Below are 144,179 nucleotides of genomic sequence, written 5' to 3'. Positions count from 1 at the left end.
CTTTAATGTGCCAGTGTGAGGAGCAGGGCCATCCCTGCAGTCAATCCCCTTGAACTGGTTTCTACCATGGCTGAATTACTGCATCTGAAGAACCTGTGCATCCTGAAATGTGTTAAAACGTGGCAGATTGTGAGAAAGGAAAACACTCTAGGAGCCTAACAGGTTATTGGAACTGCTTGTTAATGACTTGAATGTGGTTCTTTTGCTTGGACTTGTGGAATTCAGTTGTTCATTTATCTGGGGAGAATGGTAATCATATTCTCAATAGGTAATAGAACTGGCAGGAAGATCTGGTTTTATAATTCAGTTGACTTGTAAATATAAACAAGAATTTTATTGGAAAACCTAAACAGGAACATAAGTTTAATACTTTTCAACAATGAAGGGATCTTTCTAAAGCTAAGAAGTTTGTCCCCTGTTATTAGATACTAGTCAATATGCCTCCTCCCAAACTGGAGATGGAAAGTTCATGAATGATTCAGTTACCCTGGGAGTCCTAGAATTTACAAAAACCAAGACAAGGGTATAAATCTCTTTATTATTTCATTTCAGTTGAGATTTCTTGATATTTAGACATGGAGAAAATCAGAACACTCTTTTGTTGTAGTTGATAACGCTAACTCTCTCTTTACCCGGATGTATCCAGAGGGGAAGATCCAGATTCCAACTAAAGCGACAGCATCTCCTAGGCATTGCCACATGCACTGACTTCCTATTGTGGTCAAAGCAAGCTTTTTCCAGATGAGTTAGTTACTCAGCCATAGGCTACATTCCTTGGAAGCCCAATAATGCAATGAGTAGTGTTCTGTTCTTCTACCCCATGTATTACACATCATTTTGCCTCTCTCTCTCTCTCTCTCTCTCTCTCTCTCTGTCTCACACACACACACACACACACATTTCTGTGTTATATATATGTATATATATATACACACGCACATTATATATACACATGTGCATATATTTTTGTTATTTCTTTGACAACTTCATATACATACACTATATTTTGATCATAATTACCTCCCACTCCTCTCCCCACCTCTTCTCAGATCAGCCCTCATTTCTCCACCCCTCTCCTGTGTCCTCTTTTTAAAAGAATAATCCATAATCTTCTCTGTGCTGCCCATATACTCTTGGGGATATCCACTGGAGCATAGTTAATCTGCCAGAGGCTATACCCTTAGAGAAAACTGAGTCTACCGCTTCCCGAAGCCACTAACCTCAAATAGCTTCTCAGCTAGGGGTGGTGCTCATAAGCCCCTTCCTGCTCCATGGTGGAATATTGACGGGCTTGATCTTGTAGCAGGCAACCACAGCTGCTCTTGAGTTCAAGACGACAGCAGTCCTTGCTCTGATCTTCCCTGACTTCTGGCTCCTATAATCTTCTCTTTTGCAATGGTCTTTAAGTCTTAGGTGAAAGGAGGTATCACACACACACACACACACACACACACACACACACACACACCACATTTGTGGCTGAGAATTCCAATGACACTCATTTTCTACCCTTTGACAAGTTGTGAGTTTCTGAGTTAAACAGCGTCCACTGCACTGAGAAACTTGTCTGGGTATAATCTGAGAGCTGCACTACTCTATAGAGATAGAGATGTGAATTTAGAGGATAGTTGGATACTGTATCGATTTAGCAAAATAATAGCCTCTAGGACCTATAAGCTCCATTATTCTTATCATCATCATCATCATCATCATCATTATTATTGCACAAGATTTACAGTACTGGTGAGATACTTTCATCCTATGAGATAGCTCTTAAATACAGTCAGAAAGCTATAGTTACGCATATAACATTTATGCTACTAGTGCCATATGTTGCCCCACAGGTTGTTACTTGAGCTCATAGAGTTTCAGGCTGCGTAAGAATGGTTTATTGCAGCCTAAATAGCACCTTCTAGTACTGTGAAATCTAGCCATAGGGGAGGAAATTTTTGCTCAGGCCAGCTGATTTTTCATGCCCTATGACCAAAGGGTTGGTTGTGTTTAGCAATAGGGCCTGCTATCAAGTCAATGGGCAACCAAGCAATGTCAACAATTTGCGTTGTGTTGGAGGGTCTCGGGGATAATCATGACCAACCACGAGGGGAGGTATCTCACACCTGGCACTGGGCTTTCTAGTTGGCAGCCTGTGACTTCTAGGAGGAGCTTTATCTCATATATAGGAGGATTCTGGTTATACTTTTTAAAAGTTTTGACATATTTATTTTATATGTATGAGTGCTTTCCTTGCACATACATGCATGTCTGGTAACCATGGAGATCAGATGCTACCCTGGAATTGGAGTTACTGATGGTTGTGAGTGCTGGAAACTGGACCCAGCTCCACTGCAAGAACAAGTGCACGTATCCACTGATCCATCTTTCTAGCCCCATCCAATTAAACTCTTTTATAAGATTACTTTTAGGAATCCTATAAAATGATAGTTTCCTTCTGGTTTTAACAAACGTCCTCAGTGTTAATTATCTGTTTCCCAAGTCCTTCCTTGTCCTTCCCTACCGTCTCTCTCTCCACTTAAACCTCCTTCCCTATTATTCCCTTTATTCATTTCCATGTGAAGTCTAAGCAAGTCCATGTGTTTTGAAGTTACATGAAATTATATTAAATTCCATGCACAGTGCTTCTATAGGGAGGCTAAATTCTTATTCATTTCCCGAGACTTATCTCTGGAGTGGCATCAGAATTAAGATGTCTTTATTAATTGTATTACTTCTGTCCTCTTCGTCATGTCTTCACGATTCTTGAGGGACTCACCATTTTTTTTATGGATGGCTTGTGCTACCCACCTTCCATTACTTCTGCCTGATCAGTCTTGTAACCCACTTCCGAAAAGCTCAGAAAGTGTAGGCGGTACTGCTCACTCTTTCCTGGCTGCCCAGGAAATAATCACACAGAACTGTATTAATTAAAACATTGTTTGGCCAAGCACTTAGATGTATTGCTAGGTAGCTCTTATATCTTATATCTTAAATTAATCCATTTCTATTATTCCATATTTTTCCATAAGGCTTGTTTTTTACCAATAAGGTTCCTGGGTGTCTGTCTTCTTCAGCAGTTACATGGCATCTTTCTGACTCCACCTACTTACTCTTCTGTACATCTCTGTTTGGATTTTCCACCTGGCTTTACTCTGTTAAGCCATTGGCTGAAAACAGCTTCTTTATTAACCAATGACTATAAAACATATTAACAGCATACAGAGGGGAATCCCACATCCAAAAAGTGCATTTGGACAGTGTATCAAGAAAGAAACCACTTGGAAGCAAGCTGGGCACGTGTTGATGTAATGGTGACAGAAAGAAGAGGAATATGGAATTATGCTTTAAAAAAAAACAATAACAATTACTGTTAGTGTTCATTAAGAAATTCTGAACTTGCATGTGTTTCTATCTCTCCTTCCACTGTAGTCTAATAGGAAGCATTATCTGCTCTGAAGTTGGAAGGAGACACCTGCCTAACTCACTCCAATACTGAAAATGTCCAACAGCTTAGCCTTTAAGCACCACATGGCTCATGCAGTGACCTTTATAAAAAACTCTCATGGAGGACACAAACTGGATGAGACTGTTTATCCTGCTGTACTTCTGGCTTATAGCTTCTTAATTGTTTATAGAGTCACCAGAAATGGAACTGGTGATGAGATATGGCTTTCTTAGTGGGCTTTGATTTGCGGGATACTTTAGTGACCTGAAAGTCATTTTACTGACCACAAAAGTCTACCCTACTGTGGGAAGTCACCTGTCTAGTTCTCAGCAAATGTAAGCATTACTAAAATAATTTAACCTACACAAGAAATTTTATTCCAAATTATAATAAATGGTATCCCTTATTCACACATCACAAACCATCCTTTAGTGAACTTTGACCATTGTGAAGTATGAGAGACCTGGCAGGGATGCTTCAAACCTCCTGTGTTCAGGTCTGCGTGTACTCAAGGCGCAAAGGCATGTGTGCCTAGGTGCCCCTCCCTTCCAGCATCTGGACATTTCATCCCTGACTGCTTTTGGAGGGAGTTGAATCCTGACAGGAGGGTTATCTAGGGAACTACCCAGGAGGAAAATGAAGCCCAGTTGGATCAGGAGACCAGGCCTAGGCCCCTGCTGGTAATACAGTATGTTGCTGTCACAACTGACTGCATACACAAATAGATGCTTCCCCACCCCCATTCATTTTGTTTTCCTTTGCTCAGTTTTGTTTTATTTTTGCCTTTTGTGGCAGCGTTCATTTCGTAAGGCAAGGAAAAATACATCCTTTGGATGGATTCAAGTTTTCATATCTGCAGAAGACAGTTCCACAGCTTTTGTCAAACTTAGCCGTTGCATAAAGAGTCTTTGTTTCTGGTTGACTGTTGTGGCAAGCAAGTCCATAAACTCCTAGAAACGCAGAAGAGAATACTTTCTATTCAGAGAGAGAAGTAGGATATGGTGCATAGAGCCAATGTTGAGAAGGGTTTTGTTTGCTACAGCAGGGTGGGAATTCACATTCAGACTGATGCTCTGTGTTATTTAGCATGCTACAGTTAAACAAAGGGGGCATGCCAGCCTTCATAGCCGTGTTGATTAATGCATGCCTTGAATGTGTTGATTAATGTGTTTCTAGGATGCCTCCTTAAGCTGGCAGTGCAGCTGAGGTGTGTCCAATGTGCCTTCTCACCGGCTGCTGCCTCACTCACGTGGGCTCATTTGCACATGGGTCTTCTGTGCGTTTATATGAAGCCAGTGCCTTTATAAATTAAACCTCACACCTAGCATGCTTTTCTTTTGTTTTTGCAGGAACAGTTCCCCCTTAGGAGGGTGTTCTTCACTCTGATCTAGTAGGGAGTTTATAAACCTTGTTCCTCAAACACCTGGTAGTATTTACCTGGATATTCGTGCCCTAAGTTTCATTTTTGTTCTTTTCAAAATTTTATAGAGAGAAAAATATTAGAAGTAGTTATAGGAAGATATTTGTACTAGAGCGGTAAGAAAGATGTGTAAACAGGCCTGTGTCTCCACTGGAAACTAACTCTTCCCTGGGCAGAGATCCATGGGCCCAGCCAGGGCAATTCTATCGCTAATCTACTCCCTTAGGGTTTAGAATACGTTTTGCTATATTCTGAATCCTCATTAAGCCACCTATTTCCTCATGGTGTTTCCAAAATTATTGATTCTTCCCAGTTAATAGCATGTAAAAAGATAAATCAGAGTTTAGTTTGTTTGGTATGCTTCACTTATTCGTTAAGATGTAAGGATGCTATTGGTGCTCTAAATACTTTCTGACCTTTTAGCAAAAGTGATGAAAAGATCAAAGCACTAAGTTTGAAAACAGGTAAAAGAGGAACAGGGCGTGGAAGAAATGGCACTGCTCTCTCGGGGTAGTAGTCTCTCCAACTATAATGTTTTAAAAGAGGAAATTGCCCATGCTTCTCAGAAAGACTGCTTTAGCACTGCGGAAAGTAAAGAAATTCGCCCTGAATAAGGGTGAATATGTATCCCATACTGCCATGGGAAACCATTATAGAGAAGTTTCAGTCCTCTAGGTCTTGGGGAGAAATTGATGGTGAGGAATGGTATTTTGTAGTTTGAAGGCTAAGAGAAGACTTTATTCCGTCTAGAAACATCCATGCACGCCCATGTAAAAGTCTACTTTAGACGTTCACAGACCACACAACTTGTGGTTTTGATCGCATTCCTCTCAAGTTCACTATTTCAAAACACTGCGTTGTGCCCATTTTCTGTCTCACAAGAACACCCGTGGACATGGGAAGCAACATAAGGTGCTGACTTATTCCTGTGGTGTTTACTTGCTGTGCTGGCTAATTATGTCAACTTGACACAAGCTAGAATCAGCTGAGAGGAGGGAGCCACAATTGAGAAAATGCCTCCATAAGATGGGGCTGTGGTCAAGCCTGGAGGGCATTTTTCTTAATTTGTGATTGATGTGAGAGGGCTTGGCCCACTGTGAGTGGTGGCACCCCTGGTCTGGTGGTCCTGGGATTTAGAAGAAGTCAAGTTTGAACAAGCTGCTAAGCAGCACCCCATGTGGTCTCTGCATTAGCTCTTCGCTCTGGGTTCCTGCCGTGTTTGAATTCCTGCCCTGACTTCCTTCAGTGATGGACTAAGTTGTGGAAGTATACGCCGAATGTACCTTTCCCTCCCCTAATTGCTTCGGTCACGTTGTTTCTTGACAGCAAAAGAAACTCCGTAACCCTTGCATAAGTCTCTCCCTGGAACTCAAGCTGCAAGAAATGTGCCCCTACCACAGCCATACAGTTAAGATGGAGGACATCTAGGGGAAGTAACCGTGAGCTTTCAGAAAGCCTTTCCTAGGCGAAACGCTTAAAAGCGGATGCACCAGTGCGACTCTCCACGGGGAATTCATATGAGAATAGACGTACGTCTTCTTGGCTTACTTAAATTCCACGGGAACTGATGGGCTGCACAAAGGGAGGCAGTGAACATGATTAATCCACTTTTCTGTAAAGCTTTTGATACTGTGCTGAACAGAAGCCTGCCGACAGAGCTGCTGGCCTAGGGAAAGGAAGGCCACAGAAACACGGCGTGAAAGGGAAGAAGAAAAAGCAGGGACGGCGCAGTCTAAAGAAGCATGGGCGAAACGTTGTGAGAATTTTCTGTTATTTATTTAATAATTTAGTCAGAAAGTAGAGAACAAATGGACTTTACTAAATAGCTTTGTTCCCCAAGGTGGAGAGGGGGGGGGGGGGAAATTGACAAATGTAACCAGACAAACCTACCATACTTAAATGATTCCGATGACCTGGAAAATGAAACTAAGTTTCGGGTAGCCTGTCACACATTTCTTTATTATGGATTATTTCGTTTCCCCCTTTAAAGAGAGCACACTTACAACTGTGCATTAACACAAAACAGCCTTCAACTTGATTTGACATGTGAGATAGGAAATTATTCAACTGTTACACACGCTAGAAGATATGAGAATTTTGCCATACAGTGGGAAATATAAATACACCCTAGCCCTTTGCCCCACTCTGAGAACCTAGTTCATGCTTTACTGTTCTAGTAATAGCCATCAGACTTACACACGTAGTTGCTGTCTACCTCAAACAGAAGTCTCTTTCGTGAAAAACTTAACCCCAACTTTTCTTTCTGAGTTTTCTCATTTGCTCTTGATGGTTACAAAGCTTCATGGTAAATTTATAGACATTTTAATTTTCTTAAGAACAAACCTTTGGATGCTATCATTTTCCTTCCTTGGGTCAATACCCAGCTTCAGTGAGAGAGTCGATTTTAAATCAGTACATTTGAAATAATGTACTTGTTAATTCTGTTCAACTGTTTTAATGATTGCAGTGCCATTGCTTTGACCTAGGAAGTAATTCAATACTCAGGGCATAGGAAAAGCCTTACTAGAAAGAACAAATAACCAAACCCTGTTGTTTACCTCAGCTGAGAATCAAATGGTCTTCCTCACAAACAACTTGTTTAATAACCACTGGGTGAACAAAAAGACCATTACACATAGCTAAATCAATGCATCAATAATGTTTTGAGAGAAAAATCAAAATGTATTGTGAAGTTATGTGCATTTCACCAATAAAAATAAAATCCTCACAAATGGACCCTGTATCTAATGCCTATCACAAGGCCCATCTTTTTAAATAGACACTATTGATTGCTTTTTATATACTACAGAAGGAACAAGGAGAGGTTTTGGAAATGCAAGCAGCCAGATGTGGCACTTGCCCTTCAGCTACTTGCATTGCTTAGTTACATACACACAGCCCCCTATTCATCTATGGACATGTCTACTGAACATTTCCATGAAATGAAAGCATAGAGTAGCATTGAAGTAGGTGTTATAGAAGCTAAAATGTTCTGAAAGTTCAAAGGATGGTGATATCCAGGTTGCAGGAAACTATTCAGGCTTTATGACTTGAATGGGCTGAGGAAGGAAGAATAGTTTCCAATATGGTCCAGAAAACAAACAAACAAACAAACAAACAAACCCAAATGAGAAAGGGCAGATGATCACCAGCACCATTCATAAATAAATATATAAGTAAATCTAGAAGTAAATTTAGGAATAAGGGAATGCTAGTTGAGACCCCCTCTGCACTCTGAAATTCATGGACCCACATTGGCAGAACTGATCACTGACTCTGTTATCCTGAAAGCTGCTGTGTTTTAAAAGGAAAAAAATGGTTTTCTAGGGACCCCATGTGAAGAGACTGGAAGCCATCAATCATACCCAAGAGAAGAACTGGTTGTAGAAATGGGAAAAGGTCATTATTTTATTAACCAAAGAACCTAGAATGTGTGTAATTCAGGCCAAAATGATTTTTTTAAATGAAGAGTCATGTGATCTAGAAATTCTATTTACCAAGCGCAAAGATGATGGGAACTAGAGCACAGTATTGCCACTGTCACAGAGAGCATTTCTTGAAGCAAGAATGAAGCAATCTCATTAGAACTGAGCCAGAAAAATTAGAATAAAACACACGGAGAAGGAGCTGCACCCTCTTTCCTATTTTTTTTTTTTATGATTTTTGTTGTTGTTGTTTTGTGATCACTGTTTAAACAGGGTTATTAGTCAGACACATTCCAGATTGTTGAAGTGGTATTTCTGTGAAACATTTCCATCTTAATAATTCTTTCAGATTTATTAAGATGAAAGGCGGTTTGACCCTAAGGCATGCATGAAAATGAATCACAAGACTCAAGACTACTGCCCTAAAGCGACACCACGGAGTAGAGAGGGGATCCAAATGGACTCCCAGACAAATGCTGGCATAATAATTGCACCCAGCCATAAATTTAAGTGCCCAAATAATGTATTAGATTCATCAATTTTTCATTTTGAGCTCCTGAATATTTTTAATCACACTTATGCTATTGTTCATTCATTTTCTGTTTAACCACCCAAATGAGAAAGAGTCAAAATTTCTCTCCAAAGAAAACTCTTCATGCCTTCTACTTCTTATATATATATGGAAAAGGAAAACACAAAAATAAAGTGAAATAATCATGATTCAACCTGCCTTTTATTTATCTGTACACAGTCCATTCCATGGGGACACTGCCTGCTTTTCATCCAGATCATTCCAGTCACATGCTCTTGACGTTGATGACGGTGCATGCCACCAATGCCACGTTTTCTTTATTCTTTAGTTTATCCTGACCTAGAAGTCACTGTAGTGATCTGCCTAAGTATAGGACATATTTTCTAGTTAATCTCTTTAGTACTTTACTTAAGTGCTGTGGATACTTTCTGTTGGAGAGACAGCCCTTGTCATTTGTGTACTGCACGTTAATTGACAATTGTTCTGTATCTGGCTGACACAGGAAACACTGTGACATCTGTCATTAATTGCCCGTATAGCTTGCCACGAACCAACTTCTTGATAAAAAAGAGTGGGATGTATTTGTTAGCATATATAGGACTTTATTTTTCATTTTGATTTATTGTTATTCTCTATGTGTGATGTGTGTAGTTGGGTTCAAGTTTGTCATGGTTCAAGTGTTGAAGTCAGGGGACAACTTAGTGGAATCAGTTCTCTCTTTCTGCCTTTACACAGATTGTAGGAATCAAACTCAGGCTGCCTGGCTTTCGCTTTTACCTGCTGAGCCATCTCACCTCTACCAGTAATTTAGTTTTCAGTTCCTAAGGTTCCATAGAGAGCTCATTGCAGTTAACTTCATTTCTTTTGTTGTGTTTCAGATACTTCATCGTAGTTGACCGGTTCACCTCTCTTAATAGACTATAGAGAACCTTGTATACTTTCCTTTTAGTCTTTAAATAATGAGAAGCCAAAATTCAATAATATCTAACTCTGTATAGTACATTAAGAAAGAACTTTTGAGAAAAATATAAAATAAAACCAATCCTCTTTTTTTTGAAGACAGGCCTTTGTTACTGATTTGATCGTATTTTGATTGAAAATAAGATATTAAAATCATTTTTGCCAAGCGACCTCTCTTGACTCAGAAAACATTTAATGCACCTAAATCAACCCTCTAATTTTAATCCAGTCTGGAAAAAGTGGAGACATTTGAGATTGTAAATCTGGATGAGACATGAATTTTCCTGTTTCTTTTTTATTCTTAAATTCTTTCCTGAGCAGTGTGCTCCACAAGACTCAACATTTCCCATTCTTTTCATGTGTGCTCAATAAACTTAGGCGCTTCAGGGTCTCCCTTAGGCACCACATGAAGGAGAAGATTTCCTTTAAGGGTCTCAGTCCATCCAGGATGTATTTGCCTATAGTCTCTGTTTTGTTGACACATGTATGATGTAATCATCCTTCTAAGAAAATAGATGTTTATTATAAAAAATACCACCTGGGATCTTCTAACACTGTATTCTATAAAGACAAATTAGTTTAATTTCAAATAATGTATTTTAATTTCTTCCCAGTTGTGATGGCCCTTCTTCAATATTTAATAAGGGGAAATTAGCATAGTGTCACAGTAGCAGTTGGGAATAATAAAAATGTTCACCAAGCGATAGTTTTTAATATATCACTTCTTTCTTCTTATCTGTAGTCTATTCCCAAAAGTATGTTAGCAGAAGTTTGGGAAAGATTTGAATTTGTATAGGTGGTAATATGTTTATAGTGGAATTAGATATTCCCAGAGACGGCTTTTATAAATCAACATTGCTGTTGTAATAGTAGTCACTGTTTAAGGCTTATCACATACTACATGTTTAAGTACTCTGTATATTTTGTCTAATGTTATCCTCAAAGTGGCCTAATATTTATTAACTTCATTGTATAAATGAATTAGGTGCAAAATTGTGTACAGTGTCTGTACACAGAGTTAGACTGAAGCAGAGATTCCACCACCACAATCCAAGTTCCAGAGTGCATCTGCTTCATCATGGATAGGCTTCCACAAGAAATGAATTAGTTCATATGAGCGCACTTGGCCTCAAGAGTACTGGTCAATTTGCCATATGTACATGATGAATAATGTCTCATATAAAAGTCAAAGCTATTACACTCCTGCCCATTCCTAGTGAATAATAAATCCAAAGCCTGTCAAAGTGGTTCCACCATGCTCGTGGTTCTAAATATCTGTCTTATGTTCATGGGCATTGTGGGTAATAAGTGGTACTACAGAAAGAGGAAATAAATTCGAAGCCCAACAATGCCATGTGGTTAGGACTATTTGCCTGTTCATATGGTGGCTGGCAGTGGTATTGGACATTCTTATATCGTTTGCAGCTACTTTTGTCTAAAAAAATAAATGGTATTATTGGAGTTTTGTGTTGGTGTGGTTTGCTCATGGGTTATTTTTTATTTTCTATAGTAACAGAAATCTTGCTGGTCTTGTTTGGTGTTGAGACAGGATTAGTTAGCCTTCTGCCCCAGTCTCCTGAGTTAAAAGGAACTTCAGCTGTATGCCTCAGTTAACGAGGACTTCAGCTGTATGCCTCAGCATCCGACAAAGTCTCATGACCTTGCTCTTTCATCATGCCACCTCCTCTCTTTCCTGAAACCCAAGTCTGTCGCTCAGGATTGCATCTCGTTTTGAAGATTTATTGTCTGTTTATGTGTATGTGTGTGAGTGAGCCAGCACATGCGTGTACAATATCTGTTTTGTTTCATGGGTGGTGGGATCTGAACGCAAGTCCTCATGACTAAGTAGCAATTGTCCTTAACTGCTGGGCCATCTTTCTAGCCCCCAGATTCAGAGGCAGCTGGCTTTCCACTGTTTCTTGAGAAATTAACTGCCTGAGTGAAAAAAACCCTCTTGTTCTGTGCAACATTCAGTAACGTGAGAGCTGATCCTAGAAACCATAGACACAGAATAACCTAGGATGAGGAATTTCAGGAAAGTTGCAAAATACGTGATAAACACACGAAAATCTATCACATCTTTGTGTTAAAAATGAATATGCAAGAATACAAAATTAAACTAAATACTGAAAATAATTGACAAAGATTACAACTGTGTCCAAACTTTTGTTTGACTCCTCTGAGCCCACTTCCCCAGCAGGCTTCAACCCTGCCTGTCCTGTCCTGTCTCGAGCAACACATTTTACCAATTATGTTTAACATCAGCGACAACAACAACAGCAACAAAACAACAAAATCCTTAATATCTACTCTCTCATAGCTGATAATGCTCCTCATTTTCTCCTTTTAGTATCTAGTCCAGACTGCCTTTAGCAAGCATCACCCTGCCTTAGTGACTCTTAGTGATTCCACATCTGCTTACCCCCTCTTATCTTGTTGCAGTTGGGGTGGTACTTAATTCATTGGGTGACTCATCTTGCAACAATCCTAAATAAGGTTTCCCTAAATACTCATAAGTCAACTGCTTCTGCCCTCCAGCCATAGAATTTGTGCTTTAATGTAAGAATCTGGTCTTGAGATCTGATGGGGATGGGAAGGAAATAAAATCCTACTTCCCTATTCAATTAGTAGAACTTCATGAACATGCTTTTTTTTGGTGGAGGGGGCTCCTATTCCATCAGCACTTTACATCACCACACAATAAAGATATCCCCACCACACACACACACACACACACACACACACACACCTCAATGACTTAGACTGTAATTTTTTTCAGCCATGATTTGGTGGCAGTGATCATGAAAAATACGTACCTTTTCTCAATGATCTCCTACCTAGTATTTTATATTTGATATCATTTACTTTTTTGCTTGTCCTTTTACAAAGCCAAAGCCTGCGCCCTGACTTTTTATCTGTTGCTCTCTCCCTTACTTTCTTTCTGACTGCTCCAGGCTCACTGTTTGCCCTGCTGTCTTCCCTTACACATATGCAACACATTGGGATCCACTTCAGGGTTGTTGCTAGTTTCTTTCTCTGGAACATGCTTCCTGCATATGTCCATATATAGCCCACAGCTTTTGCTCAGATACCTCTTCCTGATGAGCTATTTCCTGATCCTGGGCAATCTGGTGTATACATGCAAATACACCATGATATACACTATCCCTTCTTGGTTTTAATCTTCTCTTCAAAACTGAATCTAACAAATTATATAATTTAAATGTTTATTTTGATGTCTGATTTTCCCCTGCTAGAATATAAAGCTTCTAAGGGTAAGAACTTTGGTCTCTTTATTCATTAATGTGTCCCAGAACCAAGAATATTGCTTGTTCTGTAGTACAAGATTAATTTGCTCAACGGAGAATGAATGAATGAATGAATGAATGAATGGTGACTTAGACTTGAAAGTTTTAGCTCTTTACCAGACAATATTGTTAGCTAATAAATTTATCTTAGTTTTATGTTAACACCCTGACTTCCCATGTCTGAAAACAACACAGTTTGGAATTCAGCTTACTCCCCAATTCTGCTGACAGGAGGAAGGTCTTATGCCTTTCCATTGTTGAAATGCAGAGGTGGAGTTGGAAAACCATCAAAAGAAATGTTCCTTTCATTTTTGAAGCAAATGAACAAATCTAGCATTTGTTTTTCAGAGGACAAATGGTCTTCTGAAAAAAAAAGAAACTGTTCTCAAATCTTTGAAGTATTATGTCACTGACTCTTTAACAAGTAACTGGGGAAGCCCATAGCCTGGTGACAAACACGGGCCTTGTCAGGCTGAAGGCTGATCATGAGTTTGCAAGGGTTGCTTGGACATTTCTCTTATGATACCATCAGGACTTTTCATGGGTACAGCCACATAGATTTTAGTTAAAAACCTTGTCCTCAAAGAAATCTGATATTTTGTCCAATGCTCTTTTGTATAAAAATAAGATGTTGCCTCATATGTAAATAATATTAAGGAGCTAGCCAAAGTCATGACAGATTCTATGATGGAAGAGGGAATTATTTATTTTATTTTATTTTATTTTGCAGAAGGAAATGATGTTTTTGTCTTAGAGTTTGTCCAATGATTTGTTTAACTTTATAGTCTTAATAGCAAAGGAGTCGAGAGTCACTGAACTGGCTCTTCAGGTAAAGGTGCTGTGTAAGCCTGGCAACCTGAGTTCAATTCCCAGAACCAGCTCCGCAAGGCTGTCCTCTGACCCCATGAAAGCACCATTGAATGTGTGCCTATACATACATATCATATGCACACAGGGTAATAAATTTAAAAACAATAAATTTTTAAAAGTACAAGAGTCAGCTGTGTTCATGATGGCACTTGCCGGTAATTCCAGCATCCAAAGAGCAGAGGCAGAAAAATAAGGCTGAAGGCCAGAGGCTAGACAACTCAGTGGTTACTGTTCTTCCAGAGAACACCAGCTGAATTCCCTGTATCCACATTGCAACTACCTGTAGTTCTAGCTCCAAGGGATCCCGCATCTTCTTCTGCACCACAAAAGCACCTGTACTCACTTGTACACATCCCACCCCAACACATGCAAATGCGCATGCTTAAAAATAAATCATCAAAAAATAAAATGAGTTGAAGGCGACCATGGCATACATGCTGAATTTCAGGCCAGCATGGGATACATACATACATACATACATACGTATGTATGTATGTATGTATATACAAATACACAAAATTGTCACATATGAACAACTACAACAACAACAAAAAGACTGAAAAAAAATCAGTCGATATAAATCAGAACAACGTTTCCAAGAGTTTCTGAGTTGCAGGTTGTATGTATTAACATTACTGAATGCCGTTTGCTTTCTTTGACCACAATGAAAGTCTCTCTTGATCCTCAAGTTCTGCCCTGCTGCCTTCATGTGATACTGTGCTCTTAATTAGTAGTTCTTTCCTCCAAATCAATCAGTCAATCAATCAATCAATCAATCAATCAATCAAGCGATCAAGCAAACACACAAGCAAACCTGACGTGCTGGATGATGCTTCCTTGCTTGCTTCGCCTTGATTTCCCAGATTTGATTCCATGTCTGCTTCAGTCACATACATCTCATACTGCACTGGATCCTTTAGCCACTCTTTTTATTTCCCCATATACATAGGATGGTGTCAAAATGAAACTTCAGAGGTCTAATCCCCATGCATTGCTACAGTGACTCTACATTTCAGTCATTTTCAGTCAAAGATGCAAGGATGCTTTATGAGTAAAGGGAGAAAGAAATGCCAGCACCTAAAAGAAAAGACTGAACTCCCAGAAAGAAGCAGAAATGGTCCCAGCTGCATAATGGTCCAGAAGCCCAGCTTTGCCTGTGAGCATAGAAGGATGCTGTCTGTGGCACCGGAGTAGCATCCACACCTTTATCCTAAAGTGTTATGAACATCCCTGGAAATAGAAGTGCTGATTTCCCCCAAAGGGAAGGGAGTGTAAGCTTAGTTTCCTCTAGACAACTTGGATACCTGGGTGTTCACTGTGAATCCTGTAAGATAAAACAGAGAAGCCGAACTGCTCCAGAACCCCATCTTTGACCTCCCCTCTTTACCGTGCTCCACCCTGGTGCTGCCTGCTAGAGGCTGACTTACAGAGACACTGCGGTAGGTGTCAGCCATGTTGCATTAGAGAGTTGGATGGGGGTGGGAACGGACAGACAGACCGACAGACAGAGACAGAGAGAAAAAGAGAGAGAGAGATGGGCAGTTTGGGCAGTTTGGTATGGTTTAAGTGTGCACATTCAAGGCAGACAGTCTGATGAGACGACAGAATCCTGGCTGTCTCAGCAAGTTAGGAGCAAGAACACTGTTGTCAGATGTTTATGTTTCCCTGATGACTGTGTTGGAACTTAATCACTAATGTGATAGAATAGGAGATGGCACCTTTGGAAACTGACCAGGTCATGAGGACAGGAGCTATGTAGAACTAGTGCCCTTATAAAAAGAGATGCCAGGCAGTTTGCATTGCCCTATCCAAAGTGGATAGACTTTGTGGACCAAAAACCTTAGCAGGCACGAAACTGCAGGTACTCTTGGAATTCAGTGCTCAGAACTGTGGGAAGTAAGCTTCTGTTGTGTACAAGTGATCTAGTTTATGGTGTTGGGATGCAGTATTTCAACAAATTAAGAGAGTGGAGAAAGTGCTTTGGACCTTCCTTCTCCTGTCTGTAATATACTAACATTCTGTTTTGAAGAGTTGTAAGAGAGTGATCACATGCAAAGTGTGGTTGACTGAGCACACGAAGCTTTCAAGGAACTGCAGTTGCTGTTTGAATAAATAGCCTGGCATAGTGGCATGATCCGGTAATCCTGTTTAGAAGGGTGTGGGGTGGGGAATCGTGATTTTGAGACTGGCTTGGGTTATGTAGTAAAATCATATCCCATAGAAAGGAAAAAAGACATTACTAACAAAAAAAAAAAAACAAATCCCAAATGATATAGAGTCCTTCAGTTTTAATGAAGACAAAGATAAAATCAGTAAATTTAATTACAGCTGAAAAAAAACATTGACAGTATAGCAAGCAATTATTTAATCACCTTTTCTCCCACTGTTAACCCCCATTGTAATTAGGAGCTTCTGTTCCAAATTATATATGTCGTAATTGTGCCCCTTTCGCTATAGACAAAGTGTTTTTATGCATGGATATGCAAATGTGGACATTAGGCAAATGGTATAATGAGCCAGAAGTTAATGAACAGGAAACTGCACAAGAATGAAGCAGACAAGTTGGCACCAGAAATGACTATGGGGACAGAAAGTATGAACCAAGCATGCCCAAGAAAAGGGAAGTGTTCAGAAGGCAAGCACTGCCTCTGGACTGAGAACAGATTTGATTACAAGCCTACTGAGAAAATCTCCAGGACAATTCTCTATCCTCAAACAAGGCCAGTAGGGTTTGGGATGAACTGCCCATCACAGGAGCATTCTGGATGCCATTTAATTCAGCCCTTTTTGGTTCAAATACATTGATTCTGCCATCCAAATGGACTACAAATTTCTTCATCTCATTTCCAGTAGATTGTTACCAACAGACATTATGTGTATAAGGCAAAATGCAGCAGAAAACTGGAAGGCACTTTATGCATTTCAAATAAGGGTATAAAGCCAGGTGGTAGTGGTACACACCTTTAATCCCAGTACTTGAGACAGAGGCAGGTGGATTTCGAGGCCAGTCTGGTCTATAAAAGCTAGTTCTAGGACAGGCTCCAAAGCTACAGAGAAACCCTATCTTGAAAAACCAAAATAAATAAATAAATAAATAAAAACAAGGGTATCTATTAGCAAGACTGGCAATACCAAAGAGAGCAAGGAGGTATTGGTGGAACAAAACAGAAGAGGCCACACCCAGATGGGGAGCAGCAAACAACACTGAGCTTGCAGCAGCTATGGCAAGTGGGCTAGAAAGACTCACATTTGATTCCAAATTCACCAAGAGAAAGAGCACTGGCCCTTCCTATACTTCTAAAGCCCAGAGTCACAACTTCCCTCAGTTCCAATAGCAAACGCCATCAATGGCTTCATTTTAAGTGCCACACCAAGAGTCTTGCATATTATCATGCTTTTCCATTACTGCTTCTGATTGGCTCTTAAATGTGCCCCATAGGCATATTAAGGGTTTGGTCTCCAGCCTGTGGAATTAGGAGGTGGTGGGACCATCAAGAAGTAAGTCCTAGTTGGGTGAAATGGTCATTTACGCTTGCTCTTGAAGGAGACACCAGCCCAAGTCTCTCCTTCTTTCTTTCTTTGTTTCCTGGCTGCCGTGGAATGAGAATCTCTCCCTGCCCTTGTCTCATCTCAGGCCCCCAAAATGTGAATCCTGGTGAACATGGACTAAAAGCACTGAAATGATAAACTGGAATCAAACTCTTCAGTTGGTGATCTTAGGTATTTTTTCACAGCTGAGAAAGATAACTAAAACAAACTCCTATGAACAGAATGAAATAAATAGTTGACTGACTGGAAAAGGAATGTGGTACGTTGTGGTTGCAGATTTCCTGCCCCGGCATTAGTCCAAAGTGCATAGTGGCAGGTGTGGGGCCAAAATACAACATGGAAGGTGAGTACACTAGTTACCATAGAAAGAACATTGCATTTAAAACCAGAAAACTCATGACCTGACTCGACACTCAGGGATCCTGGAATTTTATGTATACAATTTTCTCCCTTGTAATGAGAATAACCATAGTTCTGCTTCACAGTTTTATTGGAGTAAATGGGACAAAGCATATGTCAATCATTTTATAGAGATGAAGATTGTGTGAATTATTAGTTATTCTGCACTGGCCTATGGGAAATTAATTCACTGTTTATGTGACAATCATAAAGATTTTTACTTTTTGACAAACTAGCAAGGATGTCTGCCAATTATATCATTAACTTGTTTGCACTTAGATTCCTGTTACACAGGAAAACATGGCTAAATTAGACATGTGAGTTCAGCACTAGCTGTCAATTTAGCATATATATATGTATATATGCATATATATACATACACATATATATGTGTGTATATATATATATATAATTACAGTTTTCTTTTGATGTGTCACATCCAAAAATAAGCAGCTGAGCTCTCTTAGCAGCAGGAAGGAAGGGCAGCTAGCCTTAGGTTACACAAATGAACTTATTAAAGGAGTTATAAAGCCCTCTAGTTAATCAGAAAGGAGGGGAGCGAAAGAGCCTTTCTTAGCCAAGCCATGGCTGCCCGCCGGACAATTAGAAGCACAATTTTCATTATCCCATTGTGGTCCTCCGTTGGGGTCAAGCATCTGAGCAAGGATACAGCTGGTGGGTGGATGCTGCAAGGTTGTTAATTAATCACAAGGGGGTGTAAACCGAGGAGAGGCGTTGGGTCTCTCTCTTTGGTTTTCCACAGCCCCTGTTCCACTGCATTGACCTGAATTTCCTGGCTGACCTCTTGTTAGACATCTCGGAATTGTGGTGTTTTGAGTCCTCCTTTGTAAGTTATCAGTGTAGGGTTTTTTCTTTTTTTTCTTTTTCTTTTCTTTTTCTTTTTGGCAGACAATGGATTTGAGTGAAGATGGCATTTAATCTCTTTTATATTTTGAAGATAAAAGTGCTGGTTCATCTGGTGTGGAACATGTAAAGTGGGTTTAGTGTTTGGACTGTTTCGTAGTCGGTAGCAATGGCTGATTCTCTGTTGACATTTCTGCCTCAGACTCTGTTCTAAGCACTTTGTGTTAACTGAGTTAGCCTTCATAGGCACCCCATCAGTAGATGCTGTGCTCCCCAAATATTTTTTCACAAATAAACTTATTACATCAAAGGGCCAGGCATGGTGTCTGGTGCTGACAGAGAGTTGGACAAGTGCTTTATAGAAATGGTTCCAGAGATACCCATGGCTATTGGAGCATCAGTGTGAAGTCAAGACAGCATCTGGCCCAGATGTGCTTAGTCCATTCCCAGAGTACTGGAATCATGAAGCACTTTTAAATTAGCTTGTAACATGCTAAAAATAACTCGTTCCATGAAAATATTTGAATTCCTGGTTTTAGAGAAATAGTCTATCAGTACCAGGTAAGCATGCTCCTGACCACAGTCCACTGGAGATTGGCACCAGCCCTTTACTCCCATTATAGGCCTCCATTTTCCCACCTGGTACATTTAGTCTTTAGCATTGACTGCTTAGTCCTTGAAGGCATTTAAACATGAGTCCTCCAGTTCAGGGCAAATGCTTTGATTCCTATCTTATCTCCTCTTTGCAACCCTACGTGGTCCCTTCTGATTATCATCATTTGCAGATTTAAAAAGTATTTGGCCTGATTGTAGCTCCTTTTTTATGGGATAGTAGATTGTATTTTTCCTTCAACACCCCAACCATCAGAGAATTTATAGATACTAGTTTTAGGCAAGGCCAGAAGGAACCTCGATCATTTTCTTAATTTACATGAAGCAAGTATATCTGAAATCCACGTAAGGATTCTATCATTGGTCATTCCTCATGCTACATTATTAAGACATGTAGGAAAAAGTTACTCTTTGGAATTGAATTATTATTCTTTATGTTTTTATGCCAACCCTTATGTTTTTATGCTAATTACACTGTATTAGTTTCTGGATTTCTAATTGTGTATAATCAAGATTATGATTTCTGAACATTCTGCTTGCTATCAGGGTGTTTTTAATTTAAAAATAAATTACATAATGAAACTAATTCTATTTCCTATTGAGATAATACATTTTAATTATTCTAAAGAGAGTGAAATTAAGTAGGACTTACCTAAAGTAAATTTAGGTAATACTAAAATATTTTCATGGTACGTTCAAGACATTCTTTTTAGACAAGTTGATTGGGTATTGGACAGGGGAAGTTGGAAGAAGAGGTTGGCAGAAACAAAGAGTGTTTCTTTCGACTTTGTATTTTATCTGCTAACAGCAAAGCAACTGGCTTCTGGATTTGCCAAGTTTCCCTGTGGTATCATTGGAAATGTGACCAGTCCCAGGCAGTGTTCTCCATGCTCACATACAGCTGTGCTCTGAAAGTGTCCAGATGTTAGCCCTGTAACTCCAGCTTTGATGTGCTGTTTATTTGGCAACAGGAAACCCCATTTGCAGCAGCTACCCATCCTTTTACATTTGCTATGGTCCAGCAGCCCTGTAGAGCTTTGTGGGTTTTTTTTGCAGCAGTTGGTGACAATCAGCAGATTCTAAAGCCTTTTCAAACCCCCTAAAGAATAGATAATGAGGGGACACAATGCTGAAATGCAGAAAGAAATAATAGATATTCAGATGTTGATGCAATTTAGCTTCCAATAAAATGATTACACTTCATTTTCTTTGATTAGCTTTTTCAAGTTTTGACTTTAGTTCCTCGTTGTTTAAGTTCTGTGAGATGGCATGCGGAGAAACATTACCACAGAAATCTGTCACCAGCAGTCAGACAGTGGTACTCGCAATCAGTTGAAATATTTACTTTGTTCTCTGCTCTGCTCTGTTTGACCCTGCTCTGTCCTACATGGGGAAAATTTTAAATGACTCTTGATTAAGTATTTGATGAAACTGTTTGGAACTTTTGTGTATTTAGAGATAATGTGCAGCCGGCAAAAACATGATAAGGAAGGAATTCATTAAAGCAGAACTGTTGTTCAGGGCAAAGAAGTCTGGTGATCAGCAAGTGGAAGGAGCATGGCCCTAAGGTCTCACTTCAGGACACAGGTCCTTCTTACTTCCCTTTCCTTAGGCTGTGTCTGTAGCTGTTCTGCAGTTTAATGCATGGTCTTTCCCTTGTCTTCTGCAGTCAAACGGAGAGGGTAAAAAGATGGGGCTCTCCTCATACCAGCACTATTTTTTCCAGCAACAGAAATAGACTGCCTTCAGTTAACATGATGATATTGGTCCCACTCAGAGTAAATGCAACTTTGAAAATCTGATGAGATTAATAAATGACTTTCTGTCATTTGATCTCCCAAGGTTATGTTTAGCAATACCACAGGCTGGCCACAAATGTCAAAGAAAAAGCCTCTTCCTTCTTGTGGGCTTTCTTCTCGGAAGGGGTGGAACCCACAGTGAGATGTATATAGAAAGAGAAACATGTTGACAAGGATTGATTGAATTTTCTTCTTCTTAGATATCAAGAATATAACATATACTATTGTTTTAAATGTAAGTTGTAAGATCCAAAATTCTTGATTTCTCTCTGCTGGTCTGAGGTAAATCCTGAGCACTTATAGCTACATATATTATCGACTTATGCAATAAAACACATTCATTTATTTTCTTACTTAATTCAGCATTTGGCTCCAGACTGTGGTGTGTGTGCACACGCGTGTGTGCGCATGTGTCATGTGTGTGTGTGCATGTGTCATGTGTGTGTGCATGTGTCATGTATGTATCTGTACATGCACCTGTGGAGGCAGAAGTCAAAATCATGTCTTCATCTATCATTCCCACCTTATTTCTCAAGAGAGTCATTTTCACTGAACTTGGAGTTCACCAGGTTTACTAACTGGATAGTCATCAAACCCTAGGGACCCTCCCCCACCACGAGTGCCAAGGTTACAAATGCTTCCTCCTGATGACTGTTTCTTTATATGGGTGCTAGATATCAAGGTTACAGATGCTTTCTCCCACCTCCACTCCATGTCCACCTTTCAGTTCATATCCTCATCTTTTTCTAATTAATCCACCAAGTCCATTTATGGGGGTGCCATCCACTGGAGAATGGACAATTTACCAATGGTCGTACTCCCGAAGAAAGGTTCTCCTTTCCCCAGATGTTGTCAGCTGCCAATAGTTCCTTGGTTAGGATAGGGTCTCTTGAATTCCTCCTCCATCTATGTTGCAGTATCAGCTTAACCTTTTACAGGTCTTGTAGAGTACCACAGTTTCTGTAAGTTCATGAGGATTCCAGTCATGTCATGTCCAGAAAACAGCATTGCAGAGCACAACTCCCCATCCGCTGGCTTTCACATCCTTTCCACTGCCTTTTTCTCAATGTGGGCAATGATGGGGTGGGGTGGCTGGGAGATTGATACAGGTTTCCAATTATCCCATATCAGTATGTTATTATTACACCAATGGGTAGGTCATTACTGCAGAAATTTGGAGGACAGAAGAAGACATCAGGATCCCCTGAAACTGGAGTTGCAGATGGTTATGGGCATCTATGTAGGTGCTGGGAATTGAACTTGGGTCCTGTAGAAGAGTAACTAGTGTTCTTTACCTTTGAGCCATCTCTTTAGCCCTAAAATGGTAATTCTTATTTGAACAAGCATTCAAATATCATCCATTAGAGATTGCATTGAATAAAATAAAAAAGAGTGTTTATTTACTCAATAAATCAAGTACTTCTTTAAGAGGTGTGTGTGGTGGGAGGAAGTTGGTACTGAAACACACGAACTATGAATCCATGGACCCAGAGAGGCTTTTGCAAAGGCTTGATAGGTAAAGACAGACATAAGGCAGTCGTTAAATCAACCAGTGTCTTTAACTGTTTTAACAACTTCTAGCTCAAATCAGTCTAAGTGAATATAAGCAAGGAGACATTTTAAGCTCACCATTAAGGTGTTAGGTAAAGGGTGACACAGACAAGGGTGGACATACTGGATTTAGGTGCAGACTCCAGATATTATGGGTATAATCTCCTTTGGATGGGTGCCTAAGTGTGTGTATTTACCTTTGCATCTTTCTGAATTCTACCATGAGAGCATGGGAATCAAGAGACAGGCTCTTTTGTTTCCAACCTATTACGCTTTTTATAAATGATTGCCTCAGGTGCCCTTCAGGCCATTTGATGTAGATAAGCTGTCTTAGGGTTTCTATTGCTGTAAAAAGGCACATGGACCATGGCAATTCTTATAAAGGAAAATTTTTAATTGAGGTGGCTTACAGTTTTAGAGGTTCAGTCCATTATCACCATGGCATGGAGCATGCAGGCATGCTGTGGAGTAGCTTCTCAACTACATCTTGCAGGTAACAGGAAGTCAACTGAGACTGGGTGGTACCCTGAGCATAGGAAACCTCAAAGCCCACCCCCACAGTGTCATACTTCCTCCAACAAGGCCATACCCACTCCATTAAAGCCACACCTCCTAATAATGTCACTTGCCATGAGATTATGGGGACCAATTACATTCAAACCACCATAGCACCTAAAATTCATATTAACCAAGAACCCACATAGATGGCAACAAATAGAACAGAACCTCCAACTAGATTCCAGCTAAAAGAAAACGTATTGAGAAATTTGCTTTCAGAAATATGGAGATCTCCAACTCATTTTCTAAGTAAGCAAAACAGGAACTTTGCATAGGACATCTGGTATCAAGAAGTTGATCCTGCACCTAAGGGAGTGTGTGTGTGTGTGTGTGAGAGAGAGAGAGAGAGAGAGAGAGAGAGAGAGAGAGAGAGAGAGAGAGAGAGAGAGAGAGAGAGAGAGAGAGAGAGAGAGAAAGAGGAGAGAGAGATTACAGAGACTCACCTAGAAGAAAAGAATAAAAATAAAGTTCAAGCCCTTCCTCTCATATATGCCATTGTCCTTAAGAGACAGAACCAAGAGAAAAGCATGGATTGGGACTTACTTCCTAGAAAGATGACAGAGATATAATGGGCAGGAAGGAGATCAAGCAGAGTTTCCTGTATGAAGAAACCCAGGAGGCTGAAAAAAATGTGCTTACCTCAAAACTCATCTTTTTGAGTTGATGAGCATGGATGAATTTAAGTTTTGAAATGGTCATTCAGAACCAACACCCAATTAATGGACAATGCTGACAATAATTGCTCTAAGGTAGCGAGCCGACTTCAAGTCACTGCTATTTTTCAAGTCTGGTGCCCTCTTTATCTTAGTAAATATGCTCTAAGATGGTTTTCATATTTTAAAAGGTTGAAAAGGTAAAAAATATTTAATAATCTGAAAAGTACACGAAATTCAGATTTCAGTGGATAAGTAAAATTTTCCTGAAACATAGCCATGCATGTCTGCTTAGTGTTGCTTGCTATTGATCTCACAAAATGGAGACTGTTAAAGAGTTTTTAGAAAACCTATATATGACTGCCAAGGCCTAAAGTGTTTGCCATGCAGTGCTCTTTTGCAGACAGCATTCTCTGACCCTGTCTGCACTGAACAAGAGGCACATTCCAGTCTGATTCTAAATGGAGCTTTAAAAGAGAGTTTCAGTAGCTGGGTAGGAATCAGCACTAAGCTTCCCAAACTGAGTATGTGGAAGGGAGCTTTTGAAGAGACGTGATGGAGATCCTGATACGTCCATTCCACACAGAGATGAAACTCCATCTTCTCTTCCCATCATGCCAGACTCTCGGCAGTATTTAGTGAGTGCATCCAGAGGAGCTTTGTTAAGTAACTTCCCAATGCTGTAGATAGCTTTATCCATGAAATAATCAATCCACTGGTCTGGGAAGATGGATAGAGAGAGACCTTGGTGAAACCATCACTGTGAGAAGCTGGCATTGACATTACAGAAGGTATTTAACTCTCTTGCCCCCTTCCCCTGTTTGTTTCTTATCCTTCAAATCCATCATCTCCTTTGAGTAAACTGGGGATTTCATTGTCCCTTTTGAGTGGAAGAACTAACCAGATCGAATATCTGTTTTGGAACCCATTGTAAAGCTTTTAACTGAAACACTGAAACTCATCACATATTCCTTGATAGCACCTCTTGATGCCTACCAGCATGTGTGAGTAATGCATGTTCTCTTTCAATTAAAGAGACACAGTGATTCCTAATAGAATCAGGGCATAGTATTCTCATCTGAAATAATGGCACTGAACACATAAGAAAGGATAGAAGGTTGTGGCTTTGTTTTTGTTTTCCAGCAATCATGTGGAAGATAACAGTGCAGATACAGACTGGTATCCAGTAACTGATACTGAGAGAAAGCCAGAGGAATGAAGCCAATTAGGTGGACTTAATGCTCAGGTGGCCCAGCTAGACAAGCCAATGAATTTAACATTAAAGAATGCTGTCTGCCAGTTGTACTGGCACCCCTGACTCCTCATGCTGGTATCTAATTCCTTCCCTTTCTCTCAAAACCTCACCCAGCCCACTGTAGCCATTGCCACTTCCATTACTCAGTGAATAGATGAATGAACCTTTCTCCCACACAACTCTGATTAGTCGTTCATTCATTCTGTGGTGTGCTAATTGTGTGCCAGGCGCCGTGCTAAGTATGTGAGCCACAAAGCTTGCCCTGCCCTCCCCAGTGAGGTGCATACAGGCTCCCAGTGGAGACAGACTTGTAAACAAGGCCATTGAGGGATGGTGGGCTTCTGGAATATGTCTGTCTTTGTAAATGAAAAGCACGTCCCGGAGACTGACACATAAACTAATAGCTGCCATTTTGTGTAAGCCATCAGCCGAATCACAGAAAGATTTGATTGAGATCAATGGTGTCTTGAAAGACTTCCAGTGGAGTCTTTGAGGCTGGATGAGTGAAGAGAAGAGGAAAGCGAGCCAGACAGAAGTGATATTTAGGAAGGCATGAAGACCTAGAGAAAACAAGGCTCGAATTGTAGGCCGAGGTGGGAGGGAGTCAAATTAGAACTGAGCAATGGTCAGATTGCAAGGGTGCCAAATAGGTGTGAACACTGATCTGGGAATTCCAGGAGCCTGAGCAGGGAAGGCAGCGGGAGCGGGATTTTGGAAGGATGTTCTAGAAGGTGGGAAGTCTCATTTAGCACTCAGAGGCTATGCAAGCATTGCTGATAGCCCTGGCAGGAGGAGAAAGTTAAGAGAAGTAAAGGAAACATGCTTAGCTGGACTTGAGGTGGGGTTAAAGGGAAAGAGGCTTATTTATGGCAGGAGTCGCAGCTTGGAGTCCAAACCTGAGGGTCGCTCAAGACACAGATGCTCATGATTGAAAAAACGAAAACATAGGGTAGAACTCTGAAGCTAGACCTTTGAGAGATGTGCAAATGAGATTGAGAAACTGTTTTACAAACTCATTTGCAATTGAATATAATGTTTCATCTAATGATGACAATGTACTCTACCTCCATGGAAATGTGGGTGTTTCTATAAAGCAGAAGGTTTGTCCTAAACTGGAAATGTATTCTCTTTATCTCCCCCTATGCTTCAAATCCATGAGAGAAAGGTCTCAAAGGATGGCTGACAGAGCTCTCATCTCTGCCTGGAGGAATGTTCCAATTTCCTTCATAAATAAGTGTGTTGTGTTCACTAGCTTCCAGCAAAGGACAAGACTTTTAATGTATACAAATTTTCATGTCTAACTTGATAGGAAGTGAGTCTGACTTTACGTTGAAATTCTCAATCGCATTCGTATTGTTCAAAGACTCCATGTGAACTCTGTTCTTGGCGGGTTCCAGCTGAGTGACGCTTTCCTCTAGAGGCGGAGGACTGCTTCTGCCCAAGTGCTGTCAAGTGTGATGCATGTCTTCAAATGTGTTTAAAAGTTTCTTTCCTTGAGAAGAAATGAAAAGGTAGAAATAGCGTTGAGTTCAGCCCAGGTTTATAACAGCTCTCTGGCTAGCATCCAGGATAATCAATAGTGACGTATTCCTATTTATCTACTTGAATGAAAGTGTCGGGTAATTTTTGTTCCTTAGAAATCATGTGATGTGATATGTTAATAATCTATTGTTTGTTTTACTAGTAAGTATGTACATATATGTATTAAAAGCTGGGTATAGTTTAAGATCCTAAATAAACCAGCATCAGCATGGTACATGTTATTTAAAATATTTTCCTGGTTTTCTTAGTTCTTATGTCAGAGGAGCAGGACTCAAGAGCATGATGACGTAGCAATAGTCGTTTTCCCACTATCGCCTGGCCCACCCATTCTGTGGGGCCCATTCAGGTCTCCCCAAATCTCAGCTACCTGTCCCACTTGCTTCTGTTTAACTAAGGGTTTTTTAGACATTTGTACTCCTCTAGAACTCTCTGTACTCTCATATGCAGCTCAGTGTATCCATCAAGATCGCTGGCTCTGTTCAAACCAGGAACCGCTCCTCTCAGATTAAGCATAAATGGCCAGAGCAGCCAGGCTCACAGTCATTTATTTGCACTGACATCTCCCACATTCCCTAGAGACTCTGTACTTGAGCCATCGACCATCACAGAGGCTTCGTAACCTGGTGAGAAGATTATGACACATCCCTCAGTCCCTCGGCAGCCAGCTGGACACCTTTAGCATTCTTTCAAATCTTTGCCAAGGTCCAGCTCAGATACTCAAATCCTCATGAAGTCAGTTTGGTTGATAATCCCCAGTAATGCTTTGTTCTCGGAATTCTCATAGCCCAGCGTGTCATTCCCATGTCCCTTTATTCCTCATTGTACAGTCATTTACAGTACAGTCTCCTGCCTTATCCCCTCTAGTGTAGTCACAGGTCCTTTCAAGATCACAAAACTCAGAGTTGTCATTGCCTACAATGTCTTGGATGGACTGCGAAATACTAAAGTCAAAATGAAGGTCTTGGAGCTGGAGAGACTGCTCAGCAGTTGAGTGATTCCTGCTCTTCCAGGGACGGGGAAAATTTGGTCCCCACCCCATGTCAGGCAGCTTACAACCATCTGTAACTAGTTGTAGGTTCTCTGACGCCCTCTTCTGACCTCAGGAGACACTGCACATACAGCAATAAAAAATAAAATCTTTTAAAGAAGGTCCTTATGTGTTGTATATTTAGATTATTAGAATATAATTTATAAATATGAATCAATACAAAAATGAAGACATGGTTATTCAAGTCTTTATTTTATTCATTCCACCAGATTAAGGGAAAGCTAGGTCTGTGCTTTCATAATTTTGAATATAATGTAAAATGGAAATAAATACAGTAATCTAAAACAATCTATCTGAATGATCAAAGCTGTTTTGTGTAATATTTATCATATGTAATATGTTGTATCAAAGAATAGGCAACAAATTACTGATTTCCTTTATTCGGGTACCGATACCTAAGTACAGTTTGGCCCTTAGAGGACAGGTTTTCAGCATTTAAGTCTATTTAACACTCTCACTGTAAGAGGTTTTAGCACAGCGGGCCCTGTTTCTTCTGCCTGCCTTTTCAGCCCGCGTGCAGAAGATAATTCACCATATTCTTATCTTTTAAACCTAATATTCATGAATATACACACCCAGGCTAAAATCCAGCTCATTAAATATTTAAGAAATCAAATTAAGAAGGCAGTTGCATCTTTTTTAGAACAGCTGGTAGCTGTATTGGCGGATCCTTACCTCATTATGTAGAATACAATGACATCGCCCTCAATCCAGTTAAAATGGACAAAGGTTGAAGCTGTTTCCAACCGCACCACAGAAACTGACCGTAGGAGTTCCAGGTTAGCTGATAAACATAAGAAAGTGAAACACAACGAAGCTGGGTAAGAGTCAGGGCTGTGGGCCTTCCTTATTGTTCCTAGGAGACTTCAGTTTCAACTTGTAACATTCTGTGATTTCAGTAGTTCTTTTTGATTGCTTGTTGGTTCGGTGTTTGTTTAGAGATAGGGTCTCCTGTAGCCCAGGCTGGTCTCAGGCTGGCTATGTAGCTGAGGCTTTTGATTATTCTCCCTGCAAGAATGGATCACAGTTACAGCACTATACCATGCATTTTCTGTATGTGTGTGTGTGTGTCTGTGTATTTGTGTGCATTTGTGTGTGTGTGCATGTATGTGTATGTATACACGTATACACACATCTTAGTTACTTTTCTATTGTCATGACAAAATACCACAACCAAGGCAACGTAGTTTTCAAAAGCATTTCATTGGGACATGCTTTGAATATCAGAGGGTTAGTCCTTCATCATCACGGGGGGAGCATGGCAAAAGACAGGCAAGCAGTTGCTGAGAGCTTACATGTTGAGGCAAAAATGAGGCAGAGAGAGAGCTACATGGGAATAGTGTAGACTTCTGAGTCTTCAAAGCCCACCCAAGTGGCACACCTCCTCTAACAAGACCACACCTTCAAAAGTCTGTACCTCCTAATTCTCCCAGAACAGTTCTGCCAACTACAAACTAAGCGTTCAAATACATGATTATATGGGGGCCAGTTTCATTCAAACCATCAAAACACCTGTTTGTGCATGAGCATGTATGCACACACACGTATGTATGTGCCTATTGAGGGATGAGTACAAGCTCAGCATTGATCTTAGGTACCGTACACCTCCCTTTTTTTAGACATGATCTCTCGCTGACTTGGAACTCGCTGAGTAGGTCAGGGTAACTGCTCACATCCACTTGGTCTACCTTTCTAATGCTCAGCTTTTTACCACCGTGCCCATCTTTTCTTTGTATTTGGGTCTCCGTCATTTGGGTTGTATTCTGTTGTTGTTGACTAGTTGATTGGATTTTGCTTCTGGTTCTATGACGCAGAGTCTTGCTTTGTAGCCCTTGCTGGTCTCAAACTTACTATGGTTCTTTTGACTAAGCATCCTGAGTGCTGGGATTATAGACTGCACCACCATGCCTGGCCTCAGTGCTTCCTTTGAAAGGTAGCATAAGCAATAGGGTAGACTGATGGCTTGCTGGCTGTACTCAGGATGGTAGATCTTGGGCAGCCCACTAATTCTCCTTGGCAGAGAAAGATAGGAAGGGGGTGGAGATTGAGCCATATAAGAAATGCTGTGTTTCTTCCTCCCATCTGAAACTATAACCAATCCCTGTTGTTATGTGTTGCCTTTCCTTTTCTTAAATTTTAATTTCATTTATGTCTATGGGTGTTTAACTTGTATACAAGTCTGAGTGACACATGCATACATGGTGCTGGTTAAGGCCAGGAAAGGACGTGAGATCACCCAGAACTGGAGTTGCAGGTGGTTGTGAGCTCCCACAAGTAGGTACTAAGAATTGAAACTGGGTCCTCTGGGAGAGAAACCAGTGCTCTTAACCATTGGAGCATCTCTCCAGCGCCCTGATCACTTTTCATTTCAGTGAATAAAAGCCAAAGCTTTGGAGTCTTGAGGGTCATTAGCTAGATGGGGAAATGACTTTATTTTGTGTTACTTTGAGAGTACATCAGCTCTTATCCTAGAGAGTTACATTGTTCTTTCTTTTATTGCATTTAATATTGTGTCATTCAGTACAAAAATTACCTGAAGAGGCACAAGAGCATTGTCCTTGATAGTATATGTAGTCACTGTTGCAGCTATGGTAAATATGCAGCTGAAAATGCAAGTAGCTCCTCTTCCGCAGAGACCATGCTTTAATTGCTTCACTATGAAAACCCTCTCTGCCCACAGTTACCCCGCTGGTCTGTTGCAGACAGTGCTTTATGTCCTTTAGGAGATGCAGGCACACTGGTGGGGAAGCCACCCCAGGGGTAAATGTCTTCTTTTATAAATTTCAAACATAAAAACATGTTGTTTTCATATATCTTTGTTCATATATGTGCACATTTTACATTTTAAGTATGAAGATGTTCAAAGACCCATGAAACAATCTGCAGCAACTATAAAACATAACCTATAATTTTATTTGATTTATATGTAAAAGTTTCCATTTTTTTCATCAGGCCAAGAAATAGAAACAAAATGAAATTTGATGAAACTGAATAATTGTAAGGAAAATCCTGCCATTATCACTGTCATCAAAATAATCACTGTCTTTCTAATGGTTTTAGTCATTCCACACTGAAACCCAGAAAGTCAGTTCAGATTAGAACCTGGTATCTAGCTTCTTGTCCCACAGTGTAGCACTTCTGCAGATGTGTGTCTCTCTGTTGCCTGGGACAGTGGAAGAGTGCGGGTGTTCTGAGCAGACTGCCCTCACTCAGTGTCCAGGCCTCTCACAGGCTGTATGACTTGGACAAAACCCTTGCTTCTCTCAGCCCCTGTAGGTGGCAGTGAGAGGTCAGGTCTCCTTGGCCGGGATCTGGATGTGGTTTCTGATTCTGGGTTGCTCTTAGAATGTTGATTCTTTTTAAGGCTGCAGGGTACTTGTAGAAATGTTACACGACAGCCTCTGCAAGGTCTAGAAAAATGTCTTACCATCAAATTTAGCAATTTCCAATAAAATACACATTTATTTTTGTTTAGTGCAAGGGTTTACTAAATATTTTCCAGATCAGGATTGTGGGCAAAGTTGTATTTTTCAGGATGTTTGCATACATATTCATGAATCTCTCCTGAGCTCTACTTGGAGAGAATGTATTTGGCAAATCGTTATTCCACCAATGGGAGTTGTCACTTTCCCTTATATTAATGGTTGGAAAACAGTGTAGTTTACATCTACACAACTTGGATTGTGAGTCAAGAAATTATCCAGTAGGTGTCTCTGATTCTCATTATTACTTTAAAAAGCTGGCAGTAAAGTTCATTTTTCAAGAAAATATTCATAGGAGAACATAAATGCCTTCCTGTGTAATTTTAGATTAGAGATATTGTTCCCCTCAGGGATGACTGATAAGATCAGAATTATAGATTTAGAACTGGAAATGAGATTTCCATTACATACAGTTAAAATTAGTACCAAGATATTTTTAGGCTTTTCTCCTTTTCACCATAATTCTTCCCTGAAGGGATAAAAATCAATCACTTCACAAGTTCAACTAGTGTCAGAACGGTCCTCAGAGATTTATGTCTTGACTAAACTTCTCTGCCAGTCTGCCTTGCAGAGGCACTTTGCCCCAGTTCTCTCAGGAGACCAGGGTACCGGGGTGAGCAGCAGGTGGCACACAAGGAGTTTGACCAGTAATAAGTATCAGAGTGTGTAAGTTATTTAATTGGAAAATAAATGGGTCAAAAGTTGTTAGCCTCTATAGTGTCCCCCAGATTGGTGGGTTGTAGTCTACTTTCTTATGGGGAAGAGAAAGAGGTGGCACGGTGCAGCAGTGCACATCAGATAAATGTCTTCCCTGTGTCCTGGAAGGAAAATCTTTTCTTTCAAGGCCCTATTTTCCAGCATTATTTTCCATATTTGATTAAAGTATATGAATTTCAGTCTTTTCCTTTCAAGAGTATATCTTATTTTACGTTTAGAAAGAGATACTCTTAGAAGTTTAACTCTTTTTTTTTAAAGATTTATTTATTGGTTATATACAGCATGTTTTCCTGCACACCAGAAGAGGGCATCAGATCTCATTACAGATGGTTGTGAGCCACCATGTGGTTGCCGGGAATTGAACTCAGGACCTCTGGAAAAGCAGTCAGTGCTCTTAACATCTGAGCCATCTCTCCAGCCCCAGAAGTTTAACTCTTTAGGAATTACATGACTGTAAAATTAACTACATAACACAAATTGCCCATCTTTCTCATTTATAAGAACGCAGGTCAGAAACGTAAAGTTCATTTTCATTGTTGTCTTGGCATCGCTAGAACATTTACTGAAATTCCATGCCAATTAAACCCTTTGTTCTTTCTTCATTCCCATTGGCCCTGACAACCACCACTTGATGAGTACCTCACATAAATAGACTCACATGGTATTTGTTTTGCTGTGGCTTTTTTTTTTAAAACTGGGTATAACGTCTCCAATTCATCCATATACAACACGTTAGAATTCCCTTCCTTTGTCTTTATTTTTATTTTATTATTTTTTTTTTCGAGACAGGGTTTCTCTGCAGCTTTAGAGCCTGTCCTGGAGCTAGCTCTTGTAGAGCAGGCTGGCCTCGAACTTACAGAGATCCGCCTGCCTCTGCCTCCCGAGTGCTGGGATTAAAGGCGTGCGCCACCACCGCCCGGCTAGAATTCCCTTCCTTTGAAGGCCTACAGTTTTCCCTGTATGTACCCTCTCCTGGTAGAGACCATTGTGCTGATGCATTCACCATCAGTGGACATTGGTTCTTCCGACCTTTTGGCCAGGGTGAATGTGGGATCTATAACTTCTTGAGTTAGTGGTTTGTGTTTGTGATACCCAGAGACTCTTTCGCAGAAGTTCATCACAGATAGCAACTTAGAATTTAACCATGGAACCTTGACACTTAACCTATCACCTGTCTTTGAACTAGGTTGCTAATTTCTACTTGTAGGGAGCCTGGAGAGGAGGAGGGGGTGCTGGATCTCTTTTCTGGTTAAAGGGCTACCAGGGACACAACGAATGAGTTTCTTTTTTAATTGTTTTTATTACACTGTACATTTTTCTCTGCTCCCTTCCTCCCCCCTTTCTCCCCAAGATCCACCTGCCCTTGCCTCCCAAATGCTGAGATTAAAGGCATGCACCACCATGGCCGGCTCTCATGAGAGAGTTTTCTTATTTCAGGTCCTGAAGGTAAGTTCAAGCTCAGAATTCAAGACAGACATGAAAGAGAAATGAGTGGTTTTCCTATTGAGTTATTTTTAAATCTCAAACTTGCTTTTATCTGCCTTTTCCCGTTTGACCAACCCATAGCTTCTTAAAAGATAGTAAGAATAAAGATGTGGGAACCCAAGAATTTTGCCATTGCTCATGGCAAACCAATGACTCTGAAAACCAAAAAAGATCCTTCTGAAGGTGTTGTTACTACTTAAGGAAATATTTTCTATTTAAAACCTCTTTTGTAGCTCTTCCTCCTATTCCTGTGGCATGAAGGCTGCATCTCATAGCTATGGAGTGAACATTATCTAGGTCACAATTAATAATTATGATTTGCTTTAAAGCCATTTTTTTTTCAAGTTTGTACATTTAGGTCCTTGGCTATTTATCTAACTGATCGATAGACTATGTCATTTAAACACATAACTTACTATGATTCTGTTCATATTTGTATTCAGTGTCTTTAACATTTCCCTTCTTGTAAACAAATTGTCTTGTTGTATTTGACTGTTACTTACGCAGAATTTTGTCCCTTACTTTCTATGAAATGTGACCCTCCTCTCCATTACCTATTACTTTCTCCAAACTGTGTTTGTCTTTGTCTATCTTGGATTAAAGACAACTCAAAAGAGGCAGACCCTGTTTCTCCTGAAGATTACAGTATTTTTGACAGACAGAAAAAGAACAGCCACAAATTCACTGTATTGTTTCAACTGCAATGTAGAATCAGAGATATGGAGAAGAGAAACTTTGAAAAGGAGGTTGCATACAATGAGAGTTTAAGACATGTTTCCTAATCCTTGCCATTCTAGACCATATTGACTCTGAGAGGGGAAAGAAAAGTGTAATAATTGTCCTTTTATTTATACTTGATTATTGTGTTCAATATTTGCATTGAATGATTTATATGGATTTTTTGAGCACTGCATTAAGATATTGGATATCTTTCTCTGCCACTTTTAGGTGCCCTCCTTAACTGTTACACCTGGAGGAAATTTATCACTGGTGCTAGTCCTAGGCCTGTCCTAGAGGTCAACTTCCTGAGTTCAAGTCCTGTGTTGGCTTCTTACTGTGAGCCTTGAGTGAGAAGCTTATAAGACTAGGCTTCCATTTTCTTTCATGTGGGGTGGGGAAACTAACAGTTTTTTTAAAGTTATTTAAAGCCAACATTTGTAAAGCAGTAGGGCAAGTCCAAACCCCAAGTGTCCCATGTGTATTTAAGAAGAAGGGTGAAGGATTTCTGCAGACAATGCCAAATTCTGGATTCCATACATGTGAGTTCAACGAATTGCCATCAGTGTGCTTCCAACCATTCCATGTTCACTGTACTACACTTTAGAACAATTCTATAGCTGGTTTGGTTATACAGTTGTAATGATTGTTCTGTCTCTTTAAGAGACAAGCGACACCCACTCCCATCTTCCTTTCAGAGAGGCAGCTTCTGCCTCGCCTCTCTTCCCACTTCTTCCCTTCCCCTGCTTCTGCTCTCTCTTCTCTCTCCTCTCCTCTCCTTTCCCCTCTCTCTCTCTCTTTCTTAATAAATGTCTAACTTTACTCTGTATGGTGTGCCTATCTCTGTGTCTTCCACCTGCCAACTCCCACATTGGCTTGCTGGAGACCACCCACTGTCTTCCACCATAGGGATACCGCTTGCCGGGGGGACCAGCCACTTTCCTGCCAAGTGGTCTTGTGCACCATACCTGCTTGGGACTGGCTGCTTTCAGGGCCTGCTGCCTGCCGCCATGTGGCCCGCTTTCACCGCTTGGGGACCTACAGCATTTCTGCTGCCTACTGCCTCTTGGGATCCTGCAACGTTTTTAATTTTTCCCTTACAACAGTAATATAGAAAAGATTTTTTAATTGTTTGGCCTCATTGTCCTCATTTTCCCCTCCATCTACTTCTTGTGTGGCGGGACCACAGTCACCCACAGACAACTTCCCCTTTTGCACACGTTTCTCTTGTATGGCACCTATGGTGGCATCTGTGCACATTTATGTGACCAAGGCATGCACAACCTTTAGGTTTTTACCTTCACTTACTATTGAATTCCTAAAGCAGCTTCAGTGAATGATTAGGAGCCCCACCTGTAGTCAGGATCCCCAATTCTGAAAGCCATTGGTCGTGTATGATCTAAGGCGAAGGTGCCATTTCTTGATAGCAATTAGTTTTCATCTGATAGTAACCTCTCTTTATGATGATTCTACAAAATATACATCCATTTGTGTGTGTGTGTGTGTGTGTGTGTGTGTACATGTGCACATGCTGAGCAGAAAGCACAGGACCTTCAGCATACTATACATACACTCTACTACTAAACTACATTGAAAAATGCAGTGTAAATAAATTTACTTATTCAAAATATTAACCTGAAAATAGCTAAAAGCAAGTTGCATGTTTTAAATGCCCTGATGTACACTAATTTATTCTGTAAGACTGGGACAGCTGTCTGAGCTAGAAAGAATTTAATTATCTGTGTAGATTTCTGAATAATCAGCTAATATTTTCAATGAAATAAATTCTGAGTATGACTATAATAACTGCCCCAGGGAACGCAGTGTTATTCCATGGAAGAAACGAGCTTTATCTCATAATGAATAACTAATTTTTCCTATTTTACCCTCAAGCTTTGAATTAACAATTTCTAGAAAGAAGGCCGCTTGACTAGCATTAGCATTTCCCTTTGATGAGCTTTTCTTTGTAAAATATTCCATCTGAGATCATATGCAAATATAGTTATCTTTCTGTCTCCTGTACAAAGCTCAAATATACCAGATTCAACACAGCCTTTCAGTTCAAATAAATTATGAGAAATGAAAACAATTTCTTTTTGAAATGTGTTTTCCTGATCATCTTAGTCATCATTTGTTGTGAAGCTCTAGGTTGCTTTAGAAAGCAGGATTCTTGTGTGGGGACAAATGTTGTCAGTCATTATTTACATTCCTTTTGGAAACCATGGGATTCTCTGAACAAGTAGTCAAGAGCCACCAATCAGGGTGTGAGGTTACCGATTGAAGGAGTATTGTCAGTTTACATAGCCACAGTGTGCCTTCCCATGGCCACCAGCAGCAGCAAAATTAAGGAACTTTGGGAGGAAATTCTCCTGACTTTCTTGTACATCTTATAGGCAGAGTCGTTAATGACCCTTTGCTCCTGATATTTTTGTTTTTTGAGGATTTAGTGATCTCTTTGATGTCTGTCTAACAAACAGCCTTGGGAGGCGGAGGAAAGTGTTTGCCTCTGTAGAAAGTGCAGGGGCACTTACTACCCACCGTAAAAGATTCTGCTTCTTAATGCTAAAGACACCACACACACATTGGTCATAGGACATAGACCCTACCTTCTAAATTTATATCTCTGTACCCATAGCTTGGTGCAGCTCTTCAGCCACATCAGAGGCACTTTTTGTGTTAAGTGGATGCTTCAAACTAATAGTGGTTCAAAGTGCAGAGAATATATCTCAGGTGGGTTTCCAGTCAATGTGGGACATTATGCCATACTGCCTCCCCAAGGCTCAGAGATCATTGTAGAAGAGGGGTGCAGAAATTATGACAGAGGTCTGGGATAAAAAAAGCAGTGCCTTTGGGCTATTACAGGACAACTACAGTCATGAGCTCCAGCAGCTGTGGTTGCTCACATAAGATCAGGCAAGTCAACATTCTAGCATGGAGTGTCAAGAGTCTCATGAGCACCTGCTCCTAATTGAGGAACTGTTGACAGCTGATGGCTTCTGGGAACGGGAAAGTTTGCCTTAAGGGTGTGGCCCCAGTAGGTCGAACAGACCATTTAACAGTGGATGACACCACATCCAGAAGTACATGGGCAGTACAAATTGGAGTCAATTCATTATTTTTAAAAAATAAACAAAGGACATGAAGTTACGGGGATGTGGAGATGGGGGTGTAGTTGGGAGGAGTCAAGAGGAGAAGGGGTGAATAATATCAAAATACTTTGAAATTCCCAAAAAATAAAAATATTTTTATAAGATTCTGGTTCCCCAGGTATCAGATTTCTCTCCTGTAATGTATGTGCCAGAGTCACCAGTCTCTCTTTACATCAACATAATTGGCCTAAAGCTCCATAGCTGTAATAAATACTATGACCAAAAGAAGCTTGGCAAGGAAAGATTGTTTTTGCTTCCATGGTATAGTGCATCATAGAGGAAAGCCAGGGCAGGAACGGAAGCATAGACCACAGAGGAACACGGATTACTGTACTGCTCCTTTGCGCATGCTTAGCTCTAGCCTGATCAGCCTAGGGATAGCTCCACCTACAGTGGCCTTGGTGCTTCTGCATCAGGGATCATTAATCAAGAAAATGCTTTCAAAGACATGCCCACAGGCCAGTCTGATTCAGGCAGTTATTTAATTGAAGCTCCGTCTTCCTAGTTGTATTAACTTCACAACAAAACTAAATAGGACACGAACTGGAGCATTAGGAACCAGTGCAAGAAAAGATGATAGTCAAACACTGGTGCTGCTGTATGTAAGAAAGTCTTTGACCCAAGACGCCCATGTTCTCTGGCATCAGGCTGACTTATTAGCTTATAGAAGGGGTAAAATAATAGACTCTTAGAACCTATTGATAGTAATCGTCTTTAAAGGTTGAGAAAAGATGAGGGCTTTTCTTTCCTTGTTCTCTGTACTTGGTCCCAAGAAGACAGTGGTGGTCTTAGAGATTACATGGCTCAAGGTATAGTGTATGGAAAAGGTGCTGTTTCAGATAATAGATGGCCTAATTGTTAATTATTAGGTGGTGTAAGTAACAGAACAGTAAGTATTTCTCATGAAATGTAATAATTTATCCCTTCTTGAAGATTTTGTGCACTAGGTGAAGAGGATATTTTTATGGCTTTACAAAGTATGCATTTTTTTAATTTTTATTTTATTTATTAATTTATTTAAACTTTTTTCCAAATTCCCACTCTCTCCCCTCCTCCCACTCCTCTTCCTCTCCCTCCACAGACCCTCCCACCCCATCCCCTCCAATCCTAAGAGAGGGCCATGCATCCATAGGGAATAGGATTCTACTGCATGCCAGTACATGCATTAGAGACAAATCCCAGTGTTACTATCAGTAGCCCCTCCGTCTGCCCCAACTGTCAACTCTCTTCAAATGGGCTTGGTTGTTCTCATCCTTGTGCACTCCCAGTCCAGTTGAAGTTGGTGAGCTCCCATTAGCTCAAGCTAACTGTCTCAGTGGATGAACCCCTCAAGGTCTTGAATTCCTTGCTCATACTCTCACTCTTGGGAAAATGACCTGTGTCTTTATCTTTAGGACCAACCACTTATTCGTCTCTGGGGAAAACCAGCCTGCTTTGAACTTGTTCAGAAGTCTAAAATTAGCTTTCTGGGTAAAAGGCTCTATTTGTGACTGAGAATCCTATGTCAGCCTGAGGCATGTAAAATATCCTAGTATTATTTTTATTTATTAGAATTATACAGATTAATTAGAAATCATCTTCCTGATCATCCTCAACTACATGTTTGCCCCCAAAAAGAGAATGTTTTCATGAGATAAACACACAAGCAGTGGGAATACACCCTCAGCTATTCTTAGGAAAGAAATGAAGTGGCACATGAGAGAAATTATAGACAGGAGCAACGGGTTATTTACAGTCAGTAACCCCTATGGCTTTGCCAAGTAGGGCTTCCCAACAGGGAGATGTGGGTCTGGTGGGTGGACTTATTAAATACTAGTTGTCAACTAATCTATACCCCATGGCAGTACTCAGCAACTAGAGGGTACATGGTTATCACTTTTGTCCCTAAGAGCATCTGATAGAGCTTCAGACACAGATGTCTCAGTTCCTCTTGAGGGACTGCAAGGTCAGTGTTCAATAACCTGTCAAGTAGTAGCCTTCATTGTTCAACTTCTATTGAAGGAAAATGTGGTGGTGAGATTTTTATGGATTTAATAAATGTTGTCCTGAAACAGGTAAGTCTTTTACTTTCCTCAAACCCCACGGAATTAGAAACCTAAAAATCCAGTGAGGGGTTGACTCGATTAGTAAGGACGGAAGGCAGCTGGATGGCCTCTGGGTACATCACAACTCAAGGGATAGCCTAACATTGTCATTATTGAACAAAAAAGGACTTTGGTTTTAACTTTAACTACCAAGAAAACTGTAAGAAGCAATAAATTGCCACTAGCATAAATACTCAATGCCAGCTTTAGTTAAAAACCTTATCAGTCAATATGAAAATGACTACGTTCCTAAAATTTAATTTGCTAGTGTGGTTATGAAATATTATAAAAATATCTCTGACAGCCGGGCGGTGGTGGCGCACGCCTTTAATCCCAGCACTCGGGAGGCAGAGGCAGGCGGATCTCTGTGAGTTCGAGACGAGCCTGGTCTACAAGAGCTAGCTCCAGGACAGGCTCTAAAGCTGCAGAGAAACCCTGTCTCGAAAAACCAAAAAAAAATATCTCTGACATTTTAAGAGACTGGAACTTTTTCTGGATCTCAACAACCCAAGTTAATAAACACTTTGAGGTCACTTCAGATTGCTCTCCTACTTTTTACTCAGCCTGTTTGTTTAACCTGTCTTTAAGAGAACAACATAACAACCAAACTTACTTGCCTTGGATTTCCCATCTAATCAATTTTACAACCTATTCTAGCACATACCTTTAACTGTAAGTTACACACTCTTCCATACCACTGACCCAGAAAGCAATGCATGTGTGCTGTGATATCATGTTTGTATATGTTATGATAATGATTTCCTGAAAATAGCACACTGGTCAAAAGTGACTTATAGATAAACAGTCACCATAAATGTTAGAAGCTTTGTGGATATATGTTTGTAAGTTTGTTTGCAGTGGCGTTTACAGTGGTGTTTGCTATCAGTTGGGAGCAGTGGCCCAATCCCTTGTAAAACTCTTTTAGTGGTTTCTGGAAGATGTCCCCATCCTTTCCTCTATGTGGTGCTTTCTGTCTAATAAGGATGGAACAAAGCCCTTTGTTAAAGACATGGAGGCAGGCAAAGGCAAGATAAGATATCTAGACATGTCAGTAAGACATAGGGACACAGATTCAGACATACAACCAACAGGTAACAGACCAGAAACTGAACATTACACAGAGATGGGAGATACTTGGGGGGAAGTAGAGAATTCAAACTCAGGCTCCCTCTTGGCTAAAATGCTCCAAGGGAAATGCTTTGATTTCTTTCCTTAAGGTGATACCAACATATATTGGTGACTCTGGGATTTTCACTAATATGCTTAAGTCCATGTAGCTACAAGGTTGTGATTTTATTAGGACAATTATTTCAAGTAAATGTAGAATGACTCTGATTGTTGATTAGATCCAATGCCATTTTTAGGTCCTTGTGCATTTCCTGTGAGTCCTAACTGTACATTTTATTAAGCCAAGGAAAACTATAATTTAGCGTGTAAATAATCCAACCATAATTAGTAAGGGAATAATATAATGCTATATAAGAAACAAAAAAGAAGGCTGTAAATTGTGAATTTTCATAGGCACTGTGATTAGTAGTAGCAATATGATTGCATGACCTTAAAATTAGTAAACAGTACAAAGTGGAAAGGCTAAGTAAATGTGGGAAGATCTGGTTTATCCTAAGGTAAATAAAATTCAGGAGCTCTTCAGACTGCTTGGGTATCATGGGGCTTGGCCCAGGTCACCTTCAGCTGTTCGGCATGTGTCTTTTACTGCTGGCATCCACCCAGCATGGAAAATTGATGATTTTGTTGTTCAGTAGGTCTGTGAGCCAAGCTCTGTAGGGTGGGTCAGACAGATGACTTCTAGCTTCCTAAGTGGTTTTTATGTGACAGTTTGCTTTAGACAGGAGTAAGAGCTGGAGAGAAGCACCCCATGATTTGATGCAATTACACAGCCTAGTTCATGGCTGACTGGGAAAAGCCAGCACCTGCCAGATGGTGTTGGCAGGAAGTAGATGGGCCCCGTTTCCACACTGCCTGGTGAAGAAGCTCAGAGTGGGGCAGTCCACTACTACAGGCTCCTCTGTCACTTGACACCTGTTAGTGAAGAGGCCAATGTGTGTAGTCGGTGGCCAAGGATTCCTTTCATTCCAACTTTTGGAGTTAGTGTTATTTTTGTCCTCGTGCTGGGGAAGAAAGAATATTTAAGGCTGTAGTAATCAGGACTTGTTGACTCTTCACAGAGGATCAAGGGCTTTGAACCACAGTACTGGGCTCATATCTGGTTTAATTCTTGCTTTGTCATCTTGGTTGAGTAAACTTAGCCTGTCTTTGACCGCTCTGAAACTTACTTCTTCATGTATACACCTTTTATAGTCTTGTTTTAGAAAACGCAAGTAAGGTTAGGGATGTAAAACATGCTCAGAGGATCTCTACTTCTTTCCTGTTTCTTCTTTTGTCTGGGAAATAAGAGATGAATCACTGTAGTTGAGGAGGCTTTGAATATGGATGACAAGTTCAGTCATGGGTAGAACATAATATTGGTTATAATTTAATTACAGGATAAACTTTGCTAAGATAATCCAATGCACAACCCATTGATCTTATCATAGAGTCTCCTAAGGAGTGAGCCACAGACCAAGCTTCATTTACCCACAGTTTGGAAACAGGAGTTCAGGAAGAAAAATGGGGCGCAGAGAAGTGGAACAGAAGGCGAAAGAGAGCCAACAAAAAGGATGCGTTTGCTCTTTGAGCCCTAGGGACCAGTGAGAGGTTTGCAATGCTCTTAGAACTGTCTGCCTTGGGATGGAATAGGGATGTAGCTATCTATCAGCCTCAAAGCACTAACTCAGCTGCACTACTGGGTTACGCTGGTTTAAGTGCTGACTGCATTCTAAGGGCCTCTTGGTGGAAACGTTCAGGGTGTTGAAGCTACCCATTTTAGCTGTTGCAGCTTCATTGAGGTATAGTTTACACACCACAGATTTTTGTTTGTGTAAACTGTAGTTTGGTAGGTTTTCATACAGTTGTGCCGATATCAGAATCATTTGGGTACAGACCGCAGCTGTTGGCTAAGAAGTTTGCTCCTGACTGGTCATGGCCTGTCCTCCTCCCTATTTCTGCTCCAGGAAGCCATTAAATTGTTTCATTTTATGGATTCATTATTCTCAAAGCCTCGTGTAAGAGAGTCATGGGTCCTTTGTATTGGACTTCTTTTAGATATCTGCGTGGTCTTTGCCCATGGAGTGTGCCATGCATGTATTGGGAGCTCATTCTACCTATGCTGAGCGGCATTCCACTATGGGAATATACTTCATTTTGTTTAACAGTTGATGGATGGTTGAATACTTTTCTAATTTTTGATCACTACCAATAATTTGATGTATATATCCCTATACATTTTGTGTGGCTATATGTTTTCATGTTTTTTTTAAAAAAATGCTTATTTGTGTCTTATGTATGAGTGTTTTGCCTGCACGTAAGTATATGTATCACATACAGGCCAGGTGTCTGTGGAGGCCAGAAGAGGGAGTCAGATTCCCCGGGACTAAGTTACAAAGGGTTGTGAGGCACCATGTAGGCGCAGGGAACTGAATCCAGGTCCTCTGCAAATGCAACCAGGGCTCTTTAGGGTGAGCCGCCTCTCCGGATCCCATCTTCACAATTCTTAGGTACTATTCCTGGGACTTGAATGTCTAGGTTAGGTGGAACATAAATCTTAAACATTTTGGAAAATTTCAGGCTGTCTTTTTTCATTCCCGTAAGAATGTGTGAGGATTCCAGCTTCCTAAGATTTTCCCCGACCCTAAGCATTATCAGGTGTATTCTCATATGGCTGTTCATATGTACTGTTAGCATACTATGCTATTAATTTACTTCCTTAATGACAAATGATGCTGAATATGCCTTTCATGTGCTATCAGACATGTGTTCATCTTTTACAGAGAAATGTCAAATTACTCAAACATCCTTTGCCCCATATCTCCCAATTTTTAGTTGCAAATGTCTTTCCAGATGTCATAAATATGTTACTAGGAGATATGTGACTTGTAAATATTCTTCCTCTTGGACTATGAGATATCTTTACATTTCCTTCATGATGGCTTTTGAGGATTTGATTTTTTTATTTTCATGGCACTCCAATGATAATTTTGTTTTCCAAATGTATGATAGCTAAGAAATTTACCTAACCAGAGTGGCAGAGCTGTTCTTATATTTTATGTCAAGGATAAAATAATCGTGCATTATTCGTTAAAGTAATGCCTCAACAGGGGAATTGGCAGTCTCTGTTAGCTTATGGGTACATGGCTATGGTAAAGATTGACGGCTCAAAGCTGGGCATAAGCCTGTAATTTTAAATCTTTGTGACTGGGCCCCAGAAGCCTGATGTCAGCAATGCTGCTGAGCACCTAAAAATTATTCCCTCCTCTCCATTTGCCATCAGTCCCCTGTCAGCCACCCCTAGCCTAGGGCAGTCATTGATTTGTACAGAATTGATTCCCAGATGAGCAAGCTCAATTACATTGAGCCCTCAAAAATTTCTTGCCTAGCCCACCCTGCATGCTCCTTTCAAAAGCAAAGCTCTTACCTCACCATGCTAAGCTTTGTGCTTTGAAATTCATCTAATACCATAATTAAATCAAAACTCATTAATCCAGCAATTTCGTTCCCTCACAGCAAGGCACCATTCAACATCACTTGCCTGTTTCTCCACCTTCTTCTGTCATTTGTGTCTGAATACTTGTTGAAGGCAGACCGTAGGATTCTGTGGAAACCTTGGCTACTCATAGTGACCCACCTCCTTGCCAGGGCACTCTTGTTACTGTTTCAGGCTCTCCTAGTCCACCTTTCTTTTTTTTTTCTTTTTTCTTTTTTTGGTTTTTCGAGACAGGGTTTCTCTGCAGCTTTTTTAGAGCCTGTCCTGGAACTAGCTCTTGTAGACCAGGCTGGCCTCGAACTCACAGAGATCTGCCTGCCTCTGCCTCCCGAGTGCTGGGATTAAAGGCGTGCGCCACCACTGCCGGGCTCCTAGTCCACCTTTCTTAAGCAGAACTGGACACCAGCTTTGTGCTCCTGTAATATTGAGCTCCTTCTGCAAGGTGTCATTCAGTACACCAGTTTGCACTATGCCTCCTTCTCAAACAGCCGGATCCCTCCTGCCAAGCCCAGAACAGAATATTTTGGAGGTATGGATTATGGCAAATGAACCCGGGAATCCTGCCATCAGAAACTTGATGGGTATGGATTGCAGGTTGTTAATAAAACATTTCACAAAGAACTCCACTACACTTTAATGTTGTTCTGATGTTGCGGTGCTCTGTGCATAGCCATCTTAGAAATGTCCCAGCTGCCCTGTCACCTCTGCTCCTCTCCCTCTTCATGTAGTTGTGCTTTTCCCCCAGGTTTAGACACTTGCCCTCCAGTTAAAATTTTTTATCCCTAAAGGAGGCCTTACTTTCTCTGATGAGGTAGGGTAGGAGGTAGGATGGGAGGAGATAGGAATGTGAGAGAAGGGGAGGGAGGGGGAACTGGGGCTAGAGTGTAAAATTTAAAAAAAATTAAATAAAAAGGCATTCTATCAACCATTGTAGAGGTTGATACTATTTATGACGTCCCATTGAACACAAGTCACAAAAATGCGTAGAGAGTAACTTGTTCCCATTCAAAGCCAGGCTCTTAATACAAAACTTCATCTTTCAAGTATGATTATTTGTTTTGCTTCCTGTTTGTCTGCCTGATATATCTAATTTTAGGCTCTATACATAAGAATTAGGATCTCTTGAATTAGTTAAATATGTAGATAAACTGGGAACCTATGTAACCTGTTCATATAACCATCTTTGATACAAATCAGAAACTACCACTGAAATCCTGTACAGTATTAACAGATCTGCTGGGACTGTCCCTATAGTATATTATGCTTTCTAATAGGACAAAAAATTGCTTCTCTTGAGGCTTATGAGGAGAGTTAGAGACCATTAATTAATGCCTAAATTATCATTGGCTGAGAATGCTTTCTTAATGTTCTCAATGGAGACAGAAATCTAACTTTGAAAGCCTTCCTCAGCCAGACAAACTAATTAGATGAGCTAAGATTCCGCTTCATCCTAGAGAGGCGTGACATGGGGTACTTACTCTTCATCCTAGAGAGGCGTGACATGGGGTACTTACTCTTCATCCTGAGCCCACTGATGGGCTAGGACAGGATTGTAGTTCATTTCCCCTGACATTCCTGAGAAGTGACCAGACCAGATGTGCTGTGAAAACTGCACGCAGGTCTCTGCAGTTTTAGGGATGTTTCCAGCTTCTGTTGACTGTTTCTTGGTTTCAAACCTCATTCTTGGTCTTGCTGTGCCCTATCAGAATTTCTTTCTTTATCGAGCCTTCAAATTTTCAGATGCAATAGAATGCTCTTCTGGGAGTTGGGGTTGCTTTCACTTCCAAGTGTGGCCTTTCCTTCTGGCTCCACTGCACACAAATCCAATGAGCAGTGTACAGATGCAGAAACTAGTGCCTTTGTTGAGAGCCCCAGACTCACCTCCCTATTTCAGAACTTGGCCTGGACTGGTGTATCCTGGTATCTGCACTTCTCCCTTTGTGGGGAGCCTGTCATATGCCTGATACCCGTTTCTCCATCCCTTCTGTGCCCAGATGCAATAAGCAGCTGTCTCAAGGAATATGATATTCAACTTAGTTTTCTCAGTTTCTGGTCTTGTGGGGTTTTTGTTTGTTTTGTTTTGTCTTTTGATTTTGTGTTTGTTTTCTCCATCTCCTATGGCATCTCAAGGGCTGTTACTCTTAGAGCTGGTTCCTTTGGCTGTGCTGACGCTGTAACCGCTTAGACTCCCATTGTTAGGAACCTGAGAATAAGGGGAGACCTTAGCATTACCCCATCTTGAAGCCCCATCCTGAAGCCCTTCTCAAAGGCCTTCTAAGCAAATCTTTTCACTGAAACCATTGGATATTACTTGAGTATGCACAAAGAAAATATTTTAGCAGTTTTGAAGTTTCAATTCAGTTTTTTATGTATATTGCCACAACTTCTAAGTGAAAAGAGTAAAAATAATAAATAGTATAACTTGATGTGTTTTACATCTGAAACGTGAGCTTTGCTTTTATCTTTCTATCTGCTCTTTTCTTCTCATTCTCCCTTCTACCCCACCTCTGGAAGGATAAATATACTTAATTTTAGGATACCAGTGCTCATTATACCCACAAACCTTATTATTATATAAAAATTCAAACTGGAGACACCCAGGGAGACAGTAGGCTTAATGTTGTCCATCAACTTGGATGCAACCATAAAGCTCTTCTGTCTTGAGTCTTTCATTGGAGAGTGGGACCTGGGACATTTTCTTCCAGGTGCTAATTCCTGCCCTGCTCTCTGAATGCTGCTTCACACTTTTGCAGTGGAATACACTTCCCTCCGAGCCTGAGTAGATGGTCTCAGGAAGAGGGGTTCCTGTGACGTCAGCCTTACAGCACAGACAGCAAACTATTCCAAAGCTCAATCAAATGTTGGATTGATGAACTCTCCTGTTACAGAAGATGTAGCTTCCAACATGCATGCTTTTATAAGCTTATGTTCTGCAGAGAACATGGCCTCCTAATACTGACCTTCCTGGAAACTGAATTGTATCTAAATGTTCAGAGTACAGATTCTCTTTGGGAGGGATAAATTTGATAAATTTCCTTGCGAGCAAATGATTACTCATTGATTTGCTTTTTAAAATATATGTATATTCTGATTTTCACATGGCCTGTTTGATGAAAACGAAATGGACCAGGAGTTAAATATATCATGTATTGCTTTCCTGTCCTACTGATAAATCCTTTGTAGTACTCAAGACATATTACCTAGAAACAGAGATGTGTCCTTTATGTGGAATAGTCTCTGGTTGCAATGAGCAGCTCCCAGCTCTGGGGTTTATGTTAATACAATTTCCCGACACTGATAACAAGTGGGAAATGCAATTCTTCATGTCTTGTCAGTCTTCATTCCTCACTTTCATGGTTCTGTTGTGATTATGCACGGCTAGGATATGTTGGTGCGATTTATCTTGAAATGTAGCTGAGAGAATTACAAAAGCCTGTGGTGTGGTAAGAATATGTCTGTTGGATTTTGGTAAATCTGGGGCTTCTCCTCCATGTTTAAGGAAAGGAAAAATTATAGGAAAAAAGAAATCAGAAATGCAGCTTGGAAGGAGACAGAGGAGGTGTCTTGAGGCAGCCATCACCCACTCATCAGTCAGCCTGGGTCACTCAAGTTTTCTGCTCCCCGAATCTGAGACACTGAGACAGAGCAACAAGATGATAGCCCTGCAGAATAGTATGTCTAAGATTCTTTCTTAAGGCAGTTCTGTTTGACAGGAAATAGAGCCTGCTCTCTGTGACAGGAACAATAGTGCCTACTAAATTCCCCTCATGTCCCCTGATGTTTTCCTGACTCTCTAAGCTTGGAGTCACTGAAATATGACTATATCTGGTCAATCAAAGGCAGCCAAAATACCACACAGAGAGAGAGAGAGAGAGAGAGAGAGAGAGAGAGAGAGAGAGAGAGAGAGAGAGGGAGGGAGGGAGGGAGGGAGGGAGGGAGGGAGGGAGGGAGGGAGGGAGGGAGGGAGAAGAGGGGCATGTTGCTTCTGAGTAGAGGAAGGGTAAGACTTGGGCACTCTGGAGACCACTATTGAGATGGCTGCATCACAAAGTGGGCGCCTCAGTGAGGCCGGACCACATGCATTCACTGGACTGTATTACAAGATAGATATAACTTACATTGTGTTGTGCACCAAGATGCTAGATTAACTTTCATGGTTACTTTGCTCCCTGCCTATTCTCCTCCCTGCTCTGCACTGTTCAGAAAGACACACATTTTGAAATGCTGAACTGGGTACCACATCCTTGTCTTAAACCGCTCATTTTATTCCAGCAAGAGTCGCAAGACTTGTCTTAGAGATGTGACATGTTTTAAAAAATTATTTTTTTTCAAAGAGACCAACTTTGCAAATACTCAAAAATATTTTTGTATGATTGAACAGCTGTCATTTTGCCGCATGTTATTTGCTTGACTAAAAGATGAGGTATCACTCAATAATAATGCTAATGTCAGCATTTTTGTTAAGTTTTTGATTAGCTATATCTGACCCTTATACCTTTTCGGTGGTAGACACATAAATTGCAGTTGACAGGAAGGTAAGCAGGGCCACAGGGTGTTTCTGTCACCACAAATGTTTCTAAAGGCCCCAGTCTCAACACTTGTATAGTATTCAGAAGTAAATTGCATTTTTTTACTTCGCTATTAGAGCAGGTTCCTAATTTCCATAAAAAATGGATCTTTGCCTCTTTTGTGTTATATAAAGGAAATCAGTTGGCAAGTGGACCCTGTGGTGAGGGAACAGGTCTGTTTGGATGGCTTGGCCATTTTCCTTTCCATCCACCCCCTTCTTCTGGCTACCATTGGTGAGAGAGTGAGAGGGTTAGGGCCCAGCTGAGTACCAGGAGTGTGCTGATGTGGTTGCTGGAGACAGGAAAATAGGAAGAGGGCTCAGCAGCACTGAAGTCCCTCATCCTGTGTTCTAATCTTGCTTTTCTGCATTAGGAATAAATTGATGTAACACCGTTAGGCATAATTTACAATCACTTTAGTATAAAGAAATCTCTAGTAAACTGTCATTATTAACTGCCTTTTGTTTATTGGGAAGTATAGATTGTGTGAGAAACACAACCCTAATATGTACCTTTTGGATGCACTAATATACATCTATAGGACAATAGCTTCTAAAAATCTAAAACAATAGGTCACGTTCAAGGGGAACATCTGTTGGAAGACAGTTTGCTCACTTTGAATTTTTGGGTTTACAGCTATAGTCTTGGAAAGATACCAGTGTGTTTGGCTTGTCAGTCCTCCTTCTGTGCTTGGGTTGATACCTTTTCTGGTTGCAAGTAATCTCAACTTGTCTTCATCCATTGCTGACGATATCTGTGGTTGCATAACGGACCACTTCACAATCTACTTCATGAGATTCGAGGGGTTGGCCAGGGTTGAATGTGGTTTAACAGACCGCTGAATATTTTGCTTTCAGCTGGGGCCAGAAAGCTTCCAGTGATTTTTTTTCTCCTCCCAAGATCTCTTTCCGTGGGCAATCCATCATCATTAATTTAGCTTATATTTTCCACAGAGTACAGGTTCAACACACTCCTGCTTGTAGGATACTTGGCAGAATTTCAATGCCGAGCATATCATATGGCCAAACCCAGAGTCACTGCCAGAGGGGACTACTTAAGAGTAGAGATAACTGGAAGGCGTACTTCCTAGGGGCCATCAATATAACCTTTTATCTACTTTTCATGTTTGTTGTAAGATATAGGGATGGAGGAGAGAAGGCATCTTAACCACAGGACATTTCTGCCAAGCTTCCAGAGAGCTAGAACACTGGGATACCAGGACATTTAGCCTGGTTATTGCAGCCATGTGAGGGTGGCAGGTGCTTATCATCGACCAAATGTTCTGTCAATGCCATGGTCAGAACAATCAGTTTCTGCTCCTGCAGACCTTGGCCGTCCCTACCTTCAGTCCACTTTTATACCTCATCTGTCCTCTGCTTACGCATGGCTGCTCATGCTCCTGTGTTTGACCTTCGACCTTTGATCTTGCTCCAAACTACTGTCCCACTCTCGCTTCCTGTCTCATACTCACCCTTCCTCCAGAAAGGCATTTGTTAGCATTTAGTTGGTCACTCTTAATTCCCCTCCAAGTCACCAGTCATCTCACAGCCTTTGTGCGGCCTGCCTGCCTTTGTTCAGACACCCACTCTGATTCTTTTAGCCTGGGTCAGGCTTGGGTGGCAGGGTGGGAGGGTCCATTATCGGAGACTAAGTGTCAGACATTGAGAATGGAGTAGTCTCCTCCCTTCGGTTTAGCTGCTGTGACTGGTTGCGAGGCGGGATAAGGAGGGTATGCCTTTCCTTTTCCCCAAGAACAGCTTCTTTTCCTCTCCTACTCCAACGACCGTAACTTCTGCAGTCAACATTCTCACCCAGAAGGAACCCGAACAGTGCCAGTCGGAGACCTGGCTAGACAAGTGAGGAACAGGTGTGCTCCTTGCTCCGGTTGCCACTGGCCTGGCATATACAGACTTTCTATTAACCCTGTCTTGTGCTTTGTACTGAGTCTCTCATACACAGCATTGGCTCCTAGTATGTTGTTTATTTTTCTGTCATTGCTGTGCTAAGTGAAGTAGTTGATGTTTATATGATATCATATGTGATAAATAACTAGATTTTACCCAAAGACTGGTAGTTTTGATGTTCTAACTTCATGTCTTAAAAGTGTTATCTAATTTTCTAAATCTAAAACATTTTAAGATATTGGGTTTTTTTCCCATTGAGATGTGAAGTAACTTTTAAAGTATTGGTGAAACTTGTTACTAATTACTTTCTGATGGCAAAACTGAACTCAAAGCTCACTATTTTGTCTTACTTAGTTGTTTTTTCCCTTATGACTGTTATACAGAGAACTGTGCTTTTGTTATTATTGCTGTTTTGGAGTCAGGGTCTTGCTTTGTCGTCCATGCTGGCCCCGAACTCTCAAATCTCTCTGCCTTTACCTACCCGTGTGTAAAATCAACCTTTAAAAAATGCCTCGTCTCTATTATCTTACCTTGTTGCTCTTTTAAAAGGCCAGGGCTGTCGTGTGGTTTAATTTTAGGGATCCCTATTCGTGTGTGAAGCAGTGTGGAGAGACCCTTGGCGGAGCACTGTGAACAGCCATGGGACAATTCTCGTCCATAGACTCCATCAGTCCTCTATAAAGATGGACAAGGACTAAACTTGGAGTTGTGGTTGCTTTGGGGGCTGCTTGCAGAGTAATTGGATGAGGAAGGAGGAGAGGGGATGGATTCTTTCAGGATGTGGCAGAGGGAAATGATAGAAGCAGCAGAACTTGTGAGAAGAACCAGCCATGTAGGTCTGGTCCTTCATCTGTCATTGTCTGTGTGTCTTCAGCAGGTGACTACCAGCCTGCGTTGTGGAGTCCCTACCAGTATGTTGGATGCTAGAATTTTTATTTATTTATTTATTACAGTTATTGTGTTGGGGAGAGAGGTTGTGCATGCAGTGACTCGTGTGAAACTCGAGAGGACAACTTGCGGGAGACTGCTATTTCCTTCTACCATGTGGGTTTCGGGGATTAAACCCTGGTTGTCGGGATCAGCAACAAGCACTTTTACCCACTGAGCCATCTTGTCATCAGCCCTTGAACTTTGGGAATTGTCAGGCAGACAGGATATCCTCATGTAGGGAGGAACCTAAGTGGGATTCCTGTACAGGATGGCACTTAATAATATAGCTTCAACTGCCAATTGACATAGCCTCAGGTCATCTCAGGCCGTCTGTATTGTGGCATCTGATGGCCTGTTGCCATGTTTGTAAGGGATCATCTTGATTGCTGATTAGTGTGGGAGAGTCTAACACACAGTGGATGGTACCTCCCTAGGCGGGTGGGTCTGGACTGTGTATGATCGCTAACTGAGCGTGAGCCAGGGAACGGAGGAAAGAACGGGTTGCCATGCAGTTTTCATCTTTGGTCCCAGCTTCCGCGTTCCTACATGGACTTGCTGCCCCAACTTCCCTTAATGATGGGTTGTGATTTGGAAGTATAAGCTAAACAAACCCTTTTCTCCTGTGAGATGATTTGGGCCAGAGGATTTTATCACTGCTGCAGATAACAAGCTAGTACAGTAGCCATTGTGGTTAGGATTTTTCTTCCTTCATCTTTTAAATAGATATATTTGTATTGGTTTTCCATTTTCTGTCATTTTACAATATGCAAGATAAGATTATCAGTTATAGTGCTTGGAGGAATATGAGGTTTGAGATTTACTAGGATACAGTGTCACCTGTTGTGCTGGCTAGTTTTGTGTCAACTTGACATACAAACGAGTTATCTAAATGGGCAGAACCTTAACTGAGAAAGTGCCTCCATAAGATCCATCTGTAAGGCATTTTCTTAATTAGTTACTGGTGGAGGAGAGCCCGTTATGGGTGACCCAATCCCTGGCTGGGTGGTCCTGGGTTCTGTAGGAAAGCAGGCTGAGCAAGCCATGAGGAGCAAGCCAGTAAGCTGTACCCCTCCATGGCCTCTGCATCAGCTCCTGCCTCCAGGTTCTTGCCCTGCTTGAGTTCCTGTCCTGAGTTTTAATGATGAACTGTGCTGTGGAAATATAAGCCAAATAAACTCTTTCCTTCCCAACTTGCTTTTTGGCCATGGTGTTTTGTCATAGCAATAGAAGCCCTAACTAAAACGCTTGTCATTGTTTATCTGTCCTTAGATACTGTTTCATCTTAGTTACCAGTTCTTTGTAAAATCCCTACTGTCCTATTCCATTGACTGAGGGAAATAAGAAACGTGCCCTTTAAGGCCTCACACAGCTTGCTATGCTTTTTGTAAAGATCCTTAAAGTCTCTGTGGTCCACACCTTAGCTCCATGTGACCTGTGGTTGTCCTGATGTAAATGTGACTTTGTGAAGGATTTATGTCTAGTCTTTTCCCTCTGGCCTCAGATACAAGTCTGTGACTGACAGGCACAGGAGTAGCTAAGGGTAGCATTCGTGTGCTTAGCCCTTCCTGTAAAAGTATTACAGTGTAAAAGTGACCATCCCTGAGTTGGAAACTGAAGAGCAGTCAGGAAAGGATCACATCCAGTAGTTGGGCAGCCAGAAAGGCCAGCTGCTGATACTCCATCCGTGGCGGTAGTTAGGGCTTCATGGGAGCCCGGGCATATTTGTTCACTGGTTTGGACAGCATAGATCAGCTGTGCGCACTCAGCACTGACGCCTGCCCCCAGTGCCGGATACGGAAAAGCACAAACAGTGCAGAGAAAATGGCAAATGATGCTCAGCCTCCCTGTCCTGCTGGAGAGCTGACTTTTAAAACCTGAAATAGCTGCAGCTCTCATTTGAGAGAAAAACAAGATTTTACTTTTTTTCTAAAAACAAAGGCGTCTTACTTAAGTCACAGGACGGCTTCTTTTCTTGGACTTTACATGGATTTTTTTTTTTTTGCCAAAACTTAAGATTATTCTTCAAAACTATATAGTAAATCATACTTTATGATTTACTATGAAGTTGAGGCAAAAGTAAAGGAAGCTTGAATTACATTTCTTCTATGGTGGAGAAAAGGATACTGAAGATGTTTTTGCTATTGTTTTGTATTGTTTTCCATTTCACAGATTCTATAATAATGTGACATACGCTTTTAATGGAACTAGGAGAATTATAAACTAAAGGGCACCGCTGCTTATCCTACTGCTGATCGTTTTGGCAGCATAGATGATCTTAATTATCAAGGTGACGTATCGAAGCTGACAATAATCTTTTCCAAGGCTTTACATTGTCCAATAGTAAATACTTTTTTTTTCAATATTTCAAGCTACCACGCTCCTTAGACTTGACTGGGGTGTTATCTCCCATTGAGATTTTATTCCTTTTTATCTCATTACAAAGAATCCCGTTTGGTCTGTGGTTCTTGCTGTCGAATAGCCACCCCCTCCCAAGGTGAACACAAGGCAGGTAGCTCCTGGCGGGGTACTGACAGGAACATTGAGGCAGCGAGCAGGAGCTGCCGTTCCTGCAGCATTCCTTTCCCTGAGACAAAGCTTAGTTTTCTGTCGCTGTCTCTGATTTTTAGTTTGATTGAATGCTGGAGACTTAATGCTGCCCTTGAGTGCCTGGCATGTCACCTGTGAGGGCATTTGAAGGAGGAGTGGGTGATTTTTCTTGGGTAGGAGTCAGGGATGGGCTGAGCCATCACTTTGTCCTACCCTAGGAGCATATGCACTGAAGAGGATCTTGTGGCTAATGGCGCAGTTAACTTTCAGTCTTTGAGGAGAGACCTTTTTTTTCTTCCCCAGTATGATCGTTCCTAATGTCCCAATAGTGTGAAGATTTATTTGCTCATGCCTCTTTCAGTAAGTACTCTCTCGGTTTTTCTAAAACTTGAGTTTTTTTCTGTATCATATGCACTGTAATTTTATAGGTGACTTATTAATTTCATGTATACATTGAAAGGATAAAGCTAGCTAAATGATGCTTTATCTTAAATGAAGCTTGTCTCGTCGTTTTCTCTCAGTGGGGGAGAAGATGAACACTTAAGACATCAGGCAAAGTATGTAATGTGTGAGGAACTTAGGAACTGTATATGCATAGCTGCTTAAGATCCTACAGGCATTGTGGTATATATTGTATAGATTTGGGGAAGTGTTTGGGTTTTCTAGTACCTGTTTAGAGGACTGAGTGCGTAAATCTAATAAACTTAATTTGCACACCTCATGAACCAGGCAGGCAGTGGTGTGTGCTCCAGAGCTGAGCTTTGCTGGATTTCCTCAGCATGCGTTTTCTGTCTGTAAGAGCTGCTTGCTTTAGTGCATGTTGTCTGTAAGAGCTGCTTGCTTTAGTGCACGTTGTCTGTAAGAGCTGCTTGCTTTAGTGCACGTTGTCTGTAAGAGCTGCTTGCTTTAGTGCACGTTGCCTCCTTTATTTTCACTTTCCCCGATGCTTTTGCTGAATTAGAATTAGCACTAAAGCAGTCAGAGCCGAGGCGACCTAAGAAAACGTGACTGTTTGGTAGCCGTGTGCTGTTTGGACACAAATGTGAGTTGCTTTAAATTCGGGTCAGAAATTCTTGCACAGGCTGGGCGGTGGTGGCGCACGCCTTTAATCCCAGCACTCGGGAGGCGAGGCAGGCGGATCTCTGTGAGTTCGTGACCAGCCTGGTCTACAAGAGCTAGTTCCAGGACAGGCTCTAAAGCTGCAGAGAAACCCTGTCTCGAAAAAAAAAAAAAAAAAACAACAACAGAAATTCTTGCACAAGCTGCTCTTCCTGCTTCTCAATGCTACCTAGAGGTGAATATTTATTATGGAATAAAAGACAAACTTTCTGCATCTTAAACCACATGGTATTAATGTTGGTGTCACAAGGTAATAATTTTATGAGCAGAATGTCTAAGGTTCGCTGTTTTATCTTTGTACCTGTTCTGCCAAATTTAAATCAGAGTTCTATTGCTAGCCAAACACACATTATCCACGTTGTTCCATTTTTTTCATATGCCTGTGCTTTATCCCATGTACTGAGCCAATATGACAAGTGATTTATCTATGATGATTAGATTCTGGTCTGTAAACTGCACGTTATGGGATAACAACAGCTCGGGTTATACCATGGTCAAGCCGTTTGAATATAGTCAATTCAGTGATCTCAGGACTCCATTTTGTTCTGTTCTTTTCTTTCGTCCCTTCGTTTTGTTACCATGAATATTTGTTTGCTTCCTTCCGTGCTCCAAGCAGCCTACTGAGAGGCAATGGAGAGCAGTGGAGAGTCCGTCTCCAGCCTGCAGAAGCCTGGTAGAAAAGACGAGTATAGTGAAAATACACGACGACTTAAATAATAAAAGTTCCACACATAATTCCCTAATGAAGCCTGTAGTAGCTACCTTAGGTTATAATGGTATTGTTCCCTTTTACCCACCCAAGGGCCATTTCTCATGGGTGCCTTTGCTTCCTGAGAAGACACATTCAAGCTCTCTTCCCAGGCAGGAAAGATATCTTTCTCTATGGCTGAACTCAGGTTTTCAGTACAGCATCTGACAGCACAGTAGATGAGAGAAACACAGCGCACAAAGCCTATTTATTATTTATTGATGGTTTCATTTGTTTGGAGACAAAGGTATCACTTGGAGCTCCAAGATGAACTTGGAACTACCATGTAGCTCAGGATGGCCTTGAACTCCCAGCAATCCTCCTGTGTCAGCCTCCCAGGTGCTGAGATCATATTACATACGAACATGCATGCATATGTATGCATGTGTATATACATAAACAGTGTGTATACCATGAGAAATTTCAGGAACTCAGAGGTGAAGCTAGGATGTTTTCTAGTCTGGATGATCAGATGACGTTTCTTGAAAAGAGCCTCCTAAGTGATTTGTGAAAAGCAAGTAGGACTTTGATAAGCAAGTAGGGCGGATAAGGCTTATCTGAGTAAAGGGATAAAATAAGACAAGAGGTGGGGATTTCAAGGCACATTGAAGGAATAACAAAGAAAAACAGAAAGAGATCATCTACAGAATAGTTACAAGGAAGCGGAAGGAAGCTGGTGGAAGCAATCAGTCCAGATCATTGAGGGGTTTTAAACACCTGTTAAAGGATGGCGTGAACTAAAATGGTGACTGCCAATATTTCACCACAGAAGACCTTTGAGGAAATAATTGATCAACACTTTTGAGGAGAGTGAGCAGAGGACAGACTGGAACCCAGAGTTCAGCTGGCTCTGATATTGCTGTGTAGGTAAGAAATGGAGATGACTTGCGTGTCAGTGTTAGTCGGTTCCATCCATGTTTAGGGTTCGCGGGAGACTTGTGGTCCTGCCCAGAACTCTCCTGGCGAGCATCTTCAGAATGAAGAAGCCGTAGGACTCCCCTCTGAAGTCTCAGGGTGCTCACTTTCCAACTGGCTTCACAGCCAAGGTTTCCTGAGCTATTAGGAAAGACATGGGCCAGGTGGTGGCGGCACAGGCCTTTAATCCCAGCACTCAGGAGGCAGAGACAGGCGGATGTCTGAGTTCGAGGCCAGCCTGGTCTACAGAGTGCGTTCTAGGTTAGACTCCAAAGAAGACCTTCAGAGAGCATGAACACTCTTAACACTTTAAAAATGGAAAAAAATCATAATAATAGGAAAGGGTGCAGATTTTGCTTGACATCACCACAAATATTTCTGAACTGATTTTAGGTTTATGAATAAATGATTATTCCAGTCTCTGAGTTAAATATTTAAAACTTAATTCCCTTTTAGAATCCATGTATAATGGAGAGCTGATTTTTTTTTCTGAGCTGCTACTTTTCACTCCTCACTTCCGACTTCTAATGCATCATAATTATTGTTCTTATCCCGCCCTTATTCAGTTCCCTGCATGAGAAATTATTTGAGCATTGCCTGCAACACTTCTGCGAGAGAAGAAAAGGAAATTCTGTGTGTGGATCTCAGCAGGAGAAGAGCTGATGCAGCTTAAAATAATGCCGAAAAAGAAGCACCTCTCTGCAGGCAGAGTGCCCCTGGTTCTTTTCCTGTGCCAGATGATTGGTGCCCTGGATGTGCCTCTTGATCGTGAGTATTAGCAGTTTCCATCTCTTAGGCCAGGAGGCAAGCCTTCCCGGTATCTACCACCACCCTGAACTGTGTTGATGAGGGAAGTGTCTGCGAGGCACTGAAAAGCTAATCAAAATTAATTTGGCTTTCACCTTCAGCACCTGGTGTTTACGAAGACACTGTAGAGAAGGCCATGGAAATGGCTGGACAAGCTGTCCTCTCTTTCTCATCATCTCTCTTTGCCTCAGGTGTCTTTTTTGTCCAGTGGCGGGAGTGGTCTGAGGAGGGGCTGGCGCAATTGCCCCCGATCCTCCCAGTGGGCAGGCCCCTGCGGAAGGACCGTGTGAACCACTTTACAAGAAGGATGCAGAGCCTCACTTCTTGTCTCCCTTCATTGCTGAGGCATCTCTGAAAAAAGAGAAAGAAAACAAGAACACGGAGGATGGTGTCGCCAACCTTCTGCCCCTTTGTGTCCCCAGATCATCCATTCTTCATTCCTTGTTTCTTCTAATTCAGACAAACACCCTCATTTCCCTCTCTCATTTTGCGCACTCAGTGTGAATTTAATTATAAGAATAGTATGTTATCGACAAGCCCAGTGAATAGTCTTCTTTGGCTTAAACGATGTGGCCACAGACCAAGGTGCAAAATTTTTGATCCCGAGGCAGGACCTGAAAAATCCCTGAAAGGAAGCAGCAAACAGGGACTACTGCATCTCTCTCCTTTATTTCCCCAAAAGTAAAACGTGAACCACAGCCTTTCTGGCCCGAGTGGTTTGTTTGTAGACAATGAAGACAACACTGGGTTCCAGCTGGATATATTCCTGCCGCGTAAAGCAGAATTTCAAATCTGAGCAATTACTGTACTTCACAATTGATTTACCCTCTATCCCCAATCTACATGACCTCTTTAAAGCCATTAGCTTTCTGAGTAGAACATCTGTTTGGCAAGCTTTCTAAGGTGCAAGAAAGATAGCTGTTTCCCGGGGGCTATGCAGTTGCTGGGGTCTCCTTTTCCACCACAGAAATTGCAACTGGCCCCTGGAAGACAAGGCAGGGTTTCTGGCACACTCTGCTCACTGCCTGGACCGTGCACCTCCATACTAAAGCCGAACAGAATGCCACATTTTCATTTAAGAGTTATTCATCCAGTGACCTTAATTTAAAATATGTACATGTACATTTAATTGAAATGCGCATTTGCCTGAGCCTATCAGAGCAGGAATATTTAAGTAAGCATTTGCTCTAATAGGTGCGCTGGAAAGAGGGAAAGGCAGTGAGGGAAATGCTTTTGTTCTCTCTTGTGTTAAATATATTCTTCCTTAATCTGACTGCTCAATCTAACTATCAGGGGAAACAGGCACCTAGGGCTAACTCAATTATGGCAGCTAATGGAGAAGAGGCACAACCATGATAGAAATAAAGTCACAGGTAGCCTAGGCTCTCCTGCATTAACCTTTGCAAGTAGTAGTGACAGGCAGCCCTGCAGAATGATTGGAAATGAATGTAAACATGTCCCTGTTCCTCACACCCTTTCTTCGGTACACACAATCATCCTACATCCTCAATCTGGGTGACCGAGAATACTGAAGCAGAAATAGGCTAATGACATAAAGCCATCTTGGAGAGTAACCATAGAAATGTACGAACCAGAAATCAGTGTTGGATTTGACTTGGACAGAGAGTGGTAGCAATTGCCCATTGTTAGGCATCATTATCATATGCGTCCTGGAGTCTGGGATAATAAGATCAGGCCCTACACAGAAAGTGACAACTCGGATTAATTGTAGATTTCATCTGTTTTTCAAATTGATCATAATTATCAGTGCAGCACAATGTGTATGGGATGGAATTAGCTATGCCTACTCCTGGAAGTGCCCCCCCCCCCTTTTCCCTACAGCATTGCCTTTGTTCTTCCGTATGCTGATGTGAGAAGCTGCTGCAGGGGCCGACAAAACTATGAGTGCCCGCTTCTTTCTCTTGTAATGTCACAACTGCAGTACGGTTTTTTTTATTCTAGGCCAAGCCAAGTAGACAAGATGCCCTTTTTATCTTTAGGGTGCTAACATTCTCATCACTAACATCTGATTTTCTTTAATCTTCTCTGCCCACTCACCTGCTGATACTGATGGGGAAAAAAGCAAAGCTTCTTGACGACTGTAAGTGAATTTCCACAAATTGCTAGGCAGTGTGAAGATGTGGCTGTGTCCTTGTTTCTTGAATTAAGAGTGTGAAGCTAGCAAACGACACCATGCTTTGTGATGAGTGTCTTTCTAAGCATGTTGTTTACTGTAGCCAAACGCCTCATTTGAATGCTAAGGTACAAACGTACTATATAAGCTGCATGAATAACGGAGATTCTGATGCTACCTTTGCCAACCTGCTCTTCTACTAATGTACTAGCTGTATCTACATCTGATGTAACTCAATGAGAAAATTCAAAACTTTGTAGGGAGGTTCATTTTTTTTCTTTTACAAATGTCAGCTGGAACAGACACGCATCTTTTGCAGAGTTTTGGAAGTGGGTGACATACAGAAGCCTCTCTCAGGTTCCTCTTCTATGACTTTAGCTCTCAGAACTGGGTAGAACAGTGGTCCTAGGTGTTATAAGTAGAAAAACTCTGCAAATTAGAAGATTGCTTTGACATACACAGAAGGCAGAACACTTCAGCTAATTGTTCAATGGAGGCTTCCTAGGAGGGAAAAGTTCTGCTGCTTCTGACAGCTCGGTAGCCTTTATCATCTATTGAAGAGATGGCCCCTTCTCAGATATTTTCCTTTGATGTTGAATTAAACAGAGAAATCTTGGTAAGTCACTTATTACTCCAAAGCATTTGTTAATTGACATATGACCTAAGCACCGTGCAGAAACGATACATCCAGATGGCAAACTCCTGGCACAGCTGCAGGCACAGGAGGGAAAGCCCTATATTTGCCACCAAATTTGCGTGTCTGACACTCTTGGATCCCACCCCAGTCCCCCCCGCCCCCCGCTCCCCGCAAGAAGAACTGAACTGAATGACTCCTCAGAATCCCTTCTGTCAATGTCTTTGTTCACCGTTTTGATGGTGTAGCACCTCAAGAACTCCTTTCATTATCCCAAATGCCGTGCTCCCAAAATCTGAGGTTGATCACTCCAAAATGAAGCTGGCCAAAATCGGAATCCCGAAGCAAAACTGAACAGTCCTAGCATTGGTATCTATGAAAACTTTTACACAAAGTGTCTCACTAATCCCAGTTACAGCTGGAAGCCAGGTCAAATTTTGAACCTCCATCCCCTCTGAGGGCTTACAGGAGTTGAGCCTTAAGCTCCCAGCTATTGAAAAACAGAGATTCACCAACCTTCAGACAGAACTGCTGACTAGCATTGGAAATTGACAATATAAAGGCAAGAGGGTCCAAAGTGCCTGGTGCGGGAGAAAGTAAGCTGGAACAGGACTGCTTCGTCGCACAGTCCCAAAGATGCCCCTCACTTTGCAGCACACGCCAGCCTTCTCAGCCCTAGCATGTTAGCACTGGGGCTGGTAAGACTTCTTTGGCCTCTACCTACTACAGGTAGCCATTCTACCCCAACCCTACTTGTGGCAATGGGAACTTTCTCCAGATAGCCGAAGGTCCCTCCCTGGAAGAGCAAGGGCAAATAGCTCCTGTTGCAAACTACGTCTACGACTCTGTGAATAACTTCTGCTGAAGATGTGCTTAGCACAAACAGAAACTAGGTGAGAATTAGTCTCTGCTTGGTGCCTTCCTGGTCAAGCCAGAGGTTGAAGTCTGTGGTCTCTCTAGTGCCTTCCCATTCTAACAAGAACCATGATCTCATGAGACGAAAGACACTGTGGTGGTCTTAGAGTAATTTGGATAATGCTCAAGGTCTCTAGACTGGCTTTCCTTAGACTGAATTGCTCTGAGTCAAAACAGTTACCTTCAAAGGTTCACAGTAAAGGTAATAATTGGGAGAACACAATAGAAACATCGTCTCCTAAAAGGAGAATTTCCATCCCATCAAATTGCTGAAATAAGAGTGTTTTCTCTTCATCCCTAATTCATCTGCCTCTTAGCGCTGATAAGGCATGTCAAGGCTCTAGTTAAACAGTATTGTAAATATGAGCATGTCAAAAGTATGTTTCCCTGAGCTATATTAATTTACATAATTAGCATATTAATGAGGTCTATGTCAGTGACTGTATTCCAAGAGTCAAATCTACTTCATAACTTATATTGAAACCATGAATTTCTCATTGTTACATCAGAAAAACAGTGTTTGAATATCAGATTTGGACTAGTAATCATTTTCTCAGACTTTCGGTAGGGGAAAATGAAATTTGCAAGTGTGTGTGATGTTGCCAAAGGGAAGTTGTGTCCTGACTTCCCGACTTTAGAGGAGTTTTAGTTGAAGACTTAATGAGGATTTACTGCTACAACAGAAGTTACTCGGCATATTTGTGGCATATTTAGTCTACGGCAAGTGCTTTTAACATAGAAAAAGTGGCTGCTATCATGATAGTAAATCGTTTATTTCTTTACATTATTCCTCCTTTTACACTTAAGTGGTACAACCTCCAACCATCACTCAACAGTCACCAAAGGACTACATTATTGACCCTCGGGAGAACATTGTGATCCAGTGTGAGGCTAAAGGGAAACCTCCTCCAAGGTAAGCATGCTTCCTGCTTTGGATAGCACTTAAAATAGTGGACAATCTCTGTGACCATAGAAATGTTTGAAATTTTGATAAACTAGGGATGATCATGCGGAGTGGAGTCTTTTTTAGTTGGATATTTCTCAATATGACCGACAGCATACTCTTCTGTTTTTCTAACTAACTCCTGACTCATTTCAGCCCTTTAAAGGTGTTTAATGTGTCTTCTTAGGTCCTGCATCTCTCCTAAAGTTCCAGTTATAGGTTCGTTGTCTCATCTCTCAGATTAATTCCAGCTCATTTGCTAAAGCCCAGATTTTTCCACTTTGCTATTCGTGCTTTTCTGTAAAATGCTCATAAGTATTGAGGCAATAAAGACAACATCTTGGTTCTGACAACAGTGGTTTATGATAAGGGAAAACACCTTTTACCTGTACTTCTTTTTCTTATAGATTGAAAAGACAGAGAGGAGTTTGAGTTGATGGCTTCTACAAACTCTCCTACCTGTCTCTCTACTGGCCATGAAATAGTCCTACACTGTTTGCTGTACTTATCAGGGCTCTTCATAATTCAGTCTAAACAAAGCATAGTAAAGACAGGGAACTGAGGGGACTCCGCTGGACTGTCATCCAAAGCCCTCCAGAATGTCACACAACAGTTCAATAGTATGGAGAATTCTATAGCGCTTGATTGTTAAAATATAAGACGTTAAATAACTATTACTTTGTAACTGTTAAATCTTATGACGGTTAAATTGTAGCTAGGTACACTAACTTAAAAATAAGGAGGATAAGTGTTTTAGGTATTTTATTTGCACATCTATATATTATAAGCTTCTTAAACTGGAACCTGAGGGGGACCAATAACTGCCTGGTTCTAGATACCTGTGCATGGCAACACTTCCATCAACGCTGTACTCGGAAACAGTAGCCCCGACGTACTGCTGAAAACCATTTTCAAACAGGGCTCCGTGTGCTCTTCACTTTCACTCTTAGTTAAGGCCGTGCTAGTATGGCAGAACTTCTTATCAGAGGTTAGTGCTGATGGCCTTTTGCTGTGAGAATGACCCTGTGGGATGCCTGTAGCCTGGACCACTGCTACTGCCTGCCCCAGCTTTAGCAAGCATAAGTAGTAAGACGAGAAATTCAAGTTGGAAAACACAGGGAAGTTAGACGTGTATGTCGCCATCATCTTGCCGTCACCGAGGTATGACCAATTAGGAAGTGTTTAATCACACGAGCACTGTGACGTCTGTAGGAGGGCAGCTTCGCTTCTGCCTCTCTCCCCACTTCTCTGCTTCCCCCTTCCCCCTGTCTCTCTCTCTCCTCTCTCTCCTCTCTCTCTCTCTCCTCTCTCTCTCTCTCTTTCTCTCTCTCTCTCTTTCTCTCTCTCCCCGCCTTCCCCCTTCATAATCCCCTGAATAAATCTTCAACCTCAAAACAAATAAATAAAAAATTAAAAAATTCTAAAAATACACCTTATGTAGAAATAAATGCCACTTTTAATAACTAAAACATTTAATAATAACATTCAAGATACCCAAAGTCTTAACTCTCCTCTCAGTCTCCAGTTTGTACTTGGGTAACTTGAAACAGATCTGATCAATTTCCCGCTCAAAGATAATACAGTGCTATGGAGGCCTTTCTTGTTCCGTTTCTGCCTAGAATACATTTTTATAGACAGCTCAACTGTGCATCAACAATGGGGTTTACAATAAAAATGTTAATAAAGTTCAGAGACTATACCTTAAAGAACTGTTTTTTTATATACTTTTTAAGATAAATGGCAGGCAATTTGTATTAAATTTGAATTGATTTTAAAAGATTTATATATCTCAAAATGTAAAAACATCACATTTTCTCAGTGTTGTGATTTAATTTTTTAAGCAACGGGGCCTTTTATTAAATATCGAAATCTAACAATTATTCTTGGAACCCCATAAAGCCCAAGGTATTCTTTAAAGGGGACTATACCCCTATTTTTCTAGACCACTAATGAGCTTAACCCTTGATGTGTTGGGCAGCTTCTCCTGGACTCGCAATGGAACTCATTTTGACATCGACAAAGACCCTCTGGTCACCATGAAGCCTGGCTCAGGAACACTCGTCATCAACATCATCACTGAGGGGAAAGCAGAGACCTATGAAGGAGTCTACCAGTGCACAGCAAGGAACGAGCGTGGTGCTGCCATCTCTAATAACATTGTCGTCCGCCCATCCAGTAAGGGAGATTTGTCCACCAAACATGACTTCCAAAGAATAGTGACCGTTTGCAGTTGTGTATTTTGAAAACATTTAAAAGTACATATCTTTTAAAATTATAGGTAAAAAAATTTGAATTCATCATGACACTTTCCATTCATAGAAACAACTTCTAGTCAGAATTTTTCTTTCCTTGTGTATATGTATATAAAACCAGCTTAGTCTGAAATTGACATCAATATATGATATATATTCTCTTACAAATCTTATAAGTGAGCATACATATATAATACTGTCTGAAATTCAAATGTGCATATATTTACTTATTTAGCAAATATGCTGACATTTATGTTCTTCCCATTCTCTGTGGAGAACATGCCTGTATCAAAGCCAATGTCTTATTGGTGTATTAGTGTAAATTATTAGATAATAGATTAGTGGCTTGAATAACACTATCAATGATAATAATTGTTATTATATGTTAACATATATTTTATATATAAATATATATAATTATGTTATATGTTATTATGTTAACATATAATGATAAAGGAACTTTTTCTTTTTTCTCCTATCATAGTTTGCTTTTTGCAAAAAAATCTCTAACACCTTATTTAAAGTAGTTATATTATTCAATGTATGGAAATTCTAAGTTACTGTTTTCCAAACACTTTGGGTGCCTTTCTTTGTATTATTGTCTTCTTTTTATTTTCTCGTGAAGACATAACTCAGAAAGTTTTTGGTTTTTACTTAACAGGGTCGCCCTTGTGGACCAAAGAAAGACTTGAACCAATCACACTTCGAAATGGTCAGTCATTGGTACTTCCCTGTAGACCTCCGATTGGATTACCACCAGCCATAATATTTTGGATGGATAACTGTAAGTCTTATCACTATGAGTTTTCTTCAATCTTCTTGTAGTTATTTGTTGTCTTAACACCTTACTTCCCCTTAAGAGTCGTAAAGTGCTTCAGAAATGATCAATAGGTGCTCAGAGAAACAGCTGCTTAGTGATGTTAAGTGCCATGCAACATCAGTCATTCTTAGTGACGTAAGTACCATGCCATGCCATTCATTCTTAGTGATGTAAGTACCATGCCACGTCATTCATTCTTAGTGACGTAAGTACCATGCCACGTCATTCATTCTTAGTGACGTAAGTACCATGCCACGTCATTCATTCTTAGTGACGTAAGTACCATGCCACGTCATTCATTCTTAGTGACGTAAGTACCATGCCACGTCATTCATTCTTAGTGACATAATACCATGCCACGTCATTCATTCACTGTTCCATGCGCTGCTAGAGATTAACAACCACAACAGAAAATACAAGCCCAGTGACAACCAGGCTTCCTTCCTAGACAAGGGTCAGCTGAGACAGAAAAGGAAGCAGACAGTAAATGCATCTCGAAAATCTGTATCAGTCAACAGTAAATTTTATGGAAGGAAACAGAGCACGAATGTGAGCCCCGTGCTAATGGGCTGGGCTGAGAGGGTACACGAGTGACGACCGACATATCTGTGTGGAAAGGGGGCTTTGGTGCCAGCCCTAAGGAGAAGCATCCCTAGGGTGAAAAAACGGAAAACACAAACAAAAAAGCGACCATAGTAAAAGAGCCAAGGGGAAGGAGGATGTCAGTGTCAGGGGATCAGAGGGACTCAATGGGAAGGGCTTTTTTTTTCTCTCTCTCTCTGAACGAAATAGGAAAATGTTGAAGGGGCACATTTATCTTAAATAAAATAATGAGGAAAAGGTTCATTTCCATTATGGGTGGAGAGCATGGGGAGCAAAAGAGAACTGGGGGAGGGGCCAGGATGTGGCTCAGCCTGTGGCTTAGTGGCAGACCACTAGCCTAGACTCTATAAGACCCTAGGTTTAATGCCCAGCACTTGAACAAGAGAGGGGAGTGGAGGCCAATTAGGTGTGCATTGCTGCAATCCAGGACACGGTTAATGGTACATGGACTTCATGGACTTGAGCGGTAGCCCCGGAGTGGGTCTGACTCTGGATGTGATGGGAGGGTACAGCCTCCACAGAGGGAGAGATAGGGCTACGTGGAGAAGAATCGGGGATGAATAGAAAGTTTAGAGACTGAACACTGATTGAGAAATAGGAGACTCCTTTCCTGAAACCTCAAAGGCTAGTGGCGGAGCAAATCAGATTCCTTCTATTATTTCATATCTTTAGGGTTTCTTTTTTTTTTTAAATCACCCCAAACAGCTAATATTTATTGAGTCTTTACTGGGTTCCTTTGCCAAGAATATCACATGGATTCCTTTGTCAAGGATATCACATGGATTCTCCAGGATGTGGCTTATAACCAGCTGAGGCATATCCAGTCATCCTCTCCATTTTCCCAGCGGGGAAATGGAACAAGGAGAAATGACATTTGCTAGAAATTTCAAATGTGTCTACTTTTGACCTAGTCGTTGACAGAAATATTTATTGTTATAACCCCCCACCCACTGGAGCGATTGTGTTAACATGCTATCTTGGAGGTGGCACAAAACTTGGCTTAGAAACTAAGGAGCCATAAGAGGCCCAAGACATGCTCATATCAGTATGCTCAGCAAAGTTCAGGGGTGTGAGGCAAAGGATAAGCCAGGGTTTCAGTCAGCAGGGTCTGAATTCTTAGTGTATAAAGGCATAGGGAAACTACAATGGGCTGAATGAGATAATTTAGACATTCACTACTGGAGGTAGAGAACTGAGCCTCGGGGCTAACACCAAGAGCCTTGCAAGAGTTTAGAGAAATACAGGAAAAAAATCAAATGAGAAGGAGCAGTGGCTGAGGCCAAAAGAGTCCCTGGAGGCATAGCATGGTGTTGCATGGAGCAGGTGGAGAAGATAGGCTATGAAAATAGGAATGGCTGTGGAGTGAAGCTGATGGATAACATGAGCCCTGGAAAATGACTGCTAGATCTGCAACAGAACACTGCTGTGACCTTGAAAGGGACCTACCTGTAGAGGGAATGGTGGGAACGCAAGCAAAAGATTTGCACAAAATACCCTGTTCTCAGAGACCTGACTCCCTCTGTAGTCACAGGCTGCAAACCTCACTGAGGGGAAAATCAGAGTCTTAACACTTCATATTCATTGTTGACTCATGAAACCACTCAACGAAAGTGTCACGAGCCATGAAAACGAAATCTATAAACAAACAAATGAGCAAATATGTGCTCCCTTTATTTATGCGGCAGCTCTTATGGATTTTGAGGGCATAAGCAACAAATCCAATTTAAAGGAGTGATGTATGGCTTTGAGAGTAACACTCTTTAAATATCACCATCAAAATTAGATGCATTAATCGTTCTTATTCAGAAATGATTTCTTGTTTGCTTAATAAAGAAATATGTCACATGGAAACTCTCCAAATAATCTGAATACACCGGTAATGCTTCCTGCATGGCACAGCTGACAATATGTATGATTTCATAAATTTTAAAATGGCAGCAAACCACCCGCCTTTCAAATGAGCTTGCATCTGAAATATGAGGAGAAGCTAAATCCCTGCAGCACTCTCGCTTTATGCATCATAAATATATCCCTATCTGCATAATCTTTTCTCCAAGTGTAATACAAAGAAACTCAAGGGCAACCTCGTGCCCCCTATTGATGTCCTGTTGCCTGGCATCTGAGCTACTAGCATCCATCAGCCATGCAATTCAGGAGGAGAAACAAAAGACAATAAATATATGTCTTCCATGCTTTGGATTCATTAGTTAAATGTACGTTTTCTGAGACAAGGTCTCACTGTATATCCCAGGCTGAGGTTGAACTTCTTATGCTGTACAGACTTGCCTCATCTTGTAGTCCTTCCTCTTCAGCCTTCCAAATAGCTTGGATTTCAGGCACGCACCACCCTGCCTTGCTCCCAGTGTACATTCTTTCCCTCAATATCTTAAAATCATTCCTCTCCAAGAGGATTAATGTCTTAAGACTATAAACTTATAAGCCTCCACCTTGATGGAAACTTGAGCAACACAATTCATTGGGCTCTCACCGCCAAAGTTACTGCTGGGTTTTAACTACAGTTTTGCATTTTGTAAAAGATACCTGCTGAAGGAATAGCACACATTCTTGCCTCAAACTGAAGAGATCCCATCAGCAGATGTGACACCCAGCCTGATGTTGCAGGAACATGTGACTTGTCTAAGTCTCCCTCACCTGGGAGCTGAAGAAATCATAGGTCAGGCTCTGGGAACTGAGTCAGGAACTTCGAGATGCTTTCTGATGGTCAAATGTAACATCGTACACAGATCAGTGGCTCCCACCTCTCCTCATTCCTCAGCCATGTAGGAAATCTTCTCATCGGCCCGAGGCTAGCTCCTTACCTGCTCCTGAAGGAGGACAATCATTCTGGAAGCTGGAATGCCAGTGTGCTGATGTCTGACATTTAGCCCTTCCAAGAGTGTTTGAAGGAGCCCGTGCCAAAGGGTGGACGCCTGTCCATAGCTTCAACATTAAGCAAAAAATGTCTTCCCTCCTGTAGCTTTAATTTTAGTACAAGGAGATGGCCATTATGCACACACATAATGAGTAGAAAGTGGACTATGTCACAAGATGGGCTGTACACAAGGTGTCAGCAGATCGTAGCATCAAATAGAGGCGTCGTTGCTTGTATGTTTAACAGGTGTTTGCTGCATGATTCATGATTAGATTGTAATCTCGCACCAGACTAGGTGACTTGTTGTGATGCTCTCCTTGCTCAGAGCCTAATTTATGATGACATGTAACTCATGTCAATATCCTTACAAACTTTTCTGATGTGTTTTCTGAGATGTGTGCAATTAGAGACCAATTAAGATGCCAGGAATCATGCAAGTCTGTTACAGGGCAGTTTTTTGTTTCTCTGTTCTTAATGAAATATTTCACTTCATAGCTCTAGTCCTATTGCTGCTTCAAGCTCCAAGAAATCAGGATCGGCCAGGTCTAGTGGACTGTCTGTGTATCCCACATCTTAGAAACACAAACCAAAACCAAGAATAAAACAACAACAACAACAACAATAAAACCAGTTTTCTTTACTAAAAGTCCTGTGAGAAATATGTCATTTTTTTCAGGTGAAGTACAGAGGTATTGGTAGATGGTTGTCCGGCTGCTGTGGAGATAGAATGACGTGAGTAACTCTTTGTCTTCCTCCAGCCTTCCAAAGACTTCCACAGAGTGAGCGGGTTTCCCAAGGCCTGAATGGAGACCTTTACTTCTCCAATGTCCTCCCAGAAGACACCCGTGAAGACTATATCTGCTATGCCAGATTTAATCACACTCAAACCATACAACAGAAGCAGCCTATTTCTCTGAAGGTGATTTCAGGTGAGAGCTCGGCCCTCTGGGTCTCTTTCAGTGGTGTTTACATATGTGAATCTAATGATTAGCAATTAAATACGGTTCTGACTTTGAGGTAAACCAGTTCAGTGGTCAGGAGAATCCCTGTGAAGCTCGCTAAAGCTTTAGCTTATGTGCTAGAAAGAGCATGCGTACTCTAAATATTGTATTTTGCATTTTACACTGATTGCCAGTCCTGTTTCTATGGTAACCTCCCAACTCTGTGGTGTTCTGAGCATTGGCGTAGGCATTCTGCCTCACAATGACTTTATTGGCATTTATCCTATAGTTCAAGTTGTGGTTGGGGGTGGCAGAGTGAATGAATGAGTGAGTTAGTCAGTAGGGTGTCAAGCACTGTGTTTACCTGGAAGGAAGGGCACTTAGCGTAGACATAGGAATTTGTTGTTGTTGCCCAGTGGTTTTCGACTCTTCCCCCCACTTCTGTGCCCTCTTCATGATATTCTGTTTATTTCAGTGGATGAATTGAATGACACTATAGCTGCTAATTTGAGTGACACTGAGTTTTATGGTGGTGAGTTACACTGGTTGTAACTGATATTCTCTCCTTCATTGTAGACTTTAGTTCACTAACTTCACCTCCATGGCTATTTAACTTTGTTTCTGTATGAAGTTTCTAATTACATGTTTAATATCACCATATCAACGTGTGTTTCTTATGAAACCTAGCTAGACGATTTCAACCATGTCACTAAAACATCTTCCATGGTGTGTGTATAATTAAACTTGTTATAATTTTTCATGTAAACCATTTCATATGCTTTAGAAAAAATTCTTTCATGTGTGTTCAGAATTGTATTTCTCATATTTTGTGCTGTCTAAAACCTTTCTGCATGACCTACACATGAACTGACTGGTCATATTAACCGCTAGAATACTGACTCACCTGCACCTTCAGTAACTAACATAGAATACATCCCATAGTAGTTGTCTAACCCTCTGTAAATTTCATATGACATTACTCAGAAGAATTAGCAAACGTATTATTCTTAGCGTTGATAGAAACCCACTCATTGACTTCTGTGGGAGCAAACTTTTAAAAATAGATCATTCAGCTTCATTGTTTTAAGATGAAAAGAGTTTGATTTCCTTAAGGAAAAATGCGGTTGTCAAACATAAAATATATCACTAAAAATAACAAACTCTGGACATAAGGGCTTTTTAATTCCCATAGAGTTTCTGCTGCATTAATTTTTTGCCTATGAGATAGGAACATTAGAGAACATGGCAGGATCTAATTCTCACCTTTATTTGTTTAATACAGCCCCCCAAATATGGGCGTCAAGGACATTCTCAAAGTGGTTTTCAGAGGAGTAAAGTTCCCCAACAAGCTCTAAATCCTTAAGAAAACTAATTTTTTCCAACAATGTCTTTTTGGTACATCTGAGAAATGAGAAATTCACATACCACCTCTTAATTTGGTTTTAGAAGTATCAAGTAGATCATCTGTGGTTGAAACAAATGGAAATCCAGTCCTATGACATTTCCACCCGAAAATATCTCAAGGACTCAGTAGATAAGGACACACTTTAAGAGTCCGCAAGACAGGAGGCCTTCACTATAAATACTCTAAGCTCTCTGACTTAGACCCTCCCTATTTTGTCATTGAGAAACTGATCTCAATGTGTTTACCTCTGCTAATACACTTTTCCTCTTTCTCTAAAGTGAGGGACCAAATGCAGGATCTTACCCACTACACAAACACTCTTCTGCCTCTCTATTTTTATTCTTAATTTATGGCATTTAATTTGCCAGAACTCTGTCAGCAACTGCCTAGTTTCGTTTTATTTTTCACAGACCTTGCAGTGTAGCAATCTTCAGCTATAAGTCAGTGGAACTGGCCATACTGTTATCTCCAGAACACACCAAAATACTTTGTCCACAATAATTTACTGCTGAAAAAAGATTTGAACATCTTTCAAAATACACACTTTTTGCTTCGCCTGAACACCAGTCTTAAGGGACGTGTAGTTTAATGAGCTGACTTTTCTTTGCTGTGGTTTTGAAAATTGACCAGCCTGCAGAAAATTAATAAAGACCCAACCCAAATTAAAGACATGTACGAAAGGACTCCTTTCACTGGTTTGCTCACACGAACAAAATTGCTTGTTTTCTTGCACACTGAATAAGTGTAAGGAGAGAGCATGTACGCATAGCTAAAGAAATTTCAAAACAAGCATTAAGCGGATTTGAAACCAGATTAGAATTCTAGCCAGCTTGACAATGACTGTGTTCCTAGAAACAGAGGTTCACATTTTTAACATAGATTGTATTTCTTGTTTGCAGCTAAGCCTAGTAAAGAAAGGCCACCAACATTTCTAACTCCAGAGGGCAATGAAAGTCTCAAAGAGGAGCTGAGAGGAAATGTGCTTTCACTGGAATGCATCGCCGAAGGCCTGTGAGTCAACACGTTCTGTCCGGATGATCACCTCTTACCAAATATAAAATAACAAGAGGCATTCCTGCCCCAGGGAGAACCATTGTCTTATGTTTCTAATTTGACCAAAATCCAGAAAACTTTACAAACATTTCCTTAGTAAACTTTGAATTCCATGTTATTGCTAAAATATTTTTATTGTGTTGTACTGCACTATTTATACTATAATCTCCTTATGATCACTGTGCTTTAGGAAGGGGGTAGAAATTTGCTCCTTTCTAACAAACAACCTCAGTACTCAGTAGGTTAAAAATAACATCTACTTATCCTTGGTTATTTGTCTAGAGTGGGGAGGGAAGCATCTGAAGGCAGATTAACTGGAGGTTCATCAAGGTCTGCCACATGGTGCACCTCTGTCTTCAAAAGCACACAGGGCATGCCAAGGCCTCAGAACCGTGGCATTGCCCCAGTTCCTGAGGACAGACTGTAAAGCTCAGGTGCCTATGACAGGCAGGTTCTAGACTGTCTTCCCATAGTACCTGGCATAGAGCAAGTGCCTTTCGGGGGCACAGCTACTGCAGCTGTGAGTGGGATCCCAGGAGCATGCTGCCTTCAGGTTTTATGATTTGTGTTTTCTCTGACCTGGCAATCCAGTGATCACAGAAACTTTCCTTAATCCAGGAATGATTGTTTTAGGATGCGCATGGGGGCCTCTGCTGGCCAAGTCAGGAAATAACACCCAATGTGACAGATCTTCAGTTTAAAAACTTACAACATTCTTAAAGATATGTTCGAAAAAATCTGTCCCTTTCCCCATGATTTGTTGGTACCCGTAGAAGGACTTGCCCCTTTCTGAACAGAAACAGAGGAGGAATGGACTGGGGCTGGAGGGCGTGGCAGGAGGGAATAGGAGGACAGAAGGGAGAGGAAACCAGCTGGGATGTAAAGTAAATAAATAAATTTAATTAATAAAATCAGTCTTTCCTAACAGAATTTTTCCAACTTCCATTTTGTTTTTAGTCAAGCACCAACATGACATTTAACTAGTTTTCTATCTTAGCACATTTAACGTTTTCAGATTAGGAACGTTAAATTTTTTTTTTTCCTGTAAAGTATGGTGGTGTAATTTGGAAATTGTGTGTGTGTGTGTGTGTGTGTGTGTGTGTGTGTGTGTGTGTGTGTATTATATATATTGAAGGAACTTTTGAAACTGAAATTTTGTGAAACCCTGGTATGTTGCAAACCAGGGACTGTTAGGCTTGAACATGCACAAGTCTTAAAGACTGTTTGGTAGAGGAGGAGTCTCCCATAACAACTGGCGGCTTTGCTCAACGTCACCAGTAACACCAATGTCTAGCCCCGTCCCTCTCTTGCCTCATCTGAAACATACATAATGTTTGTGTTGAACAATTTTTAAAATTTTACGTCATGAAAATTTGCTAAAGGCATTATATGAGTTGATCGTTCTCATTAAGACAACTGGAGATGCTAAGGCCCAAGGAAGTCAGGTAATCAAGGTCAGATAAGAATTTAAGTGAAGCTCTGAGAATTTGAGAAAGACCTCACTCCATGCAATATTCTGGCTTTTTATCAGCAAACCATTTGTTTGGACTTTCCTGATTTAAAAGGATAAAATTGAGTGAGAAGAGTTGTAACATTAATCTGGCCTATTATTATCAATTAGTATAATGGTATTTTAAATTTTCACTAATAATGAAATGAAGAAAAGGATTTTAATTCATTAATCATTTAGTTTCCATCATGAGTATCTCATAAAATTGAAAGTTTCATCAATTTGATAGGGAAACATATACATGAGTCCAAAGACACTGGTGTGTGTATGCGTTCATTCATTATATATTTTTGACTCTCGATGATGGGGGATTATATTGCAATATGACTGATTTAATAATAATTCTCTTGATTAACATAGTAAAAGTCTCTAGAGCATCTTACTGACCAGAACTTGAAAGAAAAGATTAGGTAGGTTCCTTTAGTAAGCGATCAATGCTTGCAGCATCCCTGAAGGCAAACTTACAGTATGCCAAAATTAGTATAGTCCTAGTTATTTGAAAATTGACATTGTTCCAAGTACAGGTTTTTGAGTATTATTTATAAAATTGTGACGTTAATTAATGGGTCTATGTTTGTCATTATCTTTGCACAAAGAATTGATTACAAACGTGCATGAGAATTCACTCTCCCAAACAGTCACAGGCAAATTAACCCTTTGTAACATCTTTACTTATTCATCCTCTCAGGCCTACGCCAATCATTTATTGGATCAAAGAAGATGGAACACTTCCTGTCAACCGGACATTCTATCGGAACTTTAAGAAAACCTTGCAGATCACTCAGGTTACAGAAGCAGATTCTGGAAATTACCAGTGCATAGCGAAAAACCCATTAGGAGCTGTGCATCACACCATCGCGGTCACAGTTAAAGGTATTTCGGTATTTCAGATGCATTCCCCTTGCTTCTGTAGAGGCTCCAAAGCACCCGTTGACTGTGCCTTGTATCACGTTCTTCAGTAATGAGGAGTTTAAATTTATGTTCACTTTCATGGTGTCATGAAGCTTTTCTTGTTTCTAATGTAATCACATCCAGGCTAGATTATAAAAACCACTCCTTCGAGTCTTCTTCACAGAACTGCAATTAGTAAATGCAGAAGGAATGGTAAAAATAGAAAATCACAATGATAGGCCCACAGCGGTAACTGCTTCAGGCAAGATCCAGGGAAGAATTCTAAGATTGGTGGCTGAAAACAACTTTAAGGAGAAGCAAGATATTTGCATAGCTTCAAAGTGTTCCTCTGTCCAAAAAACAAACAAACAAACAAACAAACAAACAAACAAACGCTAGTGGCTAGGACAGTTTTAATGTATGTCCACTATTTAATATTCCTTCATGGAGGAGATGGAAGTTATGTTCGGTCTTGAGAGTAGGCTGTATAGTGACCAGCTGCCAATGAACAGAGAACAGAGAACATTGGAGAGCAGTCATTTTGCAGTGGGAGTACCTGGCAGATAGTGCCTTAACCCAGCGATGAAGCTGAGCATCAATAATAAAAAGTCACTGCTCTTCTATACTCTTTATGAAGTTTAAAGAATTATTTGAGGAACTTTATGTTTTTTTTAATCTAAAAAGTGAGACTAATGGGTCTTTTACAAAACCCTTATAATCTACTGCAGCCGTCCATGTATTCTTGAGTCAGCTTTTCTTGTCTCTTCTCTCAATAAGCGGCTCCATACTGGATTGCAGCACCTCAAAACCTCGTCCTATCCCCAGGAGAGAACGGCACCCTCATCTGCAGAGCTAATGGCAACCCCAAGCCCAGAATTGCCTGGTTAACAAATGGAGTCCCAATAGAAAGTAAGTGTTCTTCATTGTCTTTAATGGAAGGTTATTTTCAAAGTACGCCTGTATCTCAGCAATAAATGCATGGTGTTGAAATAATTCGTGTTTAGGATGAAAGCTGAATATGAAGTTAACAGGGGCACTAAGTCACCGTCAAAGCTTTTTATTGCCTTTGGATAGTTATTTAGACTTTAAAGAGTTGATTGAAATACATTTTTAAAAGAACTTATGATAATAATTGTGTGTGTATTAATGGGAAGTTAAGAATATTTCTCATTTTTAACTCAGATCATGGGGAAAATGGCAGGGTCAGAAGTAAACACCACCGACAGCTCAGCTTAGCTTTTGGAGAGTACACAGAGTCACTGTCGGCTGACAGGGATACTGGGACTAAGGCAGTAGACGACAGAAGTAGGAAACACTGATCTGGCCTCAGTTTTCAGTCCTGGAGAAAGCCCAGCTGTCCTCCAAGTTTTCTAGTCTTCAGGGGTCATGTCTCCCTAGCTACCCGAAGGACAGGGTCCTGATCTGCAGGAAGCTCAGCCTTCTCCCACTTTGCCTTCCTTGAGTACTGTGAGCTCTGCTCCAGAGATCCCCGAGGAAGACATTAGGACAATGGCTGTGTTTGCTGTCATCAGCCTGCTTTCTGCAGGTTCACTTCTAGCCCGTTTTCATATCCATCTTTCCGAGCTACCACAGTGCTGCCCACAGTGACCCATTGAAGTATAGCCAGGGGCTTTGCCTGAATCCTCCAAGTCATAGTAAAGACTCATTTGATAAAACTTGACTAGAGGATTGGGGATATGAGAAGGGAACTATGGCAAAACAAAACAAACAACAAAAACAAACAAGAATTGGAATCTTGTCTCACTGCTTCTGAACTCCTTCCTAAGCCATGGTCATACAGAGAGCATCCAGCTACCTTTGCCTTTTGGTCTCCCCACTGTAAGGCTTTAGAACACTTAATTTACATGTCTTAAAATTCCAATTTCTTGGGCTGGAGAGATGGCTCAGCATTTAAGAGCATTGCCTGCTCTTCCAAAGGTCCTGAGTTCAATTCCCGGCAACCACATGGGTGGCTCACAGCCATCTGTAATGAGGTCTGGTGTCCTCTTCTGGCCTGCAGGCATAACACACAGACAGAATATTGTATACATAATAAATAAATAAATAAATAAATAAATATTTATAAAAAAAGAAATTCCGACTTCCTTTTAGGTGGAGAGAGAGAGAGAGAGAGAGAGAGAGAGAGAGAGAGAGAGAGAGAGAGAGAGAGGAGAGGGAGAGGGACAGAGAGGGAGGGAGAGAGGGAGGGATGGAGAGACAGAAAGAGAGAGAGAGTGGGGTGAGGGGAGAAGTGGGGGCGGAGGAAGACGAGACTAGACAGAAGAGAGCAAGAGAGGGAGGGAGATGAGGGAGGGAGGGAGAAGACAGAAGGAGACAGAGAGAGAGAGTGTAGGACGGGTTGGTAGAGAGATCTGCATAAGATCGGAGAGAGAGAGAGAGAGAGAGAGAGAGAGAGAGAGAGAAGACAAAGTCTGTTTCTGCTTCAAACCCAATCTCAGTCTCAGGCTCACCTCCCAGTCATTATCAAGGCCAGATTTGAAGATTCTCTTTACTTAGTAAAGGTACTTTCCTACTTAGAGAACAGTCTGTTCCTGATCATCTCCAATTGAAAATCAAATATCACTTCTACTTCTACATAACCGAAAGGTCCTTTGAACTGACCTTCCTAAAACTGAGTCCTCCTGTGGGATGGATGGCTAGTCAATTTGCTATTACTATGAGGAACGACAGCTTGCTCTTCATCCCAGGCCTGGCAGCCCTGGTTTGAGTAATCGCACCCTGTGCCTCAAGTGTTTGCTGGAGTATTTATTGGGAGTTTGCTTGTGTCACGAGCACAGTAGTTATCAGATACTTGGACAGAAACAGCTTGTGTTTACTGCAAAAGGAAATATGTTCTTGGAAAAAAACCGAGGCTAATGAGGCCAGTAATCGGTACTGAAATTTATGCTCCAATTTTAATCATGATCAGAGCAGGAAACGCCACAAATCTTACATCATGGTTATATATCAAGGAGCCACTGTCACTCCCAGGGGATTATGCTGACAACTGAGAGAGTGAAAGAAAGCCCAGAACTAAAAGATGTTTTACAGCACATTATGGTTTTCTTAGAAATGCATATAGAACAGTAATAGTCATATTGAATACTCAGCATTTCTGCAGCCAAAGGTTTGCTTTCTTCCAGCTCAGAGGTTCTTTGTGATTTACAGAAGATTAAATGTACTCCTGAGATTTAGACTCAGCAAGAACAGACAAGTGGGAGGGAATATCTATCTAGCCACTCGGCAGGAAAAGTGTGAGAGCCAGGGACTGTTGAAGAGAAACTCCAGGGCTTGGCAGTAAGGATACAGTCCTAAGCAGGGGAAATTGAGAAATTAAGTAATGAGGCTGATCTTTCCTCCTGATTGGTTTATCATCCTTCCAATTTGGCTGTCTTACTCTGTTTTTCTGCCATAACAAAGTACCTTGGGCTAGATAATTTATAAACAGAAAGTTATTGCTCCCTGTGCTGGAGACTAGAAAATCCAAGTTGAATGCACCTGGTGACTTCTAGTGCTGGTTCTTCCTCTGTGAATGTGCAGTGACAGAGGGGACAGCCTCCCTCAAGTCTTTTGTCAAGGGGCACTGACCATATTTGTGAGATAAGAGCCCTTATGACCTAGTCATAGGACCACCTTGGGGCTTGGGGTTTAGAATATGGACTTGAGGAGGCAACCAACCTTTGCAAGACAACCAACCTTTGCAGGACAACCAACCTTTGCAGAGCAGCACCAGCATAGCAGCACCTGGGGGTCCTTGAACCCTATTAATAGTTGCATTATGAGCTTTGAGCATGCCTCCACATGCATGCCTCTTCGTGGTTAACACTAGAAGGGGGTGTTTGGAGAGGGCAGTTATCTCAGGGAGACAAGTTAGGCTCTTCTACTTTAACCCCAAATCATCCAATTAGGTCCCAAACAGAAAGAGCAAGAATAAAATTTGTCAAATCAGAGTCTAAGTAAGTTCTTCTTTTCTTTTCTTTACTTTTCTTTTTTCATCCCAAAAGTATGTTTCCTTGAAAAAGAAGCAAGAATGCCACACAGATATGCTAGGAATTGCACAACTCTTCCAGATCCAGGGTGCCCCAGCTCAGATGTGTGCAGCTCAGAGAAGCTTCTCTGGTGGGCATTCAGGGAGGGAAACTATGTACTGCAGGGTGGCCTAGCACGGGGCCGTGCCCACCCAGCTGCTCTAGGAAGGGCTGCTGCTCTGGGGAGCTACAAGCAGCTGTTGTCTCCACCAGAGAGACGTGATGTGATGCTTCTTTGAGAGTGGCCAGGCCGGAAGTGCCGGGTATGTTCTATGGACATCTTCATAACTGACGGTGGTGAGCAGGCGGGGACCCTGAACGTTTCTTTCAGTGTACCAGCCCTAGCCCTCAGCAGCTCGTCTTTGGACAGCCTCTGTTGAGTGTTGCCTTTGAATGGAAAATAAATCATAGACAGCTAAGTGCAAAGAGATGTGTCCTGATGCATATTGACATCCTCTAATCCACATTGAAGAGTTAGGTAAGGGAATAAAGCCCCAAAGCCAAGCCAAAAAAAAAAAAAAAAATCAGTAGGGGCTTGAAGAGGTATATCCCACTCTCCTTTACACTTAGCGGTTGACCATGAACTTAAACAGGACTGCGTTTGAGGCTTGTGGACTGTTCTGGAAACAGGCCTGGTGCTTGCCCCTCATCTGTAGTTTGTTGAATAGCGCATCCAGCAGTAGGAGGTCATGGAAGATAACAGAGAGATGCCAAGGCAGAAAAAGAGAAAACCACACAGCATAGTGGCACTGACTGAACCCCGAGGATCACTAACCTTCAACAGAGACCAGCACAGGGAGTCCAGCATGGGCTCCAGAAGTTGGCCTGAGGCCCAAGCTGCCTAGTTGGCACCACCTTCCACCCAAGAGACTGCCAAAATGCTAGATGGAGCAGCAGCTGCTGGGGTGAAGGGTCAAGGAACAGCTGTGCTTCTGCAGTGGCATTGTTGAGGGCATCAGCAACAGCCCTGTCAGGGGCCTCAGGTTTGTCAACCTATGCCAACCAGTAGAGACACAGTCAGGAATCCACATCACCAGACACACAGCCTGCCTCTCCTGACTTGTTTACAAGCATCCAAGGACTCTGATGGCCTCATAAGCTCCAAACTACAAACTTAGGGATATCAGGGTGAGGTGGAGGTTAGACTGGGTTCTTCTGGCAAAATGTGGTGTTGATTTGGAGCTTGCCTTCAGACCTGGAACCTACAGCTTTATAAAACTGATAGGATTAACTCCAAAACACCTGGATGCATCTCTCACTGACTTCTGAAACTATGTCTCATTTAGGTCAGCCGAGTACTTAAAACTTCCTTGACACAAACAAGTGTATTAAATACAGAATTTGCCCCTGAAATACCCAAAATATTTTTCAACAGTCTATAGTGGTCAGAAATTATGTAGCTACAAGAGACCCGCAGGAGACCTCAGATATGACCTGAAGTGGTTAAGAGAGTGTGAAGTTGAACTTGGGACCAGAAAGAAAAAATGTCTTGTCTTACAACTGGCAGCAAGAGCATTTCCCTGCTCTCCTAGAGAGCAAGTGTTCCTCCATTCCTCTTCCTCCTTTTTACCTTCTGCACCAGAGCCTGTGCCATCCCCATTAGTGGTCCCCAAGGCTGAGATTCTGAACACCCCACAATCCCCGTTTCTGTCCCAGGAGGCAGTGAGAGAGTCTATTACTTGCTTTTTCCGGGGACACATAAAAATCTCACCCTTTGTTAAAAGGCTCCTCAGATCTGAGGAGAGAAAAGAACGAACTTGGTAAGAAAGAGTGGATCTTCTAGTACAATTACAAGTTGTGCTTGAGTAACTTATGAGTTCAGCTAGGGAAATAGAGGCTTAACTCAGAATATTCTCGAGATCCTGTCAAAGCTGCCCCCTTCCCCCTTCTCTGGGAGGCAAAGGGCTCTTTTGGCAGGACCTGTTAGGATAAAATAGCCAGGAGAAAGGAAATTCAACTCTTCACCAAAGCTTGGCTTTGCTTCACGTCCACTTGTTCATACTCCAGGAAATATTTATAAAATGGACTAAAACCAGAAATCTAGAACTTTAATTTCAAACTATTAAATTATTCTGAATTTATTATAATTAAACAAAATATTAAGTGCTCCTGTCTACAATTTTTATATCTAAAATGTATTTAGTATTTTCTGGTTGACCTAGTTCATAAAGTTTTTAAAAGAAATTATCTAATTATTCTAAATGTAAAATTATGCAATTGACGTAAAAACATTTTAGAGATTGAAAGCACTCAGTACTTTTAAGACATCATTTTTTTATTTTCATATTCTAAAATTGGAAACATTTGCAGTCTTTCCCATTCCTTCCAGGAGAGTTATATTTTTTATAAGTTTTCTGAAGGCTGTCATACCACTTTTAGAACTCACACTTGGGGCTTAAAGTTATAGATGTAGATATATATTCTTACATTTCTTTCTTTGGTGCTTATTTATGGCAAATGATGTTGGGTGTTCCTAGAAATTAATTATTATTCCTTTAGATGATTTGAGTTTGCTAGTTGGCGAGTTCTTTCCATTCAGTAGCCGGCACACAACATCCAAAGGTCACCTATGGCTGTGCAGCAGTGACTTTGTTTCGTGCCCAGCTACCAACTGAGCCCCCATATGTCGCTGCTGCTTCTAGGCTCACTCGCTTCTCTTGAATAACTGCAGAAGGAAAACGTAATGCAGATCTTCATGAAGAGAGCTGCCGACTCATCACTTATACCTCAGGTCCAAGTTTGTTTCAGCCCCAAATATTATGGCAGGAATAAGTATCTGAAACCCGCTTCATTGAGCACAAGTGAGGTAGAGCTATAGTCAAATGCCTTGGGTCCTGAAGACAGTGACACCTGGGGCTACAGGGTGTTTTGCTTGTGGTTGATGCATCTCCACTTGGAGAAATTGTCCTTCTAGCTTTGTCAACTGAGTCCAGTATTTTTGGTCGTATTCGTTGTCTTGCTATTATTGTGGTGCAATTCACAAACAGCATAAAATTTAGTACCCTATGGTCAAGAATACAGATAGTGTTGAGCACTTGCCTGGTATGTTAAAGGCCCTGGGTTCACTATTGCTAAATTAACCTGTGAATGCACGATGGAATGTTACTGAATACATTCACATTCTTGCGCAACAATCCTCCAGTTGATTTTTATCTCATAAAAATTAAACTCTATACTATTAACCAGAACATGGTGGTGTGATCTTAAGATTTCAGATGCTCAGGGATGTGAGGTGGTCTCATCCTATGGTCTGTTTCCCATGCTAAGAGAGTGGGCACTGTGCTCTGCCAGTGTGTCATGCTCATTACTGTTCCTCGTTGCCTGGCACACCTTCAGAGGTGCAGTCAGAGTGGGTACCAAATGCCCCCTAGAAAGTCCTATCACTGTCCAAGTACTCGGTCCATCTGCTTAGAATAATCCACAGAGCAAGAGAAGCCGGGTTGCTGCTCTGGGTTCCACCCTGCCTGGTTAAAGCAGTAGATGAACATTCCTTCAAGTGTGCCCATCAGAAAGACCCAATGATACAAGGGGTGGGATCCAGGATAAGAAACAAGGACTTCGCTGATGTGTACCACGCTCTCAGATCTATGACTGTGGCTATACTTGTATGTCACTTCCTGGGATAATGTAAGATATGTCCTCTGCTGTTATTTATTGATACAATCTATACCCTGTTAAGGAATTATGGCTCCTATTTGTATTCGGTTGGAAAGAATGTTTATCTTAAAGAAATTTTAATCAGAAATTCCAGATGTTAGTTAAGGAGTCGATTCAAAGAATCTTGACATACCCTATTACTAGTAGAACAAAAATGTGTCTAAAGATGATTCTACACTTCAGCCATTGATTGTTGCCAGACTTTTGGACACTAATTTTGTAACATTAACATTTAGAAACTATTTTTAAACTACCTATCGTACTTCTTCAGGAATAAGGACATTAATTACTCCCTGGGAGCTAGTTGAATTTTTAAAAATCCTTGGACAGTAAGAACTTGTCCTCTACTTCAACTTATGATTCAATGTTAGAATATTCTCATCTGAAACATCTAAATAACTGTTGGCCTATAGGTATAATAGTCAGAATGTGCAGTAGTTACAATAAGGTCTCACAAAGATGTGTGCATCCAAATCCTTAGAACCGATGAACAAGTCACCTTACAGAGAAAAGTGGGACTTTGTACATGTGGTTAGGAGCTTTCTGATTTGGAGATTCTGATGAATCTGCTTGGGTCCCAGTTTCATCACATGAACCCTCAAAGGTGTTATGCCCCTCTGGGTTTGGTCAGGCAAAAAACTGATTATGGAAGCATGAACAGAAAAAAATGACACTCGTGGTGGTGCTAGGAAAAAGGAAAATATGGACTAATAAATTAGGAATCCTCCAGAAAAGAGAAGGAATAAGAAAATGGATTGCTCTGCAACCCAAAGAAGAATAAAGGCTTTCTTGGGACTGTGACTTTAGTTCATTGGAATCCTCACCAGGTTTTCAAGAGACTGAGAATTTTGTGTTGTTCCAGTATAGTAGATTTGCTGTAAATTGTATCAATAAAAAATTATTGCAGAATGAATGAGCACAATACTTGGGCACATAAAATGAAGAGGAGTAGCTATAGCTGGATTTATTTTCATTAAAGTGAATTAATAAACCACAGGTGTGCCAGATACTTTTATTTCAAAGTGATAATGGAGACTCATTATAGTGATACACAACCGTTTCTTGTCACCATAGAAAAAGAAATGTGTTTTGAATGAAAGCAAAGTCCTCTTATGGTTGCCATGTGCGGTTTCAGAGGGAGGGGTGCTGTTGTTTACTTTGGTTTTGGTCAGCATGCTAAAGCAATGTTCCCTTAAAAAATGTGGGCACATGGCCTAGGGGTTAGCATTCGAAAGGAAATTCCTGTATCACAGCACAGCACTTGTCCATGGTTTGCCTTGCTTTGGACTAAATTCTCACATCCTGCATTGCCCAGCCAGTTTCATCCAGCTTCAGCATGGACCAATTCCGGTCTTAACACGTTTTAAGTACTTGAGGGATTTAGCTGAAAAAGGTCCTTAGGAGAAATTTTATACTACTGATTTCTCCTTCAGCTCCAGATATGTGGGCGCAAGAGGAAAGTGGATATCCTCGTGTTCCTGATGACCGTGTTCTCTAGGCATGCCTCTATTTATTCATCTATTGGTTTCCAGAACAGGTCCTCAAAGGTGGCAGGTTTAAACAAGCCAGCACATTTCTCCATTTGTTGATAAGCTGAACTTCATTCCTTTTAAATAGCTGGTTACTTTATAAAGATGATGGTGTTGCTTTGTTATCCTTTCCCCGGCCAGAATTTTCTCTTCTTTCCCAATTTGGGCTTGCTTTTCTGCATCTCTCAAAGCAGTCTTCACTGTTGAAGATAAATCCATCCACTCAGAGCTAAATGAACATTTTGCATATTTGCCTGCATGTGTGTGTTAACTAAACTCTACTTAGATTCTTTGTACTTATGTAGATTAGCCCATATTTCCTTTCTGTTCATGTAATATAGATCTCAAGATTTATACATTTAATATATATTTTTTAAGCAGCAAGAAACATATTTTCTTTTTTTATATCCAAACAGTTGCTCCCGATGATCCCAGCAGAAAAATAGATGGTGATACCATTATTTTTTCAAATGTTCAAGAAAGATTGAGTGCGGTTTATCAGTGCAATGCCTCTAATGAATACGGATATTTGCTAGCAAATGCATTCGTAAATGTGCTTGGTAAGTTCTCCTTATATTAAAGACGTGGAAAGTTAAATTAATGACTGCTATTGTTTTCTACTTGTTCATCGAAAATGCATTATGCCTTTGCTACCTGCAGTGCATAGTGTTTCAAGCTACAAAGAATATACAAGGGTAGGTAAGATACAAATCTTGCCTCAAGGGCCATTTTGGTCTGATCTTGCAGTTCCTTCATACAGGTTTTATATGGCAGATTCTTTGCTGTAGGAATAGGTTGTTCACTGGTTTGCATGAGCAATGAGTATGCCCACTCTTCCATTCTTACACACTTTTTAGTTACTGTTCTATTGCTGTGACAAAGCACCTTGACCAAGGCAACTTATAAAGTATAGCATTTATTTAATTTAAGGCTCTTAGTTCCAGAGGGTGGTAAACTCCATGGTTCTCATGGTGGGGATCATGGCAGCAGGCAAACAGGGATGGTAACTGAGAGCTTGCATTTTGAGATAACAACTACAAGAGAGAGAGAGAGTTAACTGGAATGGTGTGGGCTTTTGAAACCTCAAAGACAACCCCCAGTGAACACCTTCTTGAACAAGACCACACCTCCTAATCCTTCCCAAACAGTTCCACCAACTGCAAACCAAGCATTCAAACTTAAGAGTCTATGGAGCCATTCTCATTTAGCATCACAGAAATGGACAAGTTCAAAAATGCCACAGTTCCTCCATGAAAAACTAAATGGTTAATATAGTGCTCAGCTCTTATCCAAGTCACAGATATTCATTGTTTCATGTGTAAAAATACGCTCAAGGAGCTGTAAGGAACTACAATGTACTCAGGCATATTCTGGAATGGTTGGCTTATGTGAACACTACATCTCTCATACTGAGTAAAATTACCAAAAGCTACATTTTTAAATTTTATGGATGAATTATTCTTGTAGCAGAAACCATACTTGAATTTTTTCAGATACTGTGTTCCTTTTCCAAACAAAGCTAACATAAGAAAGCCAGGCAATATTTGGTGTTTTTCTTCATATATAAAGTGAGGGCCATTAGTCCCCAGAAGCTGAGCAGTTGAGGTAGTGGTGGATGCTGAGGAAGCAGCTTTAACATCTGAGTTTCCTCTCATGCTTTCTTTCTATGAATTCAACAGCTTCAGGTTTCATATTTCAGTAACATCGTACAAGTATGTGTTCCTTTGAGTCTGGCTTATTTCATTTCACACAGGGTCTTTCAGATCCATCAGTATCACAGATATGAGATATTTTAAAGGAATTTTTATTTATATTTATGTCTGTGAATCTGTGCGGGTGCCTGCTACATCTGTGTGGCAGTCTGAAGATGCCAGAAAGGGGCATCCGATCCCCTGCAGCTGGAGTTACAGCAGGTGTGAGGCCCTTGCCACGGGTTCTGGGAACTGAACTTATGGCCCCTGAAAGAACAGCAAGCGCTCTTAACTGCTGAGTCCTCTCGCCAGCCTCAGCTCCCCTTCTTTATAAGGCCGAAAGAGGGCATTTACATGTCTCTTGGAAAACAGGCATCCTAGCAGGTGTCAGTGATTCATAGTGAAGTTTGTGTTTCTCTTGATAATTAGTATAGTTACCATTTCTTTCACATTTCTATGTCCATTTGTATGTCCTCTTTTGAGAAATGTGTATTTGTATCTTTGCTCAGTTTAAAGACCAGTTTGCTTTCTGGGACTATTGAGCTCTTTGAGTTTCTTATCATTTTGTGTCTTCGTCTTACATCGGGCACATATGAGCAGCTATCTTCTCCCAGTCTATGTTTTGTTCTCCTCATTCTGTTGCTTCCTTGGTTTTAGTCCCCTCTCTTATCCGGAAACCGCACTTCCCGCTCTGCTCTTCCCTGCCCTCTTCATGTGTCCCAATCGTCCCCGCCCACTAGACTGATGATGGGTCAATCAGCCATGGCATAATTTCCTGGCAGAGACTGCTGTGGATAAAAGATTAAATAAATGCATTCTTTCACTGAAAGATTACCAGTGCCATAAGATACATATAAGTGAGTCCTTCATTAACCAGCATAAGAAACACAAATAACACAAATCAGTAATTGAGCAACACCTGGGTAGCGTGTTGAGCATGACGCAAGGGGGTGTTTCTTCTGTCTTGAGGGACTACTAGATGCCACAGATACAGAACGTATGGGAAAAGACATGCGGGTTGTAGTTTATCACAGACTTTCATGGTCTTAAAACAAGATGGGCAAGGACGCTGCAAACTTAAGATGTGTCTAGTATTTACTGTACCTTTCTAAAATGTTTTAGCTGAACCACCTCGAATTCTCACATCTGCAAACATCCTGTACCAGGTCATTGCAAACAGACCTGCTTTTTTAGACTGTGCCTTCTTTGGGTCTCCTCTGCCTGCCATTGAGTGGTAAGTAGTAGCTCTATTTCTTTTTTTTATTTATAATTCTAACTATGTCTGGTTTTAGTCAAAAAACAAACAGGAAAAATGCAATACATAATCCATCACATTACTAGTTAACTAAATTTATTTGCTATTTCTCAAATATTTATTAACTATCCACTCAGTGAGTATAATCAATACTTTCACATATGTAACAAGTATACTACCAGAATGCTCTATAAACTACAAAACTGTATGGAAATTATTTTTAATATTTAAGGCTGCCATATTTCACAATACCATGGACATTACCTGGAACTTCGTGAATAGTGTCTGAAGGACTGGTTACGGAGCATGCATGCTGTTGATAATAAAGTAGCATGGGATTGGGGATAGAGAGTTGGCTCAGAGGGTAGGAATACTTGTTGCTCTTGTAAAGGAGCTACATTTGGTTCCCAACACCAACTGGGTGGCTCTTAACTCTCTGTAACTCCAGTGCCAGGGGATTCTACACCCAGTTCTGACGTCCCTGGGCACCAGGCATGCATGTAGTACACATTTATATAGCTGAGCAAAATGCTCATTTACGTAAACTAACAAAATAAATCTAAAAGCGGCACGGAGCTGTAAGAGAGGTGGCATGGACTGAGAGAGGACTCGCCGCTTGGTGCTCCATTAGCCCCGCAGAGCTCCTGTGTCCTCCTCCCTCCTCTCTGTCCACCCACGTTCACAGACCAGTCCTGGTTGGAGTCCTTCAGCTGCTTACTTTAGAAGAGCTGGACAGGACAGGAGGAGGATGGGCAGCTGCTGAGAATGTGTAGATGACAGTTAGAGCAGGTTCGTATGGGCAGCTGCTGAGAATGTGTAGATAACAATTAGAGCAGGTTCGTATGGGCAGCTGCTGAGAATGTGTAGATAACAATTAGAGCAGGTTCGTATGGGCAGCTGCTGAGAATGTGTAGATGACAGTTAGAGCAGGTTCGTATGGGCAGCTGCTGAGAATGTGTAGATGACAGTTAGAGCAGGTTCGTATGGGCAGCTGCTGAGAATGTGTAGATAACAATTAGAGCAGGTTCGTATGGGCAGCTGCTGAGAATGTGTAGATAACAATTAGAGCAGGTTCGTATGGGCAGCTGCTGAGAATGTGTAGATGACAGTTAGAGCAGGTTCGTATGGGCAGCTGCTGAGAATGTGTAGATGACAGTTAGAGCAGGTTCGTATGGGCAGCTGCTGAGAATGTGTAGATGACAGTTAGAGCAGGTTCGTATGGATCATCCGCTACTGGGATGAGATTGTCAGCGGGTGAAGGATTAAAGAGAAGTGACTCCAGGCCCAACCTTAACTCAGAGAAGAGAAACATGAACACATAGACTTCCCAGTGAGGGTTCTGAGAGGGGCAACTCAGACCAACTTCGTCTGGTACTTTTCGTCTGCCTCTACTTCCCACATCACATACATGGTTTCCTTCCACTGCCTGGACATTTGCTAGTCGAACTTTCAGAGTATAATCCCGAGCCTTGAAATCAAAATGTCTTTCAAATTTGGTCTTACTAACGGGAGAAAAATACAATAACAAGATAATATTGCTTTCACCTGTTGTATCGTCTCTTTGAGGATAAAGTAGGTAATGTCTTTATTAAAATTAGGTATCTCATAAAAGTTGCAACTCATTTTGTTTTGATGTTCTAATTCTGCAGACTCTGCTTATTTTTGGATTCTCCTGTTTTGTGGGCTTTCCTTTCCTTTCTTCTGACATGTCAGAAGTGTGCTTCTGGAAAACCCTTCAGGTTTTGGACAACGTTTTTGATTTTATAACTTGAAAAGTGAAACCTCAACAGGTGTTTTCATCCCCACGTTACAAATAAGCAGAATCTAATCTCTGTAGTCTTTCCAAATGTCGCTGGCCTTGACACTTGCTGCAGCCACATTCTGTTGTGTTTTATTCTCACGCCTGTAACTTTTGTAATGAAGGTTTAAAGGAACCAAAGGAAGCGCTCTTCACGAGGACATTTATGTTTTACATGATAATGGAACATTAGAAATTCCTGTGGCCCAAAAGGATAGTACGGGGACGTATACATGCGTTGCAAGAAACAAATTAGGGATGGCAAAGAACGAAGTTCACTTGGAAATCAAAGGTAAGACAGAGTTGATGAGCATTTTTCAAGTGTTATATGACACAGAGCAAATTCTCCAGGTTTGCCAAAATGGATAACCGAAACTTTGAATTTTAGATCCAACCAGGATCATTAAGCAACCCGAACATGCAGTCGTGCAGAGGGGGAGCCGAGTGTCCTTTGATTGCAAACTGAAACACGACCCTACCTTAGTCCCCACGGTCATGTGGCTGAAGGACCATGGAGAGCTGCCCAATGAGGAAAGGTATTTATCTCAAGAGGCTCCCTTCCCTCTTCCTTCTCTCTGGAGACTGTTCTTGTGTCAAAAGGCTACTGACACCATGCTTTCAGTGTCTGAAGTCGGCTGTCTGCGAAATTATGAGATCAGCATTTTCCTCTTACCGTAAATGCTTAGAACTGAAAGGGCATTGAGCATTTGAAAGAAGAGCCTGAGAATGTGGGTCTTTGTGTGTTGATCTCCTGTGAAATTGGGATGGAAAATGCCCTCCCGATTTTGGACAACAACCGTGATTGCATAATTTGAATGGTGAAGTCTCAGCAGATGTTTTCATGGGCACTCCACAAATACGCTGATATCTGAGCTCCAGAATCAGGAATGCGCATGACCCTGCCAGTGTTTTAAAGACTACTAGTTTTGAATTTGGATATTGAATTACTTTTTCTTTTTTAAGCTAGCACCTGCAGAAGGAAAAGAAAATCAAAATCAAGTAAACCATTTAACGGGGTGCATTCAGTCCTGTAGCTTGGAATAGAAGGAAGATCATGGCGTTTTTCCACCTGAGGCCCTCGGTTTGATGAGCTAGAGAATTCAGCTGTGTGCATGGATTTTAGCCATTAGAGTGGACACAAGTGATACCCAGTGCTAGCAATGCTTTGTTCTGATGGAGATGGTTTCTGTGGTTTAATTGCTCCGACCTAAACCTGGGGTGACCAAACGGTACCCTATTGCTTGCTAATGACCCCACTATAACTTCCTGGCCTTTCTTTTCATGTGCCCAAAGTACAAGTTTCCACCTGGTCAATTTTCTATGTGAAATCTAGGTTGTAGAGAGAAGAGAACGTGAAGAAATGACCCTCGGTTAGATCAGCTGAAGTTTGACTGAGAATTACTTAATAGACAGATTATGCAGCCTCTTTGGAACCAAACATTAGTGCTGCATGCATGATGCAAGCAACTTCTAGAATCTCTTAGTGAAGATTGCTGATCTCGTGACAAGAAAGACCCCGATGCTTTTCACTTAGTTTCTGTAATGAGCCTTTATACGTGGGGTAAACAGGAACAGCACACTTCTGCCACAAATAGTAACTTTATAAAAACTCTGCACTCTGATGGAAATTGAGCGGAACGAAATAACCACAGAAGCCTGACTGAAGCACTCTGGTTGGGGAGAACATGGAGCCACCCATCACACCTCAGGACGCAAGCAGTAACTTTGATCAATTAAAAAAATTATTTGGCATACAGCAATTGCACATATTTATGGTATACCATATGATTTTGTTCCGACCCCAGGAGGGCTGCTCCATCAGCCTGATGAACCCTGTGAGATTAATATCTGTCCTAGCCCAAATGTTTTCCAGGGTTTATTACTAACGTGCTATGTAGGGGCACACTCTAATTGATGAAGTGTTTATCTTTCTCTTTTTTCAAGTTCTCAGAGACTCTTGCCCGCCGGGAAGGCTGTCGTCAGTCAGCTGTGTCTCTGTGTCACACCAACTGCTGTATGTGTGTTCCATTTACAGATTCTCCATAGACAAGGATCATCTGGTGGTAACTGATGTCAGTGACGATGATGGCGGGACCTACACGTGTACGGCCAACACGACGCTGGACAGCGTTTCTGCCAGCGCTGTGCTCAGGGTTGTCGGTAAGAGCAAAACCAAACACAGTCAGGTCATCTGTATTAGGAGTAGAAGAAAGTTCTATGTGTTGAATATTTGTTTGCTGTTGTTTCAGAGCTGCAAGGGGAGGGGTGTTTTAGGAGGCAATTTCCATATAAATATGCTCTCTGACAAAATGGGGGATGTTCATATAAGTGACATTTTTTTTTAAAGAAAATTACGGAAGTAACCTCTAATATAGAATTGGGGGGGTTATTCCTAAATTGTCACCGTCCTTCTGTCAGTGCACACCTCACATTAAGCTAAGTAGAGAGTTTAATTAAAAGAAAATAGTGGGTTGCTTTTGTCTTCTTCTGTGTTTCCATCACTAATTTTGATTAAAATCCTTTATATTAATGTCCTTTCTAGCTCCTACTCCAACTCCTGCCCCCATTTACGGTAAACTAATGATTCTTCTTTTTCTGTCTTCTGTTAAATTATTTCACATTTGTGAACATCGCTTTCTCTTCTCTGTCCCATCATTATATTTCTTTAAGGAAAATAACTATCATGGGCTTCATTTGCCGTAGTCAATTATTTCTTAAAACCTTATAGTGTATCTTAAGGTTAGACTATTTTGCTCACTGTATTTCTCAGTGACTTCTGTCCCAACAGCTGTCGAGACATGCAATGTGTCTGTGCATTCCGAGAGCTCCCTACCCTAAAAACAGCCCTTAGCTACCTCCAGATCCATTTCCCATCTAGCCTCAGGATGCTGAAACATCTTCAGAGAAAAGCCTCTGAACAGCGCATGCCACTTGCCCGCATTTGTCTCTCATCCTTGATTGTTCTGGTTCCCTTGTGTTATCCGAAATAAAGCTTTGATGTCATTTCTGCCTGTGCTCCTTTCTGAGCGTGCCGAGGACCCTTGCACTGCCTCAGTGGATTTGGCAAACAATGATTTTTGTACCTCTTGAAAAAGCGAGCCAGCAGAGCTCCCCGATGGGTTGGCTTGGGTGTGCAGTGTTCTCGGCAACCTCAGCTGCGCCTCTTTCCTTTCCATTGCATGCTCGCTGACCAGTAAGTGTGACGCGTCTCTAAGGCGTCCCTCTGTGCATAGCATCATGAAGAAAGAAGAAAACTTCCTTTGAAAAAGACAGTGAACCATTTGCATGTGTTTGCTCCACAGATGTACCGAATCCTCCCTTTGATTTAGAGTTGACCAATCAACTTGACGACAGCGTTCAGCTGACGTGGACCCCAGGCGATGACAACAATAGCCCCATTACAAGTATGTGGTGTTTTTGCTTTATAGTTGGTAAACCTAATGGCCATTCCTGAAGCCATATCCAGAACAAGTTTAGGATATACTGTTGTAATTCCTTCCAAATGCATTTACTGGCAGTCTCTTCATTACTGCTGTTAGAACCAAAGTATGATGCTCTTCATCGATGGAGTTGTTTCTGGCACAGTTAATTAACTCCTGGAAATGTTAGTTAAGAAAACACACTATCATTTGTGTTTAAGACTGTGAAGAATCAGCTTCTATGTCTGCCACTGCCCAAGTTAGAATTACAGCTGCTTCAATGGAACACCATGACCAAAAACAACTTGGAGAGAAAATGATTTATTTGTCTTATATTTCCACATCACTATCATCATTGGAGGAACTCAAACAAGGCAGGAACCTGGAGGCAGGAACTGACACAGAGGCCATGGAAGGATGCTTCTTGTTGGCTTGCTCCTCCATGGCTTGTTCGGCTTGCTTTCTTATAGAACGCAGAATCACCAACCCAGGGATGGCATCGTCCACAATGGGCTGAGCCCTCCACATCAATCACTAATTAAGAAAATTCCCTACAGGCCTGCCTACAGCCTGTTGTCATAGAGGCATTTTCTCAATGAGGCTCCCTCCTTCCTGATGACTTTGGCTTGTGTCAAGTTGACATAAAACTACCCAGCACAGAGTCAGTAGAGAGATGCATCTTGTTAGTCATTCATTTAGTCCTCTGCTTCTAGGAGGTGCTGAGAGACCAGTCTAGACACTGGGAAACAGATCTTGGTGCTCTATTACAGACCTAAATGGAAAGGAGAAAAATAAAGCTGGGTTAAAAGGAAAAAGAGGAGAAACAGAAAGGAACATTATAAAGGGAACAAACGGTGAGAGACTGGAAAGAAAAAAAAATCCCAATACAGAGAACATTTGAAAATAAACTTAGCTGATTTCAAGGGGATTAAATAAAATTTAATACAGTGGAGTGGCAATAGTTCGAAGGAAAAAGAAGAGGCATAAGGGATGGAAAGGAAAACTAGGAAGGATGCAGCTCAGTAGCAGCTTCCTGCTCGGTCATGGGATGCTGCAGACAGGTTAGGCACAAGCCCACAGGGGGGCGGTAAGGAGCTTGTGGCCACCTCTCACTTGTTCCTTGGGCTTAGGCTGGCACTGAGCCTCAGGAGATGAGTGCTCACTGTCAGCCCCACTCATTTCGCTTCAGTAGCTTTGCCGTCTGTGGACCGCACAGGTTCTTCCCACCCACCCAAGACTTCTTGTAGCCCCAGCATGGCTAATATTTTAGCAGGGTAGGGAGTGCCTCACAACTGTATTTTGAGGTGGGGAAGGAAGCACAGCATTGAGATATATTCAAAAATAGTTGGCAGAAGCATGGCATTATCGCAATAAGACATAGCAACATCATGCAGAAAATGTTACGTTCCTCAAGCCAATTTCATGCAGGGTGTGATATGCCTAAATACCTTGTTTTTCACAAAGGTAAAATCATGGTACACCACAGCATTCTAGCAGAACAGACGTTACCCTCTAAAACGTGTCTTCTTCCCACTCATGTCTGTAAGCTCCTCAGGCCACACCACTCTTAACGAGTGTGCACCTTCTAACAGGAAATCCATGTCCATCCAAGTGCGGTTTATCCAGCAGGTCTTTATACTGTTAAACAGGTGTAGCATTCGATGTGTGCTCTTCACTCTCCTGCTCAGTTCCGTGTCATGGTACACTTAGATACATCCATTCCCACACATACAGAACATCCTCATTTATAACAGGTACAGAGTGTTCCACAGTGTCTGTATGGACCATTTTTGGCTACATATGCCCTGCTGGAAAGCATTTAGCTTGTTTGTAAAATAGGTTGCTTCCACTGCAAATCATGCAGCAATGTGGATTCTTTTGTGTGTGTCTTTACACCACATGGGTAAGCACATTTGTTCAAAATCAGTTATGGGGAGTACAATTCCTCGAAGACTGTGTATGTTTAAAATTGTTTAGATACTCTCAATCGTCCTGTATATAAGTGTATAAATTTACACTTCTCAGGAGGGCTGAGAGTGTGTCACAAAGCAATGTATGTTAAACATTAGATTGTTGTCAACCTTCCTAGTGAAGAATAGCTCCTTAACTGTGTTTTCTGTAGTTACTCCTTTCTACAGTAATCCATATATTTAAATTTCCCATTAGAATATACGAATCAGGTCTAAACAGTTTTAACTAAGCTGCATTCTGCATGATAGGTGGGAGATGCCAAAAGTTGCACATCCTTAAGTATTGAACTCACAATATCCTAACAGGATTTTTCTTGAAAAAAATTACTTGTGTCTGGCTACTCTTGCTTGCCACGAGTTATCTCTGGCAACCTGTCCTTAAGTTGACTGAATTCACTGTCTTGGGTTTGTGGTGTGTGCTGTGTGATGGCCAGAATTCATCATTGAATATGAAGATGCAATGCATGAAGCAGGGGTATGGCACCACCAGGCGGAAGTTTCTGGAACACAGACCACAGCACAGCTGAAGCTGTCTCCATACGTGAACTACTCCTTCCGAGTCATGGCGGAGAACAACATTGGAAGGAGTTTGCCCAGCGAGGCATCGGAGCAGTACCTGACCAAGGCTGCCGGTAAGGCTGCAACTCAGGGACCTGACATAAAACAGAAGGGTTTCCCACTCCTTCCAGAGAGCCAAAGCTTACTCGTGTGTGATGGCTTTGTTTCTAGAACCAGATCAAAATCCCACAGCTGTGGAAGGACTAGGAACAGAGCCCGACAATTTGGTCATTACATGGAAGGTGAGCCATGAAGCCTTTCCTTTTCTCAATCTTTTCCAATTTTTTTATTTTTTTATTTTGGTTTTTCAAGATAGGGTTTCTATGTGTAATAGTCCTAGCTGTCCTGGAACTAGCTCTTGTAGGCCAGACTGGCCTCAAACTCGCTCACAGAGATCTGCCTGCGTCTACCTTCCAAGTGCTGAGACTAAAAGTTCGCACCACCTTTGCTTGGCTTTGCTTCTATCTTTTAGAGTCTGAGCAGAATGAGTTGTTTTAGAATAATACCTGTATTTGTATTCCTTTTCACCCAGTGTAGAAAAAAACATTTATCTTTATTTAGGAGGCTGTGTTGTATAGTAATTTAAAAGTTCTATCTTTGGGGCCAAAATGGAGAATTGAACATCCCAGCTTTGGTAATTGTAGCCAGCTGTCAGGTATCTATCAGTCATCTGCACAATGAGAACTTAATACAGCTATATAAGACTGAAGGATCTGATGTTTATGAAGCACATATTAAAATGCCTCACACAAGTATGTGCTATTGTCATCAGAGAGGCCATTTGGAAGACACGCATCAAACTCTTCCCAGGAGTCAAATTATTATAATTATTCTTATTTACCTTATCTATGTGCCCTGGATCTGAAAAATCAATAATTAGAATGAAATTATTTGTGTAATATCAAAACCTAGCTTGTATCTAAGCATGTACATGCATATATGCATATATGATAGACTAGACAGACCCAAATTTTTAATGGAGAAACAGTTCATAAGTTTTCGTCTCCAAGTGGACAATGATGCGCAATGACACAAAGAGGAATATATAAAATAAATCTAGATAACTAAAATGTTGTAAGACTCACCCATACTTACTTATGGAGTCAGTCTTGGGAGCTCTATGTGTTATTTACCACTTTGGGATTGCCTTTCACAACCTTGGTTCTCAACAAACTTTAGATTTCATCCCAAGTGAACACAGAGAAGAGGACCCTGAAGACGTGGGTATTTAATAGCTTGCATCTTCATGTTTCAGCATTCATTTCCTTTGCTCCGGGAATTGGGTTTGCTGTTCCTGTAGAAGGCTGTCCAGTCATTCTATTTGACGTTTTCTCCATAGCCCTTGAACGGTTTTGAATCGAATGGGCCCGGCCTCCAGTACAAAGTGAGCTGGCGTCAGAAAGATGGTGATGACGAGTGGACCTCTGTGGTGGTGGCCAACGTATCCAAATACATTGTCTCTGGCACGCCAACCTTTGTGCCATACCTGATCAAAGTTCAATCCCTGAATGACGTGGGGTTTGCTCCAGAGCCAGCTGTAGTCATGGGCCATTCTGGAGAAGATCGTAAGTGTCCCCCGCTCTTTCCATTCTACACTTGCCAGAGGGACAGACCTACCCAGGTGCAAACAGGTTATTCCAGAGGCCCCTAGGCTAGCAAAGAAAAAGAAGTAGCAATCATTTGGTTAATTTCTCCGCCTTGGTACAGCCTACTCTGCGATAGCAATTCAGGGCTAGGGTGATGGCTTCGTGATAGAGCTCTTTCCTTATGTATGGAAGGATCTGGATTCCAAACCCGGAACACCCAGAACCTCTGGATGAGGGGACTAGAAGTTCACAACGTTAAAAAAAGCTGCTTTCATGGAGTCAGATAAATGAATTTTAAAAATGTCTACTTTTAACCATCACCAATCCATAGTATAGGCCTCTATAGCATAGTGTGGAGTGTGTTTCAAGCCAAAGTTATTGAATATTGTGACATTTTTTGCACAAAATAAGAAATAACAGCTTTAGGCGCCACCACCCCCCTCTCTGGTCTTGTTCCTAGTTCCAATGGTGGCTCCTGGGAATGTGCGGGTCAATGTGGTGAACAGTACCTTGGCAGAGGTACATTGGGACCCAGTACCTCTGAAGAGTATTCGAGGACACTTACAAGGCTACCGGGTAGGTGAAGGGAAACACTGTGTTCTTTACTCAGTAACAGGGCCATGGTGGGGGCCGCTTGTCATGAACATCATTTCAGGCTGAAATTATGTGGCTCTTCTGTTCATGACTTGGGAACTCACGAGTGACTTTGCTCGCTGTTTCCAGCCATACCTAAAGAACGCAGCTAGAGTTGACTAGAAATCTCATTTATCCAGGGTGAGAAAGTGATGTTTTATCTGTCTCTCACAGTTTTCCCACATTTTTTGGAATGTTCTACGAACTGAATAATTCATGTGAAATAAGCCAGAATAGTTTTTAAAGAATTAGCAAATTGTACTTAGTTTTACAATTATATAGACAGTAGTAATAAATCTGCCTTCAGATCTCTGATCTGATTCTAGGAGGTCAGAGAACAAATTTATTGGTGCTGGCTATATTATTGGACAAATTATACTTTAAGACTCTGTGGTCCATAGCTGAGTCATTCTTATGAACGTTAATTATCTTAGTTTTCAAAAACACAGAAAGACCAGTCCTAGCGATTTTTTTTCATACAGCCAAAGAACCTGATATACACTATATCACTACTTTGATTTGACACTGGCACCTAGAGGATATTTTTTATACTGTACTGTATTCTTTTATTCTTAATAATGACCAGATTTGGCATATATTGATTTATCTTGTAAAATGCCTTTAAATTTTCAAGAATCCTTCAAGAAAATGTAATATGCAAGAGTTATTGCCTTTTGACCAAAATTATGCAACCCTTCGTTCATCCCTCCGAAACCTGTGCCTGCAATTTATCAGTACTTTTAATTAGATGGTAGTGTGGCTTAATGGACTAACCCAAGACTTATAGTATTGGGTTATTATGGCTTTGGAAAAATCCATCAGTAACCCATAAGCTCAACGGTACCACAAAAAGATAATAAAAGCCTCACTAGGGTGAGGATTAAATGTGTTAAACATGTATAACTCTGCATGAGTGTAACAACAATGGACAGTAAAACTTACACAGGTAAAATACTTAATTCTTCCTTATGCTCACTTTTCTCATTTCTGAAAGCACCAGGTGTCTGGTTTCATTCATTTCATTTATATTCCTCCAACAAAATGGTAAAGCGCAGCTTTACCGTGTGGACTTTAAGTCTCCTCATTATCTGTGGGCGTCTGTCCTTCGTGTCTAAGAACCAGTCTCCACCAGTTTTACGAGTATGCATGTAGAATGAACCAAGCAGAAGTTCAACTTTTTAAAAAGAAAATTGTGCACACGTGTGTACACATGTACGCGCGCTTCCCTCGAGCACATGGGATGAGTGAGGGGGGAACTGCACATGCAGCAGTGCACGTGTGGAGGTCAGAGGGCAACTCTGGTACTAGTTACCTCCTCCCTCCTTTCTGCGGGTTCCAGGGATCTAACTCTGGTTGACAGGCTCTCACATGGCCGGGACCTTTACTGGCTGGGCTCCCTTCCCAGCCCCGGGGCTCCGGTTTTGTGAACGTGAGGCATCATACTGGTTTTCTGTGAGTCCCTGACGCTGGTTCTCACCACTTCAGATCTACTACTGGAAGGTTCAGAGCTCGTCCAAAAGAAACAGACGCCACATTGAGAAGAAGATCCTCACCTTCCAGGGCAGCAAGACTCACGGCATGCTGCCAGGGCTGCAACCGTACAGCCACTATTTTCTCAATGTCCGAGTGGTCAATGGGAAAGGGGAGGGTCCAGCCAGCAGCGACAGAGGCTTCCATACTCCAGAGGGAGGTAAGGAATGGCTGTGTCTCTGAAATCAAGGAGCATGCGGCATATTGCAGAAGGTTTTGTACTACAAAAGGCCCACCATTGAGAAAATAGCTATATGCATGATAATAAATAGTCACAGCACACAAAAAGATGACAAAATGTCACCCACGTGTAACTGCTGGTCACACAGAGCTGCAGAATTCAGAGTGCTGTCCCCATAAACTGCCTTCTTTCCCTTAGGTTTCCTCTTCATTTAGGCTGTGTGAAACATTGTTAGTGTGTTTGAGTCATCAGCGTTCTGTGCTGAGACACATTCTGTAACTTCTCGAAGCTTTGGTAGCTCCCTCTGGAAGTGTCTGTGCTGAAAGGAAGATGTCAGAAAATCCCCCAAAGGGAAGATATTTCTGTGAGTTGAAGTTGGCTCACATGCTTTCATGATTTCTTATAAAGCTGTCCTGAGTTACAAGGGTAGACGTCTTGAATCATCAGGCTTGGTGGTGCCTGCAGTCGGCGCTCAAGGTGCTGAGGCAGAAGGCTCTTTGCACTGTAACCTCTCATCAGTGAGACCCAAGGCTGGTCCTTTGGATGGCACAAGGGGGCATAGAAAAGATAAATGGGATTAAAGACTGAAGGCGCGGGGAGGATGTTTTTTTTTTTTTTCTGAAGTCACAAAGGTATTAAAAAGTATAGCTCCTATCAAATATGAGATGTGCTGCCAGGGTGAGAAAAGAGATATGGTAACGGGAGAGGACCCACATCGTGCATGATCTCGGATGCCATGGGTGCTAATCTGTGAGCCAGAAGCTCATAGCCTACAGACTGTGGTAGTCCCTTCAGGGTCTTCTGAGACATTTGAGCAATACCACCAACCTCCTGAAACAACACTGAGCAGCATGTCAACATATTTTTCTAGAGAGAAGAGACCTGTGATCTCCTAAGGTTAAGAATCAATGAGGCTGAAGCTTAGAAGCCCATCAGGAATGATTGCAGGCCCAGACAAAGCATGGGAATAGGGGAGAAGCAGAGAGGATTAGGGAATGGATATAGTTGAGAAAAGAGAGAGTTGCCACGATTTAGCATCCCAGGAGATGGCAAAAACTTCAAATTGACTCTCCAGTTTCCGGCTAGCGTGAAGGAGGGATAGCGGTGTCATTAAGGGTTTCTAGGGACTATGGTAGGAAGGCAACATCCTAATGGAGATCATCTCCAGCCTCTTAAAGATGGGAGTGGAGGACTAGGCCTGTTTCCTCTGATAATTTGCCAGCCTCTGCCAGGAGACTGAAAGCCCTTAAGACTTCCCCATGCTGGGGTAGGGGATGAGCTGACATATGGGGCTCTTGTATTTTTTACCTTTAGATCTTGGGAAGCTCTGAGTCCTTGGGATAAGCATGGCTCAGCACTTGGGCAACCTGGCCTGGGCCCAAAGCCCATCAGGCAGGGTTCTGGGACTATGTGGAGACACCTGGTTTGTTGAGGGAGATAGTTTTTAATGGACCAGGACTCAGCTGCTTCCTCTCAAAGGCCCGCATGGATGGTCTCCCTTGGCAACCGGCTCACTTTTACAAATGGACTTGTTTACTTGTTTTAAAATAGATCATTCGAGTCCCTATAAAGACAGTCATTATGTATTTTAAGAAGATAATTTTAATGAATTTAAATGGAAGTGGCTTTTAAAAAAAGATAGAAGAAAAGAAATACATCACAAGTACACAGATTTGAGTCAAAGTATTTTCAGCTGGATCCAAAAATAACCCCAAAACCCTATCTTGTAGATAGGACAGGAGTGTTCACTTTGGAATGTCTGTGAAACATTGTGCTGACTGTCCATTCTCATTAAAAGTGCCCAGTGCTCCCTCCTCTCTGAAAATTGTCAATCCTACCCTGGACTCTCTCACTTTGGAATGGGACCCACCAAGTCACCCCAATGGCATCCTGACTGAGTACACCTTAAAATACCAGCCAAGTAAGTCAAGCCTGTTGTAAACTGCAAGTTGTTTCTTTCCCTGTGTGTACAGACCGCCACATATTGTTCCGCAGAGAGCGTCAGAGTATACCTGTGTAGAAAGGTAACATGTATGCTGTTGAAATTAAGATCTCACTAGGATAAGACAGATTGCTAAGTGTAGAACTGAAGGGAGGGTCCCGTCATCCGGTTAGAACATGGAGGAAGTTCCTTGGTCACAAGATGCCAAGAGAAGTGTTTGGAGTTATTAAAAAGATAGAAGTCCATCAGCAAAGACAGAGTTAAAACCGGTATCTTAATCCAACTGTAGAAGTCCCCTAGTTTGTAAGCCAATAGAAAAAATTTCCTATTATACTCTAGGTTACATTTTTTCACTTAGCTATTAGTATGTTATCCAAAGCAAGAAAAGGAGTGTAAAAGGCTTGTCAACTGGAAATGCCCTATTTTCTCTTCTGAAATAATGATTTACGATAGTATTCCTAGGAAAACTAACAGGGGATGTGCTTGTTTGTCACTTTTCATTGGCAGTTAACAGCACACATGAACTCGGCCCCCTGGTAGACTTAAAAATTCCTGCCAACAAGACACGCTGGACTTTAAAAAATTTAAATTTCAGCACTCGGTACAAGTTTTATTTCTATGCACAAACATCAGTAGGATCAGGCAGTCAGATTACAGAGGAAGCAATAACGACTGTGGACGAAGGTAAGATGGGTATGTATAAAATCTATATAATTATAAAAGTCAGGGAATTAAAAAGCATTGTGAATTTATTCCTTCTCTTTTTCTTGTGCCATAGACATAGATGGATAACTTACCTAATAACATATTTATTTGTAATTTCCCATCCCAATGTATGGGGGAAATCAGTTATTTGGTTCAGCTATTTGGTTATTTCCTTTTCAAGCCTGTATGAAACTTCCAATTTACGTTAACATATTGGTGCAGAGGGCTGAAGTGGTGGCTTGGTGGTTAAGAGCACTTACTGCTCTTGCAGAGGACCCAGGTTTGGTTCCTACTTCCCACATGGCAGCTCACAAGTGCCTTTCACACCAGTTCCAGATCTAATGTTCTCTTCTAGCTTCCACAGGTACCTGGCTTATGTGCAGATAGTGCACATGGCTCATGCAAATAGACACACATACGAGGAAATAAATACACCTTTTAAAAATATTGAAGCAGGAATAAGAAATAAAAATATAATAACAATTCATTACACTTGAGTACTAAGTTCATTGTAACTTTTTTTGCCTATACATACATATATGCTTATACATAATTTTGGTTCTAGTTCTGATTCACTGGAAATAATTTGCGTATGTACATATTGATTAAAAATTTCTAGCAAGAAATGTAAGACAAATAAGTAGTGTACTTATTTTATGCTTAACAAAGAAATGGATTCTGGTATGTCATCTGTAGAGAAAGCCAAAAAATTCCCATTAAATTGAATATTTTCAGAAGTGATTCATAATGTTTTAATTTAATTAAAAGGATCAAGAATAGTATAACGTGAGGCTAAAGAGGTAGCCCAGTGGTTAGGAGCACTTTTTGTCTTACAGAGGTTCAGTTCCCAGCACTCACATGAGAGCTCACAACCATCAGTAAATCCCGTTCTCCTGCCCTCTTCTGGCTTGGGTTGGAGCCAGGCTTGCAGGAAGTGCTCACACATATGCAAGCAAAGCATCCACACATGTAAAATAAAATAAATCCTAAAAATATTTAAGTATTATAAAATTTTCTGGTTTTGCATGTCTCTAAACTGTGAAGTTGCTTAAGGACTGTATCATCTCATTGGGTATCCTCTATAGCTTCTATATAGCATATGAAATTAAAATTTCTATCTAAAGATGGGTCAAAACGTCCTAAGCTGTCTTAGAATAATGCACCGTAAGTAATGTTTATATTGGATATTGGGTAAGTGTGGGGACAGCAATGTATTTTTTTTTGTCCCTGTGCCTTTTATAACAGGCTTGATTCCTCTTGCATGCCTTAGAATTTTAATAAGTGCTTTTTATATGGCTGTAGATGCTCCTGGATGTGTTACATCTAACTATATAGTGTCCTGTTTCTGTTTCCCTTCATTAAGCTGGTATTCTTCTACCTGATGTAGGTGCAGGCAAAGGTAAAATAATTCATCTGCATGACTTTCTACCTGTGTGCACTTTGCAATGTTAAAATGTGGGGAACTGCAGCATGGGTAAAAATGAGAAAATGAAATATGCTCAGAACCACCAAAAGGAGAAGATCTGGGCTGATCATGGCTTTGAAATTAATTTCTACATGGTTTTATAATAGAAAGTCATATGTTTAATTCTCCCCAAATTCTTTTCTCAAGACTTATCCCTGGTGCAAATCCTGATCTTAGATTGTAAGAATATGATTTGGTTAGATTTGGGACAAAAATTGCGAACTTGTCACAGATCCACATGACCATGCCACATATCAGGAATTGTAGTACTGGATGACAACAGTCTACTAGACACAGACCAGCTGGGTTTCCTATAGCCATCTGACCTGGCCACACTCCTAGACAACATTGTGTACACACACACCCTCAATAGCATCACAACACGCTGTCCTCCCGAGCTTTGACTTAGCAGTGTCCTAGAGCTGCTCCAAGACTGAGTCTCTACGAGTGACTGCGTCGGCATGCATGTTGTTCACAACTGTCTCACTCTACCCTGTCTCCTCCACTGCTCAAGTCTCCCTTCCTGAGCTCTAGCCAGTGGTCTCCAGTGGGTGGCATCCCTTCCTCTTTAGTTCTGACAGCCCTCTGTGTCCCAAACACTTGCAGGGAGAATGGTGTTTGATCACTTGTGATGTATCATCCACCTGTGGCAGTACCACAGCACCCACTCCCATCTTTGATCCTTGGCTATTGGTTCACCAGGTTCAGCTTTTAGGGAGCAGCTATGTTCCTGCCTCCCTGAGCTGTTTCCAAGTGAAGCAGAGAAGTAGCCACAGTCAGGTCTTGCCTTAGGCTGTAATAGACTGGAGGCTCTGCATAGGAGTGAAGGAAAAGAACAAGAGTCTTGTCTTAAGTGTGTCCACTGTTGTGAGTTTAGACTTATGCATATTTTTATTATAAAACCTGCTTATATTCAGAAACTTGATGAATCACAAAATGTATGTAAGGTGGATTTTAGAGTCACTCTGTTTTATAGGCACATTTCTCTTCTTGGATAATTATCAACTCAAACGATGGGTAGTTTTATGGGAATTTAGGCTATGTAACTTTAACTCAAGACTCACACTGAAAGCCTGACTGTCTCTTCTATGTGACAATATGTCCCTGTGGCCATGGCCAATGCCAACCAAGAACTTGTGCTTCCCAGGGCCTGACAGTGAAGCAAGTCTGAGCTCCCCACTGGTCATATTAGAAGATAATATGAATTCTTTTAAAAAAGAAACTCAAACTAAATATGTCTTTATTAATAGTTTTGTTTTGCATTTGGTTGTAATAAATGCAACCCTGGACACGGAATTTAAAAAAAACAAAGGTAGAATTAAACAAAAGTCCTCAATATGAAATCTAATGGGTATCAGATAATAAAAGGATAATATTTAGATTAGAAAAATGGTGAATCTGATGTCATTTTCAGTAGTTTAATAGTGCAATATTAATGCTGTTTATATAAAATGATATTTTACCATAGTGATACTTAAACTCAATTTGTAATTCTGAATTTTTCTTCAACGTATTTTTTTTCAGTCTAACAATGATGAATTAAAGTGGCCAACTGATCACTTCTCAAGTGATAATAGAGACTGATTTCAGGGCTTTGCACATACTTAGAGTTTTCCTTCCATTTCCTCAGCATGATTAAATCAGCAGAGAATATTGAGGATCTTCAGGAGCTTATTCTGATTCACTCCCTTGTCTGATCCAAACCACCGAAGTTCACATAAAAGTTATCTTGTTTGGCAGTTCTTATTCCATATATATGGCTCCTTAGTCGATCTGAGGGTCTGGAGTTCTGGGAACTGTGCCTGCCAAGGCTTATCTATGAAAGGAAACAACACCTGAGGAAAGTAGATGTGGGCTTTGCCCGTCGCTCTCCTCTGCTGCCAGACCTGGATTCCCGTGACACCGTGACACTGATACACTCAACATCAGCCACCAGAACAGATCTGTAGAGCAATTGGTGTAGAAAGTGGAGAAACTAGTAAATAACAAGTCCACGCCCTGCTTAATTTGCAGTCTCCATGGTCACCATGGGACTGAGCAGAAAAGCTCCATTGGGCTACTGCCAGTCCTGGCTCCTTCCTGGAGTCTGACTCTTACTAGATGATTTTTGCCTTTATTTGGCTTGATAAACAACAACCAAAAACAGCCACAAATGCATTTGAACACTCGGTGTGACAGTCAGGAGGTCTCCTTGGTGCAGACTTTTTACATGACTCATGCATCAAGCAGTAAACAGGCTTTTCCTACAAGTCTTGTAACAAGACACATGCTTACTGTGGGGCAGGGAGATGACAGACCGTAGTGTCTGGAAGCTAATGTGTGGGTAACGGGCATCAGTACATGCCAGTAGAGAAAGGTTTATTATAGGGAGAGGTAGTCAGGGAGACCCTTGGGGAAGCTGAGAGCACACACAGCCCTGAGAGTCCCTTGTTGGCTACATCCCAGGTGCTCAGTGAGCGGGAAAAGTGGAACAAAGGGGCAGCCAATGGGAAGGAAGGTTAGATTTCCCTATTCTAAAAGTTATCAAAGAATATAACCCGAAGAAACTGCAATCTTAATGGGTGCATTGAAGGGAAAACTAAATATGGCTTTAGTATAGATACTTTAACTACAGTTAACAATATATTAGGTATCTAAAATACATCTATCTTATTTTTCAACACTTTTTATTAATTAAAATTTTCATTTATTTTTAAATCTGGACCACAGTTTCCCTTCCCCCTCTTCCTTTTCGCTCCCCCTAACTCCCCTCTGTGTCCCCCCCACCTACTGCTCCTCTGTTTCTGTTCAGAAAGGGGCACACCTCCAAAGGGTGTCAACAAAGCATGGCATATCAAGTTGAGGTAGGACTAAGCTCCCCACTTTGTATTAAGGCTGGGTGAGTCGAGCTAGTAAGGAAAATAGGTTCCCAAGCATTAGGGACAGGCCGTGTCCCACAAACAGACCAAGCTACATGTGTAGAGGGCGTAGGTCAGTCCCATGCAGGCTTCTTGGCTGTTGGTCCAGAGTCTCTGAGCTACTATGAACCCAGTTAGTTGTTTCTGTGGGTTCCCTTATGATGATCTTGAATCCCCTGGCTCATACAATATTAGGTCCCTCTCTTAAACAGGATTGCCAGAGCTTGACCCAGTGCTTGGCTGTGGATCTCTGCATTAGTTTCCAACAGTTACTGGATGAAGGCTCTCTGATGACAATTAGGGCAGTCACCAATATGATTACAGCAGAATGCCAGTTCAGGCACCATCTCCACTATTGAGGTCATCCTCGGGGCTTCCTGGGGGTTTCCCTGGCACTGGATTTCTCCCTCACCCCGATATACTTTCCCCCATCAAGACGTCTTTCATTACTCTCCCCTCAATCCTGCCCAAACCTACCTGATCCCTTATGATCCTACCCCCTCTCTGTCCCCAGTTTATCCAGGAGATCTCTTCTATTTCCTTTTCCCAGAGAAATCCATGTATTGGTCTTTGGGCCCTCCTTGTTACCTAGCCTCTCTGGGGCTGTGAATTATAGCCTGCTATCCTTTACTTTACAACTAATATCCACTTATGAGTGAGTACATGCCATATTTGTCTTTCTGGGTCTGGGTTACCTCACTCAGGATTATTTTTTTCTAGTTCCATCCATTTGCCTACAAATTTCATAATATCATTGCTTTTTATAGCTGAGTAAGACACCATTATGTAAAGGTACCATATTTTCTTTATCCATTTTCTTTTTGGTTGAGCGCCATATAGGTTATTTCCAGGTTCTGACTATTACAAATAATGCTGCTAAGAACATAGTTGAGCAAGTATCCTTGTGGTATGATTGTGAATCATTTGGATATATGTCTAAGATTGGTATAGCTCGGTCTTGAGGTAAATCGATTCCCAATTTTCTGAGAAACCACCATATAAATTTCCAAAGTGTCTGAATGAGTTCGTACTCCCACAAGCAGCGGAGGAGTGCTCCCTTATCCTCTCCAATGTAAGCTGTCATCAGTGTTTTTGATCTTAGCCATTGTGACAGGTGTAAGATGGTGTCTCAGATTATTTAGGTTTGTATTTCCCTGATTGCTAAGGATGTTGAACAATTCTTTAAGGGTATATTGGACATTTAAAATTCTTCCAATGAGAATTTTGTTTAGATCTGTGCCCCATTTTTAATTGGATTATTTGGTATTTTGATGTCTAGTTCCTTGAGTTCTTTATATATTTTGGAGATCAGCCCTCTGTCAGATGCCAGGTTGGTGAAGATATTTTCCCATTCTGTACGCTGCTGTTTTGTGTCCTTTGCCTTACAGAAGCTTTTCCATTCATGAAGTCCCATTTATTAATTGTCTACTTCAGAGTCCATGGTACTGGTATTATTGTTATATTCAGGCAGTTGTCTCCTATGCCAATACATTCAAGGCTACTTCCCGCTTTCTCTTCTATCAGGCTCAGTGTAACTGGATTTATGTTGAGGTCTTTGATCCAATTGGACTTGCATTTTGTGCAGGGTGATAGATATAGATCTTTTGTAATTTTCTACATGCCAATATTCAGTTATATCAGCAACACTTGTTGAAGATGCTTTCTTTTTTTTTCCATTTTATAATTTTGGCTTCTTTGTCCAAAGTCAGGTGCTCATCAGTGTGTGGATTTGAGTCAGGGAATTTGATCTGATTTCATTGATCCACCTGTATGTTTTTATGCCAATACCATGCTGTTTTTATTATTATAGCTGTATACTAGAACTTGAAGCCAGGGGTGGTGATACTTTGACTTTGTATTGCTTGGATCTTCTTTTGCTGTCTTATTGCTCTAGCTAGAACTTTGAATACTATATTGAATAGATATGGAGAGAGTGGACAGCCTTTTCTTGTTCCTGACTTTAATGGAATCACGTTGTGTTTCTCTCTATATAAGTTGATGATGGCTGTGAGCTTGCTGTATACTGCCTTTATTATGTTTAAGTATGTTCCTTGTATCCCTTCTCTCTTCAAGACTTTTATCATGAAGGGTATTGGATTTTTTCAGAGGCTTTTTCAGCATCTAATGAGATGATTATATGTTTTTTCTTTCAGTTTATTTATATGATGGATTTCACTGACAGATTTTCTTATGTTGAACTCTCCCTGCTTCTCTGCGATGAGCCTACTTAATCATGGAGGATGATTATTTTTTTAATGTGTTCTTGGATTTAGTTTGCCAGCATTTTATTGAGCATTTTTGCATCAATGATTATGAGAGAAAATAGCCTGTAATCCTCTTTATTTGTTGCATCGTTGTGTGGTTTAGATATCAAGGCAACTGTAGTCTCATAAGAAGAATTTGGCATTGTTTCTTCTGTTTCTATTGTGTGGAACAATTTGAGTGGTATTTGTATTAGATCTTCTTTGAAATTCTGGTAGAATTCTGTGCTGAGATCATCTAATTCTAAGTATTATTATTATTATTATTATTATTATTATTATTATTATTATTATTATTTTGGTGGGGAAACATTTAATGACTGTTTCTATTTCCTTAGCTCTATTGAAATTGTTTATCTGGTCTTGATTTAACTTTTGTATGTGGTACCCATGAAGAAATTGTCTATTTCTTTTAGATTTTCCAATTTTGTGTAGTATGACCCAATAAGTCTCTGAATTTTCTCAGTATCTGTTGTTATATCCCCCTTTTGGTTTCAGATTTTGTTAATTTGGGTATTCTCTCTCTTCCTTTTTGTTGGTTTGGATAGGGATTTGTCTGCCTTGCTGATTTCCTCAAAGAACCAACTCTTTGTTTCATTGATTCTTTGCACTCTTCTCTTTGTTTCTATTTTTATTGATTTCAACCCTGAGTTTGGTTGTTTCTTGCTCTCTACTCCTCTTGTGTGTGGTTTCTTCTTTTTATTCTAGAGATTTCGGGTGTGCTGTTAAGTTGCTAGTGTGAGATTTCTCCAAGTTCTTTATGTAGACACTTGGTACTGTGTATTTTCCTCTTTGCATTGATTTCATGGTATCCCATAAGTTTGGGTATGTTATGCATTCATTTTCATTAAATTCTAAAAAGACTTTAACTTATTTTTTTGACCCAGTGGTAATTCAGTTGAGAGTTATTTAGTTTCCATGAGTTTCTAGGCTTTATGTGGTTTGTCTTGTTGTTGAACTCCAACTTCAACCTATGGTGATTAGATAAGATACAGGGTGTTATTCCAATTTTTTTTGTATCTCTTGAGATTTTCTTTGTGACCCAGTATGTGGTCAGTTTTAGAGAAGGCTCCATAAGGTGCTGAGAAGGAGGTATATTATTTTGCGTTTGGGTAAATTATTCTGTAAATATCTAAGTCCATAATATCTGTTAGTTCCCTTAATTTTTTGTTTAGTTTCTGTCTGGCATAATTGTTCATTGGTGTGAGTGGGGCATTGAAGTCTCCCACTATTAATGTGAGGTTTGATATGTTATTTAAACTTTAGTAATGTTTCTTTTATCAATGTGGGTACCCTTGTATTTGGTGCATAGCTGATCAGAATTGAGAGTTCATCTTGATGTATTTGTCCTTTGATGAATATGAAATGTCCTTCTCTGTCTCTTTTGATTAATTTTAGTTTGCAGCCTATTTTGTTAGATATTAGGAAAGTTACACTGGCTTGCTTCTTAGGTCCATTTGATTAGAAAATTTTTTCCGAATCTTTTACTCCGTCCCTGAAATCGAGTGTATTTCTTGTATGCTGCAGAAGAATGAATACTGTTTTCAGATCCATTCTGTCAGCTTGTGTATTTTTAGTAGTGAATTTTGTCCATTGATATTAAGAGATGTTAATGACCAGTGATTCTTAATTCCTGTTATTGTTTTGGTTTTGGTGGTGGTGGTAGTGTGTGTGAGTTTTTTCTTCTTTGTGTTTTGCTTGTGTGATGTTATCGATTGCCTGTGTTTTTGTGGGTGTAGCTAACTTTCTTGGGTTGCATGTTCTTTTGCTGAATGTATTCTTGCACTGGAGTTTTTGCATCTGTTCTCCCAAATGGTGTGGCTTGTACCTGTGCCTGTGGAGTCTTCTAGAGCTGCAGGGCAGAGTTGGCCACAGGCTGATGATAAGGTGGATGGGGTTGGGCAGTAGAGTGGGTCTTGGGGGAACATAATCCAGTGGGTGGCGACAGTGGTAGTGTAACCTACAGGCCGATCTTTCAACTGCTAGCTTCTGGGGACTGCCAAAATATATCTGTCTTAAAATTGGAAGTTCGTACCCTTTGATTACCATCTTCCACTTTTCCCGCCCCGCTCCAGCCCCTAGCAGTTACATTTCTACACTGTTTTTGTTTGACTGGTTTAGATTCCATATATAATTAGAAATTTTTCTTTCTGCATTTGGTTTATTTCATATAGCACAACGACCTTTGATTTGCTATGCTGTAGATAGGACTTTCTTCTTTTGTAAGACTGCGTAATATTCCTTCATTATATGCCAGTCACCATTACCTGCTCCTCTGTCATTAGTTTCCCTGTCTTGATTCACAAAGAGTGCTTCAGTGAGCACAGGGGGACTGAAACATCTTCAGGATACTAATTTAATTCCAGAAAAGCTGGAAATAAAATTTTAAATGTCCAAACAATCCAGAGGAGAAATGTGAGGAAGGAAACAGAAATGAATATTTATTTTTAGAGATAGTCTCATGCATCCCACCCAATCTCATCATACAGATGAGATTGACCTTTACTTCTGATCCTCCAGCCTCCATTTCTCTAGTTCTGGCATAATAGTTCTGTGCTACTAAAGTTCTTAATGCTATGAATGAATATTTATAGATACCACTGTTTTCGAGCTGCCTAAATGACTCATTAGTCAAAGGTGCTTGCCACCAAGCTGATGACCTGAGTTCAATTCCCAGAGCTTACATGGTGGAAAGAGAGAACCAATTTCCACAACTTGTTCTCTGACCTGTGAACACGTGCCATGTTGTGTGCATACCTGAACACACACACACACACACACACACACAAATAAATTTTTTAAATTAAGCTTTAACAATATAGATACCCTTTGTTTAAAATTATTTTGCTATGGTTCTGCTTTCTGAAAACTTCTATTATTCAAAACTAAAATCTTCATTTCTGTGATGTCATAATAATTTTTGAGACATGATTTCATGTATCCTAAGCTAGCCTTGTATCCTAGAGTGGCCTAGAGCTTGCTGCGTATGTGAGGACGACCTTGGGCTCCCGACCTCTGAGCTCTGGGATGGCAGGAGTGTGCTGCCACACCTGCTTTGATGCACTGCTGGGGCCACACCTGCTTTGATGCACTGCTGGGGTCACACCTGCTTTGATGCACTGTTGGGGTCACACCATGAGCATCACACACACCAGACAAACACTCTCCCCGCTGAGTCCCAGACACAGATTCCAAGCTATTTTTTTATAAGAAATTGATTGGTGTGTTCTAGGCTCTGGCTGGTGATAGTTCACACACAGGCCTATGTAACTCCTTCTCTTGATTATTTTCTTGTTGTTGTCTACTTAAGAAGAAATCTGGGAAAACTAAAATTGTTTCTTGTAATTCAGTAATCACTTTGCCCTCTGCTATTCTTTTGCCTACCACAAATATGCATGTTATTCAATTATACTTCGCAGGCCAAGTATATCATTTAACTTCTTTAGTATGCCTTTCAAATTTTTTATTCCTATTAATTAAACTTGTGTTCTTAGACAATACCATACACGTATGCAATACACATCTCTCTACCATCCGTCTATAGCCCAAATTTCTCCCCACAGACTGTGTTTTGATTCCAGGAAATACCACTCCTTTACACAGCACTAACACAGACCTTCTAAATTATATCACATTTTAGAATTCAGCTTTAGAGTCTGATGAAACCTGTCTCAGTGCTCTCTGATTTCATAGCCCTTATAAATTCTCTGGGTTGGCAAAGGCGTCTGATCATTTTAGCTCCTGTAGTTCTCACTTTTAGTTGAGGCTATTGGGGTGGCCTGAGAGACTTAGCCTGGAGCTTCTCAAATAACATTTCTACTTACTTCACGTGTGTTTTTTACTCCATTGTAAGCATATGGAGAGCATCATGTAGCTTCTTTAATTTGGAGTTTTAGAATCCAGTTCCTCTGTTATATGCTCTTTAGGAAATGCTGTGTAACCAACACTAGGAAAGACTGCCACTCTCTGGGATGTAGTAGCTCAGCTAGTTCCCGCTCTTTCTATTGCTTCTTAGCCTCCAGCAGAGCATAGTGGGCCACCCCATTTGTCCTTGTTCTTCCTGCGTGTCCTAACTACTCACCATCTCCTAACACATGAGTTTCTCAGCTCTTCAGATTCTCAGTCTGTGACTCAAGACAGGCCAGAAGTCTCTACTCTAGAGAATATTCTCTCTCCTCCCAACACACATACTTTGGAGACCTTCACCGAGAAGCCAAATAAAATGTAAAAGTAGCCTCATGGTACCTGGATATCTCTAAGCACTCTAATGACTGTTTTACTCAGGACTCTTCATTAATCCCCAATATCCGTCAGTAAATGAAGACAGTTATATTTACTGGGACTGGATCTAATGAGAAGCAGTTTGCATTATGCAGAAACCATGTACTAGAATTCATAATTTTAACAGCATATGCCATTATTTCTGGTTATTATACTATTTTAGTAACTGAGAGAACCTTTCTACAACAAAAAGTGAAGATGCATGGACTCTAAATTATTTTGTAATAAATTCTGGTGTTTTATTTGCACAACTTCAGATTATTTGATCTTTCAGTCAGTGTGTATGGTGCTGCACTATGATTGTTTGTGTGTTTTGTTTGTTTTGTTTTCTGTTGTGTATTTAGTTCGAGCAGGAAACCCCAGGATCAGCAATCTCACTGCTGCAGCCGCTGAGACGTATGCCAATATCAGTTGGGAATATGAGGGACCAGAGCATGTGAAGTTTTATGTTGAATATGGTGTAGCAGGCAGTAAGACATGATTTATTACCCTGCTTTCAATTTGGGGGACACATTTTAGGAGACTAGGAATACCGTTAGGATTTACCATGGGCAACATTGAAAAATAACTTAATTTCACCAAGAGAATCAGCACCCTTAGAATAAAGTTACAGTGAACTTCAAGCCTCTGTTTCATATATAAATACAAATACAAATACAGAAGCTCACTGCATGTTATTTTTCATATCAGAGCACTTTACACTGGTTCTGTAAATATAACATGTAGACAAAACTAGTAACATTTAAGTACACATAAGACAACTTTCTTTTTTCAATCTGGAATTTCTAGTAGTAGAAATCAAACTGAAAGGAAAGAATTCGTTTTACCCAAATTAACCCAGCAAAATTTTATAGTAAATGAAAGAAAATTAAAACTGTAGACGCATCTATTTTGTCTTGCTGTTTTATGTATTCCCGAGTCAGCTCTCTGTGCGCACATAGCCACATCTCCTGGAAGGTGCAGGCGGGCTGAGTTACCAGTGACTCATGAGAACCCATCCCTCTCTCAGTGCAGTGGGCCCTGGATGTCACAGGCTGAACGGCCAATGAATGCTTACACAAACGTCTGATGAAATGCTCAACACCACTCAACTTCCTCTTCAGGCCTTTATTGGGCAAATATGTGTTTTTGCAAACAACCATCCCTTCAGAAAAAATCAATACTTGGGAAATGTTGAATATGTAACTTGTATATAAAAGGCATTTAAATTTACCAAAAGATTCATCTTATGAATCTTTATAAACATTTCTCATAGTTCACTGTAGCTACTTAATTTGTAATCATTCTTAATGCAAACATCTTGGGAGAAACTCAGCCATTTCGTGAGGCAAGAACAGATGAGGCAGTATTCTTTGTATCAAAAATACTAATGGCCATGATGGGATTTGTGCATTTGTTTGCACACTAGGTGTCCAATAGGTTTTCCTTTGAGAGTATTTTCACTTAGCTCCTCATTTTAAGTGATTTATTTGACACAATTAGATCTTTAGAAATCTAAAATGATACATTTAATCACACTAGGGGTTTTAATCTTTACTTAAGAGACAATTTTCCTTTCGTGAAGAATTAAGTAACTTCTGGTCCTTGAAATGTTCAAATTTGTTTTTTGTTTGTTTGTTTTTGTTTTTGCAAAATTTCCATAGGCAAAGAAGAATGGAGGAAGGAAGTTGTAAATGGTTCTCGAAGCTTCTTTGGGTTAAAGGGTCTCATGCCAGGAACAGCATACAAAGTTCGAGTTGGTGCAGAGGGGGACTCTGGTTTTGTGAGTTCAGAGGATGTGTTTGAGACAGGCCCAGGTGAGGCACACACCACCCCAGTTCTGGATCATGCTCAGAAGTAGAAGACAATAGACACTCTAGTCAGAGGCTGGTGTGGGTGGAGCTCGCAGGGCTGTGGATGTCATGTGTGGGGCCTTGTTGGGTTGGGAGTTTGCATTTTAATTATGTTTGGATTCTTTCATTAAATGAATTACAAAATTGGGAAGATCCCTTTTAACTACCTTCTTGACCAAAACCATTTAAAAGACTGAAGTGTAATTTTAAATTACATTATTTAGATAATTCAATTTTTAATAATACCCATATTTAAAATTTTCCTGAATTAAATTGACAATGCCTGAAATTCTTTTTAGGTTGGATTATATCTAAGAGAGTAAGAATTCTGTATCTCAAAATGGACAATAACCCAGCATAATCCTCCAACTTGGTTAGATGATCAATACAATGTTATTAAGTTTATACAAAAGAAATTCTGTAAATCTGGTTTTGCATTTTATTGCAAAAAGTTGCCTGTTTATATGTGTTTTAGTTTTGTTAATGTTATTTAGAGTTTGCTAGGATAAAAGCAAAGTTTTAAAAAGAAATTTTCATGTAAATGTAAATAATATTATTAATAATAAATATTTGCTGCCCGTATAGAAAATAATCCCTGCTGTCTCAGATTGAAGCAGGATCCATTTGGTGTGTGTTTCATCCTATGGTTCATATATCCATCTTCTGCTGACTCATGTCACACATTCTTGATGAGATGTTACACCTGTAGGAACCAAAGGCAAGATGGAGTGTCTAGTTGAATTAACAAAACATGGTTTTTAAAGTAATTTCTTATCATTTAAAAATACTCACCCAGGAAAAGTTTTTGAAAGAGAAAGAAACCAAAGTTAGTACTAAATAATTTACCAAATAAGGCTTTCTAAAGATACATCTGCTAAAGTCAGCATGTTTTAAGAAAATTCCTGTTACTTGGTTCCTTCTATTTCCTATCCATTTACATACATAGTTTAGGAAAGGAAGTAATTCTAAAAGGGAGCTTCTGAATAACTCGGCTCTGCAAGACTTTGCCTGTTGTTACTGGTGACTATTAATTTCAGAATACGAGAAGCTAGAATAGGAACAAAATACAGAATTTAGTCAGCCTACTGCACGACACGCAAGTGCTTTTCTCATTCCATTCCTAGAGCACCGCTCTAGCGTGAGGACTGTGAGTACCCACTTGCACCGCACGCCAGTCTTCAGTGACAGCTGCAGTAAGGTAGAGCCAGGACGAGAGTCTGACCTTCCAGTCCCAGAGAGAGGCCCCAGACACAGCCACTGTACAAAGTTGCAGAGGCATACCTCAGAAGGACCAGGTTGTCTCAGAAACAATGGATTCAACGAGCCTTCATACTTCCTTATTGTGCTTTTCTAAGCCTCTAAGGCCTGCACGTCCTCCCAAATTACAGATAAACTGAATTCACTTCCAAAATTAGCTCGCATCATGTTTGTCCTTTTGCAAGACCAAAGGTGTCTCCTTTAAAAAAATATTTTCCTCATTGGGAGATGTTTACCATCCCAGTGGCAAGTGCTAGTTTTATTCAAGATGAGTGAGTGGAACGAGAGGGACACGGGACATTACTGTAAGCCACTGATAGTGTTAGGATGACCCAGTTATTGTCACCTTTCAGCTACTCACTGACAACTAAAAAGAGCAAGTTTTGATTAAGTTCTAGTAATGGCCCAAAATAACAAATTTTCTTCTCCCAAGGGGCAGTGCTCTGTCCCTAGGGTCACAAAATGTACTCCCATGTAAACACTTTATCTGCTACTCTGACTCCCTCCCCGCACTAGGTTGATTCCTCAAAGTCTAGGGCATCAGCACTCCATAGGGAAGCAAACCATTTGGCTGTCTTGACTCTGTCATGGGCTGTGATCCAGGAACCTCAGCTCAACTCTTCCTGCAGAGTTCTCGGTACATGGCATTATCTCCACCTTTGAAGTCTGTGTCTAGGACACCACTGCCCGTGCCAGGCAGCACACACTGAGACAATGCAGCACAACCGTGGAGAGGCTGGTGCTCTGCTCTGTCCCTGCCCCGATCTCTCCCCAACACTGCCCTCTGTCCTCCCTCATGCGTCACCCCTCAGTTGTGGAGCCCCTCTCTTACATCATCAGGGATTTAAGACAGATCTGTTCTTGGGCCCAGCTCTTTTCTGTTGCCCCTTCAGGCTTTTTTCAAGTTCCTTCTTTCCATTTCTGACTGTTTTAACTGGACAGGGCATTTCCATGCTTTGAGAATTCTTCATAAATAGTAATCATCATATGTCTCCCTCTATGATTTGGAGGACCAAAGAACACTTTCCTCAGAGATATCCCACCATGCAGCACAGGTGAACAGCAAACTGTTCTGAAACTTCTAGGCATCAAGGCAAACCTCCTCACTTCTCTGCCTTATTTCATATTTGTGTACTCCTTATATGTGTTAGTTTAATTTATCACTTTGACAATAATTGAAGCATATGTTTTAACTATAGAAATTCCAGATGAAAAGAAAATCTACTTTCACTTTCCAGCTAATGCCCACCTATGTCAGTTGCCTTTCCCTTTGCTGTGACCTGACAGGATATAACTTAGGAAGGAAGGATTTATTTTGGTCAGTGTTTAAGAGTCCAGTTTATCATGGTGGTGACAGCATGGTGATGGGAATAGCAAGTGGCTTTTGCAGCAGGGCCTGAGGTTGCTTGCTCACAACTTGGCAGACCAGAATGCAGGCAGTTAGAATTGAGGGACGAGGCAATAAAACTCCAAGACCTATCTTTGCTGACCCACACTTCCTTCAGCAAAATTTTACCTCCCAAAGATTTGAAAACTTCCTGAAAGAGCACAGCAGCTGGGGACTGTGTTCAAACACTTGGGCCTATGAGAGTCACTTCACAGTCAAACCCTTTTTTCCAAGAAGAAAAATGCCCTAGGTTTCACCTGTGTCTGTCTGTTTCCGTCTATGTATGTATGTATCTATGTATGTATGTATGTATGTATGTATGTATGTATGTATGTATGAATGAATGTATACACCTGCTCACTTGTTATGATTGGCTAGTCTTAAGTAATAGATCAGAGAAATACCAAGCACTCTTTTCGTTGATATAAAAGCAAAGATTCAAAGTTAACATGAAAATCTTTGGCCATCTGTCCAGGGAGCAGCTAGTTTAGCACAGCTACTCAGCAGTAGCTGCTGGGGAGCGGTTCAGTTGTGAAAGCCTTCATTTGTGGAAGACAGTGTCAGCGCTAACTCTCGAGCATCTCACATTTTTATTTCATCAGTCTTATTTGATTTAATGAAAGATATAAATGCCAAAACTATTTATAACAATGCCATAATTCATTAAGCATCCCATAATCAAGGACTCCCATGATTAGAATAACTTTTGTCATGTAGTTTGGGACTCAGTTTTGAATAAAAGTGTGCAGAGGTCTTGTACAAATGGCCAAGACTATTTTTCCAAAGAGAATTTAATGAATTTTTCAAATGATTTACCTGTTCTAGAATGGATTGTCCCTAAAGCAGTTTATTATATATTCAGACATTTCTGAATTTGGTGTCTGGACATGTTTTCAGGAATGCATTATATCAGGACAGTTACTATTCAGTTAGTAGCATACTCACTAACTGAAGCTAGACAGGACAGACAGACATAAGGTCCCTTCCAACTCTTGGGAAATCTCTTGTGCTCACCCTCTCTGGCTTTGGGATTTTATCATAATGTCCGTCTCAGGGGACTTTTGTGAGGATTAAAAGAGATCCTGCCTTCAGTACAGTTCTTAGCCTAGAAGAGAGGTCCAAGTTGTTAGCTGTTGTTATAATCACTACCACCACTGCTACCACCAACATCATCATCACCACTGACATCATCATCACCACCACTGACATCATCATCACCACCCACCACTGACATCATCATCACCACCCACCACTGACATCATCATCACCACCACTGACATCATCATCATCACCACCACTGACATCATCATCACCACCCACCACTGACATCATCATCACCACCACTGACATCATCATCACCACCACTGACATCATCATCACCACCACTGACATCATCATCACCACCACTGACGTCATCATCACCACCACTGACGTCATCACCACCCACCACTGACATCATCATCATCACCACTGACATCATCATCATCATCACCACTGGTATCATCATCATCAACACCCACCCTGACATCATCATCACCACCACTGGTATCATCATCACCACTGATATCATCATCACCATTGATATCATCATCACCACCACTGACATCATCATCACCACTGATATCATCATCACCACTGATATCATCACCACCACTGACATCATCATCACCACCCCCCACAGCCACCACCACCATCACCACTACCACCACTGTGACATGTGTATAAAAACCAGAGCTGTCTGTACTCAAGTTCTACATGTGCCTGGTTACAATGCAGCTCAAAAATCCTCTAAATAATGAGACACAGAAGGGCCATTTGAAAAAGGCTTTTGGCCTTCAGTTTATGTTCCAAATAATGTATTTCTATTTCCATCATATTTCTTAAACGTATCTCCAGACATTGTTTTACATTTCATTTCACACTTGATTTTAACCATTTTCCCCCCTGTGGCAAAAATGACACAATGAGATGCTACTTTCAGTGCCCATGGGAAACCTGGGTTGTGCTTATTTCTGCATCCAGAGACCATGCACATCTAACCCAATGGTGAAACTTTTTCAGAATATACTCAGAATAAAAACACATTATAGGCATATATATATATATATATATATATATATATATATGGATGTAGAAGAAGAAAACCTTTTATGTTGTTTATGCTTAAAAAGAAAAAGCAAAGGCCTTTAATAAAGGACTCGTGGAAACATTTAAACCCATCTTCGTGGATGTGTCTGAATAGCCACTGATAAGCACTTTGTCCATTGTGGCTGACAACTTTTTCATAATACCTGAACCGTTCTTATGGGCTTTTTTGCATACTATGAGTAGCTAAATAAAAAGTTTCACATCATTTACTCAGACAGAATAGATGGAGACATAAAGAATCGTTTGCATGTAAATCAGTATTTTCTCTTGAAACTGTTCATTTATTGCAATAATGGTTCTATTGATCAAATATATTTTGAAGTTCTTTGGATAATAGAGCCCAGACAATAAAAATTACTGATACTTTGAGAATAGATTTGATATTCTCAGGATTTCCATTCAGAATGGAGGTGTCGTGTAAAATAACAATTCTGGTGTTCATCAGTGGCTAGGCTTCTTGCATGGGCCATTTTCTTTTCTTTACTTTCTTTTTTTTTTTAAAGATTTCCAAACACTGAAAAAAGAGCTTCATCCTTTCACTGATAATTTTAGTCTTTCGAAGGGAAAATACTCCATTAGATGTATGCATTCTGATCTGTTTAAAATTCAGTTTTATATTCCTTTCATACATCATATCCACTTTATACCCCCAAATAATAGATTTTTAATTGGTTTGAGAATGCAGCTCTACTGACAGTGTGTAGCTGCAGTAAGTGTGAACCTAGTGTTTATCAGGGTGCGGCAGCACTTAATCTCATTAACATCAGGATTTCTCTGGTTCAATGTTTACATAATGAAGGTTTTTCAGAGTTAAGTTTGTAATTTCCCTGTGATGACTGACAGATTCCAGTCTGGAATCCTGTGAAAAGTACGTAAAGGCTCATATACTGTGGCAAATGTGTTTTGATGAAGAGACCAGCATGGAACTGACCTTGGCGTTGACCCATTCCTACTGATGCCATTGGTTTGTTTTGCAGCGATGGCAAGCCGGCAAGTGGATATTGCGACCCAGGGCTGGTTCATAGGTCTAATGTGTGCCGTCGCCCTCCTCATTTTAATTTTGCTGATCGTTTGCTTCGTCAGAAGAAACAAGGGTGGTAAATATCCAGGTAAGAAGGATTCAAAACGTTTTCTGATGCTGCTGATTTATCTGCTAAACTGAAAAGAGCTATGGAGATAGGAAAAGGCACAGCATATCTTCTTAGAGCCATGCGTTGAATTTCTTGGTCAAAACATTTTGACCCCTCTTGATAATTGTGAGACCATCATCACAGGCCCTAGGGTGCAAGGGAGTTACGCCAGTCAGTTCTCCAAGGAAGCCTGCTTCCATAGGACCCAAAGGGTTATAAACACTGAAGTAGGGCCTAACGTCACTTTACAAGAGAAGAAGGGGGGACAGTGTGCACAATTTTCAGAATACAAGAACTGGTGTGACATTGCATTATGGTCCCTGCAAGGTTGATGAATTCCTATCTTCTTGACTTGATCATTTTATCCTCTGATTAAAAACATTAATTTTTTAAAACACTACATAAGAGCATGTTTACAAAAATGTTTGTTACCATCAATATGCTCATAAATAGACCGGAAAATATAGAAGAAACTTGAGAAACTTAAAAATCATTTCTTCATTGGGGAAAAAAAAACTGAAGTATCTCAATGTGTTCATTGATCTAGTAAATATCAAAGCCTACTCAAGGCCACATCAGATGCATGTCTGCATGGTATCTATGTATGTAGAGATTATCCTTCCTCTATATCTCAGCTCACCCCTGCAAATACTAAACAAGGAAGTTCAGGATCAATGGATAATGCTGTCACTTCAAACTTTTCAGTTAAAGAGAAGGAGGATGCTCATGCAGACCCTGAAATCCAGCCCATGAAGGAAGATGATGGAACATTTGGAGAATACAGGTGAGCCCTTGTTCCTTCTGGCCCTGCTTTCCCTGCCCCACTAGACACTACCCTCAGACACTCGCTGAGTTCTGAGAGCAGAACTGAATGAGTGGCAGGCCCTTCCTGACAGTTATTAATTTAGAAACAAGTCCATGTCAATATATCCTCCTTCGTGGCTAAAATATTGTGACTAAAAGCTTGTCATTAAAACACAGGAATCCTTGTAAAAAAATATTTCCATTGTCGTCATGGGTTTAGGATCAGGATATACTCCATCCTGTTATCTTTTCCAGAGACATGAGCTGTGCTGTTCAGTCTAGGACTGTCACTGCAGTGAGAACTTGAATCCTGCACAGCCTACAGTGTGAGGGAAACATGCGTTTATAAAACCAGCGTTAGCAGGATGGTCCTTTGCTTCTGTTTCACTTTAGTTTGGAGACTCATTATGTAGTTCAGGCTAGCCTGGGATTCACTAGATAGGCCAGGCTGGCTCCAGACTCATAACCCAGTCATAACTCATACATCAGTCTTGTAGGTGCTTCAGGGGAGAGAGAAAGTGGATGTAAATGTGTGTGCTGGGGACCAAATCCAGAGCTTTGCACAGACCAGGCGAGTGCTCTATTTCTTAACTACATTCCCAGCCCCAAGACTTTTTAATCTCAGATTTATAAAAGTATTTTCTTAAATAAGACCCATCCCCCTCACTTTTTGTCCATAAAAATAGGCTATTTTAGAAGCTGTTAATTATTAAGAACTGTCACAGCCATTCATGGAGAACATTAACTCAATGAGTGCCAATTCTGCAATCTTAATTTAACTCCATATTAAGAAAAACATCTATCAAATCTGTCTATCTTCTTTTAATTCTCTTTACATGAAACTATTCTTGCCTTGATACTTCATGTCTTTCACAGAGAGGAATGATTACTTTAGACATCATTAAAAACAGAGTAAGTTTATCATGTATTTAGTGCCCTGAAATAACTCCATTTATGGAATACTTTTTATAACTTAGTTTTTTTGATGACATAAAATGTAATCTTCTAAATATACATGAAGCTAATATTGTGGCTATTTTGATAGAAGAAAATACTTTTGGGTGAAATAAAAACTCAATATTGTGAATTCCAAGGCACCTTTGTAGATAGATATTTGCATCGGGTACTAACTGTCTCTGTATCTCATTTTTTGATATTCCCTTGCCAGTATTATTCATAAGGGGACAACAGCCAATGCCAACACAGGAAATGTAAAGTGGATTCAGAAAATCCATGTATTTCAGTATGAGTTTTCATCATAGTGTCCATGCAGGTGTGAGCTTGTTGGGCCTCCAGTGTCTCAGCACCTACGCTGCTCCCCTCCAAAACAGAAAAGCCGATGGTTTCTAAAAGCTCTCAAAATTTCTGTAGTTCAAAATACCCTAACAGTGTCGTGCAAGGGTTATGGTGATGCCAGGCATTGGGTCTGGAACCGAAAGGGTTTGCAAACCTAAGACGGTACCCACCCACTATGACCAGGTTTTCCGTAGTGCACGAGAGCAGCCCCCAGTGTGCATAGCCCTCGGCAGCTGCGTCTCACTCTAAGAGTAAAATCTTCGCCGGTGTAACTCACTTTTCTACCTGTTTCTCCCACGCACAGGTGAGCTGACACTAATTAAAGGACATCCTTGTAAAGTTTATGTGACTATGACCTCATACAGGCTATGCACACCATTCCCTTGTTTATTGATATGAAGCTACATCTTCAATATAAAGAAGACATTTGCATGAATTAGAAATAAGCCATTGTACTTCATACATTTTTCACATTCTGGTGGATTCATGCGTAAGCAAATGTGGCAATGTACTGCTCATTTCAAAGCCCTCAAAATATCAGTTTGATATTATATTGATGTGACGCCAAGATCCGGGACAATGTGACTTTGGGTGACTAGGCTAACACCACTAAACCTTCATTTTAGTAAGGGTTGTGGCTTATGAACTAGCTTGGAATCAAGAAGCTATTAATTTTTCTTTCAACTTAGCCATTGCCTCTGATTTCTTTATGATACCTAATTTATATCCTTCTCAATTTTCATCATGTAGACAAAATTTCTAGCATCTGCACATCCCCAGAGGTTTCTTTTCTGGTGCTGTGCTCTCTATGAATGATCCGACAGCTTCCAGCATGGTTCTGTTTTCGGAGCAGTACATAGCAAGTGTATGGCTCACATCTTCATAGTCATGACTTGGTTTACATCTACTGGCTCTCATTTCTTTGTCTCAGCATCAATTCATATGTGTGCTGTGTCTGTGAAACGTTTTCAGATGGCTGTCTTTGGCTTCTGCCAAAGTTTCTCAGGATATAGAGACTTTCCATTTGGGCCTTTTGAATAGAAGTCCATAGACACGAAGACAAAAACCCTTGTCACTCGTGTAATGACATTAATCCTGGAGAAGCCAAAGGAAATAAAGTTCTGATGGATGTCTTCAACTCAAAGCACAACTCGGAGGTGTGACTTTGAATGAATTTTCAAGTTTGTGAATCATTCATGTGAAATTGCACCTCCCAGACTCCAGACCATTGTTGTCGGTGCGACCTTGGCCTTAGGCACTCAGATAATCCCTCAGGTTTATTCCCTTTGGTTCTTCCCATTTAGGCCCTTTCAATCTGAGAGTCATAATTAATGAAAATGGTTCCAACTATTTATGGAGAATTATTTGTTGTAATGGTACATTTGAGTGTTATTCTTTTCCCTAAATCACCGGGATCCTTTCTCTACTTTGCACCTGCTAGAAGTTTTGAGCTCTGTATTTCTTATTGAATCTTAGTCTCCAGTATTCTGAAAAAGAACTCTCTAATGCTAGTCTCGTGCTGACACACAATTAGTACTATTGTCAAAATGTAAATTGATTCCATTTGTATTTCACACATTCTCTAGCCTGAGCATGGAACAATTCTACCTGGTTGGCTCCAAACCAGAGAAAATGTAGTGCAAAGAGGGATGGAACTCCCAAAATGGCCAAATCTGATTTTTTTCCCATATACTGTATTCCCATACCCTCACTCCAACACCCATCCCTAAGCAGCTACCCTCTCTCAGAAGTCTGCAGCTTTCTTTGTTTGTCTCTTTAATTATACAGACGGTAGGATCTGCATCCTTACTAGCATATAGAAAAATCAAAGAAACAGTGCAGCCAACTATGTAAGTATTTCCTTATTCTTTAGATGCATTCTCTTTAAAAACAAGAGCGAGCCTAGGCTGTAAACTGTATGTGCCTGTGCTGTGTGATTTACTGCCAAAGCGGAGGATCTCGCTATGGGAATCTTGTCATTCGTGTGACCACAGCCCTGTGGCCAGCTCGCTAACTCTTTCTCCAAGCCTGGCTGATCCAGACCGCGCTGTTTTACTTGTTACACACTTCAAGCTCATCGTGCTCACAAATATGCACTGGATGTAAGAAAATAATGATGCACTTTGGAAGTGTGCCAGCACAGGTGTGAATGCATGGATGTCAATAACACTGTTGTGTAATTTGGTCATAATAGGATGGTTGCTGCAAGAAAATCATATGGAATTTTTAGACTTATTTATGGTTGCTGGTTTTTATTTTGGTAAACATTTCATGGATGTGAACCAAGCACCACGGGGGAAGAAATGAATGAACTACCTAAAATGTATTCTCAGTATGAGAGAATAAAAAACACAAGCCAATGCTTTGTCTGCTACTATAACATTAAAAAGGAATGAGAAAATTTAATGTTAGAATTCTAAAGCATATCTGAAATATTCTTGGTCTCTTCTATTGTGATTTTTAACATAACTTTACCCAATGGATGTTTCTAAAGTGCATACTATAGACCTTAGAAAAATTGAACACAGTAGAATTTGGTCCCTCTTTGGGAGTTTATAATCTAGCGATGGATATAGAGAACTACCAACAACTTGATGGGTGTGTGAAAAGTGTCATTGCTTTTTCTCATTGTATTGCTTGATACTCCTGGGTAATTTTCATTAGTTGTGCTGAAAACAGCCAAATGTGGTAGCCCGTGTCTGTATTACTAGCACTTGGGCAGCAAAGCCAGGAATGTGAGAAGTTCAAGGTCATCTTCAGCTACATAGCAAAGTTGAGAGTGTTAGGCCAGTGTGGGCTACATAGGACCCTGTCTCCAACAATATAAAGGAGGGAGAGGATGAGTAAAAGGAAGAGAGAGAAGGAAGAGGAGACAAGACTATCCTTACCGTTATTTGTGATTCCAAGCAGAACAGTTCAGCAATGACCATCAAGGATTCTGTTCACTATAGTTTTCATGAAGGCATCCTTAACCAGATTAATAGAAACATTTCCCCCTTTCTAGGGTATTAAAAGTTTCTTCATGAATGAGTGTTGAACTCTGTCATATTCTTTTGCCTAAATCTACTGTGATGATAATGGTTTTACTTTCAAAAGTAAAAATGTTAAATTTCATAAATTATATTTTCATTCTAAGTCAAACTTGCATTCCTAAACTTGATCCAAATTGGATATGCTATTTTGACTTGTTATAAGTTCAGGTCTCCTTGTCGAAGTTCTTGAGTTGCATCCGCCAATAGCTTGATGTTTTTATGGCATTTTTGTTGGTTTTACATATCATTGTCATAAAAAAGTCTCACAACATTAGTACAGAGTCGTGCTTCTGACATGAACAGCAAGTGCAAGTCAAACTTTGGATGTTCTTCTGAGCTTGCTCTGCGGCACAGTGAACGGGAGTAATGCCAAGCTTCTCGTTTCTTCCAGACATCCTCGTGCCATCATCTTCCCTGTTGCTCCTTAACCAATCCATCAGAAAGTCCTCCTTTCTCTTATTTCCAAAGTATGATCACAATCTGAGCACTTTGTATAAACTTCTTCAACCTTCCACCCCGGTCCAAACTAGAGCCATCTCCCTTCTGGATGATGGAAATTATCTCATGACTCTACTGCAGAGCTTTGCAGACTCACCCTTTTAAAGAGCCCCTGGCCAATGCTCTAGATTTTGTAGCCCACATAGTTTTAGGTGGAACTCTGCAATTCTACTGATATAGCAGAAAGAGAGCCATGAGCATCAGCAGTAAAGAAGTCACACGTGGGTGTGGCTCCAGTTTGCAGGAGTTTGTCAATCCCTCCTCTCAAGGCAGACTACTGTCAACACTGGATGACAGAGTTCACGCTTTTGGAGTAATATGGGTCAGACTGCAGTTCTCACCCATGGAAACACCCCCAGAGCCTCCATCTCTTAAACAGAGGCTTGTCAGTGTCCATGGAACCCTGGCCTACACCTCCCACCTCCAACTCCTCTCTTTCTCCCTCACTCATAGAACACACCAGGCCTGCCCTGCCGCAGATCATCTGTACTGCTTGATGCTTTTGCCATAACTGATCTTGCTCTAGTCATCCACATGGCCAACTTAGCTCTTAGACCTTTTGAACAAGACCTTCCCTGGATAGCTTCTGTCAACCCTGCCTCCTCTTCCCTTCTGTCTCTTTACTCAACTCTAGATTCTCTGCAGTACTGATCATTTGGCATAATGAATTCTCCTTACCATGTTGGTTATTAACTGCACTTTACCCCCATTGGTTATAAGGTCAGCATGTTAGTCTTGGTTGCTTGTCTCTATATCTCCAGAGCCAGAATGATGTCTGCCTTAGAGTAGATACTTAGTGAATGTTAGATGAAGGGAAGACTGGATGAAAAAAAATGGCATAAGGAGCATCTTCCTATAATATATTCCCGGGGTGTTATTTCCACTAAGTAGAGTAATAAGTGGAACTCAGGTGGCAAAATGCTGCTTATCATTGAACTCTTTAGGGGCATACACATTAGAGGAATTCAAGCAAAGTACAGAAGTTCACAGCTAAATCTCAAAGATGTCATGAAAGCTGCTTTTGTAATAAGTTGGGTTTTGTGGGTGTTATGTTCTCTGAAAGGCTCCCCTCAACAGGCCACCTCAATGATCTCTGATGTCACCAAGTTGTACAGATGGCAATGTGTACTTGTATATTAGCTGCACAGGTCATTTTTGATAGCACGTGAAAGTTTGACGTATTTTTCTTGGAGAGAAAAGTAAGAGATTGCTAGCAGAAGGTATTGCTGAAGGAGACAGACTTATTTATCTTTAAATCTTGGAGCTTGACTAGGAAAAAAAATCAGTCTTGCCAACAATGATCTTAGCACCAGTTTCTGTTAAAACGCTGAAGTTACAGTGACCCCTTTGTACATCAAGCACATCAGGGCTCTTAGGCAAATAAGAGCCTATTTCACACAGTTTTTGGCTATTTTTTCTCAAATGTTACCTGCTAAGGAGTCAATCACTGTACCTATGTATATGACCCTATTAGTGGATGATCTTAAATTCAATGATATATGTGGCCATGTTTGTGGATAATCTTAAACACAATAAACACACCTTTGCTTTCAGAAGGTGTGCTTAAGGGTTCAGCAAAGAAATAAGCAAAATAATAAAAGGCTCCCATAATGCTTTGCCAAAGTACAAGCCTTGGACCCCCTAGTGTGAGTACAGCACAGAGGTGATGTGAGAAACTGGTTAATCAGAAGACAGGACATATTTGTTTTTGTGAGTTTGAAAGCACTCACTCCCTTTAGGGTTTGGGAACATGCTGCTTATGGTTCAAATATAGTGCTTTTAAATTACCTTGGTTATCTTTCCAAATTAATAAATCTTTACCCATTGACCAAAAATTCTTCAGAAAAAAAATATTGTGACCTATCCATATAAGGATTGTGCTTTTCTTCTTAGGCTGTTCTCATTTGTTTCCTCTGCCTCCTTTTAACGGATTTCTAGGTCTTTTGAAAGGTAAGGCGGAAGTTCACGAACCTGGCCTGCACTCAATAACAAAATTATTCAAACTGAAGGATTTTGCTTCTCCTTCTGGCTTAGGAAAAACAATCCCTGTTTCACATGTAAGCAGAATCATGCTCCATTCACATCCAAGGAATCGGAGATGTTCTACAGTTTAACACACTAACTGGCCACTGTCCTGAGCTCTACCCTGCTCCTCTGAACTGAAACAGTGATAGGTTTCTGTTATCCTTAAACCTCCCCCTTTTAATGCTTGTGATTGCTCCTGGATTGCCTTCCAATCAGGCATCGGAATCTCTCATTTAAATTAGCACGCACAATCGAAAAAGCCATCTGCTCCGCTGCAGACCATGATCCAACCATCTCTGTGCCTGATCTCCATCACAGTAGGGGCCCTCGCCTTCTGGAGTCCACCTGGCAGTTAGATTTGGCCGCAGCAGCTCAGGACTCCATATGCTTTTTCATAATTCGCATGCATGATCTGTAAAAGCAAGGTGCCTTGCCTCAATGCCGGTCTTACCGAAAAGTTTTCTGTTTTCTTTTTCTTTGTTTCCAGTGATGCCGAAGATCACAAGCCTTTGAAAAAAGGAAGCCGAACACCTTCAGACAGGACTGTGGAAAAGGAGAACAGTGACGATAGCCTGGTTGACTATGGCGAGGGGGTGAACGGCCAGTTCAATGAGGATGGCTCCTTTATTGGGCAATACAGTGGTAAGAAAGAGAAAGAACCAGCCGAGGGCAATGAGAGCTCAGAGGCCCCTTCACCTGTCAACGCCATGAACTCCTTTGTTTAAGTCTTTAGGCTCTGCGTCAATGTCCCATTTCTCTGGAATGTCTTTCCTGAGCTCTTCTCATCCCTCTCAGCCTATGGACATGTGGGTAGAAAAGGACGTTTTCTGCTGTCTGTGAGTACTATGAGAGCAAAGCAAGAACACAACTCAGTCACGTGCTACGTTAATGTGAACTGGGGTGCAACGTGCATACTTTTTGTTGTTCAGAGTGGGTTTTCTCAGTTTTCCTTGGAACTGATTAAAAAAACAATCCAACATCATCCACAGCTCACATCATTCCCCGTGCGGGATACAGCCCAATAAGCTGCATGAAACATGCTGTGCAGAGGCCACACCGCGGATGTGATAGCGACATGGTCAGGTACTTAGTGACACTATCCTCAGCTGAACCCTACATATGAATTCCGTTGTTATTGTGGAGAGTGTTCCTGTAGCGTTCTCTAGAGCTCCAATGTCTCTGTGGACATTGTTGTAAAACTCGTGACTATGTCTAGCTGTTGTTAGTCTTTTCGGGAGACTGTTAGGAACAGTGTGTACAGTATTTACTTCCTGTGTGAATTAATTATGACAGACACATCTGCTAATGCTCACCAAGGCTCCGCCACCTGTTCTTTGCTCCTGTTACTTCCTAGGCTTCTTAACCTTCCAGGTTACAGTGGCAGCGCCCCACTTCTTACGCTCTCTGCGTCCAGTCGTTTGGGGGCATAAACATGACATTTTGTGATCCCTTCTGGCTTGTGTGCCATACAGAAAGAACTGAAGACAAAACTCTCAAGTTAGATTTCAGATCTTATTCTAGAAAATGCAGGGCGAGCCACGTGCAGTGCCTTCAGACACTCAGCGTCCCCTGACGCCTGCACTCTAGATTGGCCAATCTGAGCAGCTCCATCCTGTGTCACTGCTGCTGGTAGGGAGGAACTTTAAAAAGGCATTGGCAATGAGAACCGAAATGCTGGAAAGCTGGGAAAGTAAAAACAAGTTTATCTGAAGGGGCTTTCCCCTATAAATATCAAAAAGCAAAGAAAGCTTTGTCATCAGCTGGAGAACAGGATGGGCCTGTGGTCTTTTGTTTCTAGCCAAACAAGCTATATTGAAAAAGAAAAATGCTGAGCTTGAAAATGGATGGAAAAATCACATGATTCTAGAACTAAAGCACACAACAGCATGCGAACAGAGATTCCAGTATACCTATATGAGCTTCCAAACTGCAGCACTCAACAGTGTATGTGCTAAGTGCAACAGGCACACGCCAGAATCTGTAAAATCTGGCAGGCGCTTAATTAGGCCAGCAGTCAAAGGGATTACAGCTGCAGTCTAAAGAATAAATGCATATGCCCTACCATAGTCATAAACGGTGTGTATGAAATGACTTACCTCCAATATAAAAATCTATGACAACCAATGGTTGAAGGAATGCTCAAATTCACTTGCCAATAAATTGGTTTCTCATAACTTGCATCAAGTTTAATTTTAAGTAAAGCTTTTTCTATGTAGATATTCTGTTGAATTTGTAAATATACGGAAAGTGTAGATGCTATACGCGTAGAGGTGTTACGTGCAAATAAACACGCAAGCAATGTTTGTGTTCTGCTGTGTGAGATGCAAGCTCATTAATTAATGCAGTGTAAGGGTGTGAAAACAGCAAATGCCTACTTTGGGTTTTCCCCCTCTTCTTTTTGCTGTGAAACTGAAATCGTGAGCTAGATTATCCCCTGTGTCAGGCGGCATCTGACCGAGATCCTCAGCATTTTGCCGATGGAGTACAGTAGGATTTGTTACCTGGCGTCTTTGATGTATACAGGTAAAACTTGTTTTAAAGTGATCCCTACATGAAGTGGCCCTAAATACTCTCGTGGCTTCACATTTACTATCCTAAACCAGCCTATCAATAGGAAATAAAAAAATAAAACAGTCTTGCCTGGACACCAGAAAGCACAGAGACTAAAGTTACTTCAGTGTTTTCAGAGAAAAATAAATACATGTGTAGTTTCTGTTCTTCTAGCCAGAGATGCTAAATGTTTCTGTGCATGAAGAAGTCACTTCTGCAGATCATGACAGACTTGCATTCAAAATTAAATGTGGTTTTAGCATCCTGCACTCTTTCGAATTCTGCCGTGTTCCCAGCAGAGTGGGAATGACCAGGTGTAACTAGTGCTCATCTGTGCACAGAGCAAGAACATGTGACCAGATTGCCATCAGAAAGTGACTTTCATTGAGTTTTACCTTCTTCAAACCTGATTTTCAAAAAGGTTTTGAAGAAATTTTTGACTTTTTTGCTTTATTTTTTGAAAGGCCTAGGACATTATCACAAAACTAAATATAAGAATTAATAAAACAGCATAATCCAGACTTTTTAATGAAAGGTTAGGGGCTAAGCAAAAAGAGATAGCTTCAGTCTTTTGAGGAAAGGAAATGAAACCACATTGTGTTCTTTTTTTAAAATGCCCAGTTGCTAGTGCCCAGTCAGTGATGACCAGCCCATTCCACCAGCTCAGACCTCCTCTCGCCTCAAGCACAATTTGTATTTCTTAACATGGTTGCTTGGTGAAAGGGTTTGAACATTCATACATATTACAGATATGCCATCCACTTCCTTCTTGCCACCCTCCTTCTTCTGTCTCCGAACCGTATAGGTGTGTGAATAGCCCAAGCTTAGCAATTACCAACATTCTATTACCTGCCCTAGTCCCAGGCCCCTGATCCCAGCACTGCACTCAGGAGACTCGCCTTGCCCTCTTGGTTATTTAGATAGCACAGAGCTATCTAATAGAGCTCGGAATTCCTCCTACAGAAGCCACGTTCATGGCTCCTTCAGATCCTCCTTTCTCCTCTTCACTGTGCGCCAGATTAACAAAGGCGCACCTGCATTCTGCATCATGTCAGGGCTCTGTGGCAATAGGGGCTGTAAAAGAATAAGCATAGCTTCAGAAAGATCTGTTATAAAGAGGTATAAACCATTTTGTTAGGGTGGTTTTAACGACTTTTGAGATGAGGGGAGTCCAGGAACTCAGGGATTCTTATCTACGAAATGCATCGCTCCCGTTCGTCGAGACGTTTCCACAACTGACCACCAGAGGGCGCGCCTTGCTTTATTCTGCGCAAAAGAAAACTAGAGAAAGCCGCCTAGGGATATTGTCCCGATCAGTTTGGATAATCAAAGGCTGACCTGACGGAGCAGAAAATGATCGAAAATGATCGCCTGCTGCAACGAAGGACATGGGATTGCAGCTCTCCCTAGTGAGCTCACGCTTTCCAGAGAGGAAGCATGAGGTTTGTGAGCCTTTTACATAGTTTTTCTCTTGATTGGGCTTCAGCCTGGGCGGTTCAGGGGAGGAGTTGCTCTGGAGTTCAAGGGCCAGGTTTGTCAGGTGCCTGTGTGAGACGATAAGAGACAGGAGTCCTTAAAACGGCATTAATCCCTTTCTTCAAAGACACTATTTTTGTCGGCCACCAATGGTTTGATGTTTGTTATTGAACAGAACACACACAAAAGCAGTTTAAATAGCACCCACACAGCTCTTAGGATTCACTTAAGAGAAGGGGAGGGAAGAGCAGAGAATGTTACTGCAGTATCCATACGGAATAGCAGCTCGGTGGGGTGGAAAGATCAGTGGCCCAGAGGGAAGTAAGGGTTTGTACCGACCGGGCCGTCTGCCAGCGTTGCTGCACCAACCCCTCCTCTAACCATTTAGATAATGGTTTCCTCAGGTAGATAACGCTGGGGTAGATGATATCTAGTCTAATACACCTTTCCACTTCAATCCTGTGGGTCCTAGGAACAAGAGAATAATCTCAGCACCTGCTAAAGCCGGTATGAAACACGAGAAAAACCGGGAGTGAGTCCTGCTCCGCTGTGGCCTGGAGCCGTGTGCGCAGACAGGGACAATCAGATGATCTCCTGGATGGGGCAAGTCCACCCTCAGGAAAGAGCTCAGAACGGAAAGCAGTCTGAACACGGTGGTCCGGAAAGAGGCCCCGAGGAACAAAATGTGAGCTGAAAGGTGAAAGGCAAGGACGAACCATAGAAAAGCCAGGGAACAAAGCGGACCACAGCGAGGCCAGCATGCCTGCTTAGAAGCAGAGGCCAGTCTAGCGGGGCCTAAGGACCCTGTGCCAAACCTATTTAGTATTAGTGAAGAAACAGGAAAGTGAGGAGCAAGCGAAAGGATCAAGGAACTCCTCAGACTAAGGGCCGCGGCTTAAGCCATGGGACCCAGAGCAAACTGCTAAGGAAGAAGAACATGAACTAGGGGCTGAGGGTGGTGCACCATCCAGAAGCTCTCAATGTAGCCATCAGGAGGGGGAGAAAGGGCCTCCCTGGAAATCCTGTAACAGGACCTGCATGTCTCCGCGAAGCAGGGGGCTGTGTTCAGTTGGAAGCGAGGGAAAGGCCACTGCAAGAATGAAAGTGGGGGGGGGGGGGGTTGGAGAGATGGCTCAGCGGTTAAGAGCACTGACTGCTCTTCCCAGTTCAATTCCCAGCACCCACACGGCAGCTCACAACTGTCTGTAACTCCTGTTTCAGGGGCTCTGACGACTTCACACCAATGCACATAAAATAAAGTTAAATAAATCATAATAAATTATATTAAAAAAAAGAATGAAAGAAGGATGCTTCCACCAGGGTCTGGACAACTCCTCCTCGAGGGATGCCACCCACTGGTCACCCTGCCCCTGCTTTTCTGGCTGTCCACTGACTCTAAACAGCTCAAGTCTCAGAAACAAACAGGCTTTGCAGCAGTCTCAATCCCACGCCTCTTCAGTTATCAGTTCTCCTCCGTTTCATGGCCAGATGGTTGAACTGATATCAGGAAACGTATAAGGGAACTAATCGTAGGAGCCACTATTGACCGGACAGCCCATCCCTTTTGTCCTTTCCATGGTCGTAAGTTATCCCCAGTCCCACTCGGTGTGTCTGTAGACCGTGTCTTTCTTCAGCTCTTATGTGTGTGCCTCATTGAGTGTCCCAACAAGGAAAGAGAATTGTTTTCACCGGCGGTTATGACCTGTTTCACTGAAATCACCTGGCAGTTTTGAAAGCCCAGTGCCTGTTTGCCCTGGCCCACAGTGGATGTTCACTGTTTTCAGTACCTGATCTGAACCTTCACCCTCACTAGGAAAGCGTCCCCAGATGATTCTAATGTGCAGGCAGTGTGGAAGCTGATGTTGGCCGTCTTATACTTTGCTACTCTATAAATAGGCACGGAACAGTATTTCAAATAGAGTCCTCAACACAGCGCAATGGTGGAGCTCAAATTCTTTCAGATGCCCCACGTAAAATGAATCTGGAGAGCCGTGTAGAATGCTCACACACTGGTGGTGGGAATACAAAATGGTGCGGCCACTCTGGAAGAGTGTTTATCAGTTTCTTTAAATAGTGAATATAAATTTACCATGTGAGCACAATGCAACTCATAAATCTAGACCCAAGAGAAATGAACATCCACATCTAGCCATGGGCTTGCATATTCGTGCTCAGTAAGTATCGTAACTGCTAGAAAACAAGCCCAGTGGCTGTGAGCAGATGAACACCTGAACAAAATGAGTATATCATATGAATAGAAGTACAGCTACCTGGTCAGATGAAACACTACCCGGCATGTTCTATAAAGGGTTGTTGAACACAACAATAGGAGGGGTCTCCAAGAATATCGCATTTTAAATGCCAAGCACAAAGCTCACTAATTCTGATTTACTTGAAATGTCCAGAAAGGCAAATGTGTGAAAACAGGAGGTTGATTGCTATCTGGGGCTGGGGGAGGTGGAGGCAAGGATTTACTTCAACAACTGAATTATGGTATCACAGACATCTCACTAAAGCTTACGTTTGTCTGAATGGTCAATAGACTTGTGTATGAATGAGGTCTGAGATGAGTACAGTCTCACACCATGGTCACATAACCTCCTGTTCTTCAGGGATGCTACAAGGCCATCAACGTCAGCTGTTCCCCAGAGTGGCAGCATCAGTTGTTAGTATCACGTTCTTGGTTTGTCCCCCATCAATCGATTCAGGAACTCTGCAGGCATAAACCTGCGTCTGGCATTCTAAAAATCCCTCTGATAATGAAACACACTAGCTTGTGTGGAACATGGCCTCAGCCTCTCTCCTATCCCATCTGGAGGAATGGGAATGACTTAGCTTTGAGATTAAAGAAAGGGACCAGGTAGTTTTCATAATAGAAAAAACATCTTCAAAGAGTCGTTCAGGTGCCCATGATAGGTAAGTGGCTAAACAAACTTTTGAGCTGTGCACCATGTTCAGACCACCAGCCATCAGTAAGCACAAGTATCTCACGCCACTAAAGAACCAAACACAGAGGTTTTGTTCATATGGAACATTGGAGCAGGTTAAACTTTCCTCCAACGACAGGAAGCAGACTGTGGCTTCTAGGGATTGGAGTTTGCAGGGGGATTTACTTCCGGGAGGCAGATAGAACTCTTAGAGATAATGGAAGTAGTCCATATTTTGGTGGTGAGGATAGTTGTAGGGGTATTCGTTCATCAGGACTCAAAAATTTTATGCTTAAAGTAAGTGTGCTTTGTTATATATGTTGTATCTCAATAAAGTTGATTTGATTTTGAAAGGAAAATAAACTGGACACAAGTGATTCCTCCCCTTAAGGCTCTCTCTCTTTCTTTCTTTCGACTGCTTACCCTAGGATGGGGCAGAGAAGGAGGGGACCCCGGTTCTGCCTTGTCTTCATGTGAGGGCTCACCCTGTCCTTTCAGAAGTCTATGGTGGCCTTCTCCTCTACCTGTTCAGTGGTGCATGGTGTTGTAGGTCAAGCCAAGGTTACAGAGCATACCTAGGCTTTCTTGGGTGGTGGCCTCAAGGACCCTAATGAGGTAGAATATGAGCACCCTAATATGGATGACAAATCCAAGATATAGATTTGATGTTCACCTTAGAAATAAAGTAATATTTGATTTCCATTCATACGGTTGCTACATTTGTGTTCTCTAGTCAACTGCCAACTCAGTCCCCAAGAGCCAGGACTTTCGTCACACTTGGAGTATGGACAGTTGGTCCTGATGCAGCTTCTCAGTTCTGACTCTGTGACAAGCCACCTTTGGAACCTTTCTGAGGTTGGACTTTTACCATTATCTGAAGCACGATTAATAAACACTCAGAGAGAGAAATTGGGGTTCAACCTGAAGATACAAAAAGCAAAACAGCCAACCACTGACTCTTACCTCAACCTCAGTCCAAAACGGCAATCCTGCCTCCTGGAATCTCAGAAAAAGACTGTGCGTTGAGAGCTGGCTTTTTTTTTTCATTTTATAATCCTCTCTAAGGCATGTGCCACCGTGATTAAAGGTGTGCACCACCATCATTAAAGGCAGGCACCGCCCAGTTTCTATAGCAACTAATGTGGCTATTGGGATTAAAGGTGCGTGTCTTTATGGCTACTGAGATTAAAGGTGTGTGTTACCATTACCTGGTCTGTAAGGCTGACCAGTGGGACTGTTTGGCGCTCAGATCTTCATGCAGTCTTTATTTATTAAAATGCAATTGAAATGCCACTACAATCAACCTTACTCCTTCCAGAAATTATTCGGGGCCTCTTTTAAGCAAAATCCTGTCTCTTGGCTTTCCATCTCCCGTCTAAAGGAGATGTGATTGGCATGGCGGAAGTAATCTACATTTGCTTCTCCTTACCGGGGTTCTCTTTTAGGTCCCTTCATGAGAATAAGGGCACTCCTCGTTCTCCAGGCTGCACAAGGATTGTGTATCCCACACTGTCATGTCTACAAATAGCACCTCTCCTCTCTTCTTCCTCTCTCCTCACCTTCTCTCCTCTCCACTTTCCTTCCTCCTTCCTTCCCTTCCTCTCTCCCTCTATCCTCTTCTCTTCTCCTCCCTCTCCCTACACTTGTCTCTCCCTACATACCCTTCTCTCTCCTCCCTCCCTCTCCTCCTCCTTCTCCCTTCTCCTCTGTCTCTCCTCCTCACCCCCTCTTCCCTCTACTTCTCCCTCTCTCTATCCATCCCTCTCCCTTTGCCATATGAAGGCATGGAATAAAGGAGACAATCTGCAAACTAAGAAAAGAGCGCTCACTAGGAACAAGCAGCCAGCCCCTTTATCTTTCACTTCCAGCCTTCACAAAATAAATCGCATCCTGAGATAATAGATGTTTGTGGTTTAAACTATCCAGACTGGTAACTAGTGCTTTATTCTGGCAGCCCAAGAACACTAAGAAACAATCTTTAGCAAATTACAATCTTTCACATTTTGTTTCCAAATGCAAACAGCCTTGCAGTGTTTTCCTGGTTTATATTTTCAGAATCCGTTCCTTTTTATTTGGCATGAAATTGCTGTGGTAGAATGGAAAGGAGGGAGGAAATAAAAATCTCACCTTCAGCGCCTGTTAAATGCCAAGCCCCATGCTAGGCAACATGCACACCATACCCATTTCGTGTTCTTTCCAGCCTGTGAAACAGCATTCCTTTTCTTCCCAAAGGTCACACGGCTGCAGAAGAGATCTATCTCACGAACTCAGCGATGTCTGACTTCATGGTGCAAGCTCTTCCCCGCTTTAAACGGTTCATCATGAAGTCTAAGTAGAAGCATGATGTTCAAAATCAAAAGAGAGTAGGCTGACGTGTTTGTCTAGTTGTGAAAGAATATTTTTTTTTCAGAATGAAAGTCTGCCGTTTCTGAAGGCCAATGCCCCCATGCTCCCCCACCCAGTCCGAAAGGGACTTGACATCTATAACAAGACAGGAACATTTCTGCATAAGTGGGTTTGGAGGAGCCCTGTTTTGGAGCAACCTGTGCCAAGACCCAGGCTGATGTAAGAGCAGAGCCTCTCATCTCCCTCTTTAGATTACAATGTGTAGCAAACAACATCAGCTTTTAAGGTCCTTCCAGTCCTGAAGGCCATGAGGCTAGCAGATGTTACAGAAGCAGAGCTAATGCATCCTCACCCTCCCTTGGAGTTGCTAGAGGTTGCCAGGGGTGTGTCTGGATTTTTGCTTTCCATCTTGATGGAAGGACACATAAGAATGTGATGTCATGCCTCACCAGCTGTGCTTGGGGAGTATGCTCATTGGCAGACAGGGACTTGAGAACTCAGCGTCTTCTCATTCAGCTAAGCACAGCCTTGCCTCTGCTCTACAGGGGCAATAAAGGGAGAGTGAGTGTGCACTTTGCTGCTCCACCTCTGACTACTCCATGAGAGAACTGGTACTTCCGTGGAGCAAATTCTACACCTCTGGGCCCATACAGAGCTGAAGGCACTGTCTCTGAGCCTACTGAACCTTCACTCTGGCAGAATTAGAGAACTAGGGGGCTTCATGCTCACAATTAGGAGTCTAGGGCCAAAGGCTGTGGGCGTATGTAGACTATGGTTTCAAAGACAGGTTATACTACGGACTTAAGTAGAGGAGCCCCGGGAGAGGTGGTAACTGGAATGGGTAGAGCTTGCAAAGGAAGGGGACAGTAGGAAGCAATGATATGCAGAATGCTGCTCCCACCCCAAAGATGGTCACCTTGTGAGGTGCTAAAGGTCTAGGACTTCAGTGTCTCAACTTAGGATGAGAGGCCAAGGACCCAACTCAACACATTCCACGTGGGTAAGTGAGAGTTTCAACTTGGTTACACTCACTCCTCCCATGATGTCCACAAGTCACTAGATAGGCCACAAAGAGAAGGTGACTGCTTTTGAGGGACTGGAATTGGTGCCCAGGACTATGTTAGGTAGAGACTGTGCCAAGTTGCTTGTGGCCTTGGGTTTGAAAACAAAATTCCTGAGTTGTCTCAGTGAGGACAAATCATACAGCAGGAAGAGGCTAGAGAGTCACACCTGGGGACCAAGGAAGGGGGCCCATAGGTGTAGTAGGAGGTCACTTGTTCATTTCCTAGCCACCCAGACTACTGAAATAACCACACAGAGACTATATTAATTAAATTACTGCTTGGCCTATTACCTCTAACTCCTTATTGGCTAACTTTTACATCTTAATTTAACCCATTTCCATTATTTTATATTTTATCACGAGGTTCGTGGTCTACAGACAAGGTTCCAGCGTGTCTGACTTCAGCAGCGGCTCCGTGGTTTCTCTCTGACTCCGCCCTTCTTTCTCCCAGCATTCAGTTTAGTTTCCCCCACCTAGCTCTGTTCTATCCTATCAGGTCAAGCCAGTTTCCTTATTAACCAATGGTATTCACAGCATACAGAGGGGAATCCCACATCACACGGATACAGAAAGGAGGTCCTGCACTAATGAGACACTTGAACCATGCAGGAGTACTTAAAATTGTCCTGGGAGTCTATCGGTCACCAAAGTGTTTGCAGCACAAGCTTGAGTACCTGGGGTTGGCCTCCATAGCCCACATACAAAGGCTGGGCATGGTGGCACACACTGTAACCCAGTGCTGGAGTGGTGAATACTGGTGGGTCTCAAGGGACTGCTGTCTAGCCAGTTTGCCTAATCAGCAAGCCCCAAGCCAGAGGAAGACCTTGTCTCGAAAAAGAAGTTAATAGTGACTGAAGAAAAATGACACCCAAAGTGTCCTGTGGCCTCCACACGCTGCAATACACACACATATGCACGCACGCATGTACGCACGCACATAGAGATCTGAAACTCTTGTTCCTTACCCTATTCCTTTCTCTCAGCTGTTTCATCACCTTTCTATCTACTGCTTACTGAACATGACTCGTTGGCTTTTCTGACAGTGCCTTCTGGGAGTGAACATTCAGAGTCAGCAGAAACAACAGAACTGTGCTCTGAGGAGACTGTAGTTCCAACAGCCGTCGACAAAGGATACCGTGGAAGAGAGGTGAAGGTTCCTCACCAGAAGGACAAAACAGGAAAACCTGGGAATTAGTGAAGATGGAAAGACAGGCTGGACAGACCTGGAGCCCTCAGAGAGATGGGTCCATGGAAAGCAATGTGAGGGGCACTTCTGGAAGCTGTGTGACCTGCCCATCCCTGTTCAAGATATCAGTGACAACGGGCCAGGCTTCCTAAGCCTTTACACCTGGGTGTCAGGGATGTACTCACATGCCAGCTCCTCCAAGCGGTCCCTCTTGTCAATCCCGAAGGGCTGATCATTGCTTCTACCCCACTGACTCTTCGCTGTGCTGTTTCATTGCTGGGAAATTAAAAGAAATACTGCTTTTCATCACGTTATCATACAAGCCAGTTGGTAGTTCATTATTAACTGGTGCGGAACACTGTTACATGCGGATGCTCCTGTTACCCAGCAGGAGAGAGGTCTGGGGATGCTGGGAGGCCAAGGCACAGCCCAGTTAGAGGGTTTGCAGCCAGGTATGGAGGAATAAGGAGAGCAGAATTCAGTTGGTGATGTCTTTGCAAATACATGCACTGTGTGCACCCAGAAGACAGTTTCCTTAATTGTCCAGGCCAGACTGGACAATTAGGGGAGGTGCCAGGAGGTAATGCTCAGAGTCTAGAGCATTAAATCAACCACAGTCAAACCAACTTCCAGAAAGGCATAGTAAGTATTGGGGTTTTCTGGACAGGATAGCCTCTTCCCAGTTCTCAACCTGTGGGTCACGACCCCTCAGGGTCCAATGACTCCTTTCACAGGGGTCCCCTAAGACCATCAGAAAGCAAAGACATTTACATTATGATTCATAAGAGTAACAAGATTACAGTTATGAAGTTGCAACAAAAATAATTTAATGGTTGGGGATCACCACAACATGAGGAACTGTATTGAAAGGGTTGCAACATTAGGAAGGTTTAGAACCACTTGTGTAGACAATGCAGGTTTAGCTGATTCTTCCTTGTAGTGAAGACAATGCAGTCACAGAAAGCAGAGTCATTGTTAAAAACTTATAGATGCTAAAGTTTATGTTTCATTGCTTTGCTTTCTACAAAAAATGTTATTATTCTCTTTATTTTTTTAAACCATTAGAAAACACAAAAACCTTGCTTAGCATGTATACCATAAAATTTCAGAGAGTGGGCCGGACTGAACCTGTGGTTTGTGGATTTGTGCCTGGGGCCTCCATGAAGTGGGAAAAGCCTGAAGTGCAGTGCTGGGCAGATATGAAAAATGAGTGTTTTAAAGAGATAAAAATCACAGTACCCTTAGAACTAGAAAGAAAACATCTAACAAAGATTTTATTGATTTCATTAATTGAGGAACTGGGAAAATGTAATAACCAATTCAAAGGAAGACTTTGCGGGCAGTGCTGAGGGTTGACCCTAAGACAATCACACTATCACTGAGCTACAGCCCCAGCTGCAAAGGAAACTCTCTCTCTCTCTCCCTCCCTCTCTCTCTCTCTCCCTCCCTCTCTCTCTCTCTCTCTGTTTCTCTCTCTCTCTCTGTGTGTGTGTGTTTGTGCATGTGAGTATGTGTGTGTGCATTACACTTGTGTGCTCATCTGTTAACAGGCAGGTGGAGGCCAGAGGAAGATGTCAGGTGTCTCTCTCCAGCACTCTCTGCCTCACTTCCTTGAGTCAGGGTGACAGAGTGGGTCTTGGAGGGACAAAGTATAGTGGATGGTGAGGGTGGGGGCTCAGCCTGGAGGCAGGTCTCTCAGCTGTTTGCAGACTGGTGGAGACTACACCAGAGCACTGGATTTTCACCAGAAGTTGGAATAGGGTCCAGCTGCCTTGCTGGTACTGGCATGGGAGTGGGAGGGGCATAGGATGTGTCCTAGCATTTAGTTAGGGTCTGGACTTTTGGGCAGTTCAGCTGAGAGGCCACTCACACACCTGTTTTTCCACCTGGTATGGTTTGCACCTGTGTATATGTTGTCTTCTGGGATTTCAGGAGATCATTGGCCGGGGGAGAATGCTCAGGTGTGGGGTTGAGAGGAGGAGTGGATCTTGGAGGAACAGAGTCCAGTGGGTGGTGGGAATGGGGGCACAGCCTGGAGGCAGGTCTCTTTCCTCCTTGAATGCTGGTAATGACTCGTCTTGTCTAGCTTTGATATGATAATTTTTATTTTATCTTGTTATATTTTATTTTGTTACATGGCATTGTTATCTCTGAAGCCTGTTCTTTTCTTATGAAAGATGGAAAAGGAGTGGATCTCAGTGGGAGAAGAGGGAGAAAGGAACTAGGAGGAGAAGAAGCGTGGAAACTGCATTCAGATTATATTGTATGAGAAAAATCCATATTTAATAAAAGTTGAAGAAGGACTGTTAAGAATACTGAAAACTATAGTTACAGAAGGGGTACAAGAAAGCAGAGAGTACATGGGATTATCATTGTAGCACTGCACCAGGGCATTGATTGAACAAGAATGGAATTGATTTTCTCAGTGTAATCATCTATTCCTGAAGAGGTATACAGAGGCATCTTTAGAAAACAAACTCACACATGAATAAAATGCCTCAAGATGGTAGATTTGGAAAATCCCTTGTTCTACTGCAGTGGAATCAGAATCCAGTTTCCAATGAGGCATATGGGTTTTCTCCGACCATACTGAGGTCACTTGCATCAGAATATCATCTATATGTTCCTACATAAAGCTCACATGTTAAGAATACCACAAAAATAGAGTTTTTCCACAGCAAAAGCTTTGTTACATCAACACATCTAGAGGTGCACTCAAACAGATGAATGATTGATGAAAAAGCAAGGCACATGAGATTATTGTATCACTGCCCTAGGATATTGAAGCAATACCCAGTGTCATCTTTGGAAAGCACACATACAAGTTAGTACCACACTATAGCAACACAGTACAATATTGTATTTGCAAAGAAAAACACCACCTCACGTCTATTTGTTGCTCTAGTCCACTTTGCTGATTTCACTCCTTCCCGACCGATGCCTCCCCTCTAGTCACAGATTCTGTTTGAATTCTAGTCGTAAGAATCTCTAAAGCATTAATGGAAATTAGACAATAAACAGAGAGAAATGAAAGCCAATTGCCAACCACCTCTTGATATAAACATGCACATGGGTTATTTAATAAGATTGTACAAAGACTGATGGCTCTAACTGAATAGGGATGAGTGAAATTGTTCATTCAGCTAGTTGTGAGAGGGTTGATAATCTGTTCAAGCCTAGTTCTTCCCAGAGCAGGCACTGAGGTGGGTTGAGTAGTTCAGGAACTTTGTTCAGGATTTGCCTGTGAGGGAGCCTTCAGGTTAAGGTGCAGATCTAGCCACTGTAAAAGAAGAAAGCAAAGTAGAGTTAGGTAGGTGGCTATGCAATCCAAGGCAGATTAACACAGTTGCTGGGACTCCTCAAACTATAGGTTATCATCTAAGGAGACCATTGTCTCCCAGGAACCAGCAGGCTTCAGTGTCCTGGTATTGCTTGGTCTTATGCTGGAAGCAGCTGAGAGGTCTGGCTTTATAGTACAAGCACACTGGCATTAAGAGGAACATCGGGAGTCTTATTTGGACTTCTGGAAAGTGTAATTCCATTAAAATAAAGAAAATTTTGTGTGGAGACACCAGGATGATCCAGGGGATTTGTGAAAACAAAAGATAATCTACTCGAATGTCTCTGGCATTTCAGTTTAGAGGCTATGACTCTTGACAGTCCTCTAGAGAAGTCACATATGATGAGTTTACTATTCCAGCTAGCAGGGTAACTTCTGGTTTTCCAAAGTGGCAGAAGCACAGGGCATCTATCTGTGAGACAGAGAGTTCTAAGTCCACATACTTACACAGTAAGTTACACACAAAGCATCACTGGCCCCTTAGCTCACTGAATGCCTATGGCTTTGAGAATCCTCTGATAACTATGAAATTACTCCATTGATAGAAATCCCCTAACAACTTGCTCACTTGTTAAGGTCAAAACTGACAACCAAAGTTCCTGGATCCTAATTCATCATACTACACAGCATCTTTAGATGATAGCTCATTTCTCCTTTAGGTTCTTATTCTGGTTGTTTTCATTGAGCTTGGTTGCTCTCTTTAAGAATTTGATTTGTGATTTCACCTGGGACTTCTGGGCACCCAAGAGGACTGGACCATGCACAGTCTTGCTATTTTGTTCTTTCTCCTTAACATCCTCTTATCTCTCCTTTCTTTTTCAGCAATCACTCCTACTTCTAATAACAAATTCTGGCTGTGTTTTATATTTTGGCTGTACTCCCTTGACCCAGAGTCTTATTAGGTAGAACAAACAGGAGCAGTTCCCACACTAGGCACAGCCTGGGTCTCTTCTGCTGATGGAGGACTCCCATTGGCTAATACAGAAACTGCCTGGCCCATTTGATTGGCCAACCCTTAGGTGGGCGGAGTAGACAGAACAGGAAGAAGGAAGTGAGGTAGATGGCTCAGTCAGATGCCACGCCTCTCCTAAGTTAGGCAGACTGCCATGCCTCTCCTGAGAGAGACTCGATGAAGCTCCAGCCCAAGATGGAAGTAAGCTAGAATCTTTCCAGTAAGACACCACTTCGTGGTGCTACACAGATTATTAGAAATGGGTTAAAGTAAGAGGTGAGTAAGAGGTTGAAAATAATGGGCCAGGCAGTATTTAAATGAATACAGATTGTGTGTTGTTATTTTGGGGCATAAGCTAGCCAGTGGCTGGGAGCAGGGCAGCAGGAACATGGCCCGCAGCTCATCACTACATTCTGCTAAGACACCCCCCCCCCACACACACACAATAGGAATGCTGGGAGTGATGTGCACAGAATAGGTCTTTGGGTTCAATGGCCTTTAAATGCCTTTCAGTAAAACCATAGAACTACCTTTTCCCATGTATCTGTGAATTCAATCTCAAACTCATCTTGAGCAGTTGTTAGATGCTATATGAAAACACACAGTTAGTCAGCAATCAAGTTCTCTGTACCTGCTAAGATTTCCATGCTTGTATTAATAGAGTACTTACTATGTCATACACAGGCTTCCTGCTATCTAATGTAATAGCCTATGAAATAGATACTATTATTAATGTGCTCTGGCATGTGAAGGTACAGAAGCACACATACTGGTGGGTGCTAGAGACATGATCTGAGTCTGTACAGTGGAAATCCAGAAGCCCCACTCTGAAGTATTCTGTGGCACTGGCAGGTGTTCTAATAAACACACAAAGGAATACTTGCTCAGTTAAATGTGATAAATGCTATGAAGCTAAAGTCCAAGGTGCCATGAAACCATTTAATAGGAGTTCTGAGAGGCTGGGGAGTGGGAAAAACTTGAATTGGGGTCTGAAGAAGGGATTGGAGCAAGAGAG

At 41.3% G+C, this 144,179-nt stretch overlaps 1 protein-coding gene across 34 annotated transcripts; it reads left to right on the top strand.

Annotated features, from left to right (window-relative positions):
• The first annotated feature begins 57,411 nt into the window (after positions 1–57,411).
• Nrcam (neuronal cell adhesion molecule) lies at positions 57,412–128,049 on the top strand. 34 transcript variants are annotated; one of them, XM_038336170.1, is made up of 30 exons: positions 57,412–57,517; positions 59,640–59,657; positions 62,047–62,152; positions 64,161–64,357; positions 65,096–65,218; positions 69,488–69,658; positions 70,146–70,202; positions 71,975–72,086; positions 74,327–74,511; positions 75,307–75,438; positions 84,160–84,303; positions 86,557–86,668; positions 88,613–88,779; positions 88,876–89,023; positions 90,523–90,647; positions 91,030–91,059; positions 91,790–91,891; positions 94,311–94,508; positions 94,606–94,676; positions 95,774–95,999; positions 96,481–96,596; positions 98,139–98,343; positions 100,163–100,285; positions 100,814–100,990; positions 102,375–102,410; positions 112,260–112,385; positions 113,559–113,711; positions 119,517–119,648; positions 120,375–120,453; positions 127,812–128,049. In XM_038336170.1, the coding sequence occupies exons 1-30, from the start codon at positions 57,412–57,414 to the stop codon at positions 128,047–128,049; spliced, it is 3,915 nt and encodes a 1,304-aa protein (XP_038192098.1). The 34 variants fall into 34 exon arrangements, with proteins under 34 accessions (XP_038192098.1, XP_038192097.1, XP_038192102.1 ...); XM_038336169.1 differs by having other exon boundaries at positions 100,814–100,999; XM_038336174.1 differs by lacking the exon at positions 70,146–70,202.
• Positions 128,050–144,179: the final 16,130 nt, after the last annotated feature.

The sequence above is a fragment of the Arvicola amphibius genome, chromosome 7, assembly GCF_903992535.2.
Source record: "Arvicola amphibius chromosome 7, mArvAmp1.2, whole genome shotgun sequence".
NCBI classification, from domain to species: domain Eukaryota; kingdom Metazoa; phylum Chordata; class Mammalia; order Rodentia; family Cricetidae; genus Arvicola; species Arvicola amphibius.
The sequence above is the reverse complement of the archived record's forward strand: the minus strand, read 5'-3'. Positions and strand labels throughout refer to the sequence as shown.

Coding starts and splice junctions, on each gene's coding strand:
- Nrcam (XM_038336169.1), top strand. CDS start 57,412: ATGCAGCTTAAAATAATGCCGAAAAAGAAGCACCTCTCTGCAGGCAGA. Junction 90,648..91,029: donor CGCTGTGCTCAGGGTTGTCG/GTAAGAGCAAAA, acceptor TGTCCTTTCTAG/CTCCTACTCCAACTCCTGCC. Junction 102,411..112,259: donor TGATGTAGGTGCAGGCAAAG/GTAAAATAATTC, acceptor TTGTGTATTTAG/TTCGAGCAGGAAACCCCAGG.